Consider the following 114,838-nt stretch of genomic DNA (forward strand, 5'->3'; position numbering starts at 1 on the left):
GCTAATAGAGAAATATAGAGAGTATAGTTTATCAAAAGACAAGATGCATTTTGGAATATAATTTAATTTTATTATATTAATACATGAAATGATGAAGCCATATGGGAAGTCTGATTCTGGAGAAACTGAAGGTTCTCATTTCTGTGTATCATGTTTCGCAGATGTACATATATCCCGCTGTATATCATGTTTCAAAATACTCAAAATAATACTTTTTGATGGTTTCAAACTTTATTTGGATCAAAGAAAGGTTGTTGAAAGCTTTCACTTAAAGCTGTTTGTTAAGGTGCTATTGAGAGTAAATAAAAACAAAAAGAAGTAACATAGAACTTAAGTGAGCAAGAGAGGGACCTATTCAGGTAATGTGGAAGCTATATCTAGGTATAATTGAAGATTGACTTTCTGGCAGAAGGCATAAAGAAACATTATTTGGCTTATTCCAAACTGAGGCCAATTCTTTAGGAAGTATGCTTGAGGATATACTTGGCAATAAATTTAACAGCTAGCAAGGTCTCTTTACAGGTCGGCTTTATCTGAGATTCTGGAAGGAGAAAACAAAATTTGCCTTTATCTCGGAGCTCAAAGGCAAATGTGTGTTTGATGCCCAGGTTGTAAGCCCAGTCTAAAGAAGAACCTGATGTCGGGTCTGTAAAACATAAGCAATAAATATTTAATTAGAAACAAATGCTAATGTTTTTCTTGAAATGGAAATTCACTGGTGTAAAATTAGCAATAAAAAATAATTATGTGTACAGTTAATTGCAGTAAGGAATGGGAGTAGTGGTCTATATAGTATAGAGTGTAGAATAAAACATAATCATGGTTTTGGGATCCACCACTCATTTTAAATATGTGCTGCATTTTCAAAATTACATTTTGTTTGGGCCAGTACTCTAAATAAATTGAGTTTGTTTACTGGGCACACAGTGTTGCAGATGGAGGTGGTCTGGGCAAGTGCAAGCAGCTGTGTAAACCAACTAAGGAGGGGGTCACTGGTCACTGAAAACTCAACCAAAAAAAAATCATGCATACAAGCTAGGCAAAATTATGTTCTTCCTAATAGTTCAGGTCCCTTTCTATTCATGTTGCTTGGGTGAACTATTTTCTAGTTAAAAGACCAGGAAAGCTTAAATCAATTATTTTAAGGATGTATTTAATCCCCTAATCCAACTTTTCAATGTCAATTTTTATGAGATTTACTAAGAATGTTATTATTTGAAAATCTAAACAGACATCTAGAAGTTATATACATATGAGGTTTATACAAGTGCATGTGTATACTATAAATGCATTTATGTATATTTTCATTTGCATAATAGAAAAACTAATTTTTTGTATATAAAATAATTTATGTTCCAGGACAAGTGATGAGTTTAACTGATATTAATATTTCAGGTTTGAAGGATGAAAACTCAAAGTTGTGATGAAGAAAGAAGAAATATTTTGGTATAAATAGACAGGGTTGGCTCTTAAATTATTCAACAAATATTATTTATTTATTAAACAATTTTTTTAACATTTATTTATTATTGAGAGACAGAGAAAGACAGAGCATGAGTGTGGGAGGGGCAGAGGGAGGAGGAGACACAGAATACGAAGCAGGCTCCAGGCTCTGAGCTGTCAGCACAGAGCCTGACGTGGGGCTTGAACCCCCAAGCCACGAGATCATGACCTGAGTTGAAGTTGGACGCTTAATTAACTGAGCCACCCAGGCGCCCCAATTCAACAAATATTATTAAACCTATAATATGCATGGTGTACTATACTTGGTACTGTGGAGGGTGGGTGTGTTCAGGTTACAAAGATAAAGATGATATTGGTGTCTTTGGGAACTTACAGTTTAGGGGAGAGAAGTCAAAGATGCAAATCAATAGAGACAGGGAAGAATATGTAAGTACCATAAGAAAGGTAACAGTATAATCTTTATGTTGACTCTTACGTAGATTAAAAAAAATTATGTCTGGTGAGGAGGTTGACATTTTATGCTCAATGTCTACTAAATACCGCCTTTATGATGGAGAGCCTTGAAGAAAAGCTAGTGTTTTTCCAGATGGAAATGGAAGAAAGGCATTCTGGCCAGTGAGCTATGAAGATGGAAAAGCATGGAGGCCTTTTTATGACGAGAGAGGTTCAGCTGGACTGGAACAAATGGAGAAGTGAGAGTTTGTGGGCAAAGCTCAGAAAACCTGATAAATCAGGACAAGGTGTTTTGTTTGGGAGGCAATAATAGTTATTTTAGTGCCATACTTAGGACTGGAAAAAGTAGAAACCAGTTAGGAGGTATTGTGAAATGAAAGCCTGAACTTGTGTAGAGTCATCACACTGGGCATAGCATTGAGTGGTCCGTGTCACAAATACTGGAATGGAAGAGTCACAAAATCTGATCAAAATGATTGAGATTTCAGTCTGGGTGGCTGAAGACAATCCACACATTATTAATAGAAACAGGAACTCAGAGAGGATAGTGATGAGGAAAAGAAAGGATAAAGGAGGGGAGACAAAAGGATGTTTAGCATCAACCACATTTAGGACGGAGCTTGAGGAAATGAATTTTGAAGTTATTGGGAGAAACATCATAAATGTTGTTTAGAAAGCAGCTCCCACACATTCAGGATCATTATCTTTTCTTGGTGAATTGATCCTTTTATCTTTATTAATGTCCCTCTTTGTTTCTAGCAAAGGTTTTTGGTTTGAAATTTACTTTATCTGATATTTAATATGGCTACTTCTCTTTTGATTAATGTTTGTATGGTATATCTCTTTCTAGCCTTTCAGTTTCAACCCATCTGTGTTATATTTGAAGTAAGTTTATTGTAGGCAGTGTATTATTGAATCATTTTTTTTAAATCCACTCTGCCAATCTGTCTCTATTTAATATCTTTGGTTAAGTTTTGATATGACTTAAATCTACCATCTTATTGTTTGATATTTATTTTGATGTTTGATATTTATCGTCTGATATTTGACTCTCTGTTTTTCATTCCTCTTTCTCTTTTCTTTTTCTGGTTAAATGAACATTTTAAGGATTCCATTTTGATTGATTTATAATAACATTTTTGAGTATATTACTTTGTAAAGTTTTCTTAGTGGTTGCTCCAAGTATTGCAATATACATACATAATTTATCACAATCTGCTGATATCAGTGTTTTACCATGTCAAGTGACATATAGAAATCTTGCACTTAGTTTCTTTTTATATTTATACTTTTTAAATATAGCTGTCTTGAGTACTTCTGAATATGCATTGAGCATCACATCAAATGGTGTTATAATTTTTCATTCCGCCATGATGAAGAGAAGATAGTCATTCATTTGTTCATTCATTCATCACATAGTCCATTGTTCTTGTTTTCTTTCTACAGTTTCAAGCATTCTCCTATTACCATTTATTTCTTATTTGGAGAACCTCCTTTAGTCATTTTTATTTTTTTTTTAATGTTTATTTACTTGAGAGAGAGAGAGAGAATTTGTATCAGTGGAGGAGGGACAGAAAGAGGGCAGAAAGAGGGAGAGAGAGAATCCTGAGCAGGCTCCTTGTTCAGTGCTGACCCTAACACGGGACTCAATCTCCTGATCACAAGATCATGACCTGAGCCAAAATCAACAGTTGTACACTTAACCAGGGCTCGATCCCACAACTCTGGGATCATGACCTAAGCTGAAATCAAGAGTCAGATGCTTAACTGACTGAGCCACCGAGGCACCCCTCTTTTAGCCATATTTAAAGGGTAGGTGTTTGGGTGATGAAATTTGTCTGAGAATGTCTTTATTTCCTCTTCTTTACTTTTTTTTCCTTTTTTTTTTTTAGTTTATTTGTTTATTTTTAGAGACAGAGAGGGAGCACAAGTGGGAGAGGGGCAGAGAGAGAGAAAGGGAGAGAGAGATATTCCCAAGCAGGCTTGTGCTGTCAGCAGAGAGTCCAACCCAGGGCTTGATCCCCATGAATCTTGAGATCATGACCTGAGCCGAAATCAAGAGTTAGAGACTTAACCAAATCAGTCACCCAGGTGCCCCTATTTCCTCTTCATTTCGGAAGGATATTTTTGCTGAATATAGAGTTTAAGGTAGATAGTTCTTGTCTTTTAGTACTAGAAAAATACCGTCATTTCCTTTTGGCTTTCCATGGTTTCAACAAATCTATCATTTGAATTGTTCCCCCCCCCCCCCCCCCGGATTGTTTCTCTCTGGTTGCTTTCAAAAGTTTTTTCTTTGTCTTTAGTTTTCAGAATTTTAAACATTTTTTTTAATGTTTATTTTTGAAAGGGGGGGTGCAGAATGCGAGTCGGGAGGGGCAGAGAAAGAGGGAGACATAGAATCTGAAGCAGGCTCCAGGCTCTGAGCTGTCAGCATAGAGCCTGATGCAGGATTTAAACCTACAAACTGTGAGATCATGACTTGAGCCCGTCGGACGCTCAACTGACTGAGCCACCCAGGTGCTTCTAGTTTTCAGAATTTTAATTATGATGCACTCAATGTGAGTTTTTTTAGTTTATCCTGTTTGGCATTCACTCAGCTTTTTGATATATTGGTTTATGTTTTTAGGAACTTTTATAAATTTCAGTCTTTATTTTTCCATATTTTTTTTCCATTCTCACTCTCCTTCTCTTCTGAGATTTTGATGTTTTGAATGTTGGATCTTTTGTTATTGCACCTCAGGTCCCTGAAGCTTTGCTCATCTTTTTTCAGTTTGTTTTCTCTCTTCAGATTGGCTTATTCTTTCTTTAAGTTCACTGATTCTTCCCTCCATCATATTCATTCTGCTATTGAGCCTTTCCAGTGAATTTTTAAATATTTTAAGTTATTGTATTTTCCAGTTCTGTGATTTCCATTTGGTTCCTTTTTATGTCTGTCTGTCTGTCTGTCTTTCTTTCTTTCTTTCTTTCTTTCTTTCTTTCTTTCTTTCTTTCGGTGAGATTTTCTGTATTTTCATTTGTTTCAAGGCTATCTAATTACTTGTTGAAGTATTTTAATGATGGTGACTTTGAAATTCTTGTCAGATAATTCTAATGTGTAAATCATCTCAGTTTTGGCATCTGTTGATTGTCTTTTCTCTTTCATGCTGTTATTTTCCTCATTATTGGTGTGATAGTGATTTTTGATTGTATTTGGACATTTTGGCTATTATGTTAAATCTTAAATCTTAACTGATACCTATTTTAGCAGTCAGTCACTGTGTTTAGGATTAGCATTCAGGCTCTGGTCTTCTTCTGTGACTTGTGGTTCCGATGACAATATGGTTTTCAGAATCTTTGCATTGCTAATTTGGTCTGGTTGATTCCCCTAGTGCTGCTGGTCTCCCATTGATTGCTGCAGGTAACTACTACTTGAGTGAAAAGTGATCCCCCTAGCTTGGCCACTGGTGCCTTCCAGGTGACAAGTGCAGTCTCAAGCCTTTAAGGAAAGAGAGCACTTCCCTGATGGGAAAAAAGCAGAAGGAGGAGGAGGGGCCTGAAGAGAGAATCTTCTGATGTATGTGTGAAGTGTACCTGTTTTTTTGAAAATGTCAACTTTTAGAGGCAGTCGGCAGAGACCAAGTAGAAAAGGAGGAGGGGGAGGCAAACCAGGAGAGTTCATTGGTAAGGAAGGCCAAGGGATGGCAAGAAGAAGGGGTATGGACAGGGTCCAGCATTGTAGGGAGTTTGTGGAGTGTGTGAGCTGAGATAACTGTAGTGGCTTTAGTGATTAAGAAGGCTGCCATTTTTAGCTAGAGTTGGGTTTAAGTTCATTAGAAAAAGGCATATAAAAATAAGAGTTTGATAGCAATGGAGTTAGGGTAAGTAGGAATTGTGTCTTGTATGGTGGTTTAGAGTATGCTAGATGTTTTAATAAACTTGGTCAATTTCTAGATGTACTAGTTCTCCATTTGCAGTTAAGTAAACTGTTGTGACGTTAAAGAGTATGCCTATTCTGTTTTGGCAAATTTATGTGACATTTCTCATTAAGATTAATACTGGTTATTGAGAATGAATAGAATTTGTGATTTTTCATAATTATGTGATGTTACTAAGTTTAATAAGTTTTCTTTTATGATACCACTTTTCGTATCTTTAAAACCTTAAATTTCAAGCAAAAACTATATAAGGCATGAAATAAATGCAACACCGAAAGCTTCTCACTTTAAGAATACATTTTTCTAGAACTTAATCTATTGACTGTGTTACTTAGCCTTTTATTTGTGTACATCTGTACCTACTAAAATATGTATATATATTTATAAAAACCACTTGCTAAATACCAGGCACCCTATTAAGTGCTTTATGTATGTTAACTCATTTCATAAATTCCTATCACAACCTTAGGATTTAAGTACCATTTGTTGTTTTATAGAAGAGGAGACTTAGGCAAGGAGAGATTAACAATTTGCTCAAAGGCACTATCTAGTACATAGTTGAGTAAGGAATCAAACCCAAGCTGCATATCTTCAGTTTGTGCTATTAACCATTGTACTATACCACCTACTGTATGTCAATCTATAGTTCTCCCAATTGGAAGTCTTCTTGGACTTGTGCAAGATAATTTTTTTGTTGTTGACGACATTTTCTTAATATATTGATATTAAAAAAAGTCTACTCCTTTCAAGGCACATTAGGTACAAGGAACTTACTGCAATACAGTCAAAACAAGTCAAAATAAAACTGAACCAAATTAGGAATCTGGTTTTAGTCCACAGGAGTCTACATAACATAATGCTTGTGGCTTAACATGTGTCTTTTGAAAAAAAGCATTATTGACATGCATAAACATAATGACCTGCACTTTTATGTCAATACTAAGTTGTATTTGAAACAAGAGCTAAGCTAGGGATACGTGGGCATAAGTTGAAATTGAAGATGTGGTACTTAGACACTAAAACAAAAGCAACAGAACTAGAACCTTTACATCCTATTTCTTAATCCACCATATAGATTTCAGTTTAACACAGTAGGAAGGGACTAGTGAAAGAGACATTAAACTGCTTTTACGTGATCAAAGTGGCTGAAACTTTTGGCCAGCCCATTTTCCCACCAGGAGCTAGGGAGGAAGACTGTGTTTGCATAGGGACAAGGCCAAAAAAAGAGAGTCCAATTAAAAACAAAACAAAACAAAACAACCACAGAAAACTGTTGAGTTTGCCCCAACTAATTCTCATGAGTTCCAGTGAGGATAAATGTTGGTTGGGAACAGGAAGGTGGATGAATTAAATCGCAAATTTATCTTGATAAAACAACTTCCATTGACCTTGTATCCTTGTAAAAGTTCAGTATAATTTGTTTCTAGAAAAATCTTATCCCCACAAAAGGGAAAAATGTGTTCCCTTGACTCACATATAATTCAGAATCACCTGTTAAAACTGAGGTTTAAATTATCAGTTCTAAATGTTCTAATTTACAAGTTCTAAAATTTTCTTTAATATATATAAAAAAGAATTAGGGAAAATGGCACAGTAAACAATAAGAAAGACTTACAGATAGTTGATGCTACTGGACCATAGATGTAGCGGGTTTCATACCGAGTTGATAGAACATCAGTGCCGATCTTTGCAACTTTGGCCTGGAGAAAAAGGGAAGTTAGTGTTGGAATAATAGGAAACTATGTAAATGCTGTTAATTTATTGGGGATTAAAAAATAAATTGTACTGTTTTTTTTTGCAATTGAAGATGAAAATAATATCAATGGTTGTGAGAAATTTATTTTTGGGAAGATATATTGTCATTGTAAAGACAATGTGAAGACAAATGTGAAATAAGTTATAAACAGTCATGTCATGTCTCATTTTGTATTTCTACCCTTTCTTTTCTCTGTCTTCTTCCTCTCTCCCTTGTTTCCTCCCTTTTCCCCCCTCCCCCCGCTTTCTTGTTTTTGTCCTTTCTTCTAAAAATAATATTCTTTCTACTTCCTCTCAGATATTTTTTGGCTTCAGATATTTGTCTTTTCCAAAGTCAGTTTCTCCCATGTTCCTGTTTCCTTTGTTTTTATGGGCATCATATCATCGTAGGACTTTCTCCACATTGGATTTTAGCATGCCAAGGGAAGAAAAAGATGGTTGACTCCTCTTTAAAATAGTCGTTAAATTAGAGTTTCTCTTCCAGAGTTAATGCATTTCATGACCTTTAATACACATTAGTGTTTTGTGCTATGAGAATGATTATTGGAATGAATTTTAGTGGAATATAGTCACTAACGTATTTGTACCCTAAATGAAGATTTACTTTTAGTCTGTAATGTATATAACCAAAAGATAAAATTTTTTTCTTAATCAGTTTAGTTGCTGTGTAGGAACTCTTTACTCAAAGTGGTTTGTTATATGTATTTGTATTTTTAATTCATAATACCATTTTTTAAGGGCAGATTGAAATTGCATTGCCGTATATTTTTGTGAACTAATCAAACTCATGGAGTTCAGATTCTCAGCTATTTTGGTTCAATAAATGACTATTGGCCGCATATTGCTTGCATATTTTCTTTGTTGTATATATACAGATGGTTTTAATGACTAGTTTAAATCTCTGCTTCAACTGAAATTAAATGCTGTTGTGCTGAATACAATTGGCTGAAGTCAAAATGACAATTGTGACTTCTTTTAAAAAAATATACTTTTAAAAATATGAGGCAATATTGGAACCCTCCATAGCTTTTACCAAATGTGTTATATTTATCAGCCCCCATGGGATCTGGGACACTGAACTTTATCTACTTTATTTCCTTTCTTTTACAGCAATTAACAATATCCCTTTTTATGGATTTTTGTCTATTCACACTTCCAGTTCTTGTGATGCATTGGAACCCATATGCAGAGTTTTCGTTTGTTTGTTTTAAGCTAACATGATCAAATCAGTTTTTATGCAAAGGAAAAGGATACATAGTAGATTTTTGTTCTTGAAAGACAGTGCATTCTCAGTGAGGAGGCTTTACAAACACTTATAATGTTCTTTCTTTGGATAGTAAAAGAATTAATATTGTTTCCAAGTTGATCAGGAGGATAAAAATACAATGAATCTTCTTAAATATGGCATCTTAGGGATAGGAATAGCAGATATCTTTGCTGTTCTGTTAGACTTTTGCTGTGTGTGGTTTTATAGTATGACCCATGATGAATGTTTGGATAACAGTTTATGCATTCATGGAATTCTCCTCTGGATTGCCCACACATTTTTTCCTACTGGCTTTATCTTAGAATCACATTGAAAGATTTTATATCCTTTTATCACATGAAGAATTAATTTAGGAATTATGATTTTAACTCTAAGGTAAACTTTATTAGTTCTTTTCTTTGGTATGAAAGTGTGAAGTTCTTTCACCGTAATGCAGTTGTTCATAAAGAACAGTTGTTCGTGGAAGTCAGTGGTGGTGTGTGTCAGTGCATAAACCATAGGTTTTTTTCTACATACCAGGTCCTTGTAGTTAGGTGGCAGTTTTGATGTATATCCATAGGGAAACAATAGCATCTGGGAGTAGGAATGGAAGGTGATATAGGCCTTGATTGATTTCAGGTGGCTTCGAATGAAGTCAGTGACAGCTTTGGTCTCTTTCTCGGACTCTGGTTCTGGGCCCCGATAAGTTTCTGCACATGGGTCCTTGGTGTTCGGAAAAGCTGCAGTGGATGTGGAGGATGAGATCGCAGTTTGCTCCCCATCAGTAAAGATCCTGTCTCTTCTGATGTGGACTTGCAAAATGTTTTAAACGTTTTCATTTCCTGGGTTTACAGGACTGCCTCAATCTCTCTGGTGTCATAGTCATTGCAGACCAACTTTTTGTACATACAACTCATAGGGTGACAGACCCAGCCCAATGGAATATTCTTAGCCTTGTTTATTTTGCCTCTGTTTCCCAGGGTCACAGGAATAATACATCAGAAGCAGCCCAGGGCCTGGAGCCAGATAGACCCCAGTTCCAGTTCAACCCTACTCCACAATTTGTTGGGGACTGGTGTGAATTTCATTTTTTGAGCCTGAGTTTCTTCATCCTGGTTCAGCAGGCAGCTCTCACTTAGGGATAGCTGCTATTCTCATAATTTTTATGGTAGAATAGAATTAAGAGCTGAGGTCGTATTTTCAACAAAATTAGTTACAGAAAAAATTTATGAATTGGGGTAGTGGTAATTTTTCCTTGACTGTAATGATGAAGTCATATTTGTCTAGCAACTGTCATCTGATGTAGCAGACTTCTGCTTATCATTGCATTTCTGTTAAGCCTTTTCACTTTCTTTGCCCCCAGCTGTTTCTTTTCACAAACATCTGAAGAGCTATCTCTGTGTTGGTTTTAACCACTGGTATTTCTTGGCTTTTATCAGACCAGGAAGAGGAGGGACCCGAGACCTCTCTTCAGATTATCTGAATTTTTATGCATCTGGATGTGTCTGATTTTTAGCAAGCTAGATATATTAAGTAAGAGATGGTTTGATAAACAACCCCATCCCTACTTCCTCCCATATAACAAAACATTCATAATGTTTCTAAGGTAGGGATTATTATCTTTATTTTTTAGATTAGAAAATTAACACTCAGGGAATACATAATATTTGCTGAGATAAATAAGTGGTTTAACTGAGTTTGGTGTCTGAACAGTCTTTATAGCTCTTTTTCTTGAGATCAGGTCTACTACTCACAGTTCCATGAGGCATTAAAGTTCCTGTTGAGGTCAGTGCCGATGCAGTTGGAGTTTTGGTTCTTGGAACGATTTTTTCTCCACATGCGATTCTGCAGGATTGAATGATGGAAGTGTTTACATCAGATCAATTTGCATTTTTCAGTTTGATCATTTCAGATCCTCTCTGCAGGTGTCTACAGTTTTATTTGAAACATACCTAGTTAACTTGAAGCTCTTTATTATGAAGAAAAATATATTGTTTTCTTATAACTTGTAACATTTTCAGCAACATTGTTTTTTATATTAATATTCTAAGGCCTTGATAGGATAATTTAGTTAGCTTTAAAAACTGTTGATTAGTTCTCGGTACTAGAAAATTATCAACAATGTTCTGAAATTACCTATGATTTAAATTATAACTTCATTACATTCTTCACCATTTATAGATTTCAGGTATAATACAGGTCAAATTGTGACTGTTAGAGCATAATTTCCAGAAAATAACTGGATGTGATAGTATCTGTCTGAAAGTTCAGTATGAATCTTTTTTAACAGCAGTGAGTCAATGAAGGATTCCGTTAAAGGACAGATTATTTGTGTCAGTCTTTATTTTTTGATACAGTTATTCCACATCAAATTCTGTTACAGATAGATTGGAATACAGTGCCTTTTGCTTTGAGGTCAGTGTTCATAATATCTTTTTTTTTTTTTTTTTAAGTTTTATTTATTTATTTTGGGAGAGAGAGAGAAAGAGACAGAGCATGTGAGAGGGAGCGGGGGAGGGGCAGGGAAAAAGGGAAAGAGAGTAGCCCAAGCAGGCTCTGTGCTGTGAGCACAGAGCTCCATGTGGGTCTTGATCTCACGAACCACGAGATCCTGACCTGAGTGGAAATCAAGAGTTAGATGCTTAAGTGACTGAGCCACCCAGGTGCTCCAGTGTGTTCATAATGTCTTTAAATGACTTTTATTTTTAGGTGGAATGTGCTTTTGCCATATCCTATAACATACATTTCCTTTATAATTATTGCTTAATTTCATTTTCCTCACCAGCTTCAGCAGCAAAAATTTCTTATTATTTCAAGGACACCTACTGCAACCAGGAAATCATGCTTGCCTTAGTCTGAAATTGAAATTCTTAAAAATATATTTTTCTGAATTAGAATTAACTGGCTATCCAACTTAATACATAGCAATCAATGTGCATTCAAGTTGGTAAATACTGTATTGTCCAAATGCGAACAAGAGACCATAGAGCGTTACCTGTGTCCATGACCAAATATATCCATCAACATTGAATACAGGAAGAACATAGAAATTCATTCGGTCCAGGAGTTTGGTCATAATTTTGTTTTTGCCATAAGTTTTGGCTGCCTGTAGGAGTAGGAAAAAATTAAACCATTGGTGTAAAGTTTAACACCATGTGGAAAGCTGTGGTTATAATAGTAATAACTATCACTCCTTAAGTCATTTACTCAAGTTCACATGATTTCAAACATATTTCCCCTAAATAGCATAAAAATAAGTGACCCATATAAAAGTCACTTATTCAGACTAGTGAAATTAATTGAACTGAACATTCTTTAAAGGATCATTTTGTCAAGACAGTAGCATTCCACATACAGCATGCAAGATGTTTTATAGGAAGAATGGAGGCCAAGTGAAAAATTAGCAGTACATATTGTTCTAAATGGATTCTTTCCCTCACATCCTCTAGGTAAATATAGATTGAGTTTATAAACATAGGAATCTGTAACTATTGGAGAGAATTCATAAATTAATTATAAACAGGATTAAATAAAAATGTTCCATTAATAAAAGGCTCAAGCATTTAGATTGGCCAATCAACTCCTTTTCTCTTATCAGATTGAAATTTATCTAATTATCTGTACTTTCTATGGCTACCTAAAATCTCTCTCATTCTTGGAAAATCTCTTCCAGGTACATCTGTTCCAGAGCCAAGAGATTTTTTGCAGCCCTATCACATGTATTCCTTTGTAGCTCTTGGCCCTCAGCTGGAAGAGCTAAAACAAGTATAGAGATAAATCAGTTCTCCTGGCAGATTCCTTCCTAGTGAAAGTATCTATGCCCAGAAAGCCATTGTCATTCATATTACATCAGCATGTTGTATGCAAAAGCTGGCAGAAAAGAGAAAGTTATTAGATGGTGGGAGTCAGAATAGACTAGAATGAGAGGAACAACAACTTATAAACTGAATTTGCCTTTAAAAAAAGTGAGTTATTTTTCACTTGGAAAGGAAATTAACTATGAAAATTCCAAGTGCCAATTGATTGGCCAATTAATTATCTAAACAGGAGCTAGAGGTCTATATGCTTTGAGCTCATTGAAGAAAGGCAAAGATTGTAGCTTGTAATATGAAGATAGTTTCAGATCATCCATACTTCACTATAGGAGAAACCATATCATGCCCCCCCCCCAATTCTTTTACTTTTGTAAACTGTCAGCTGGAATTCAAGAATTTTGAAGGAAGGTGTCAATTTTATAAAAACCCCAACGATGAGTAAAATCCAGAGCATTTATTTCCTGACAGCACCAAATGTGGGCCCTTCTAGTTAAGTGGAACTGCATTCATTTGGAAAGGGGTGTTGCCACTCCGTGAAGTGCTGGAGATTTGACAATCAAAGGAGAATTGTATGAGCGTTCCGATTCACTTACCTGATAGACAAACCACTGGCAGAATGCTGGGGAGATCCATTCTCGTGCATGAATGCCACAATCCATAAAAATAGCCTTTCTCCTTTCATCCCCTTTCCCAATCTATTTAAAATTAAACTTGAGATATTATTTTGCATGAACTCACACATTGATCCCTTGTTGTCCAATAACTCATTCCTGTGCTCAAAGCAATTCTTTCCCCTGCCTTCTGTTGAATAACTGTTTATGCACATACTGTTTTCAGGGAGGATCACTTCACTCTATATCCTGAAGTGTCTATACATAATTCATAATCAATTATATAGTATATCTTTAAAAAAATTTTTTCCTAGTGTTAGAGTTGCTTTTATGGTTTTTAACAATCACAATATATTGTTTTTCTTATTTTATTGTTAATATCCTTTGGTTTGAGAAATAGATGATAGGTTATTTTGTTTTGGCCATTTCCTTTTGTTTTTCTGGCTTCATAAATGGGATGTTTAGCCTGGGGTGGAAAAGATTTTGTAGTTGTGTTTGCAGTGGGGAAGAGGAATGGTGGCTGGATATTTGAAGGGCTGTCATTTTGAAGGGAATTTAGATTTGTTTTGGCTAGTTGGAGAGAATGAATGGATGGGAATTCAGGGTAAGGAAGGGCTTCTCATTTATTAAGGGGATGCTTCAGGGAGCAGTGTCTCTGGATGTGCAAGCATCCAGCAGCAGCTGAATGGCAATTGTCAGCTCCATTATAGAAGGGAATTCTCTATTAACATAGGATTGAAATGCCTCACTTACTGTTCTGGGACCCTATGATTCTGTGATATTTAAACTTCTCTTAACTTAAACACTTAAACACACCCTGACTTAAACACTTAGTCATCAGTTTCACTGAATTTTAATGGATGGAACACTATTTTATACACCAGGCACATCATAAACTCTTATAATAAAGATATGGGACAAAGTATTTGTCTGAGTTTGTCCGTTGTGTCCCACAAATGGTTTATTCAAGGACTTTCTTGGTTTCACCTAAAACCACCTATCACTTCTATTTTTGAATGGACATTTAGAGCTTATATGTTCTTCAAAAAGATAAGACTTTATTGTCTCAAAATTCACTAGCTGTGTCAAAGTAACTTTAAAATTTTTTTTAATGTTTATTTATTTTTGAGACAGAGAGAGACAGAGCATGAACGGGGGAGGGTCAGAGAGAAGGAGACACAGAATCTGAAACAGGCTCCAGGCTCTGAGCTGTCAGTACAGAGCCCGACACGGGGCTCGAACTCACGGACCGCGAGATCATGACCTGAGCCGAAGTCGGCCGCTTAACCGACTGAGCCACCCAGGCGCCCCTCAAAGTAACTTTTAAATTAGTGTTTTTTCAACAATATTAAGAATCAGTAGTTCTTGAATTATTTTTACCTTGAGAACATATAGTGGATTATCTTCAACAGTGGTTCCAATTTTAATACGAGAGACCATTTCAGGATACTTATGCACCATTTTTTCAGTCCAAGCAACAATCTTAAGAGCAAAACCAATTTTGAGGAATTAGAATAAAAAAAAAAATAAATGAGAACAAATATTGAGGGTTACAGTTTTTTTGAAGTACAGGCATTTTATACTATACCTTGTCCCAGTTATTGTATTTTGCATAGCTGTGCCTGCCTGGGATATCTTCTTTAACATCAAACTGTTTTTCAATCTCTTCTTGTAGATCATGGATCAAGATTCTGTGTGACAGGGGAATGATAAAATACACATTTACTGGAGGAAAAAAACCCACAGTTATCTTTCATTTACAGAAATTTTCTCTTCCTTCTGCTCTATCTTTGATCAGGGTTGTCCTGTTTCTTCATTATTCTCTAACCATCTCTTTTATAAATGTCATATGTATGGCTTCATATCTTCCCATTTATCTGGAGCTGTGCTGTTCAATGTGGTGGTCTGGGCACACATGGCTTTAGAGCACTTAAAAATGGGGCTTGTCCAAAAAAGAGGTTGCCGATATGTAAAATATACACTAGATTATGAAGACTTTGTATAAAAATTATGTAAAATACCTCACTAATGAGTTTTATATTCATTACATGTTGAAAAATAATATTTTGCAGTATTAGATTTAATATTAGATTAAATAAAATATATTGCTGAATAAATTTTGCCTGTTGCTTTTTAACTTTTTTAATGTGGCTATTAGAATCTTTAAAATTGGACATGTGGCATGCATTATATTACTGTTGGTCAGCCTTGATTTGTAATCACTCTCTAACTTTCTTCAAACGCACACATTCACATACACACAATACAGTCAATAGTGGATATTCTTATGTAGAAATTTGCTGACCATCCCTTATCACTTCACACTTCCAGAGCTGGGAGAAACTTGAATAACAATAATAGTAAGCACTTATTTAGCGCTTACCATGTGCTAGTCATTGCTCTAACCACCTTATATACATTAACTCATTTAATTGTCACATGAAATTATTACCCCCATTTTACAGATGAGAAAACCAAGGTGCAAAGTGTTTAAATGACTTGTCCATAGCTGTAGAGCTGGAAAATGGTTAGGCTGATATGGAGCGGGTGAAATAAGATGCAGGAAGAATTCTTAGGAGGCTAATATTGGGGATCCAAAAGTCTTATACCTTTACCCTCTTCTCTATTTTCATCTTATTCCTGAGTTATTTCATCTCATCACCTCATTCAGCTCCGTGGCTCTAATGGTGACCTAATGGTTTCCCACATTTGTATTTCCAGTTCTGGACTCTCCCCTGAATCTACCACTGCCCTAGCTCTTCCCCTGCCTCTCCCGGGGCTTATGCGTCCAATTGCCTACATGACATTTCCACCTGATTAACCATTTGTTTCATATGTTCCATTCTTTATTTTACATACATTATTTTATTTTTATCTTGCTAATATTATTACATACATTTTTTTACGTACATTACATACATTATTTTTATCTTGCTTATATTATTACCCTTTTACAGATGGGGTCATTATTGCTCATAAAGCTTAAATACCCATAATCTGTGTATGTTGGGGTTGGGAATTTGAATGCAACCTTGTCTGACTTTAAGATTTATATTTTAAAAATGCCATTGTCATCTCATATATACACAAATATTTTTGTATATTTTGTCTGTTTTGGGATTTTCTCTTGTGCTCCACTGATCTGTTTTCCTGCTCTTGTGTAAGAACCAAACCATATTAAATAATAGTTTTAATATTGAATTTTAATATTTAATGTAGTGTCTCCTTATTCTTGTTTCCAAATTTTTGAGTAATTTTACCTGTTTTTAATAAATTTTTTTTTCAGGATCATTTTAGAAATTAATAGAATTATTAGAAAAATATAGGCTCTTCATTAGAATATATTAAATTAAGAATAAATTTGAGAAGAATCTTATTAATAATGGACCATAATATAGCTGTCTTTTGATTTTTCAGTAAAATTTTGTATATTTTGTGTATTTATATATTTTTATTAGCCTTGTGAGTGGCTTTTTTTTCTCACTAAACGTTTGAACTGGTTATTATTCATATATTAAAAAACTTATTGCTTTGGTTATACTTATATATTAGCTACCTTATTAGTTAAAAAACTATGTTTTTACTTCTAAGGATTTTTTAGCAATGTCTTTATGGGTTTTATAAGGGTTTTAGGGTAGTTATTTCTTATGCAAAAAATTATGCTTTGTACTTTTTTCCAGTAACTATTTTTTCCCCTTGCTTTATTGCCTTGGCTAAACTCTGAACAATGGAAAATAATAGTGGTGAAAGAGGGCATTCTATTTTTTTTCCCGGTTTCAACAAGAAAATCTATCTTTCACCACAGTATATAATGTTGATTGCCATTTGAGATTAATATGGCAATGTCTGTTGATACGATCAAATTATTATCCATTGATGTACAGTTGCATTGAATTTTATATTAGATTCCTTAATGTTAAATATATTACAGCCTAAGAGATTAACAAACACCCTCACATAAAGCTTCATTCTTCTTATTTACAATTTTTTTTAAGTTTATTTATTTATTTTGGGAGAGAGAGAGAGAAGCAGAGAGATGAGAGAGAGAAAATCCCAAGCAGGCTCTGCTCTGTCAGCACAGAGCCTGATGTGGGGCTCGATCTCAGAAACCGTGAGATCATAACCTGAGCTGAAATCAAGAGTCAAATGTTCAACTGACTGAGCCACCCAGGTGTCCCCATATTATTTTAGATATAATTATTAAAAAGCTTGTTTAATCTAGAAGGAATACATTGGACATAGGTAAAATGGCTTGTGGGAAGCAAGCATACTATCAGTCAGTGTTAGCTTAAGGAAAATAAACTACATAAATAGAAGGATTTAGCAAACATAGGTCAGTGGTCCTTTGGTGCAAATCCAAAGACCCAATATATTTTAATAATGTAAATAGCCCTTCTGGTTATCATCCTTTTATAGCACAGTGTGAAAATTTATGTTGGTAATGGCAATCCCTCAACTATATTAAACTATAGTATTCACTATATTTTACAGGGCAGACGGAGATCAATGGCTTATAATAGAAATACTTCAGTGAAATATTTAAAATCAGGGATGTTTTGAATTTGTACTTGAGCAGTTTCCTTATTTGGATTATCATATTTGCCATTGACTTCTTATAAAAGCATTACTGCTGTGGATGAAATGTATGTGTATTTTCCCTCTGTTAGCAGTAAGTCCTATATAGGAAGATACTATCTATATTTTAACATTCATTCTAGTCATTTAGGACAGTATCATGCACTCTTACCTCCATAAATCCTATCATGTAAGGAAGTGGTGACCTGGTGGGAAGAGGCGCTATGGTCATTTCTGGGTTCCAACCCCATTGTGGCTTATACTTTTTGTGATATTGGGGGAGGGAGGTTAACTATCTCTCTGAACCTCCGTTTACTCACTTTTACAATGGAACCAAACATCAGCCAGGATTGTGGTGAGGATGAAATGAATTGAACTGTGGGAAGCGATTGGCAAGCCATAGGTTCCCAGGGAAGTTGGGTCAGAAAATTGGCAACCAATTCACAGACTTAACGTGTCTTTAAACAAGGCTTTGGCGGTATGTAGTTGTTTGACTCTGATACTTCGATTTCTTATGATAATGAACTGTGACACTGTAGCACCAACTCTACTTGTCGGTTTCTTCTTGCTGATTGACTGGCTGATCTGAGTTTGGAGACAGAAGATAAATGAGGTATACTTCTAATTAGAGTTTATTTAGCACATGACACCAAGTGCTACTCATGAATATTGATTCCCATTAACATTACTGACAAACACATTATTATGCACATTATATCTAATTCACTGTATGCTTGGCTTTTTGGCTTATGATGAATCTGGGATTTCTCAGAAGAAAAATTGTGACAACAGATTTGGAGTCACGTTGCACTAAAGCTCACGAAGCCTGAGAGAACCATTGGAAATTACATTATGGGTGGTCACTATAGACAATGAATTCCTTTAGTTAATTGTTTTAAGTTCTAAAGAGGGTGTGAGGCTTTTGCTCTACCTGCATTTATGGAAGTAGAAGAACCAGGCAAAAGAGAAATTTTATGGTCCCAGAGGTTGATTCGTAACATAAGGCAGTATTAATTAGTCACAGGGAGCTCGTATCTAAGAATATTTTTAGACTTACACATATCAATTTAGCCTCTGTGATAACAACAGCAAAAGAAAATCGTGCGAGCTAAAATACGACCTTTCCACAAAGCAGCTGCATGAGGACATGAGAATGGTGCCAGATTGTTGCTGATAGGGACTAGAAATTAAGCCTAAGGCTGGAAATTAAGAGCCAGGGCCAGATGTTATTTTCATGAGCCCTTCCACTAACCAGCAGCCAGGCTTAAGCAGATGAAACCAAATTACTTTCTCCCAAATATTATTTTAGTGTTCCAAGATTTGCTTAATTTGTTAAAGAAATTCCTAAATGTAGATGAAAGGATAAATAATTATCACTGAGGATTTAATGATGGAAATGGCTAATGTTTATTGAACCTGTATTATGTGCCAGACATTCAGCTGAGCACGGTATTTACATTCTGTCATTTAATTTTCAAATCATCACTATTAATTTGGTACCATTTTCACTCCCGAAAGTTAGATAGAGGTTTCCAAAGCTGGCATAACTGTTAAAATGCAGAAGTTGGGATTTTAACCTAGAGGTGTCTGACCTCACTGTTCTCGAGCCATTATACAATAGTGCCTCCAGGCACAAGGAGTGAAATTCCCTGGGTATCGCCCTCGGATCTGTAGTCTTAGTCTGCTGAATACTATGCAGCATTCGCCCAGCTGATCACCTCTCCTGGAAGGCTGTGCCCCAAGGTCAGGAAATAGATAAGAAGTTCAGAGAAGAGGCAGGATGAATCCTATTTTGACAATTTCAATACTCCCTCCATCTGTTAGTTTTAAAGAGTAACAGAGAAATGGAGAATGGTAGGTCAATGTATGTGACTGCCATAGGCTCTGGTGTGTGTGTGTGTGTGTGTGTGTGTGTGTGTGTGTGTGTGTGTGTACATGCAGTGGGGAAGCGTGTTCCAGGGAGACAGAGTCATTGTTTTGTGCCTTATAAACTGGTCTGGATTGCCTCTACTCCTCCATGCCAATGTTCCATCAGGATAGGGGCTATTCAAATAGCATGATTTCATGTTTCCACAAGATCCCATTTGTCCCTAGTAGCCCCCTGAATTACCATGTATCCAACTTTGCGTTTACTGACATGGATTTCTCAACATTTGAGGCATACCTCTGTGTTGGATAATAAACTTTAAGGCACTAATTTATCCACTAGGAGGGAAGGGGAGCATGTGGTGATAGCCTTTAGTTATCCCTTATTATACAGTGTGTATGTGTGCATGTGTGTGTGTGTGTGTGTGTGCACTCATTTAAACACATGTATAAGTGGTCTTTCCCTCACTTGCATAAATAGAAGTAAAGGAACCAGGCAAATGGCGATTTTATGGTCCCAGTCACTCTTCATGAAACCTCTATGAAATACCATTATAAAGATGAAGAAAATGAGGTTAAGAGAAGTTAAATAAATCATCAGTGTTTAAGTAGCTAATGTGTGGTTTAAATGGTACTTGACTCGGACAGCCTCATGGAGAATCCAAATTCTTATTTACCACACTCTTCTGCTTTCCACCATGACCAACATCTCTTTGCCATTTGTATCAGGTATAACTATACCTGCTTTACTCTTGGGCAAGTGATATATAAAAATGTAGAGAAGAAGGAAGAATGAATGGGACAAGACATTGGAATGGTTTATTTGATTGAAATACTTATTTGATAGGACTGTGTATATACTTGGAATATGAATTTGTGTCTGACTAAGCTTTATTAGGTAATTGGACATTAATCTGAAGTGTTGATGAGTAAGTTTGGTATAGAATAGTCAGTTCAATGTGGATTTCTTTTGCATTTCCCATATAATCTTATGTGGATCTTAATAAGATTTCACTTAATTATATAATTTGAGTTTTACTATATTTGTGTTACATCATATATATTGATAGTTGTTTTCTGAATTACCTTTCATTACCAGTTCTTTATTTTCTGATTTTAACTCTTGGTCAAAGAAAAGATATATCTTTTGCATATATAATCCTAGGTGTATTTCACTTAATTTCACTTAATATGATTTCACTTAATTGTATAATTTGAGTTTTATTGTGTTTGTGTTACATCATATATATTGATAGTTTTCTGAATTACCTTTCATTAACAATTCTTTATTTTCTAATTTTAACTTTTGATCAAAGAACAGATAATCTAAAATGTATCTGAAATACAAATATCTGAAAGGTAAAGCAAAAGGTAAAAACACTAGGGTTTTTAACTGCTGACTCTAATAAACATGGTGTCTGCTCCTTTAGACTCAGTCCAATAGGTGTGCTTTTCTTTAGACATTTTTTTCACCAGTCTATTCAGATTTGTTGGTATGTATATGTTGTTTGTTTTTTGGACTTGGTCTTTTATGATTTTGTAAAAGTATAAACAAAAATGGAGCAAACATGCTACTTTAAAATCAAATCTGTCTTAGTAATTTAATTTTCTAAAAAAAGTTACACAGATACTTTAAACTAAGGAGTGGTTTATATGCACTGTCTAATGAAGGGTGTCTAAGTAAATCATTGTGTCAAACCAGCCTCTTAATGTGGTTTTATTCAGACTGCTGCCTGGGTCCACCAGATGTTTCTGTTCTTAGAACACTCTTCTGTTACTGACTGGCACCAAGTAACACATATAATTAATATGCAAATAAAATTATCTATATAATTAGTACTTGGAGACAAGATTTAAGTAGTCCTTGTCTGCACAGATCACTTTACATATTTATATTTCTGAGGAAGGTAACTATGTAATTATGTGGCTTTCCCACAACTGTGGCTAATTTGGACCAATTTCTAGAAATCATGTCCTAATTAGATAAAACTAATTTTTATTGGTAGTGTAACACTTTGGGTCTTGAAGTAGATAGCAAAGAAGTATTTTGGCATAAGACGAAGTGAAAAGCACACTATATTTGTGAGGATCTGGATTTAGACCTCTGTTTGAGTCAGAATTGTTTCAGGCTAGGAGAGACCGGGAAGTCCAAAGAGGAGAGAGAGAGGTGCTACCTGCCTGGTTATCTTCTGTCACAGTGATTTATTCCAGTGTCCATACTCATGTCAGGCAACTAGCTTTTTGTCTACATTACCAGAATATTAAGGAAGACATAATACTTCATTTTTCTGCTGCTATTCAAATCATATTAAACAAAATTGACAAACTAAAATTTATTTTAGCTTAGGATGGATACTTAGTAAGTATTAGTTGATCACAGGAATTTGTGGCAGGTCTATAGTAATGAAGTAAAATGAATATAGTAATTGAGGCACACATTTAAGAAGACTGGCTGTGAAGTGAATCAAGAGACATGGTCACCATGGGGTATCCAGGGTGGAAGGGTGATTTCTTCTAGATGCAAGAATGAAGACCATCTGAACTTTAGCATAAGCAGAGTCTATAATACACTACCAGTTTATGAGATCTTCGAGGTACATTTAAAAGTGTCTATTTCTAATTTTAATGGTGAAATTTTAATGGTGAATAGAAAAGTATGTATTGATACATTACAAAGGGTTAAATGCTTATATAAATTAATTTTGAATATGTGCTCCTCAATTACTAACTTCTACATTTGTTTCACAATCTCTTTAAACAACAGCAAAAACAAAGACAATGATCAACAGCAATCACAGATAATGGCCTGCTAACTTTTTAATCCATTAAGCTATGAAAAAGAATTTTGCTTACTTGTCCTATATTTGTCTTTCCTTAATTTTAATTGAGTTTATATTTATTGAGGATACTGTAGCAATATAAACACAATCAAGTCATGGTAAGTGGCAGTAAATCCTGCTCTGCAATGTCTCAGCCAGAAGAAGGCTTTTTTAGTTATTGCTCGATGTTGGGTAGCAGAGGCATGAAACAGCAATTCAAAAAGAAAGAGCTAGTGTTTAGCACTGTTTTGAGTGGTGAAGGTCTCAGTAAAGGGAATTGCTCGTGGGTGCCTGGGTGGCTCAGTTGTTTAAGTGTCCAACTCTTAATTTCAGCTGGGGTCACGATCTCACTTTTCTTGAGATTGAGCCCCATGTTGGGTCCTGTGCTGACAGCATGGAACCTGCTTGGGATTCTCTGAGATTCTCTGGGATTCTTGGGATTCTCTCTCTGCCCCTCCCCCACTTGCCCTCTGCCTCTGTCTCTCTCAAAATAAATACAAAAATATATATATTTTAAAAGGAATTGCTGAGATGACAGGAGCTAATGGAGTGAAAACAGGACCCCTCACTACATCAAACACATTTTTTTATGTTCCCTGTGAATCTTTTTTTCTTTTTTTTAAATATGAAATTTGTTGTCAAATTGGTTTCCATACAACACCCAGTGCTCATCCCAACACGTGCCCCCCTCAATGCCCATCAAACACATTTTGTTTTTTATGTTATGTCTGGGTCTGTGATATTCATGTCTGAGCTCCCTTGTTCACTGCCCCAGGGCCTAGACTGTGCGTGGCCCATGGTTGGTGCTCAGTGAGTTTTAAGTTTCCCTTATTTCTCTGTGTGACCATAATGACTCATTTCTGTCTCTTTGGCCATTTGAGAATTCTCTCCTGTTGAATTTAAGTCTTACTCAATTGCATTGCTTTGCTTTCTCTGAGGAAGAATTTATTTCACAAAGAATTATTTATTATATATCTTATATTCCCACATCTCTGACTTAAAGATGAGCACAGTTATTTGGGTCTGCTTTTATTTAGCAGGCGAATTCAAATTCTCAAGAATGAGTGCTCACCATAGTGCCTGAGCTCTGTGTTGATTACCTGTCAGAGGTGATGAGTGTGGTGAAACCATCTATGCCTGCAGCAGTGCATGATATCCTTACTAGGGGATGGGTTTTGGAGATGGCAGATATAGGTAATTGCCCTTTTTGCAGATCAGAACAAAAAAAGATGGGAGTTGATTGGCCAAGTTTGATTTTATCCCCTCTATAATTAGGCCTCAATAGTCTGGAAGTAACTATAAGTTTTATCTCATAGAGCTTTCATTTTCTTGGCCCAATTAAATATAATACTTCCCTCTCAATTTCAAGATTCCTCAAACTTTGAACATCTAACACATTGGAATATTTCATAGGACTTACTCATAGTGCATTTTATTTTGATCCAAAGAAGACTGGATGGACTGGGATTCCTTTTCACTAACTCGGAAATCTATTGTCATATTAGCAGCTACGTGGTGAGCGGCATCTGGATACCAGAAGTCAAGCTGTGGAGATGAGTTCAATGTTAGTCACAGTTCCTTGTTCACTCAACACGTATTTCTTAAGAAATAATTATGTGTCATATACTACAAAAAGAATTTGGGGTTCAATGTGGCTAAGGTATTGACTCTTCTCTTAATAAGCTTATGAGAGTTTGCAAATATACTGTTGAATATTAGGGAGTGAGAAAGAAACCATTTGTACTGATCACTTTTTCAGGACATAGTATGTATAAATGCAAAAAAAAAAAAAAAAGAGTAGCTTTTGGTTTATCTGTTTGATTCTACCATCTTGGGGTTGATTGGAGTTGTTTAACAATTGATTTAGCCATAGAATCTGACTCTAATTGGGAATATAGATCAAAAATGGCTCTCCCACCCTGCCCCTGAGTCAGGTCTCAAAACCAGTTGCCTCTGTAAACTTTGAAATTCCTAGAAGGTTTGTGTTCAACAGAAGGCATAATCGCCAGCCCTGTCATTTTTCTAGCAATATGTTCTTGGGAAATACTAAGACTCCTTGGGTTTCACAGGCACCTGGGTGGCCCAGTGGGTTAAGCATCTGACTCTTGATTTTAGCTCAGGTCATGATCTCACAGTTGGTGAGTTCCAGCCCTGCATCAAGCTCTGTGCTGATAGCATGGAGCCTGCTTGGGATTCACTCTCTTCCTCTTTCTGCCCCTCCCCTGTTCATGCTCTATCAAAATAAATAAATAACACTTAAAAAAAAAACAAACCTCCTTGGGTTTTAAGTCTCTTCCCCAAAAATAGGGTTAAGAGGACTCCATCGGGAGTGTTGTAAAGATTGTGAAATGCGTATGAGATCTGGGACATGCAGGCATTTAACAACTGTTGATTCCCTTCTCTTTTTCTTCCTTTAGCTGAGATTTCAGAAATTCGGTGAATGGACCCAAAAGGATGACATTTGGATTAAAATAAATAAGAGAAGATTTCAGTTCTTGTTGTTGTTCTTCAAAACCATGCTCAAGGAGTGCCTGGGTGGCTTAGTTAGTTAAGCATCAGGCTCTTGATTTTGGCTCAGGTCAGGATCTCACAGTTCATGGGTTTGAGCCCCACGTTGGTCTCTGCGTTGATGGCATGGAGCCTGCTTGGGATTCTCTCTCTCTCTCCCTCACTCTCTGCCCCTCCCCCACACGCTGGCATGCTCTCTTTCCACAATAAATAAACTAAAAAAAAAACCATAATTGTGAAAACAAATGAAATACAATTCCCCAACGTGGGAAATGTGAAGGAAAGGTGCATTTTCCACCCACCATTCCAAGCTTGTAGACATGTCTAAGTCCACCTGGCTATTTTGTAGTTGATTCGCATTCTACCTCTAGGCCAGCCAGTTATGTGCTAGTATGAGGCTGCTATGAACCAACCAATATTTATTGGTTTACTTTTATCAGATTCCTACAGCATAAATTGGACATATGAGGGATGCAGTATGATGTAAAGTCATTTTTGGTGTTCATGGAGCTTGAAGAGTGAGGAAAAGGGTGGTGGAGCAGGAGACCGTAGAGCCTAGCAGTTTGGCAGGTTATGAAGGACTTCAAATGCCACACCAATACCAACAGAAACTTCTTTAACCATGCTTATGATGACCAGGAGCCCTTCTGAACATTAACTCTTAGCTTACTTAGCCTTTATAACAACCTTAGGAAGTAGGTATGATTATTATCCTCAAATTACCGAGGAGGAGACTGAGATCCAGAGAGGTTAAGTAACTTGCCTAAGGCCACAGAGCTAGCGTATGGCTAGTATTTGAAACTCTGAAGGCCATGCTCTTTCCACACTAGGTGACATCTCACTAAAAAGCTTCAGGTGCAGGAATATAATAATCAAGTTTTAGAGCAATCAGGTTGCAGTGCAGATTTGGTTTGTGGGAGGCAGGGCTAGAGGCTATTGAAGGATAAGAGGCTATTGAAAGTGTCCTGGTAAAATGTAGGGCAGACATGAATTTGGCAGTGGCAAGGGAATGAAAAGTGTGGATTTGAAACACATTTGGGAATTAGAAGAGCAGAACTTTTGACTGGTTTGATGTGGTGGTGAGGGTGTGTGTGACTGGAATAAATCCCAGATTCAGTTCTGGGTTTAAGTCTGCTGTGTCGTTTAGGTCATTTAAGTAACTGTCTTTGAACTTCAGTCCTTTTGTTTTAAGTGGGTTTATGCCACTGACACTGAAAATCTGGTGGAGAATTTGAAGTGACATGTATCAGGTGGCTGGCACAGTGTATGGGAGCAGCTGAGTAAATGATAAAGTGACTGTGTTAGCTCATTGGATTTTATTTTATTCTAAATGCTTATTTATTTGTTCTGAGAGAGAGAGAGAGAGAGAGAGAGAGAGAGAATGAGCTGGGAAGGGGCAGAGAGAGAATCCTAAGCAGGCTCCATGCCCAGTGCAGAACCCAATGTGCTGCTCGATCCCACAACTGTGAGACCATGACCTGAGCCGAAATCAAGAGTTGGATGCTTAACCGACTGAGCCCCCCAGGTGCTCCTAGCTTTTTGGATTTTAAAATAGTGGTTGAACTTTAGGACTTGAACTTTAGATTGAATTTTATTTTATTTTTTTTTTTTAAATGTTTTTTTTTCAACGTTTATTTATTTTTGGGACAGAGAGAGACAGAGCATGAACGGGCGAGGGGCAGAGAGAGAGGGAGACACAGAATCGGAAACAGGCTCCAGGCTCTGAGCCATCAGCCCAGAGCCCGACGCGGGGCTCGAACTCACGGACCGCGAGATCGTGACCTGGCTGAAGTCGGACGCTTAACCGACTGCGCCACCCAGGCGCCCCTAGATTGAATTTTAAATAGGATTGAACTTTAAAACTTTCCTTTTAAAATGGACCTACTCTTGGGAAGGGTCACATCTTGGTATTATCAACCATTACTTTGATGTTAACAGTTAACCAGATACCTGTTATCATAATTTTAAGAGAAACTATGCCACTGGTGGAGATCAGGGTGGCAAAGAGGAGGGAGGGGAAAGAGGCCCCCATAAAGGTATCACAAGTGCCTGTCTCCTTATTTCACAATTTTCCCTAGAAAAAGCTGTTGTTTGCAAAGCTTTGGGGAGGGAAAACAGGACTGGTAATTTGGGAAAAAAATAAGCAAAAACAAGGGAAGTAGCGGCAATTGGCTGAATTATCCAACTAGCTCCTGCCACTTCTTCCATCTTTGTTTCGGGAAGCTCCGTGTGCGTTAAAAATAAAATACAAAAGAGGCAGCTTTTAGAGAACAGAAAGAAAAGATAAAATAACCCTTTAAATGCTTTACCTGGTTGGTTTGGGCCAAGTCCTTTATGATGTTTGCTTGTTTTTCATCCTGGAGCTTCACGCGGAGCACTTTCTCCCTTTGAGAATGCAAGAAGATGAAACACATGAACTGTAAAGCAGCATTCCTTCACCCTCATCCTATACAGAGCCTGGAACACAGGGTGGGGAGATTTACCCGTCGAAGCGGACAGGAGCAATTGCAAGGGTGGTAGCAATCAGACCCACAGGCAGGATGAACCGCATGGTCCCTCTGTGCCTGCCCCAAGACCCTCTGCCAGCTTTATGCCTCAGCTCTTATCTGGACGAGCAGCTGATTTCCTGTGAGGGTTCTCTGGTGGATGAAACGTCCCTTCCCCTGTGTTTGCTAGTTGGGGAGGGAGGGGTGGGAAAAGCACTAACACTAAACGCCCATTTTGTGGCAGATGCAGTGTTATGCTACTCACCTACCTTTTACAATTGGGAATACCCATTTTACAGATGGCAAGCAAAGAGCTAGTATGTTCACAGAGTTGAGATTTGAACCCAGTTCTTTGTTCTCAAATACTGCTTTTCCATATGTTTGAATTGAATGATGGAAGAAATCCGTTTAAATTTGCACTTGGAACCTGAGGTGAATTGGGGATCTGGCTACGGAACCTTGGCGGGTGGTCCTTAATAACATAAAATATGTTTTTGAAGCTACATTGTAACTTATCAAGACACAGAATATTTTGAATGTATTAAAAATACTATAACCTCAAAAACATTGGTGTTTCGTCATCTGTGAAATGGAGATGCAAACTGGAATCGGGCAAGAGGCCGTGAAGGCTAAATGCGATACCATCTGTGAAGGACTTGGCGGATGGTAGGTGCAAAAAAATATGCCCGTGCCTTCTAAGCACTTGGTAAAAAGACTTACAGTTGGCCACTATCAACTGGAGTGTCAGTAAATATCATGTGCTGGGTGAAAGTGATGGCTGTGTTTTTTAGAGGTGAAATATCTTTCTGTTTTTGTTTTACTGGGGGCTACTTCAGGAAAGTTTTTTTATGTTACAGCTTTTCTTTTTGGAGTTTTATTTTCTGACTCTTCAAGTAATAAATTCCTACTGAAAATAATTGAGCAAAATACAGAAAATTTGAAGGAAGGTAGAAATCACCCTTAATCCTAGCATTCTTATATATTTTCTTAAAGCCATTTTTTTTTGTGTGTGACTAGTTTTAAAACTGTAGAGAAGGCTTGTGTGTCTGTTTTTCAGGTTAAGTAGGAAGGATGCTTGTATTTTATTTGGAGGAAAGGATCCTGCCATCTCTCAGGCTAAGACTCTAATTACAAATAATCTTGGACTTCTTAATATCTGTTACATATTTCTGTTCCCTGTTTCTAGAATAGGACATTGACATGTGATGCTTTTTTTTTTTTTTTTTAAGACTTCCAAATCCTCCCTGCTTTAGTTAGCCTCTAAAGAACAGATACAGTAGATGGATTTCAAGAATATTCTGGAGCTGTTTCTCAGAACTGGTGTGATTTCTTGGCAGGCATAGTTCTGTATAATCTTGTATTATCGCCTCAAAATTTACAAACGATCTTGGCACATGCATGGTATAGGATGAATAGCTATCGGACAGCGTGTCATTTTAGGATTGACTCTGTAAGGTGGTGTGATGTTTCATAGATCAAATTAATCTCTTTCGAAAGATTTAATGTTGAATGCCTCACACAACAAAAATTTTCCACCCTTCTGGATCTTTGAACTCCGTGGAGTTTTGCAGTAGTATATGCCTAGCTGCAGTTTAAAATATTGCTTTATTTTTTAAACTATGTATTTTGTGCATATATTTAAACATTATCACTATAAAAGATGTATCTTAGAAAACGAAAGTGAAGATTCTCTTGTGATTTTACTAGAGTCTTTCAAATGATTCTCCAAATCAAATCCAAGAAGCTTCTGGATTACCTTTAGGTATATCATAAAGGATGTGTTGAAAGAAAAATGTGTTGCCTTTCATTGTGGATATTGAATATTGCAGCTTCCCTGCAAAATGCCGCAGAAATACTTGTCTTCATTCGTTGAAGGGAAGGTGGCATTTCTGGACAAAGATGTGGGTGTGTGATTCAGGCAGTGTGAGAGCTGGCTAGAGGGGGAGTGACCACCTGCTCAAATGAGGTGACCTGAGAGGCTCATCAAGACCCCATTTGGCCCCCAAATAACCTCATTGACTGTCATGATTCCTTCTGTTTTTCTTCTGTGCCTGAAATTTTCTTTTGATCAACTCATATAGGTTATGTGGCAAAAACCGGTGACTACACGGGATGTTATTCTAGATACGTAGAATTCCCATATTCCAGACTTGCTGCTTTGGCAGGGTGAGAGCTTGGGACTGAGGAAGGATTCAGAGCCTGTCCTGGGATCTCAGTGTGGGAGAAATTTAAAGGAGGGAGGAGCAGAGGTGCCCTTACAGCCAGAGGCTTCTGGGTAGGCCAGTTTAGGCAGGAACCCTGGACAGTTTCTGGTCCACCTGGCAGGAGGTCATATGGTATTGCACTGGGAAGGTCTAAAGCAGAAATCTCTTTCTGTTTTTTTTCTCAGTTTAGCTCAAGCAAGTGGCACCCCTAGCCAGAGAGCTGTTGACTTTCAGTCAGCCAGAGGTATAGCAAAAATGTTTCTGGTACGAGAAATCTTGGATACATGGGAATTTAAATGAGATCTTATTTGCGTATTTACTTTCCTAGTCCTTATTTGTCTTAAAAATTCCTTGGAATTTTTGACAATTTCTAATTTAAAGCACTTAATTTAGAGACTTTGGAGGGTTCTTTATGGTTTACACACATGACTTCTGAACTTTGGGTCACAGCATCCCTTAGTTTGAGGTCAGTGTTACTTGCTAGAGGTGGATTATGGGAGTGTTTTGTGGAACCACCTGTGGATTGAATGGTATACCTTCAGCAGTGTAACTTCACTTAGGTAACTCTGGCTGAGTTAGCTTTCTAATTCCCAACATGGATATAATTTAAACAACATGGGGGAAAGATAATTTAGCTAAATTACATCTATGTTTTTATTACTGCCAGTAGTGCTTGAGAATTCATGGGAATTTCTTTTTTTGCACTTACGTGTCTGTTTCTCTGCTTCTTTAAATGATGTATTACTAAATTATTTTGCCGAGGATTGCTGGACGAATTGTAGCAGCAGCACTGCTACCACCTAGTGGACAATTAATGCAATTAATCATTCTTTGGCTTGACAACTTCGAAACACACCTCGGTGATTTCAAAGGGTTCTGGTTTTGAATAGAACAGTATCAAAACTATTTTAATATATTTTGCCAGATATGGAATCCTATTTTACTTGAATCCACACAGAAAGCAATTAGCTCATATTTTAAAGTAGAGTACTAAAGTAGATTATAAATTAAGAGATGCCTGCAAATTGTAACTAGATACCTATTATTATATTTTAAAATTTGAACTTCGCATAATACTCTCTAACATTACCATGTTCAGTTCCATTTCTGGGAAACTTCAAATCATGGAATAATTTTTGCCTCTTTTGTTTCAGGCCTAACAGGTGCACCCAGGGTTCCTGACACCCTCTGGTTTTATTTCCAACCTGCTTTCCACACCTTAGCTGGCTGGTGTTTTAAAAACTCTGGTCGTGTCATTTGCAATCTAATGTTTTCAATGGCTTCCCATTGTTCATATACTGATTTTTCTAAATCCTTAACCTCTTTGCTGTGCCTTATGGCCTTTACTTCCCTCCTCAGCCCCTGAACAAACCCTTCTTCGCTCAACTCTCTAGGTTCCTCCCTCTCTGACTTTCTTCTTACAGGTTCTGAATAGTCACAGGGTTTGGAAGAGGCACTCCCTTCCTCCAGCTACTTGTGACTTATTCTTCAAGTTCCAGCACTCCCTGAGAGAGCCTCCCCCCCGCCCCCCCACCAGGGAGGTAGATCTTTTAAATGGTCTTTTTATGTAATTTGTCTAGCACTTACTTGCTTAGTGTAAATTAAATCATGAACTATTAAATAACTATTAAATAATTATTTCATGTCTGTCTTCCCAAATGTCCATTGAAGGCAGAAATGTCTTCCTTTTTCATTGTTCTGTCCCTGATTGCTTACCAAAGTGTTTGGCATGTAGTAGACAGTTCATAAAATAAATGAGCTGAGGGACACCTGGGTGGCTCAGTTGGTTAAGCGTCTGACTCTTGGTTTTGACTCAGGTCATGATCTCACGGTTCGTGAGATTGAGCCCCATGTTGGACTCCGTGCTGGCAGTGTGGAACCTGCTTGGGATTCCTCTCTCTCTCTCTCTCTCTCTCTCTCTCTCTCTCTCTCTCTCCCTCCCTCCCTCCCTCTCCCTCTCTCTCTCTCTCAAAATAAATAAACTTAGAAAAAAATAAATGAACTGAGATGAAATCTAAACCAAGATGGGGTCTTTCACCAAACTGAGTTTTCTTAAATTTCCCCTTATATTTCTCCTTCCTTATATGCCCTCATTATAACCTGTGCATGTCTGCAGTCTTCCAGAGTTGGCAAATACCCTGAGGACTTTTAACTCCTATATTGCTGATCCTCATCAACACCCTGTGTGAGTTGCTTAGTCATTGGTTCACATCATTTCTTTTTTCTAAAGAAGTAGGCAATTTGTCAGGTTTTATAATTACAATAGATTCACTTTTATTATTACAAGTATTAAAAGATCCAAGTAGTTTAATAGACCGATAGCGTAAAAGAAAGATTAGGATCTGGAAAATTTACAGGGAAACAAAAATAAGAGCTCAGGATTGAAAATAAATGAAGAGTGAGCACTTGGAAATAAGGCTGTCAGCATTTTCTACTAGTATGGATGCTCCATGACGTATCTGGCAAGGTACTTGATGGCTAGCATCGTTTCTTCACAGGTTGGCCGAATCTGGGATTCAGGGAGGACAAAGCCATATCTGCCTTTATCCCGGAGTTCGAAGGTAAAAGAATATTTGATTCCTTGGTCATAAGCCCAGTCATCAGAGCCCCCAGCAGCAGGATCTGCAATGTGCAAACAGCAGAAAAACAGAAAAACAAAAAACCAAAAAACTTAAAATCCAGGAAGAAAATTAGAAAAACAAAAAAACACACACCATCTTTCATTTGTAATTACAACTGTTTTACAGGGCAAAATACTCTAGAAAACTGGATTATAAAGGCTATGGGGGTGTTTTAAAAACTCAGGACAATCTTACCTTTAAGCTTAATTATAGTGGGAATGACATGTTTCATACTCCAGGAAGTATGTAATTTATAATATAATATAAACTTCCCACTGTGCTTGTATGCTATAGTAGACTATAACATATGTAATTTGTTGACAAAATATATATAGTTTCTGGAAAAAGAGTATTTGTGTCCTGGGAAAATAAGGTAAGCTTCGTGATGACTGGTGATAGGCGAGAACTCCAAATCCCGAGGAAACGGGGCTGAATGATGAAATTGGAGCATCTTGAGGGCAGTGCTGTGCCTTTATAGTGGTTTCTTCAGGGCCTAGCATATGGTCTGGCATAGATTGGGCATTTATTCAGCTATTCATTCAATAACAGTTATGATGTTACTGCCACGTGCATTTTATATTTATTCAGTCATTAGCTCATTTGTTCATTCATTCATTGATTAATTCATTAATTCATTCTTTGATCTGTTTATTCCGTCAACAGTTGTACAGCCCACTGGGCAGCAGGCCACGGGCTGTACTCTGGAGGTGCCAGGATAGAGGCAAGATGTGACTTCTGCCCTCCGAGGTTTATGGTATAATGGAAAAAGAACCTTCATTGAATTAGTCTGAATAAAACATGCAAGAAATTCACAATATATGACTAAGTGGGCTATTTCTGTTGGAACCCTGTAAGAAAACAGTATGCCCCATATGATTCAGAGCAGTTGAAAAAAGTCCAAGAGTACAGAGAACTGTATTCAACATAAAACCTAAAAGAAAACAACAACCCAGGATTGGAGCCTCTCCAGCTGCACAGGAGGCCCTGTGATGACAGGACTGGCCCTTTTCCCTTGTATTTTTAGTCCTTTCAGATCTGGGGCAAAAAGAAATCATGCACAGGCAAAGGAAAATAGAAGTAGAAGTGGAAAGTGGGGCCTGCAGGATGTGCCTTCCCAGTGACACTCAAACTCTGTAGCATCTAAGTGAAATCTGAACTCTGGGGTCTAGCCCCTACCGAACCCTCTTGCTGTGTGTCTCTTGACATTTGCTCTAACACACCGAGTGACTGGTCAGAGGGGCTCACATCTATCCCTGGAAAGTGGCTTGAGCCCGAATTAGCCCTCACACCTGCAGTCTGTTTAGTCAGGGAAACACTCCTTCTTATGCTTGTCATCGGCAGTTGTCCTTCCAGGTAAAGCTTCTGAGTCATTCTCCTGGGCGGTCATCCCTGATACCATGGGATGGGCTATTTGGTCCTAGGTGGTGCTCCTTCTCTGCTCATCCTCTGTCCTAGCACTTAGCATCCCTATATTTAGTTTTCCTGCTTCCCTACTGTGGGTTCTTAGAAGACTGTGCTGGTCCCCCCTCCTTCCCTTTCTCCTTCTCTCTTGCCTTCTCTCCATCCTTCCTTTCTTCTCTAGCACCTAGTGTGGGCCTGGCACATAGTAGTGGGAGCCCAATGGATGTTTATAGAGAGCAAATGTTTTTATGGGTTGAAAGGGATATTTTTTCCGAACAGAAAACTGACGACACGTTGTATAAAAAATTCACTGTCAGGCAAAAGCCACATGCTTCAGATGATCTAAAGAAAGTCTCTGGGAACCATTTGTCGCCTTTTTAGGCATGCGGTCTCTTTGCACAGTTCTGAAGCCAAGACTCACAGATTGTTGTAGCTCCTGGGCCATATGTGTACTTGGTGCCATGCAGTGTGGCAAGTTCTTTTACGGTAGCTTTAGCCAGGGCATTCTGCAAAAGAACCAGCAGTTAGTCAGTAAATAAGTGAAAGTACACACTGACAAACAAACAAGTATCTGTACATTATTTTTAAGACATTGAAGAGACACAAGACACAGTTTGGGTTAGTTTTCTACTTAGGGCCCATTCTGAGTTTTTAGCTGACCTAGTCACGTGATCCAAGTCATTCTTGGGTGAGGATGTCTTACCTCATGCTCTCTCCAGGCACTCACTCCGAGCTTCCCTCTGTTCCACACAAAACGTGTTGTGTTGTGGCAACACCATTTGCTGGCCTCTGAGTTCTCAGTGATTTTTTTCTGTCTTTTATCTCCATGTCTTCAGGGTCCAGGCCAAGGCTTACCACTTAGTGGTTGTCCAGGAACTAATTGTTGGAACTCTGAGGACAATTAGCACTCTTGCCCTCTTATTTAAGAATTAGGTCCTTACATTTATTTCAAATCATTGTTGCAGTAACCGGCAATAAGTTCTATTTTAGTCAGAGGACAATCTCTTACTTTCTTTTCTTTTTCTTTACATAGAACTTAGTGTGTCTTTTCCCCCAGGTATTCTTATTTAGACTTGTTAAACTTTTTTTTTTTTAAACCTTAGTTCAGGCTAGAGAAATGAAGCTACAGTAATCTGTAATTGTCCCAGATATCACATTCATTGATAACAGTAAAATGTTACTGTGTATTAAGAATTAGGCTATGTCTGAGGATTAGTGTGGCAAATCTGTATTGTCTCTGGTGCTTGTACAAAGAGAAAAGCTGGAGACAAGGAGGTCTTTGTGGTTGTGCAAAGAGGTTGTCTACCTAATGCAGGCAAACAAACAAATCAAATACGTACAAAGTAACCCCAAACAAAACAAAACAAAACAAAAACTACCTGGAAATGTGGTAGGTTATAAAGTCAAGATAAAGTAGTATTATATGAGCTGGGGTAAGAGTATTAAAAACTACACATATGAACGATTGGATATTCAATATAGTGTTTGCTGCCAGCATAGAGATTCTTAGGAATCGGCAGTTCCAGGGATGAGGGTGGTTCTGGCTTTGAAGATTTTTAGACTGAAGAATTAGACAACATCTATTTCAAAACGAAGAACATTCGAATTCCAGAATTTAAAAAAGTGGCAAGTATTAACGTGTGTGTGTGTGTGTGTGTGTGTGTGTGTGTTTGTGTGTGTTTGTGTGTGTGTTTTAGAAGCAGCATCGTTCTCTTCAAGGATCCACTGCTTTTCTGTTCCACTGCACCCAACTACTCAAGGGCAAGGGCTCTATACCCCCAATCCTCCCTAACTCCCTAACATCCACTGACATACTGCATATTTAAATGAATCACTTGAAAAGCAAGGCCTGACTTGGCTGTCTTGGGAATAGATTTGAGAATCTGATTGTTTACTACAGAATTAGCCATAATTCATTCTGGTTATGAAACTAGCCATATTTCATACTTTGGCATCATGATTATGTCTCATACATATGCTTGGAAAGCTGTGAGGTTGGTGATGAAATCAAAATACTCCGGGTATTGCAAAGTAGGAACTTCCCTTAGTCCTTCTTCTAATATCAAAACCAGTTTAGTGGTATCTTATGTCAAAATGACCAGGGCATGGCTATAAAACTTCAAGGTTCCAGCTCCTAAATTGCTAATGCTTTATCAACCAAGTGGTAAATTGGAAAATTTAAAAAGAATTATAAAGTAGAATAATTCTATTTTTTTAGATTTTCTGGTTTGGTCCACTGAAATGGGGTAATCAGTTTCTTGGAACTAATTTATTGTTCTCAGAGTTTGGGGACAGTGACTTGAAACTTGTAGGGTTTCATTTCCCTTTTTTTCCCCACCTGGTAAACGAATATATGCTTTCTCTTACTGCATGGAATCTTTCACTGTTGTGGTCTAAATGTGTAGCCCTATTGTTTGAATCTTATTCTGACCAACATACTAGAGCCAGGTCTCGTCTCTACCCTCTAGTACAGGGCCTACTGCAGACTGAAATGAGAATAATCTATTCACAATTGCATAATGCTCAGAATAGATTTGAAACCATCTTTTACAGATGTGAAACATGGTGAGGTACTAATTATTTTTGGTAAGTAAATTGTATATTTTCTCCTCTTCTGTAATTTCATTAACTTGCATTCATCTGAGGATATCTGTAGTTATTTTTCTATAACGCAGAACCTCGGATCCTAAATAACTCTTATTCCTTCCCTACTTACCTTTCTTAGGCTTTTCATCTGTTCTGGGTTTTTTTTTTTCCCTGTCTTTAAGCCTTGAATTATTACTTTTAGCTAGAGATACAATTCTAATAAGTTCTGAGGGTCTCAGGTTCAGCATTATGACTATGATTAACAGTACCGTATTGTACTTGAAGGTTGCTATGAGAATAGAGCTTTAATGTTCTCACCATAACAACAAAGCAACAAAATAGCAACAGCAACAAAATGATAATTATGTGAAGTAAAGGATGTATTAGCTAATGTGGTGTCCATTTCCCAATGTATATGTGTATCAAATCAACACACTGTACCCCTTAAACCGATACAATGTTATATGTCAATTATATCTCAAAAAAGCTGGAGAAATAAAGAAGTGTGATTCTTCGGGATTAGTTCCAAACATGAACAGTTATGAAGACTAGAGGAGATTTAAGACAAGAAGGTCACTGTCATTATCTGTTAAACTCCTGAGTGCCTGTTGACCTTCAAGTCTCTTAATAAGGTTATTGGTATGACATAATATTTGAGTTATCTGACAAAACCGAAGGGGCCTACTTGTGATCTGTTCTCTCTTTTGACTTATCAACTTACCATTGTAGTCATAACTACCATTAGGGCCATACAAAAATGTGCAGTTTGCCTTTCCTCAAAGTGATAATAACCAAGTGCTTTCTAAGACTTCGTAAGCATCTTCTGGAAGCAGTTGTTCTGCCTTTGTTGCAGACCCCAATATCTCAGATTGATGTTAGTTTAAAAAGGATGTTAATTTGTTCCTGCCACTGGTGCACGTTGCAGGAACCTTTAGTTTGTGTCAGCCTTTGCTCTCCTTGTCCTCAGTTGCTCTAACCTCTTGATACCTACTCATCACTCATCTTCTGAGTGTCACCTCATCACCACATCTCTCAGTGGCTTTCTCACCTTCTGTTGAAGTCCGGCCTCCTTTTGGGCATAGAGTGCGAGCTAGGCCCTCCCTCCTCTCCCAGTCTGCACCCCTTGCTGTGCATTCCTCTTCCTTCCGAGCTAGGTTTCCCTGAGCTACTTCTTACCCGTGCCTGCCTCTTCTTACCCCCATCACATTGGGTATCCTTCTCCCTTTGTTGAGGTGCTCTTCTCATCTTTGTTGATTTGGAGAATTACTGTTGTCCTTCCAGATTCAGTTTTAGTGTCACCTTCTCTGTGAAGTTGCCCCTGACTCTCTTAGAGAGCATTGATTCACCCCTCTTTTGTGAAAACTCATACCACTATCAGAGTTCCTGTCACTCTATTCTATAATGAATTGTTTTTTTGCATCTATTTGCCCCACCCCTCAGGCAAGCCCCCCTGTGGAAAGGGATTCTTGGCTATTTACTTTGTATCTGCAGCAGATTGTATAGCATCTAGCACATGGTTGGTTGATTGAGTCTTATCCTAGGACTTTGGGGCGTTACAGATGGGCCTGATTTGGGTGGGTGTGCAGGATGCTGAGCTCTGTAAAGGCTGGGACATGTGTGAGTGGAGATTGGGGATGTTTGTGGGGAGGGTGGTTGGTACCATGTAGTGATAGTTGATGGGTCGCCACAATTACACGATACGTCTGCTTTGCATTTTACTTATTTCCAGTAATTAAAAAAAAAATGAAGTCTGTGGACACTTTCTCTCAGCCTCTCCAAAGCTAAGAGACAAAAAAAAAAAAAAAAAAAAAAAAAAAAAAAAAACCAGAACAGACATTAATTGACCAAAATATCATATTTTAAATTCCAATGATCTTAACAAAAATCCCTGGAATCAGTGTGGGTCTTTTCTTTTGAAGAGTTCAAATACTTTCACAAATGTTACTCATTTATCTTTCCAACACTATCTGTCCACATTTCATCAGCATAGAATTTTCTAGCAAAATGGAATGCCACGTGGGGCAGCACGCTCAGTGGGAATGTTCCAACCAAGCTGGGTGACTGACCCCAGCCAGGAATGGTAAAAGACAGATAATTCCTGCATTCGCTAAAATGTTAGAGTGGTAACTCCTTTCCCTTGTACATTTCTGTAAAAAGGGACTAAGACAGCTGACGAAAGACCCGCAGAAGCAATAGCACATCAGAAAGCATGATCCACATCTTGAAACTCCAATTAAAGACTCTTTCTATACAACCTGTTATTTGAGGGACATCTTACATCCTTGCTCAATGGGTTCAAAATAAGAACTAACATTTACATAAAACCTTAGACTTTACAAAGAGCTCTTGATAAGAGCTAGATATTTTTATCCCCATTTTACAGATAAAAGAACTGAAACTCAGAGAGGATAAAAGAACTTTCCCAAGGGCATGCAGCCCCATAAGTGGCTGACTTGAGCTAGGTTCTTCTTGCTTTAAATCCTGTGCTCTTTTTCACTTCTCCTTGTGGCCTTCGAATACTTCAAAAGAAGTGTTGCTGGAGCTGGTTTTACCAATTGTAAAGAACAGAAGGAAGCTAAATATAAATCAGCCTCAGAGAAAACTTTGCTTTCAGTCAAGGCCAAACATGGCCAGCCTTTATTAATCCTTAGATATGAGTTTCCTACCATGTCTTATGCATGTTCTCTTTTGTCACCTGTTTTCTTAAAAAGAGGCCTTGGTCATAGAGCAAAAGACAGAGAGAGTCTAAAGTGTCACATCTAACTCAAAGCCCAAGAGACAAAAGACCAACTAGTGTAATGTTTCTCAGGCTCTGAGCTCCAGGGGGCTGGTAAGATGAATAAGGCGAGGGTGTTCTTTTCCACTGACCTGCGTTCCCAGATAACATGTGATCAGGAAGCCCCTGTCTCATGGCTGTGCCCATGGTCTTCACTGCCAGCCAGAGTCATGGGAGGCGGGGGGCTGCCTCTTCGGGTCTTCCGCTGGTCCATTATTCCAGTACAAGGAAACAAAAGTTCCAAACTGACTATGGGGTATAAGCCAATTCGAAGGAAATTTTCTCCAGAACTTTGTTTCTAACTGGAAGTTCTGAGTTTAATTATTCCTCTGGGTGAATACATGTGATAATGGAAGCATCAAAATGATCTTTAACTGCCATTTCCTTCCTTCTGTTCTGTGATAATGGGTAACTTACACCAAGGGACCAATGAGGAATTTAACTTTTATAATTTTGATGCAAGAGGAGAAGCCTGCAAGGCCCACAGGCAGGCACTGAGGAGAAGGCCTTTGGGACTTGAAAAGACAAACATGTTTCTGAGAAAAACAGGAGGGTAAACAAGTGCAGGCTCTGGTTGCGAAGCCCGAGATTAGAGAAAGGCAAGGAGTTAGGGGAAAGGCTTGGCTTGGGAGAGCTGGGCCTGCCCGTCTTGGCAGAGCTCATGGGGAGAGTGGGAATGCTTGCACTGATGTAAAGCAGTTTTTTCTTTGGCTGATCTACATACATACTTTTCAGCTCTTTAAAATCAAGGAAAATGTGAAGGGTGAGTCAGCTGAAGTTGCAAAGTCTAGAGTATTTGTGTGTGTGTGTATGTGTGTGTGTGTGTATGTGTGTAGGTGGTACTTCTTCCAAATAAATACTAAAAAATAAATGCTGTATAATGAGAATGTACTGTATCTTTTGCACTTCAGATTTGCAGAACACTATAAACTATTTGTGAGGAGGGTGAAAGCCAGGGGCCTTGAGCCAGGAATGTGACTTTGTTCTTATCTTAGTTTTAAAGCAGGGTTTCTCAACCTCAGCACTCTTGACATGTGGGCTGGATAATTCTTTGTTGTGGGGGCTGTCCTGTGCATTGTAGAATGTTTATCTGCATCCTCTGGCCTCTACCCACGAGTTGCCTATAGCACTCCTACAGTTATGACAACCAAAAATGCCTCTCCAACATTGCCAAATGTCTCCTAGGGGGTCGGCCGCGGGGGGGGGGGGGGGGAGGGGGCGCAAAACTAGTTTACAGGAAAGTCAGATAAAAGACATAATTATGGTAAACACGAGTGTATTTTAGAGACAAAATTGAAAAGGAGGACAACCATTTTGAAGGTTCTCTGAATGCCTATCTTCTTTGCTGATGATAGTATAAGTGTCTCTTAAACACTGCTGCTAGGTCAATGCTGCTAAAATATCACTTTACTAGCCAGGTTGCCAGATTTAGCAAAAAATACAGAATGCCCCATTAAATTTAAATTTCAGATAAAGAGTGAATACTTCTTCAGTATAAGTCTGCAATATTTGGAAGATATGTACACTAAAAATTGTTATTTCTCTGAAATTCAAATCTAACTGGGAGTCCTGTATTTCAGCTGGCAATCATATTTACCAGGTTACAGGCTCTAGGGCCTGCTATGACACAGGACTCATTGTGACATTTAAGTCCCTCCAAAATCTCCTTACCTCACTCCCGCTCTTCCTCCACAAGAACACTTGAAACAGGCTGATCCTTCTCCTTCCCTCTCCATTTTTCAGTGTCCTTCTTGCACATTTGTTGGCTCTTCTGTCTGCCTAAAATGCTCTCTTCAGCCCTCTGTCACCCAAACCCTGCCCATCCTTCAAGGCCCAGAATAAATTGTTTCTCCTTTCTATAACTTTCACTGAATAGCTTTATCACATATTACCATTTTCCTGCCCTGCATTCCTACTACTGTGCTTAGTTTGAAACTCCACATTCTGTACTTCTCTTGTACGGTTTCTGATATCTGAGTCTTAACATTTCAATAAGTTCTGACATTTCTGATAGCAAAAACCATGGTTTACGCTGAGCACTTGATAGGTACTCAGTGAAATTTTTGGTAATTACCTGATGAGCCATGTACTGACCAGGCCTCTGTAGGAGAACTTTAATAGGCCAAGAAGTCACTTAAAGTGTATAGTCATAAAACAACAACCAGTTTCTCTAATTAAATAAATTCTGCGGTTGTCATCTATTTTTTTTTTTTTTTTTTTGGTATTATAAGTGAAATTTAAAAGTTCTGAGAAAATACCTGAGGTGAATATTTTGTGTCTCAGGTCCTGGTCTGCCTTAGCTGCTGGTGGCCTGCCTGACAGTGGGACTATATCCTTGTCATTTTTGTTATTAGGCAGGGACGTGGGGACAGCTGTGATTGGGTATGCACATGGGCCTGCAATTATCCACCTTCTAATCACAGCGTTTCTTCCCTCTGATTTTTATGTTTATCTCTAATCATGGTCTTGCTTTGTGCTCACATGCTTGGGTGGAGCAGTGGATTTCTATCTTGGTACCTCATTAGCTAAAACTTTAATTAAGAGGTAGTGAAGTGCCATTGGACTAGAAGGTGTTAGGCTTTAGGAGTGGATTCTTCTCTTTCGGTCAAGTTTAATAATTTTTCAGAAAGACCGTCATCTTTCTCCTGGTTAGAGAGTATATGCCCATGAAAGTATGGGCTAGAGTCATAAAGACTGGGCCCTGAGGTTAGGCATCTCAGCTGACCAGTGTAAATCCTTAGCAGTATCCAGGCACAGAGGTAATAATGTGTTTGTGGGAAGAAAGGCAATTTGATGAATGTTCTGCAAAATGGCTACATGGGCTACCCAATGTGTGGGTGTCTCTGGGAATTGGGGCAGTCTAGGAAGTCCTTCAGGATGCAATAGCTCTAGGCCCAAGGCTGTCTCTACTACTGGTGTTGGCTTAGCAAAACCTTCATTATTGCAGCTGGTAAATGAGAAAGCAGAACCAGAGAAATTTCAAGATTTCCAGCTGTACAGTTCCATGCTTCTAATGTAGAAACGTGGTGTGAGAGGTATGTCCTGGCACCTTTGTGTGGTGCATATCAGTTTCCAGTTTGGTCAGTCTGGGGAACGGGTCAAGATACTTAGCTGACCAGTTATTATTCTGGGTTCCTGCTTTTGGACTTAGAAATGGTATTATGATAATAATAATAATTATTATTAATAGTGCCACATAGACCCTTTTGGGGGGAAGATGGACCAAAGATTTGGAGTTTCTTCCCTGCTCAGTAAATGCAAAGATATAGTTTTGAAAACCTTTTCAATTAATTCTCCTAGTTTTTATTTACTCTGACAATAAAGAGGTCATACGATCCAGCATTTCATTATCTTTTAGAATTTTGGAAATGTAAGTATATTCTTTTTGTGGGCCTTAAAACTTCCTCTGATGATAATGATAGCTTCATATTGAATAAGTCAACACTGAGGAACTGGATAGTGTACGAAGCCATGGGAAACTCACAGTGCACTTTGTACTCTTTCTTTAAATGATGTAGTATGTGTAAAAGCAGTTAGCAAACTGGAAAGCATTATACATGTAAGATATTTTTATGATTCTTCATATTTTTTACTGATCTGTAGACATATTTTTTGGTAGCTTTCTTTGTAATTCATGCTATTACTTCTCTTGTTCTTTTACTTCATTGGTCTTGTGCATTCTTTGAAGGTTGTCTCATGATATGAGTAATTGTCAGGCAATCACATGTAACATCTTTCAGAAATGAAGCCACATACATTTTTATCATGACTCAGATATCAAAGATTGCCGTGTGTCCTAAATTTGCACTGAGAATTCTAATATAGGTGCAGGATAATTTCCTTCAGTTTACAGTCTTATTCTCCTTGAAGCATTTTTTTTTTTTTTTTTGCTACAAATATAATCTTGTAAGTTTTATAAATGTAAAGATAAATAAGAATCATATCCATATCTATGCACTCAATTCTGTGTAAGACAAAGTCCACTTTAAGAAATTCTAAGTTATTTATAATGTGGTATGCCAAGAATTCATCTTGTTAATCTTTCCCTACCTTTAGTTTTCTACAGCGGGATCACATTTTTTTTCTAGCTGAGAATTAATTTAAAAACACTAGATTTGGATGGAACATTTACTGTACCCAGATCAAGACTTCTACTTTTTGTTCTTAATATCCTCATTACAAATAAAAACTGTGAAAAAGCCAACATTTTTCTTTATGAGAGACTCAGATTCTTTTTTGGCTATGTGTATTTACTCATTAACACTACAGTTATGAGTTGCTCTAGCAGAATGTACTTAAGAAGTTAGTGAATTGGAATTATGTAAAATAAGAAAACGATGAAAGGATCTCTAGTTATTCAAAAGATTTAAGTTATTTTGGGGTGCTGGATTAAATTCAGATTCCCAATGAATCAAATAATCAAATTAACATTCACTTTAGATTTTACTAGTGACGCTTAAGTATTTCTTTTAAGACGCTAGGCAAAAGCTTAATCATAGAAAAAAATGATTGGAAATTAAAGTAACTTTTAAGTCAATTACTGTGATATAAGTACAATTAAATTTGCAGTTCAGCCACCTATCTTGTCATGCTCAGAAAGGGTAAGAAGTAGCATATACTTTTTCTTGAATTTATTGGTTTTGTGAATATAAAAGTAAACATCCAACATAAGATTATTTTATGGTTTGTATTTTTTGTAGTATGGTTTGTATTTTTGTATCCAGATTATGAATATTTTACTGGATATAATTCTGTTTATTCCAATTCTTTGTTAATTAGAATTAACTTATTCCCCAATAAGAAAAAGTATTGATGATTTGTGAAGCAGCTCATTTCCAAAGAACACTTTAAAATTTTTCTGTTAGCATTAGTCTTTTAGAATTTGGGTTTAAAACTGGATATATTAAGCAAACTGGATATATTGATTATTGTTACACTTAATATGGCTTTGTCTTTTTCTTTTCTGATGTCGCACAGTTTAAACATATTCACATGAATAAAGCAAACAACATAGCCCCACCTTCTTTCCTCAGGGACTGAAATCTGGGATTGAAATGAGGATCTGACCACACCCATCTCTGGGATAGCAGGACTGTGAGCACCCACTGGGAACACTTAACAGATGGAGCATAATTGGAAAATTGAAATAGTTAATGGTTCCAGCTAATGATGTTTTCCTTTGTTTTTTTTGGCTGTGGACAGGGAAAATGGGAAGCTTTTTGAAAAATAGATTTTTTTTTTAATGAAAAGGACCTAGTTTTCTAAGAGCCTGAGTTATTTTCCTGTTTTGCTCTTCACAAAATATTTATAGTATTACATATTTTATTTGGTCTCTGAAAGACTGAAAGTACAAAACAACAGTTTCCAGTTGTTAAAGTCACTGGCTCTTCAAATTTATGCATTTAGGTAAGCCAAATATCTATGTCATTGTCTAAGTGGGAATCCCCCCCCCCCCCCTTTATTTTTTGGCATAACTCAAATGCTTTAAATCTTACACTTGTTCTTAAGGTCATTGGTCCCAACTTATGGCAGCCAGATGTTTCATAAACTAGAAAATATTGTTTGAAGGATTCAAACCTGCTGACTTTAAAAAATTATGCATTGATATGTGATATTTGTTAATGTGAATGTTATAAAATTCTTATATTATTTGACATTTCATGTGCTTATATCATGATTTTCTAACAAGATTGCGTTTTTTTGTGTCATAGACACTTAAATATTTTTTTGCATTATTTCCTATATCTAGGAAGTACCCATTCATACTATTCATTCATTGATTGCTTTACTACTGTGTCTCATGTAATCAAACAGTGGAATAAGCAATTTTAAGATCTTATCACTTAACCCAGTATCAACCAAATATGCCAAATTCCTAATGACATCTGCCATGCTCTGCCTATGTCAGATCCAGCTCAAGGCAACTTGACAGAATTGACTTTCTGTTTGTGTGTGAGATGAAGCAACCTTGTTGATTATCCCAGATGCATCTGAAATCATCATGTAGTTAGTATTGTGGTGAAGCAGGAGTAAGTGTAGCTATTGTCATTTTGATAATTAGTGACTAAAATGGTTTAAATGTTGGGAACTGTTTCCCCCCATTAAAATCATATCTCTTTTAGCCAATTTATCAGCCAATTCCAGATTCCTTATAAATCTGTACTAAGTTTTTTCTTTGCTTCTACTGCCAAAAATTAATGGAACTTTTAGAAATTGTTTTTATAATTTTTTTTCTCAGGAATAGGATTTAAAAATTTTCAACAGTGAAATACCATATTTACTACCACAACTACTTACCAACTCAGCATTGTTCTCTGTGAGTTTATAATCATAGGAGTAAGGATAGAGCATCATTTGGGAGTATGAGTGGATTGTCACATATGCTTTGATGGAAGAGAGGTTGCTGCGGATGAAATTAGCCAGGGCCTTGGTCTCTCTTTCGGACTCTGCAGCAGGTCCACAGTAAGTGTCATCACAGGGCTTTCGAGAGGCTCCGACTTCTACAAAAGCATATGTCATTAATGGAATGGTCACCTACTAAAGTTCTTACAAAGCATGTTTCAAACTTCCAAATTAGAGAGTTAAAAATAAGCTGTTTTTGGGGCTCCTGGGTGGCTCAGTTGGTTGAGTGCCTGACTCTCGATTTTGGCCCAGGTCATGATCTCGTTGTTTCAGTTTGTGAGATCAAGCCCCACGTTGGGCTCAGCGCTGACAGTGTGAAGCCTGCTTGGGATTCTCTCTCCTCTCTCTCTCTGTCCCTCCCCCTGCTCACCCTCTTTCTCAAAATAAATAAATAAACTTAAAAAGAAAAGCTGTTTTTATAGGCGCCCTCATGATCATGTAGGTATATAAGGCATGCACATACATTTAGTCATGAGATTAGGGTCTTATGTTTTTAAGCTAATGGGGTAAAAAGTTGCATGTGAAATTATCAGTGTGTCTTTGTGTAGTATTATACAATGAAATCTCAATATAGTGCAAGAAAATTAATAAGGGAGAAACTAACATACATGAGAAATTTTCTTATTACTTGTAATCATTTTCTGAGAGTTGAATCACAAAATTGTAATTATATCACATTTTAATTTAAATAATTATTTAATGACTGTCTCCTATAGATGATACATTTCAAAGTAGTAGAATTCTGTCTGGATTGCTCAGCCTTGTGTTTCCAGCATCTAGCACAGCTGGGAACACTATACAGCACACAATATATTTTTTTGAGTGAATAAATAAACTGTGCTTTCAGAAAGCTAGAATTCTAAAATGTAAACCTTGACATTTTTTCTTATTTTAGACACTGTTTTGTTTTCCTATGTTGTTTGTCCTCCCAGGCTTTTCAACAGATGCATGGCAAAATGGTCAGCTAGATACTTACTGCACCAACCAGCATCAAAATTTCTGTTGGGGTCTGTGCCAATGCAGGTGGTTCCAATCTGGGTGGAGCGAGTCTTTCTCCACATTCGGTTCTGAAAGTGGATTGTATGGTTAGGTCAAGTATAATAGAAAGTGGGTTGGTTTTAATTTCATCAGCCCCTCTCAGTACTGGTTCATATACCTTGGTCCAGGTGTAGATATAGCCGTCAATATTGACCACAGGCAAGACATAAAAGTCTAACATGTTGAGAAGTTCTGTCATGTGGCTCTCATGTCCATAGGTGCGAATAGCCTGTGTATGAATTAGGAAGAGAATTTCATGGAAAAATGGAATGTGTGAAATTTACATAGACTGTATGAATATTGACTTTGGTAATAATATCTACCTATTGAGGTAGCTATTTAATATTTAAAAGGCAGTTAGCAAAATTTTACCCATAGTTTTGATTAAAATAGTTTTTAATTCTTCTCTGTTTCCAGGACATTCTATTACATCCATATATAACTCGAATAATTATTTACTTAACTTTTCACTTTAAAGATGAGCAAAGATTTAATAAAACTAGACTATTAAAAAACATTCATTTTCTAATAGTAACTGCAGTAAATTTTTTTCAAAGTGAGTAGGATATGAAGGTAAGACCTGTTTTTAGTAAGTAAGGAATGTCTATGGGTGGCTATGGGTGTTTCTGCTATCATCTAGAAATGTATTTAAGTTTTGTGAAACCTCCTGTAGATAGTCTCACTAGAGAGAATGTCCAATAAGGAAGAGGAATGAAGAAGCCCCCCTTTATGAAGTGAGCTCACACTGGTAGATTTTGGGTGGCTCTCACCAAAGCCTGCATAAAGATGAAAGTCTCCTTCTTACTCCTCTGTATTGAGAAGGGAACCCTGTTAAGGGACTAGCTACCCCTGCTAAGTAATGTGGACATTCCTCTATGAATGAAGGACCTCATACTCATTTATTATGTTCTTTTAGTCATAGTTCCTCAGCCCCAGTATCATGTTAAACTTCAATTCAACTCTTCCCTAGGCTTTTTTGAGTAGACTTTAAAATAGTTAGGGCTTCTATGTATTTATAGTTTTAATATACTTTTTGTGACTCTACACATGTATATTCATTATAAAAACACATGATAAAATATGTGATGTTTAGTTTGGAGGAGCTACAGAACCGTGTTCTTTTTAGTGGTCTAATCTTAGAGATAACCAAAGTAATAATAAAAGTTTTTCCCTTCCAGAGGGCAGATGGCGAGATACCCATTGAAGTTAAATGGTGACAATTGGATACATAACATGTCTAGAAACCAAGATCATGACAAATATATACACAAGTGTTTCACACAAAAGACCGTATATTGTATATAATAATATTCTTAATTTTAAAAGTACTTCAATATTTTAAACTTTTAATTCTGAAATAATTTTAGACTTAGAGAAGAGTTGCTAATGCAAAGAGTTCCCGTATGCCCTTTACTCAGCTTCTCCTAATGTTATCATCTAACTCAATCATGGTACAGCGACCAAAGTGAAGGAATTAACATTGATACAGTAATATAAGTTAAACCATAGGTTTTATTTAGAGTTCGCCAGTTTTTCCACTATTATTTTCTGCTCTATGATCCAATATACAATCCCACACTATGCTGGTTGTCATGTTTCCTTTGTCTCCTCTTCTCTGTGAGAGTTCCTCAGTCTTTGTTTTTTATGACTTTGACACTGTTGAAGAGTACTAGTCTGGTTACTTTGCAGAAGCCCCCTCAATTTGGATTTGTCTCAATTTTTCTTTATGATTAGAGGAAGGTTATGCATTTTTAGGAAGAATACCATAAAGACATTGTGTCTTTTCCGTACATAATACCCAGTGGTACATGATATTGATTTTGTCTTATGCTGATGATGTTACCAGTGATGTTAACCTTGATCACTATTTGGTTAAATAGTTTCTGCTGTTTCTCTACTGTAAACTTTGTCTTTGTAATTTAATACATATTTTTGGGGAGATACTTTGAAACTGCAAATGTCCTATTTGTCTTTAAACTTTTACTCACTAATTTTTGCATCCATACGTAGGTTTTCATGAAATGATTATTACTGTGGTGTTCTAATGGTAATTTTCTCTTTTGTCCATCCTTTGTATATCCATTAGTTATAATTCTTCTTTAAGAAAGATTGTTCCTTCTTTCCCTTTTATATATTTATTGAATAATTTGTTTATATCAATATGGACTCATGGATATTTAAAAAATTTCAGTTAAAGGGATTTCACATATATCTTATTACAATTACAAGGATTGAAAAACAGTATCATTTAGAGTAGGGACCACTATTCATTGTTGTTGTTTTTTTTTGTGAAGTATACGACAGTTATTGTCCAAAAGATAATGACGAAGCTAGTGGTTTATCCACATTTACTTTTAAATGACCTCTCTATTATACTACCAGTTAGTCTCTCCACCAAAGGTGGGTGAGAAAGTTCTGATGAGTCCAATTTAAATAAATCAAATTTGATAACTGTTTTAAAATCTTACAGGGGTTCCTGGGTGGCTGAGTCAGTTAAATGTCCGACTTTGGCTTAGGTCATGATCTCACGGTTCGTTCGTGAGTCGGAGCCCCGCATTGGGCTCTGTGCTGACAGTGCAGAGCCTGCTTGGGATTCTTTCTCTCTCCCTCTCTTCTCTCTGCCCTTCCTCTGTGCACTCTCTCTCAAAATAAAGTTAAAAAATTTAAAAAAAACTTAAAATTTTACCTTATAAATGTTCCCTAAAATTGGGAACTTGTAATTATGATTTTTTTTTCTGTGTTACTACTCTTATTATAGCCTGCTTATAAGAAATTGAAGTTTTTTGTTAAATAAAAAAACACTTTCTACTTCCCTCCGCCCAAAATCATTCTATATACTGACCTCTCTCACAAACCATTGGCAAAATGCAGGGGAAATCCACTCTCTGGCATGGAAACCACAGTCCATGAAAATGGCAGGCTTATGTGGTCTAGCTTTGCCAACCTATTGCAAGCAAAGAAAAAGAGAAACGGTGATTCATCACATTCAGGGGTTAACATTCACTACCCGTCTGGGCTTTGGATTCAACAGGTGAAACTTGACAGCAGCAAGAGATATATCCTGTGATTAAATTAAAACACAATACTAGCACAGTATGTTCTTGCCTCTAGACACTCACAGTGTTTGAACTGAAGGCTTACATGGCTGTTTATTATTTTTATTAAGCTTGACAAGCTCATATTTTTCAGAAGATGCTGATTACACTGCTTAATTGTACTCACGTGGAGGTTATTTTCAGCTGCTATTATTAGGTGACATGACCAAGACAACTGGATGAGTAATTAGAAGTAATCATGATTGTAGCTAATCTTGTAAGAATTTTCTTTCTCTCCCACTTACTCCTTGTCTTTTTGTTTTCTTCATTAGAATTACATGACAAAAATGGCATTAGAGGACGACAGAAACAAATTGTTGCTACGCTTTGTAATGTTGCCTGATAGACGTGAAGTTTATGAACGTCTTTAGCAAATGGATTTGCAAACAACATCTGGGAGAGAAGAATTTCATCAAGGTAGGTGATCATTTACATTGCTTACAGGAATGTGGTTAAATTTATAGGACTTCTCTTATTTTATTGCATTTTCCTTTCGAATAAATCAAAATAATGATTTAAAAATCCACATATGATAAAAGAAGCTAGGGAATCTGTTTGATTCCCTGGGGCATATAGACAGGGAAAGAGTTATAACAATGCTGGGATGAGCATGTCTGTATAACAGATGTTAATGTGTTAGAACTCGTTGATTTAAAGCCCTCAGACATGGCAAGGTCATGGTTAAAAATGATTACCTTGAGGAGATACATAGTGCGTCCTTCAAATGTGGTTCCGATGGCTCTGCGAGAGATGAGGTCTGGATTCTCAGTGGCGACTTGTTGAGTCCAAGCCTCTATCTACCAATGCAACCATTTGTGGATTAATGTGCCATTCTTAGTTCAGTTCCCAAAACAATGTCTGTCTAAATCATGTGCACATCATACCGTTTCCCATTTGTTGTACTTCTCGTAACTGTGTCCAGTGGCACGGACCTGGCTGTCAAACTGGCCTTCTAACACAGATCTCAGGTTGCTTATCAATACTCTGCAATAAACCAAAGGGGAGGCTCCTGTGAACATACGAATATTTCCCAGTGAACATGTGCAAAAACTTAGAGTCACTGTGTTAGTAAATGGTGCAGTACATTCTCCACGGAGTCACATGTGTCCTCTGATCATTCCTGATGCCCTTCAACAGAGCTGCTCATCACAAAGAGTGAACATATCGTTGGAGAGTGCAGGTAAGGCAGGCTCTTTTCTCAGGCCAAACTTGAGATATTTACATTTCCTTGGACTCTAAATTCAGAAAATGGTTTCCCCTGGTACCTGGGGGCATTCTGGATCAGGGCCTTGGGCAGCCACACAAAAGTATGCATTTGAGCCCTATCTATGGTCTTTCTTCCCCACGACTTCCCTGGTTTTAGCACTAAAAGTCACATGTCCCAGGAACCAGTCAGTCCCAGGTAAACTGAGACAGTTGGTCACTTGAGGGCCTTTCTCTAGGTTTTGAGAAAAATGTCTTGATGGGTGGAAATTCAGAAATATTAATAAACTAAAAATTTATTATTAGGCAAAAAATTCTGGGGTTAAAGAACTAGTTTCTGCTTGCCTATTTTTGGTTGGTTTAAAGTAATCAAAGAATGGCTCTGTAGCAAAGTATTATGAAAATTGGTGACAGACCTTTGAGGCCTGCTTATTTCCATAAATGATTGTTCAGGTGAAAGTTCCTATTATAAAAGGCAGGCTGGAAGGTGTGGATTATGTGTGACTTCATTTGTCTTTGCTACTTACTGTTGAATGTAAAAAGTATGTTCTGAAAGGACAAAATTTTATGAGCATTAATGTCCTTGATCACAGCACTGTGAATATTATGGACAGAAGCTAGTTTGCAGAAACTTGTATCATCCACAGTGAAGCCTTGAAATGTTTTTATCTGACATACAGAGAATTGCAGCCACATATCAAAAGTCTACTTCTCCTGTGGCTGCTCCAAGGGCTTTCTGATGAAGTATGTCAGGGACATCCTCTGAACCTCCCTCCTAGTCTCTTCTTCGTTTGGTTAACTTGGGAACGAACTTGTGTCTGTTTATGGAAAATGCAATAAATTAATACTAAATAATATTTTCTCCCTAGCAAGAGGCAAATACTGTCATTTAAAATGTTTTTAAATGTTTATTTGTATATTTATTTTTGAGAGAGAGAGAGAGAGAGAGAGAGAGAGTGTGTGTGAATGGGGGAGGGGCAGAGAGAGAGAGACAGAATCCTAAGCAGGCTCCAGGCTCTGAGCTGTCAGCACAGAGCCCAAGCCAGGCTCAAACTCACAAACCTGAACCAAAGTCAGATGCTTAAGGACTGAGCCACCCAGGTGCCCCCAGGCAAATACTATCTTAAGGTCTTAACTGTCTTAAGGTGGTATTGAAAAGAAAAGGGAAAAGGAGCAGACTTAAAAAGTTAGCTTGCAGAAAGAAAGTTTCTCTTTGAGCAGCCCTCAGTACTTTGTTAGTATACTCATTTTTACAGCTGCTGTAAATGACCACAAATGTAGTATGGTATAAAACAACATGAATTTATTATTTTACGGTGCTGTAAGTTAGAAGTCCAACACCGGTCTCAATGGGCTAAAATCAAGGTGTCAACAAATCAAGGTGCTTCTTTCTAGAAGTTGTATGGGAGAATCTGATTCCTTGCCCCTTCCAGCTCCTAGAGGCTGCCCGCATTCCTTGGCTCTTTGCCCTTGTCTTTGAACTTTGAAGCCAGCAACAGCAGCTCAAGTCCTCTGCATGTCACATCACTCTGACCTCCTCTTCTGCCTCCCTTTAACACTTGTAAGGACCTTGTGATCATGTTGGGCCTATCTGGACAATCTAGGATAATCTACCTATTTTAAGTTTAGCTGTTTAGCAACTTTAACGCCATCTACAACTCTAACTCCTCTTTGCCATGTAATGTGACATATTCAGGTCTTCTGGGGATTAAGATGTAGACATTTTCGGGGTGGGGGGCCATCATTCTGCCTGCTACAGTTAAGAATAATGTTTATAGTATGTTCTATAATTATATTCAACACCCAAATTGGATTGTTAGGGGATAGGGCAGAAGTAGGAAGAATCCAGAATTAGGAATCAAAAGGTCAGGGGTCATAGTTTTGACTAACTGGTAAGTTGACTTCAGAAAAATTATTTAATATCTGGGCCTAATTTCATAATTTTGAGAAGGGGGCATTTGATTAGCCGGTATTAATGTCCTTTTCAGTTGTAAAATGCAGTGACTGGACTCATAGGCCTTGGTCATAGATGTCTTTCAAGGTTTATGAAAAAAAAAAAAAAAATTAAGCTAAAAGTGCCAGTTACCACCTTCATAACTCCAGGAAAACACTTAAAATAGATAGTTTAGGAAAGTGATTTTCAAATGCAATATTTATAAAAACCAAAAACAAACAAAACCAGAACAAAGCAGGCAAAACAAAAACTTGAAAACAAAAAATAAAATTGGCCAAAACCTTTAAGAAAACATCTATATTCCATTCTAAGATCATGCATTTAAAGGAACACATCCTGTGTAACAAAGATGAACTTCTCTGACTGAATGGCAAAGCTAAAACTCCACGAGGAAACCGTAAATGGCATCTACTTTCACTGTAACAAGATTTTTCATCGTCAGCGAGTACAATATCATCTAGGTCACATGGCTTGTTAGTGGGTGCCCAGAGAAAAGAAATCATCACTGAAATGCTCCCAGGCATTCCACAGCCTCAAGACCTTCAATAGACAATTGCGTCTAAGACCTTAAACTGTGGCCAGCTCTGATCTATCAGCAACTAGCTCTGAATAGAGGGACAAGAGACCTTCCCCTGCTTATGGCTATCCTTTCTCTGTACCTAATCCAAAAATTCACATTATTTGGAAGACATAGTGACTATGTATAGATTAGTGTTTTGTTTGGTAGTTAGATGAGACATTCTGGGAGAGTTATTCCTATGTTAACTGTTAAACGTTTTCATCAATATTAAGGACAAAGGAGCATTAAAAAACTGTTAAATTTAAGATGACACCCAAGAGTAAAAGTACCCTCTAGTAAGTTGCAAAAGAGCATCAGAATGAGGTTAATGTGGTTCTGACTTTTGCCTGAAGGCAAGGGATTGACCTGAAATGATCCTATCCAGCCTTGTGATTATTTGATTTTATTAGATTTAGGACAAAGCACTACTTTAGCTGTATTACAAATATTATTACCAAATAATGAGCTTCTATTCTAGGAGATTAAAATAATGCCTCTTAATGTAATAGGGACTACATTACAGCTCCAAAATACAGGGGCATGTACATTATTTTATACTTTTCTATGTTCCTTTTATAGTGCCACCCAACTTCTTCTATACAAACATGCAAGCAAATTAGATTACAGGGACTCCCAACAAAACAAGGAACGGAATGTCTGAGAAGGAGAGACACGACTAACTTTTTTCCCCTTATAGATTTTTGAAAAAGGAGTATTTAGTTAGTTCCCATACTACATGCCCATTGCTCTTGAAGAACACTGTTAAGTACCCATTGCTATCCAAGGATGTTTCTGTCTTAATCTGAAATACGCAGAAAAATAGCAGTATAGGTAGTTAGTAACAATCAGTTTCTTCCTAGGTTGGATAGGGGAAAGACAACCATCCTGCAGTTTGTAGGAAGGTGTTCTGTGAAGGGCTGCCCACCAAAAGGTCTGTCAGCCTGGCTTCAGAATGAAAAGTTGGAGATTTGCACCATCTAATTCCTGGTTTTTCTGTACCTAAGTGTACAGCATAGGCATAAAAATAGTGATTTTTCTTGGTGTACACATTGTGAATTTTTTCCCATGGCAACTCAGAAACTGATTAAAGCTGCCAAAGTGATACAAGTCTTGGTGAAGAAGGTTTGGAACCGTGGAAAAAATCTGCAAAGCTTTTTTGTTGGAAGTTGTGCAGTAGCTGGTTCCTGTCGCATGTAAACACAGCTACAAATTCTTGCCGACAGGAAACTGTCTAAACACAAATTAGTTACCATATGAGGTAATAATGGGATGCACAGGGACTGCTTGCAGCCCCAGCAAGGATATTGCTGGTGTGCTTCTCCAGGATTTCTAGGGACTTATTATTATTTAATATTTAGACAATTATATGCTACAAATGTGCTAAGCAGCAAACAGAAACAAAAATTAACAAGAGCTTAGCTCTTGGGAATATCCTATGTTCTAGATGAGACAACATTTACATCCAGTTCCCAAAAAGTTTACCCACTAAAAAAGGATTGAACTTTCTGTCTGATAAAAGGAATGCGATTAGAAGCCATTTTACTGCTTTGGGATATAGGTAGAATTAGACATGATTCAGGTAGCTAGGGTTAGCTTATGGTCTCTGTTTTTCTTAAGGAATTATAAAGAATCTGTCACTTAAAAAATATTGCTGAGGACTACTAAAGGTTAGGATTTTTGACGTTCTTCCTAGTGTAATAAGAAGAGCAAAAAGTCACAGACATGAATCTTAATCAAATTTTGTAACTTAACTGTGTTATATCTTTTTTTTTTTTTTTTGAAGAGTCAATTCTTAAGGTCACATTTTGACACTTCCCTCAGGCAGAAGCAGATAGCTAAGCTATATGAGCCATGATAATGGGGTTAAGCAAAACAGTTTCTGTTGACCTTTAAACAATGTATCATCTCCCTCTTTGTACAATAGTAAACCATAGCAGCGGTCACAGCAATAGTAGTATCAGTTGCAACTTATTTGTGTATTGTTTTGTTCATCTTCACAGATTTTTGAGAGAGGCATAATATCTTCACATTATGGATTAGGAAACTGAAATTCACAAACATGAAGCACATTATCTAAGGTCATAACCAGGAAGGTGCAGACCCAGGATTTGGATCTGGTCTGTGTTTTACTGGAACACTTGCTTGTTGTGTTAGGCCGCACCACTTCTGATGACATACAGACCTCATAGGTAACAATTCTTACGTCTTCACTAGCATAAATACTATTCTATATTTTTAAGATGTCAAAACAAGAGAAGATTTTTTGTGAAATTCTTTAAGGTATATTTACCCAAAATATAATGAGGACTTGAGCTTGTGGTAGGCTGCTCTTGGATAAACATTTGAATGTTCAGGACTGGAGCTTGACAATCTCCCTGTTTGCTTCTCACTGACCCACTCCCTGGAGGAATAACTATTTGGGATAAAAGTCCTCATTTCTTTCTTCCCTCTAGTGCAAATGCTTTCGGGTCAGAGTCTCTCCCAGTTATAAGGTTACATATAGGTTATATAATCTGTTCTCTGCCTAGAGTATGATTTTTTCTTTTCTTTGGCTAACGCTGGCTCATCTTTAAGTTCTCGGCTGAAGCCTCATTTCCTGCAGTGGCCTTCCCTGACCCTAGAGTTGGTCATTTCCCCCCTTATATATCCAGCTCTTTTCTCTTCTTGACAGCTGTTACACAATTTTGCAATTCTTTGTTTAAAGTCTGTTTTCCTCTGAAGGGAGGAGGGCCATATCTGTCCTTTTTTGGACTTGGTATATATAGGCATTTACTATCTATTTGTTGTATCGACAGTGGACAACTGCCTCTACTTAGGAAGACATTCTCATCTGGAGAGGCTTAGATGGACCAGTGTGGTATTTGGAGACAGGAAATAGGGTCATCAGCTTAGCCAACTCTGTATTAGGCCTTTGAGGAATCACTTTTCTTTCTTTTAGTCCTTATCTTCACGACTTCTACCGTTAGAGATAGTGGTGGGGCCTTGAGGTTGCACAGAAGAACCATTCAGTCTGACCCTAGTCTGGTCCTTAATCTTAAAGGAGCATGAGGAAGAAAAAAAAAAAACAAAAACTGGAGATATCACAATTCCAGATTTTAAGATATATTACAAAGCAGTAGTAATTAAAACAGTATGGCACTGGCATAAAAATAGACACATAGCTTAATGGGTTAGAACAGAAAACCTAGAAATAAACCCACAATTACATGGCCAATTAATCTCTGACAAAAGAGGAATGAATATACCATGGGAAAAAGACAGTGTCTTCAACAAATAATGTTTGGGAAACCGGGAAGCTGCATGCAAAAGAATGAAACTGGACCACTCTCTTTCACCATACACAAAAATGAACTCAAAATGGATTAAAGATGTAATGTGAGACCTGAATCCATAAAAATCCTTAAAGTGAGTACGGGCCGTAATCTCTCTGATACTGGCCATAGCAGCATTTTTCCAGATGTCTCCTGAGGCAAGGGAGATAAAAGCAAAAATAAACTATTGGGACTATATCAAAATTCTTTCTGCACAATGAGGGAAATAATCAACAAAAGTAAAATACAACATATGGAGTGGGAGAAGATACTTGTAAATGACATATTCGATAAAGGGTTATTATCCAAAGTATATAAAGGACTGGTACAAATCAATACCCTGAAATGAATAATGCAATTAAAAGATGGGCAGAAGACATGAAGAGACATTTCTCCAAAGAAGACATCCAGATGGACAAAAGACACATGAAAAGATGCTCAATGGCACTCATATCAGGGAAGTGCACATCAAAACTACAATGAGATATCACCTCACACCTGTCAGAATGGCTAAAAAAAAAAAAAAAAAAAAAAAAAAAAACACAAGAAACAAGTGCTCACAGAGTATGTGGAGAAAAAGGAACCCTTTGCATTGTTGGTGGGAATGGAAATTGGTGCAGCCATTGTGGAAAACAGTATAGAGTTTTCTCAAAGAGTTAAAAATAGGATACCCTATGATCCAGGAATCACACTACTGGCTCTTTACCCTTCAAACACAAAAACACTAATTCAAATGGATACATGCACCTCTTTTTTTTTTCTATTGCAGCATTATTTACAATATCCAAATTATAGAAGCAGCCTAAGTGTCCATACACTTCGATATAATGGATAAAGAAGGTGTGGTGTATGTATACAATGGAATATTGTTCAGTCATAAAAAAGAATGGAATCTTGCCACTTGCAACAACATGGACAGAGCTAGAGAGTATAATGCTAAGTGAAATAAGTCACTCAGAAAAAGACAAATACTATATGATCTCACTCATATCTGGAATTTAAGAAACAAAACAAATGAGCAAAGAAAAGAGACAAACCAAGAAGCAGATTCTTTTTTAAAAAATTCGTTAATGTTTATTTATTTTTGAGAGACAGAGAGAGACAGAGCACGAGCAAGGAAAGGGCAGAGAGACAGGAAGACACAGAACCCAAAGCAGGCTCCAGGCTCTGAGCTGTCAGCACAGAGCCTGATGTGGGGCTTGAACCCATGGACCATGAGATCATGGCCTGAGCCGAAGTCAGTTGCTTATCCAAATGAGCCACCCAGGTGACCCAAGAAACAGACTCTTAAAGAGAAAAAAACCGATGGTTACCAGAGGGGATATGGGTGGGGGAATGGGGAAGAAAGAGGATGGGGATTAAGAAGTACACTTTTCATGGTGAAGAAATTTAAAATGATAATAAAATAGGAATAATTGGTTAAGTTGAAATAAATATTTATTGAGTCCAGTGTGCGTACACAAAAAGTCAGGAGCATGAGAGTCCTAATTCATAAGGACTTCTCACTTGGAAAGAAGGCTTGGTGTAATTTAGGTCTAAAACTGTCTAGCTGATTGATAATAGAGTGTTCATGATTTGACCTGTAGTCTGTGTATCATTTGTAAACCAGTAGCAGGTCAGGTATCTTGCTGAATTGGAGTTCAAAAGTGAAAGCCATTTTTATTAGAACAGTAACTAAAAAAAAATCTACTGGGCTTAAAGTCTTAAGATTTGGAATGTAGGGCCAGTTTTGCCATGATCTATTTTTTGGAGCCCTAGGGAAGCCTGTTCTTGGTCTTAGTTTTGCCTTCCCAGGGTTATTCAGAGGCTAAGATGAGAACATACATGGGAGAGAATTTTAATAGTTATAAAACATAAACTTACTCATATTGTAGTTCATGTTGCTTCAGAAAATTTTCCACAGTGAAAATATCTTCTGCTTTAACACGGAAGTCAACTGTACTGTGAGGTTTAATCTGTGTGACAGAATCTGGTTTCCAGAAGTCAATCTGAATAAAGAGTAAGATATATTGTATTTGACACCTATAATTCAATGAGTGAATTATCATCAAGCACGCTAGTACTCTTCTCCATTGAGTTATTTTTAAATTGAAATCATCCATGAAATCTCTTAAAAACATTTCCTTTGAGTGAACAAGTTGGAACCAAAAGTTAGATGTTAATAACAATGTTTACACATACATACATGGCCTTAACTGATTATCATCAAGCATGAAGAACATGTAATTGTTTCCCATAATGCTAGTTAGTTGCAATATTTTCTATAATGGTTCTTTTCTATTTATTGATTTTCTGGAGCAGTTGCTTATTGACATAGTGGTGTTTGTGGTAATGGATAAATGTGCTGGAATGAATGATGATGAATTAACTAGAACCACAAAATTTAATAGAAAGAGATTGAGCTTTCCTTTTTACTTTTGAATTGATGTATTTTGTTCATTTGTACTTGGAACTCAGCACTGTTCTTGCCACTGTAATGTGCAGAACCAAGATCTACATCTCTGACCTGTGGAGGATATATCAGAGAGGAAAAATGCCTCTTTCCACAGTGGTCATCTTGGCATCATGGCCAGAAACAAAGTGCTCTCAAAGATCCAGACATTTTCATTCATTCAATTATTCATCTGCTGTTACTAGGGACCTATTATGTGCTAGGCTCTGTGCCTGAAACTAGGAATATATTAGTGAGCGAATCAAACATAGCTTCTGTCTTTACCGGGAAGGTTTTAGAGACATTTATGCACAAAAATAACAGGATGACATATTTGAGAATTCTAATGTTTTCCCTTTTGGATGTATGGTTTCAAATCTCCTTTTTTTTTTCCCCATGGAAAAACATTAACTAAGGGTGTGTTGCCTCTCTCAGGTGTCTGTTTTCCTGTTTCTTCCTTGAGCTGAGAAAAGACCTTGAAGCTTGAGGTGATCCTGACAGTGGGTCTTTCTCTGCCCCTGAGTCTCACCCAGTCCCTGTTTATATGTTTACGAGCTAGTCTCCAGCCTGAGACAGGTGATATTTAGGATCACTGCTTGGAAACTTAGAAGGGAGTTTGGGCAAGACTTAGAGGTTGTTCAATTGAAACTAATTAGGTAAGATAATAACATGACTCAGTTTCAGGTACACTTGCCTATGGAGAATCCAATAACCTATATCCTGTCCTGGTAATCTTGAGACCATTGTAGATGTCTAGTGGGTGCTGAGTCATGAGTCAGGACCACAGGGAGTGTCAGGGTAGTAGGAGGCAGAGACATTAGGACAATATCAGAAGGGATTCCAGAAGAAAAGTGTGATTGTCAGTAAGGTGTTGAAGGGAGACAGTACTGATGATTTGATAAGGATTAGCTACAGAATGTGATCTAGTGAGTCATAGATGAGAAAATAAAGATGAAAGTTAAAAGATAGTGGGGGAGGTATAAAGGCATGCCATGATAAGAACAGAGAAAACAAGGGTCTGGTGATGAATTCTAGTTAGCCAACATGGTAAAGAGAAGGGCAATGAAGACAAGCACATTATAGGAAAAATTATATTTTTAAAAGTTAACTCTGAATTTGTGTTCCTAAGAATGCTTGTCATTCCAAGGTGGGATGGGAGAGGGATGTGTATCTTTATTATAGATACAGAGGTTTTGAATTGGTAAAGTACACAAAGTCTTCCAGACATCAGTAGGGAACTTGACAGTGCCCCACCCACACATAACGCTGGGACCTTTTAGTGTACTCAGGGGACCCCTTACCGCCCCGAGCTTCATCTCTGTGAAGGCTCTTTCCCCTGGAACTGGAAAAAGCCAAGCTAACAGGTTGCAGCAGCCAGGAGGTGGCAAAGTAATAACTCTTTACAGAGAAGCACTCAACCAGTGAGCCTGGGAAGTGGATGTGTAAATATTCCAATTCTCTCATTTCTTAGGCGGGATAATTCTGAGGTGGGCGATTTTACCCTTTCTTGGAGTTTCTCTGTAGGAGTAAGCTCTAATCATCGTCTATGGTAGTTGTCTTAATAGTATCCCCTTTGTTGTCTGCCTTCCATTCTCCGCATCACTCCTCACTTCTTTACCAGTGTTCCTTGTACTTCCCCAAAAAAACTTGGCCCCCAAATCTTTGTCTAAGATTCTACTTTGAGGAACCTGTATTAAGACACTAGCTTTTCACTTAGAGCAGCATGTACCTGTATGATATCTTGGTGATGGTTCTGATACAATCTTCAATACATTCAGTGCCAATTCAGAATAGCCTAATTGCTTTATGAGTGGGGTTTTTTTTTTGTGATATTAAGTTGAAAGCTGCCTTTCCTAATCTTTTACTTCTTACTCATTGGTCTTGGCTCTCAGAAATATTGGGAGATCTCTCTCTCTCTCTCTATCTGCCTATCTACACACATATCTGTATCTATGTGTCTATATTTATATCTCTATATCTGTCTGTCTATCGAGACTGAGAGAGACTGAGAGAGATAGAGACTTTTAGGATTCTGCAGTGACAATGATAGATTCTTTAAAATGGAGGCAGAGAAATCTCATGAATATGTTTTTACAGAAAACTTGAAGACCTAACCTGAGGTACTATAAATTTCAGTCTGACATGGGGAAAATTTGTCAGCAAATATACCAGCATCCAACGCTATGAAGTTCTCCAGCTGTGATGCAGACTTACTATACTGGAGTTAGTTGCTAGTGCTTCTTAGGAGAAATGGAACCAAAAATCAGGAAGAACTCTATAGCCTCATAGATGTTTACCAATGTATCAAGTATGGATAAAATTAATAAACTCAAAATATTCTCACAAGGAGATAAATATACATTTCAGTAATCACCAAGACCATGTGAGCGAGATCTATGTCTGAAATATGGAAATAGAGTAAAATATATGATGTGAGATATGGGGAATTGGATTATATGTTAAGAACTTGTAAAACTGAGGTTATAAAATTATAAATCCAGGAAGCTGAGTTAAAAAAACTGTAAAGAGCGTTTGTTGGAGGATAAAGGAATATCTTTAAGTGATAGCACAGTGGGAATGTTAACTTAATAAGGCAGCTAGCTAATAACTGAAGAGTCTTTCTTAAAATATCTTATAGAACCAGCACAAAAGCAAGATTAAGTATGTCCACTGTAAATTCTTTTAGGCTTTTAAAAGAATAAATAGTGGTGTTGGAGATCTTTGGTTCTTTACAAATTTACACAGTTTGTTTCTTCACGTTGCATTTGACTATAAGTTGAACATCTGATAGACTATTTTATCTTGATGGAATTTTCCTTTCTTGTTTGGAGGGTTGACTTCTAATCCAGGCATAGTTCCAGACAGTAGGGAGCAACTTAGTAGTATAGTGGGAGTGATGAGAACACTGGAAGACTGTAACCATGTTACTCTGGGCATATAGACGAACATGGACCTCATCATAGAGAAACAGAGTTCAAGAAAGCACAGAGCAAAGAGGATAGGTTTTATGGTTAGTGCCTGCAATAAAGGAAAAAGTGCAATTCTGATTACAAGGAGATAAAATAAACCCCTTAGTATATAATTACAGATGAAAAGGGGAGGCTGCTAGAGTCCTATGTCATCACAGATCTCTCTAGTGTATTCAACTTGTGAAAAGATATGTTTAAAAGCTGGGAGGAAGGACACATAGCCAAGGATGAATACAAAGACTAGATGCCCTTGTAATGATCTTATCAGGAAGGCTATAGTACAGAATATGCTGCACTTGCAAGATTGCTAAGGAGAAAAAAATATCTCCTTTTCATTCATGTGGGAAACAAAATGAATAAAGAAGAAATGTGCAGTCCCATTGCTTAGAGATAAAGCATGATGCTTGCAGCAGGAAGAAAAGAAAGTTTTCCCGTTTAACTGTTGTTTGGCTTTTGACTTTTCCGAGGGGGTATACCATTTCTTGTTTCTTCTACTTCCACTGAGAGATGAAATTGCCATAAGTAAAGAATTGTTCACATGTTACGATTTTTAGTAGAAATGCCTTCTTTGGAAAGAGAACATAGAGGCCCAAGATAGATGAGGAGACAGGGGATTATACTGGCCATGTAAATTGCATTTATATTCCAGTTGTAGTGATGATAATAATAACAAATACTTAAATAGTTATCACTATGTTCCAAGTGCTTCACTGATATCAAGTCTTTTAAATCTCATAACAATCCTATAAGGTAAATACTGTTATTCCTCTCGTTTGGCAAATGAGAAAGTTGAGATCCAGAGAGATGTCTAAAGTCCAGCTAGCAAGTGGTTGAACAAGGAATTGAATCTAGGAGTCTGAGTCCAGATTCTCTGCTCTTGACTATTGTAAAATGCTGAATTTTAGGGAACTAAAATAATAAAGCACATGTGATTGCAGAACTTCTTCAGCAATCTTGGAGGAATCAGAGCTTGAAGGAATCACTGAGGAGTAGAGGGGGTAAATCTTGGATTTCATAAGGAGGAAAACAGGTGAATTCCAGAAGCAGGAGCTCGTGGGGTTTAGCATGGATTCTGGCAAAGCTGTGGAGTAAACTGAAAGCAGATGGATTGTGAATGCTCAGAAAAGGAAGCTGTGATCCCTGGGAGCCAGCATAGTTTAAAGCAAGAGTAAGTCAGGCCTAATTAACTTCATCTTCTTACTGAAAGAGACCACTAGCCTGATATAATGCTGAATCTAGATCTTAGCAAAGCATTTGTAAAGTCTCTGCATTTATATTCTTCTTTACAAGCTGGAAAGCACAGTGTTAGCTGGAGCTGACACCCCAGTAATGTGGGTAATTGAGTAAACATCTGAGGATAGTTGGTTAATGAATCACTTTCAATACTTAACATATTGGAGGCTCCTGATAAATATGTATTGAATGAATGAACCATGAAGGAGGCCTCTAATTCTGTGCTGACCCCTGATTGACTTAATATTTATCTTTATTAATGACAAAGATAAAAGTTGGGAAGGAGTGCTTGTCAAACTTGCTGGTGATGCAAAGCTAGGGGGAAGAATTATTTCCATGGATGACTGAATTAGTTTTTTAAATGATCTCATCATGCTGAAAATAAACTATAAAGATAAATTTTAACACAGTAAATCTAAAATCCTGCATTTAGGTAAAAAATAAATTAGTCAAGAAGAAATAATACCTTGTCTAAGAAAGATTCATGTGAAAAAAGAATAACCTACTGGTTTCTATTGGCCATAGGCTTATTATAAACTAAGAGTATTCTTTAACTGTTCAAGATGTTTAAAAGAATCTCAGGCCCCATTAACAAATGTCTGTTTTACAGATGAAGACAGGCAATTGTCCTGTAGACTGTATTAATCAGAGCATACCTAGAAGTCTAGTGCCAATTCTGAAAGCTACATTTTAAAAAAGAAATACAGACAGATTGAGCTATATCCAAAGGTGACCAGGAATGATCAGTGTAAACCAGTGCTAAGAGAAATGATAGAAGGCCTGGAAAAGGTAAATCTTAGAGGTAAGACAATATTTGGCTCAACTAAGTCCAATGGGCCAAAGTTAGAGAAGGTAGCTTTCAGCTTCATGTAACAGTTGACTTGTGAGGCAAATGGGCTACTCTGAAAAGCAGCATTCCTTCCATCCTTAAAAGTTCTCAAACAGTTTTTATTAAGGCTAGCAACCAGGGATGGTATTTCTATGGAGGAAATTCCAGTTTGAGTGGAAGGCCGGAATACATGACTCCTTATTTTCTTTCAATTCTAAAAATTTTTTTTTTTTCAACGTTTATTTATTTTTGGGACAGAGAGAGACAGAGCATGAACGGGGGAGGGGCAGAGAGAGAGGGAGACACAGAATCGGAAACAGGCTCCAGGCTCTGAGCCATCAGCCCAGAGCCTGACGTGGGGCTCGAACTCCCGGACCGCGAGATCGTGACCTGGCTGAAGTCGGACGCTTAACCGACTGCGCCACCCAGGCGCCCCTCAATTCTAAACTTTTGAATCTATTTCAGATTATGACACTGTACCTTCTTTTTTTTTTTTTTGGTCCATACCTTAAAAGCCAAAAGAAAAAAAAAAACCCTATAAAAAGATAGATAGATAGATAGGTATTTAGGGGTCTAGCAAATTATTTTGGTTTATATTTCATGAAGAAACAACTTTGGCCCAAGTGAGCTATTTGTGGTCAACAATAGCTTCCTGCTACACTATATATATAATTAAAAATATCAGTTCTCATCCCGTATTCAGTGGATTTACTTTAAGTAGCATAGAGATTTTGGTTTCTTGAAAGTAAAAGAAAAGTATGGAAATCATTCATGGCTTTTTACCTTCTTTGCCCCCAACTCCTTCATGTCATATCATTAAGAGGACCTGAAGCAAGGTCATGAAAACTCAAGCTGTTTGATTTGGAATGAAAGAAAATCAAAGGGAACAGATGATACATGGGATGTGGAAATGAATTTCAAGTTGGACAGAAGCCCAGTTTTTCAGTAATATCCAAGTTGATCATTTTTCACTTTTGCCTTAGAAGGGAAGTGACTGTACATTAGATGTTCTGTGACCTTTGCGACTGTTCCAACTCATCCAGTTGTCATGTCCTGTCAGCTCCTTCAAAAGTTACCATGGATTTATAATACTATAGGGCTATGGCAATCTAATTTAGGCAGGGGAAAAAAAAAGGTATTGTGGCATTAAATGTTTTTCAGGTTATTTCTTGCTATAGTTAATATTTCAGTCATTCTTCCTTTGATGGAATCACAGTGCACTCTAAGATTTTAAAGTAATTGTGAAGCAAACCTATAGTGTTGGATCATTATTTACCTGGGTGGTGCTGGCCAACTCATGGAGTAAGCTGATGTGATTTTCATCTTCAACATTGACACGGAACACCTTCTCACTGAATGGCGAGGTAGCAGAAGAAGAAGAGAAAATGTAAAATTTGGTAATGCATTCAAATTTGGGGGATAGCAAGGAAGAGGACTTGCTCATATAAGGAGTTGCTTACTTACCCTTCAAAGTGCTCACCGGAATGGTGAGCAGATGCTAGGGCCACAGTCACAAGAAGTAAGAGCGCCAACATTGTGACTGACTTGGTCCTTTGGGTGTGTTTCACCTGCATTTATAATCCAAGGTGTTGTTTGTTTTCTTCTTCTGATTGCAGATAGGCACTATCAAATCTTGATTAATGGTTTTCCTGGCATTGTTGCCTTGGTAGGTGTGTAAAGTCTGAGAGGATATCTCTCTCAACACCTGTGGATACAGAGCAAATAATCTCAAGTTCAACCTATTTAATTTGGATGTTAGGCCTTGAATAGTTTGGAGGTAAATGAGTTTTAAATGAAATCTATCTTATAATTTAAATTCTTCGTTGCCAATTTGTATGCCTTTTATTTCTTTTGTTGTCTGATTGCTGAGGCTAGGACTTCTAGTACTATGTTGAACGACAGTGGTGAGAGTGGACATCCCTGTCATGTAAGAAGTCAAACTTTCACTCTTCACAGATGACATGAATGTGTGGAAAACCTGAAAAACTCCACCCAAAAACCTGTTAGAACTGATATACATGAATTCAGCAAAGTTGCAGGATATCAATTCAACGTATAGAAATCAGTTGCATTTCTATACACTAATAATGAAGCAGCAGAAAGAGAAATCAAGGAATTTATTCCACTTACAATTGCAGCAAAGCCTATAAGATACCTAGGGACAAACCTAACCAAAGAGGTAAAAAATTAATACACTGAAAACTATAGAAAGCTTATGAAAAAAAATGAAGAAGACACAAAGAAATGGAGAAACAGCCATGATCATGGATTGGAAGAACAAATATTATTTATGTGTCGATACTACCCAAAGCAATCTACACATTCAGTGCAATCCCTATCGGAATAACAAAAACATTCTCCACAGAGCTAGAACAAACAATCCTAAAATTTGTATGGAACCAGAAAAAAAACCCAAATAGCCAAAGCAATCCTGAAAAAGAAACCAAAGCTGGAGGTATCACGATTCTGTACTTCAAGCTGTATTACAAAGCTGTAATAACAAGACATAGGTGCTGGCACAAAAACAGACACATGGATCAATGGAACAGAGTAAAGAACCCAGAAATGGACCCAAAGATGTATGTGCAACTAAACTTAGACAAAGTAGGAAAGAATATCCAATGGGAAAAAGTCTCTTCAGCAAATGGTGTTGGGAAAACTGGACAGGTACATGCAGAAGAATGAAACTGGACCACTTTCATACACCATACACAAAAATGAATTCAAAATGGATGAAAGACCTGAATATGAGACAGGAAGCCATCAAAATCTTAGAGGAGAAACGGGCAGCAACTACTTTGCCCTCGGCCACAGCAACTTCTTACTCAACATCTCTGGAGGCAAGAGAAATACAAACAAAAATGAACTATTGGGACCTCAGCAAGATAAAAAGCGTCTGCACAGCAAAGGAAACAATCAACAAAACTAAATGATGGAATGGGAGAAGATATTTGCAAATGACATATTGGATAAAGGGTTAGTATCCAAAATCTATATAGAACTTTCCAAACCAAACAAACAAAAAATAAATAACCCAATGAATAAGTGGGCAGAAGACATGAATAGACACTTTTCCAAAGAAGACATCCAGAGGGCTAATGGACACATGCAAAGATGCTCAACATTACCCATCATCAGAGAAATACAAATCAAAACTACAATGAGGTGCCACCTGCCACCTGTCAGAATGGCTAAAATGAATAACTCAGGAAACAATAGATGTTGGCGAGGATATGGAGAAAGGGGAACCCTTTTGTACTGCTTGTGGGAATGCAAACTGGTGTAGCCACTCTGGAAAACGGTATGGAGATTCCTCAAAAAATTAAAAATAGAACTGCCCTATAACTCAGCAGTTGTACTACTAGTGGGTATTTATCCAAAGGATACAAAAAATGCTGATTTTAAGGGGGGGGGGAACATGCACCCTAATGTTTATAGCAGTGCTATCAACAGTAGCCAACTTATGGAAAGAGCCCATATGTACATCAACTGATGAATGGATAAAAAAGACACACACACACACACACACACACACACACACACACACACACACACATATACACACCAGACTATTACTCAGTGATCAAAAAGAATGAAATATTTCCATTTGCAACAATGTGGATAGAGCTGGAGTGTATTATGCTTAGTGAAATAAGTCAGAGAAAGACAGATATCATAGGATTTCACTTGTGTGGAATTTAAGAAACACAGTAGATAAACATAAGGGAAGGGAAGGAAAAATAAGATAAAAATGGAAAGGAAGGCAAACCATAAGAGGCTCATTTTTTTAAAAGTTTATTTATTTATTTTGAGAGAGGCAGAGAGAGAGCCCAAGTGGGGGAGGGGCAGAGAGAGAGGGGGACAGGGGATCTGAAGCAGGCTCTATGCTGAGAGCAGAGAGAGCCCAATGTGTGGCTCAAACACACGAATTGTGAGATCATAACCTGAGCCGAGGTCAGACACTTAACAGACTGAGTCATTCAGGTGCCCCAAGAGACCCTTAAATACAGAAAGCAAATGGAGTGTTGCTGGAGGGAAAGTGGATGGCATAGGGGGGAATGGGCTAAATGGGTGATGGGCATTAAGGAGGGCACTTGGGCTGAGCACTCGGTGTTTTATGTAAGTGATGAATCATTGGGTTCTACTCCTGAAACAAATGCTACACTGTATGTTAACTAAATTGAATTTAAATTAAAAAATATATTTGATAATTTTTTGTAGTATATTCTTCATTTTGAATTGAGAATTATATGTAATAAATTATATAGATATAAGTGTAACATTTGATGAGTTTTGACAAATGTATATATACTCATGTAACAAACATCTCAATCAAAGTTTAGAGCATTTTCATCAGAACTCTCAAAATAACTAAGAAGTTCTTTTGAGAACTTTCTAGTATTTCTGTATTCCCCTCAGGCAACCACTATTTGGATTTTTAGCTTCATACATTGGTTTTGCCTGTACTAAAACTTCATATAAATGAGATCATACCATAAATATTCCTTTGTGTCTAGCTTCTTTCATTGAAGATAATGTTTTTGAGATATATTAGTATTTTTGTTTGCATTATTAGCTTGTTATTCTTTAATAACAAGTAATATTTCATTGTGTGAATATACGACAATTTGTTTATTCATTTTCTTGTTGATGGATACTTGTGTTGTTTCCAATTTTGTGTTATTATGAATAGAGCTGCCATAAAAATTTTTGTACAGACCTTTTTGTTGACATAGGTTTTCACCTTGGGGGAGGTAAATATCTAAGAGTGGAATTGCTAAATAATAATGTAGGTGAAGGTTTAACCTAAGATTCTGCCAAACTTTTTCCCACAGTAGTTGTACCATTTTAAGCTTGTACCAGTATCCAGTTGCTCGAGTGAGTGTGCACTGGTATCTAATTGTGCTTTTAATTTGTATTTATTTCCCTGAAATTTATGATGTTGCATATCTTTTCATATATGTATTGACCATTTATAATTCTTTGTTGTCAAGCATCTATTGAGGTCAGTTGCCTTTTTGAAAAAATTTGGTTATTTGGCTTTTTATTTTTGCTTTGTAGCGGTTCTTTATATATTCTGCATAGAAGTCCTTTGTTAGAAATATGTATGACAAGTATTTCTTCTCAGTAGGTGGCTTTCATTTTCATTTTCTCAGTTTTATCTTTTTATGAGCAGAAGTTTTAAATTTTGATGAAGCTTCAGTTTATATACGTTTTCCTTTTAAAGTTCATGCCTTTTACATGCTTTCCAACAAATCTTTGCCTATCCCAGAGTCTCAAACATATTTGCCTATGTTTCTTTTTTTTTTTTTTTTTTTTTTTTTTAAATTTTTTTTTTCAACCTTTATTTATTTTTGGGACAGAGAGAGACAGAGCATGAACGGGGGAGGGGCAGAGAGAGAGGGAGACACAGAATCGGAAACAGGCTCCAGGCTCTGAGCCATCAGCCCAGAGCCCGACGCGGGGCTCGAACTCACGGACCGCGAGATCGTGACCTGGCTGAAGTCGGACGCTTAACCGACTGCGCCACCCAGGCGCCCCTGCCTATGTTTCTTAAAAGAGCTTTGTCATTTGGGTTTTATGGTGTGAAGTATGGATCAACAAACTTAAAATATGGATCTCCAGTATATCTATTACTGTATGTTAAGAAGACTTCTTTCCCCATTTAATTACTTTGGTTCCTCTGTCAAAATTCATTTGACCATATATGTGGAGTGTAATTTTGGACTTTCTATTATATTCCATTGATCTTGTCTAGTTTTATACCACTATTACAATGTCTTGATTATTATACTTTATAGTAAGTCTTAACATGAAATAAGTCCTCCAACTTTATTCTTTTCTAAGTTTGATTCCAAATACTTCACATTTCCATTTATATTTTGGTACCAACTTGTCAATTTCTATGAAAAATCTTGCTGGGATTTTGATTGGGATTGCATTGAATCTATAGATCAATTTGGGGAGAACTGATATAATTACAATATTTAGACTTTGAACTTATACGCATGCTATCTCTGTATATTAATCTGGGTCTTTGTCAAAAAATGGAAGGGTCTGAAATTTTATCCTACTTATAAGATGATAAGCTGTCCTTCCACAGTTTCATAGAGGCTGGCAGAAGACATGAAATTCCTGGGTCAGAATCAAAGGGCATTATTATGCATGACATAGCAGACAGCATAGACTTTATGGTTGTATCCATCTTTTAATTTTCCAGTCCCATAGGGAAATGTGAAGGTGTCCCAGTTGGATGCTGGGTACAGAGGTTTGTGTCACAGTTGAGGAATATTGAGTTTAGGAAACTCTCAACCTCATGAGGGGCCTGCTAGCAAATCTGTTCAACTTTTGCCTTTGACGTTTGCTTTATTATCCTGGAGGGCAAACAGAACTTTCCTTTGCCACAAAGGGAGATGTCACTTCTGTCTTCCAAGCTGTTTGCTATTTAAACATCTTTGAAAAGATAGTCCAGAATAAGAGCTGTCTTGGGATGTATAGAAACAGAGGGATCCATGGAGAATTGTCTCTCAATACCTACCCTTTTCTATACCCTCTTGATTTCTGGTGAATTTCCTCATGAGTATGCTACTCTGTTGGTCACTCTGATCAATCTGACTGACAGGGGCTAGGACCAAATCCATTCAATTTATCTAATGTGGCATTTAATTAAGGTTAATATCCACAGGACTCTAAGCAGCATGATGAAACCAATCTGTAACATTGACCTCAGCCATTCCTCCCCAGGGTATGAGACCCAACCAGCTGAAAAAATTCCATAAGCCATCAATGTCTGCTTTAGAAAGCCAGGTGGCTTTCTTCTTCAATTTCAGTATTGACTGTTTCGCTTCACCTGAGGCAGTAATACAGTGACAACAGATAACTACTGAACAAACTCTATCATGGCCTGCAAGGAGGGAGTCTATGGGAATTCTATCATGCATAACAACCCTGGTCTAAACAATAAACTAGCTAAATGCAACGGAAAACTCATTCATGCAGGTGAAGTGTTTAGCTATAATGCTGGCTTCACAAGTTCAGTTGATGATTTACACGTCTCTCTTTTTGGTGAATTCTGCCATGTGATAATAGGCCACTGTTAGGTTCAGTTTCACATCCTACTGAATTGGCAGTTCTATTGGAAAGGTAGTTTCTTCTCAAAAATCTAACCCAGATTTTCAGATTGAATCTTAGTGGACTTACTTGGCACATGCATCTGCCTATATTTGAAGCAATTCTGTGGTCAGGATGATGGGATGTGCTGATTGGCCAGGCCTAAGTCATTTGACCACTCCTAGAACCTTAGCATACACCCCATGCAAAATTTCTAATACAGCTATTACTGCTGCTATTGCCACCCTTCCCAGGATGAATCTTGAGCAGTCCTCACTTGTATCTGTCACCAGTTCCCAAGTCAAAGTCAAGATCTTAGGTCAGTGTCCCAGTTTCAAGAGAGGCTGGGAAAGTGGGATTCTGAATTTTAACTTTCATAGTGGGAGCCTTGTATGGCTCTTTAGCTAGAGTATTCTACAAACTTAGAGAAGCAGTTCAGATCTGGACAGTTAAAAAGAATTACAGATATACACTAAAGGAGGGCATAATCATTTGTGGATGACTTGTGGTGTTGTACTTGGAACTTTAAACATACTAGAGAATTTATTTCAGTTGATGCTTTGTGAATGCAAGTAGAGGGCAATTAAGATTTCCAGTTAGTAATTAAAAATTTTTTTGTTAGCTGTAATAGTTTGTCCGTAGATATTGAGATTTCTGCTTCCTATCTCATGTTTATACATTTAAATTCTTATTTTTTATTCGCAGCTTGGTGACTAATAAGTCCGAAAGCACCTTTGTGTCTGTGTTTCATGTAACGGTGTGAGATTTTGGGAGAGTGTGTAAACTGCCCCATGGTGTTATAATTCATCCTATATGACGTCTCAGTTTCTGGAAAAGCGTTTCTCCAAACATATTCCATGGTGTTAAATAGGAAGGGGTTCTGAGGTCAGATGTGTTTGCTTTACGCTAAAAAAAACAAGCTCCTTTAGTGTAGGGTTCTTAGAGTCTTTAATGTGTATGGTAAATCATCAAAAAGGGGGCTCTGACAGCATTTCCCCAAGTATCTCACAGTAGAGCACTGGGTTGGTTAACTCTGGTTGAAATTGGAAGACTTAGGACGTTTGCTGCATTCTGGTATGTTTGGTTGTGGTACATTTTCTTCAAAAGCATCACTTAGGACCAGTGATTTTGGGAACACATTTTGGGAAGCTTTAGACTGAGATCACAAATGGAATCACATTAACTAAAGAGTATGGTTTCGTGGATTCTTAGTCTGTTTTGTTCAAGGACAAAGAGTTTATTGTGACTTCAGCATTAAGGTCACTAGGCTAAGTGCTGTGGAGCATTCAGAGATGAAAGGGACTTAATTTCTGCTCTTCAAGCCTTGTTGTGCCAGGCATGCAAGTGGTTAGGCACAAATATTAAAGGAGTAGTTTTCTTGACATCTTCCTTCTTTGTTTTAGAGTGTGGATTTAACAATTGGGTCAATGGATGATTCTGGGTAAACTGTTCTCTCAACTTGTGTGCTACATAGAACTAGTGGGTGAGGGCTCTTCTTCACTGTTAAGGACAAAATGATATAAGGGAAGAGAGATAAATTAGGGAATGTGTAATTTCTGTTTAATCAGAGAAAATAGTTCTAATGACTTGGACGGGTTCAAGTATTTTGTACATGTATTTGTGTCTGTTGATATTGAACAAGAGGAATTTAATTTAATTTAATTTAGTTTTATTTTATTTTTTATTTATTTAAAAAATTTTTTAAACATTTATTTATTTTTGAGACAGAGAGAGACAGAGCATGAACGGGGGAGGGTCAGAGAGAGAGGGAGCACAGAATCTGAAACAGGCTCCAGGCTCTGAGCTGTCAGGACAGAGCCCGACGCGGGGCTTGAACTCATGGACCGCGAGATCATGACCTGAGCTGAAGTCGGACGCTCAACTGACTGAGCCACCCAGGCGCCCCCAGAACAAGAGGAATTTTATATAAAAATTATTTGTTCGTAAATCTTGTATCATCATCATCATCGTCATTATCATCATATTCTATCATCAATTGCTAGACCATTTACTATGAAAGGAGAACTTTGGTGCTTTGATTCTGATATTAAAAACACAATAGGATTTCAGATGATAGAGGCGAAGCTCCTAAATGGAGAATTATTTCTGAAAAGTTAGCTTTTTTTTTGTTTCCATCTAGCAAAAGAAATGATTAGTTCAGTCAAAATTCTGCTCAAATCCTTACCTTAACTGAATTGTCCAGTTGTTTGTGAGGCAGCCAGAATTTCCCTATAACTTGATGGGTGTAACTGATTGATGACCCAATCTGTTGGTATTGCTCCAAGGAGGGCAAAAACAACCAGAAAATGTTATCCAGGTGCACCAATGGCCTGTTAGCTTTGTGTAATTATATTTAATATGCAAACAAGCTGTTTTTTTTTTTTTTTTTTTATGGATGTGAAGAAGGAGGCTTGTAAACATTTTCTTGGCTGGTTTTTCTCTCTGGCATTTACTGATGTTGATGTATGTTTATACATATGTTTTTAAGCATGATTATCATCATTAATGGATGTGGTCTGCATATCTCTGGGGGAATGTTGTTTACTACTGAATTGTAGACCAGTATTTTTGAAAGCTGGAAGATAAACAGGACAACTTCACCCCATAAATCTTACCACCTGACTCATCAATTTGAGGTTCCTTGTTGAAACAAGGAAAACATCTTTAATCAAGCAAATATTTGGAAACTGCAAACATATCTCTATTTGGAATTTGGGAGATAATTAAAATGGACAAGTTGTGATTGATTAACTCTTGAAGAATGGGTTAGTTTGAAGGCAGTTGGTTCTCCTTCTATCCTTGTATCAACACTCCATCAACCGGAATTAAGAAAACAGCATAACCAGGCTCCAGCTCCTTGCTGAGGGCAATTAATCAGGACAGAAGAGTAGGGAGGTAGATTGGAATGGTGCCAAATAAATCAACCTGTTTTTGTACCTACATTTATCTTTGTTAATTCTTATAGGCCATCTATCTTAATATTTTGATACTGGATTTGTGTGTTAGATTATGGATTTTAGGAAAAAAATCCAAGGTATTTTGAATTATTAAATGAATAAATTAAATGTTATATTTCCATATTAACATCTTTACTTTATTGGAAACAAACTTGTAAGAAGACGTACATTTATATCTTTAATTCAAATATGAGAAATGTTTGTTTTTTGCTAGTTTGTAAGGTAGTGGGGAATTATCTTTATTCTTAAAATGCCGTAACAAAACGTCAAATTGCTTAAAACCTTTTGAGGAAAGGGCAGGTTTTAATAAATAAATGTTAATTAAAATTCTGTATGGGTAGAGAAGTAAAAGCATAAAATCAATTCCAAAAAACAAAATGCCAATATTTTCTGACAACCTGTTTAATATTTACCTGATATGAATCTTCAAAAAGGTCTGTGTTCTACTTTGTATGGCTCCAGTTCAATTTCAATTTATTCTTAAAATTAGCTTGGAAGGGCAACCTCCAGGCGCACAGATAATACAGCTGATGCTGTCATTTGGCAGTTTACTTCTAACCACCAGATTGTTTTTTCTGTCCTCAGATTCTGACTCATTGAGACTCTTGTGCTTTTTATTATATTACTATGAGGTCATTTGATAGGCTAACCTATGATGGCCAGTCTGGTTGACATGGTTGAGAGTAACAGGTTGACCACAGATTCTCCTCGAGTCATTTGAAAAAGTTGACATTTAAGTGCTTAAAAGATGACGAGTACAATGGATGTTAGCACTTGGATGTTCACCCTTTGGGAGGGATATATTTTAACGCTGGAATGTTTTACAGTCCCTTTGAAGAACTAGATATTTTATCACCATACTTTAAAATAATAAGATCCTTCAAAAGACTTTTGAGAATTAAATAGCTAATTTGACACCTTGATTGAGATTTAAAAGAAGATTCAGAATCTTAGATTGTTCAGTTTCCTTTTACCTTGGAAGTTTTGGTCTCCAAACGCAAGGAGGGTTGAAGTTGCTTCACAATTAATGACCTAATTTTGCAGCACTGCATGCTGTTCCCCAACATTGATCTGACTTGGAGGCAAGTCTGTTAAACATGATGTCAGCAGGAATTATTTTGACATCTGCCAGAAGCAGTAACATAAGGCTCAAGAAGTTTTCATTTTAGAATGTGGTAGCCCAGAATATTCATCTGTATCTATACTAATGGGCAGTCAAAGATGGTAGCAAAGTGTTCAAGAGAAGAAGCCACAAGGAAAGGTAATCACATTAATCAATCCAAGAAAACATCAGTTTTCTCAGGAAACATTGGGACGTAAGGCTGAAACACATGAAAATATCCTTCCTAATTTCAAATCAGAACAGCAGTATCAAAGGCACATTCTTCCTTTTGATGGTGTCTGGTATTGCTTTATTGCCATGAGTGGTGATTACAAACTGCATGAAATGCCATCCCCGATACATGGAATATTGGCTGTTGACAGGTCCCTCTTCATCTGAGAAGAGTGCCTCTGTGGATGGGCTACAGTTTTTATTTTCAGGATTGATGATCCAGCATCAGATTATATGATAAACTTGCTCAAAGCATGATCTTGTGTTTTCTAACGGTGTTAGAAAACATTCAGTGTCTGCATTTCAGAATGGTAACGCAAGGATAAATCAAATAGCAAATTAAATTTAGGTATGCCATCTGCTGCCTTTGTTTTATGAATTCTAGCCCATAGGACATTGACTGGGCATGAATGTATAAGCCATTGTCTTTTATTGTTGGACTTACTACAAATATTGGACAAATGTTCATCCATGCTGTCAGTCTTCTTGGAAAGAGTAAAATTCAGCAAAAGTGAAAAATTCTTTTGGTTGTTGTAGGTTTCGTGTTTTAATAAAAATGAACCACAACAGAAGAAAAAACAGCATGTATTCGTTTCTCCAAGTGCAACATCTCAGCAGGCTTTAGGAACTCATCCACAAGGGGTAAATTGTCTAATGCGTAATTGTAAGCAGAACTGTAAAAAGCCATATTAGGCTTCCATGATTTTATTCTCTTCTTCTGGTAAAAGGTCATTACTTCTCCCTGGGCCCCTAATGGTTAAGCCTTTTACAACTTTTTCATTTCCAAGAAAGTTCTTGATTTCTTCTGATGGTGACTCTTATGCCATGTCTTTACTTCACGGTGTTTTCCGTAAGCCGTTATGTTTTTTCCAGAGTTTCTGAGGAAATTTTCTTAATACTCCTTAAAAACTTAAATTTTGAAAAGTCTCCACTTTCTTTGAGCACTTTAATGTAAAGTATGAATTTATAGCCAATGAAATTACCTTTTGGTATTATCATTTACATGCATTTTAAACTTTTGATGTCTATGGCTAGTCTGGCTCTGTAGCAGCATTGGCTGAAATTCAGTGGTTACCAGGACCAGTAAGAGCTGCTTTTCAAGGACTTTCGTAGATTTTTAGCTAACACCATAAAATGAGTTCTCTATTTCTGAGGCTAATAAAAGTCTTAATGATATGTGCATCCAACAGATGGGACAGAGGGCTATTTTGGCAGTGGGCAGTTGAAATCTGCCCTCAGTTTGTATAAGGCTCTCACTAAAGTCAATAAAAGGTAATTTTCACACACAATTTAATTCAGAGTATAAAATGTGGGAAGAGTAGCTGGTTTAAGTCCAATGGGCATAAGGGTAGCATTTGGTAAAAGTTTTGTTTGATGGCAAATTTTAACTGACAGACAAGCTGATAAAAAATATAGGATCAGGTCACAAATTGTGGACAATGGAAGGGCCTCAGAGGCAGAGGAAGGACACAGCTTCCCCAACATCTCTGGCATAAGCAGTGATGATTGGGGGGAAAAAAAAAAGCTCTTTCTCTCTCTTTTTTATTCCTAGTTTTTTTTTTTTTTTTCCTTTTCGAAACCATGCATTTGCTCATGTTTCTACTTAGCATGCTATCCAACAAACAAAATGTTCACATAAACCAGTAGCATGGTGTGGGAGCATCATAATGGGCATCAGGCAGATCCAGAATATATACTCCAGCCATGTAGGGTCAGGTCTGTGGCTCAGATCTCCTGATGTAAAAGAGAGACTCCATACATTCTGGTTATGGTGAGGGGATATCATGTTTAATGCAGGTATCATGTTTAATGCAGATAAATGAAAATTATGCATAGGAACCATTAGTGACTGCTTTTTAATGAATTTATTAAATGACTTATTAATGATTTATTCACATTAATAGCTTACATGTGTTTTGGGAATAATAAAAAAAGTCAGTGTGTTTTTAACATGCATTATTTTATCTGATGGCTGGTGATCTCTGAACGTGGTTAAATGTATGCATGGTAGGTATGAAGAACAGGCATTCTGGCTCATTCATTGTTAAATCTTTGAAGGCAGATACTGTAACTCTATATACCAAGAATACATGTCAAATGAAAAATGACTTTATAGTCATGCAATTGGTAACATTTTGTAGACTACTGTAGGTTTTCTCAATATTACCACTGTTGACATGTTGGGCTGGATAACTGTCTTTGTGCAGCCTGTCCTGTGCCTTGTAGGATATTTAGCACTTTCCCCTGACAGTGCTGATTAGATGCCAGTAGTAATCTCCCTTACTGCCTCTGACAACCAAACATGTCTTCAGACATTGGGTAATGTCACCTCAGGGCTAAGTTTCTCCTGTTGGGTCCACTGATGGGATTAGCTTGCTTTCAAATCTAGCTATGGCTTACTTGAACTTTAGTAAGGCTGTAGATGGAGAGGCAAATCAGGAAAAAAGCATATGTGTAGTAGGTTTAGATTAGACATTGGTTTTGGCTTTTTGATGTCTGTGTCGGCATACGTAAGAGCCAATAAAGCATTAAATAACAAGATGGTGTCAGCGACAGTAAGGTACTTACATGATGCTAGCGTGAAAACGATGCTTGCTCCAGTAGATTATTCTTTGGAACTGTGCAGAACAGAGAGGTTGGCAGCTTCGTAGGCAGCTGCAGTTTTGTGAGATGAAGTGGGACAACTTTACCCAGGACAAAAGAAATTTTAAGCATGGCTTGAGGAGTGGAAGCTGAGATGTGACAAGTGGCCTACAAAGAGGGCAGCAGTTATGAAGTGGGGGGGGGGGGGGGGGATGGGCTTTTCTTGAATAGAAGTAATTTGATTTCTTTACTGTTCCATGCATTTGTTCCTTGTGAACATATACAAGGGCTTTCAGGCCCTTAGGGAAACTGAATTCCCTGCACAGTCCAGCTGAGCATAGAGGCTGTGACCAAAGTAAATGGGCTGGATGCTTCTTATTGTTCCTCATCGTTCCTGAGCTCGAGTCCCTCTTTGCTTTCCAGGTGAAGACAAACTAGAACAGGAGGAACTAGGCCTTGTGTATTTATGTCTCCTTTTTTTTTCTTTCGTTATTTAGTGATGATACTGTCTCCCAAAAGTGAAGAGAGGAAGAGGGACTCATTTCTTGCTAATTCTTGTCACTTTATGATCCAGGTAAATTATTTTTGTTATCCTTGACATTTTCCCATTGACTGTAACACATTCTGGACTTTGGCCTGCCTGTGCAAGTACTAGACATTCTTCCTTATTGATGTGCTTTTTTTCTTTCATTCTTAACACATATTTTTAAAAGAAAACTCTTTATTTAGAATTTATATTTATTCATTTTGAGAGAGAGAGAAAGAGAGAGAGAAAGAGAGCAAGCGAGCACAAGCGCACAAGTGGGGGAGGGACAGAGAGAGAGAGAGAGAGAGAGACAGAGAGAGAATCCCAAGCAGGCTCTGCACTGTCAGCAGAGAGCCCATTGTGGGGCTCGAATTCACCAACCCTGAGATCATGACATGAGCCAAAATGAGGAGTTGGATGCTTAACTGACTGAGCCACCCAGGTGCCCCTCTTTATTTAGGATTTTTAAAAAAGTAGAAACAATCTTAAAAAGCTAATGTAATTTGCTAATTTCTGAGTTACAGAATTCTTAAAATGTGTAACTCCTTACTAGGTGATTTTAGAAGAGGGTAGTTTCAGGAATGAAGTGAATGGTGCATTTTCATTTAGAACAAGACTGTGCTTTGGTGAGAGTTTGAGTGTGGATGCTGAAGTGCATTTCAGGGTTAGGAGATTATGATAATTGTTGGGAGCCTGCTTAAGTGTTCATATCTTCTTGATAATAGATCTGTTTCAAGTTGTCTTTCGTCATTCCAGATGCCATAGTTGTCCAAACATCCGTGCCTTTGTTCAAGCTCTGCCAGCTGCTTGAAATATCTTCCTTTCTGAATTCCAGCTGAAACAATCCTTTACCTCCTTACTAGAGTTCATTGAACCCAGGACACAGTGTTCCCTGCAAACCAGCGCCTCGCCCCCCAACCCCCCCACCTTTTCATATGTCTCAATTAACTGGGGTTCTTACAATGAATAGAATGTCATCAAATTGGTGACTTTTTTCTTGTATACAAAATAATGGTTTATTTTATAAATGATGGTGATTTAGATGTGATGAAATACATTATGAATGTAAATGCCAATGTGTTATCCAAGTAGAAATGTGCAGTAGGCAGTTGGAATTGATGGGGCCTTTGGAGAGGTGAAGGTGCAAAATCTATTCACCCGTTCCAATAACTCCCCAAATCTCAATGCATTATAGCATCAACCCTAAGACCTAAACTGCTGAGAGGTCATGTAAACTAAGGATTGATGAGGAAGTAAATTTACAAAGTTGTGTAACTGTAACCAGAATTCAATTTTAGAACCTTTCTGTTACCCTAGATAGATCCTTAGGTTCCTTTGCAGGCAATCCTTGCTCCCACCCCTAGTTCCAGGTAGTCACTGATCTGCTTTCTATCTCTTAGGTTTTTATTCTCTAGATATTTCAAATAAGTGGAATAATAGAATATGAGTCTTTTGCACCTGGCTTATTTCATTTAGCATAATGATTTTGAGGTTCATCTATAATGTATCATCTATGACTAGTTCATATCTTTTTATTCCTGAGTAATATTTTATTGTCTGGATGGGCCACATGTTGTTTATACCTTCACTAGTTAATGGGCAGTTGGATTGTTTCTAGTTTTTGGTAATTATGAGTAATGCTGCTAAGAACATTCATATTTAATTCTTTATGTGGATATGTGTTTTCATTTCTCTTGGGTACCAACACAATAATTTCTCGATCAAACTATGGATTTTTGTCTCAAGAGCGGGATGTTATTCTATAGACATCTTTGAAAATTTCTTTTTACATGGGGTTGTATTGAGACCTTGAGTTATATACCTAAAAATTAAAATACTAATGAGTATGTGAATATGAGAAGTGCAGCTAAAAGGCTGTTAAAATTTACTTGGCATCTGGTACAATTTACTGTCATTCACTGGTAACTACCTCCAGTCTTCCTGTCTGGAATAAAAATGACATATACATTATATTTACTACTCTGCTAATACCATCAAAAAGCCTAGCAATTGTCATTTCCAGACTGTCTGCTGTGAGGTGATGTAGCAATCTAATTCTTTAAAACTGTGTCCTTGAGTGTATCATCTCATCCCTTCTCTTTTTGTCCTTTTATGGTTGAAGGGCATTTCACATTTGAAAACTGGAATGTAGGTTGATTCTTAAAGGGGCAGAGAAGAAAAAAGTAATTTGTTTTAAAACCTTTCTAAATTCAGAACAACATTCAGGGTAGTTTATTAATTTACCAGAGAAGTTAAGAGATTGGAAAAATTTTCCCATCTTGATTTGCTCTGTTTCCTGACTTCAAACACTGCAGAGCAATGTAGAGCATAATTCCACATTTGCACATTTTTGACAGTATGAATAAGGAAAATGTTAGGATGACAAATGTTAAAATAACATTAAGAACAACAATACTTCTCAGGACATTTCTACTAAATAGGTAGTGAGTGATTTAAGATTTAGGATATGGTATTCATTCATTCATTCATTCATTCATTCATTCATTCATTCATTCATCACTAAACTAGCCTTTTCTTATTTCCAAAGATATTTATGTAGCATTTACCATGTTCTGGGCACTGAGCTAGGCACCTAGATGACAAATGTGAACAGGTTTATATTGTACATGGTAAAGAAAGAAGCTATTTAGCAGATGATTTTCACAACTAATTTAAAAAAAACTTAATTTGCTTTAGGAGAAGAAATGGCAACTTTTGGTTAATTGATTTAAAGATCTTTGGGACTTCCCTTTGCTTGTTTGTTGGAATAACTTGGTGGGTATTTTTCCTGAATCACCTGTGGGGTTTGGTATTTAGCAGCTTCTGAAACTAGAAAAAAATGACCAAGAACTAGAAGAATCATTCTCTAAGGTGAAAGTTCCAAGACCTCCAAGAGGAGCTCTTTTGAACACTATGTCTCTTGTTAAAACCCAAGTAGAAAGGTGTAAATATTGTTCAAAATAAACATATTAGATTAATTATAAGCACTTTATATGGAATAAAAAGTATGTGCTGTGTCCTACACATTTAAAATTCTTGCACATTTTCTCACACTATTGATATAGTACAAGATGCTTAATGTTTGCTTTAGTTGAATGGGATATGATAATTACTTAGTTTAAAAATGGCTACTTGCTTGGGTACCAGATTCCCAGATGAGGCATGATTTAATTTTTAAATTCAGACTTTCCTGAATCACAATGAGCACTCATCACATGACAAGTATGGAATGAAATTTCTTATAAATTAGAGAAAATGCTAGTTTAAGTATTGAGAAGAAAGTCTAGAAACTAATGATCCTATCATCTAAGAGAAAAGCCATTTTCAACATAGGTATTTATCAAGTTATACTTCAGACTTACAAATTCTAATTCAAAGGGGTATGGAGTTGTCCAGTGACTTTGCAAAAACAGTCTTACCATAGTACAATATATGTATTTTCCAAAGGATTGACATACATAATCATGGTTGAGCCATGATTGGTATTTAGCAGCTTACTTTTTTTTTCTAGATTTTTCTTATATAACATTAACAAACATCAAGTTCCAGTAATGTGATACTGTGATTTATAATAAGAAATATATATTTGGTCTTTGTCCCTGTTCCTGGCACAGAACTCCTAAACCGTTGGAATTGCCTAAGATAAGGGTGATAAATATGTCTTGATACTCAAAACAAGCCCCTTTCAATCTGAATTTAAGTTAATGAGGTGGCTTTTGGAATGCACCTAAGGATGGGGCTGGTTGCCAGGGGGTTCACTAGAGGGTTGGAACTTTCAGTCCCATCTCCCTGACCTTTTTTGGAGGGAAGAGAGGCTGGAGGTTGAATCAGTCTCCAATGGACAAAGATTTAATCAGTTGTGCCTTTATAATGAAACCTTCATAAACCCCCAAAGGGTTGAGGTTTGGAGCACATGTGGAGATTCAGGGAGAATGGCCTGACCAGAGAGCTTGGAAGTTCTGATCCCTTTCCCACATACCTTGCCCTATGTATGTCTTCCATCTGGCTGTTCCTGAGTTATATCCTTTTATAACAAACCAGTAATCTAGTATGTACAGTGTTTCTCTGAGTCCTGTGAGCCATTTTAGCAAATTAATGGAGCCCAAGGAGAGGGGCATAGGAACCTCTGATCTATAGCCAGTTGGCCAGAAGCACAGGTGAGAGCCTGGACTTAGAATTGGTGTGGGGCAATCTTGTGGGGCTGAGCCCCTAACCTAGCCTTGGTTCTAGCCCCCTAGGACCACAGTGGGATCTGATGTTATCTCCAAGTAGATAGTGTCAGAATTGAGTTAAATTGTAGGACACCCAGCTGGTGTCACAGAAAATTGCTTGGTGGTATTAGCAACATACACACACACACACACACACACACACACACACCAGAAATGTCAACCAGTGCCAAACTAGTAATTGCGCTTTAAAGATTCCTTATTTGTCAGTATAGCTTTTAAATAGAAAAAAATTGCATTTGGTACTGAAATATTAGAATAGAGATACAGCTATGTTCATCGTCTTCTGGGAATAGGATCAGAGAGATCGGAGCTCCATAAATACGCCTCTACAACCACAGGCCCATTGGAGAAAGTGGGGGTTTTGAATACCAAAGGAAACAGGCCCTAAGGAACACTCAGCCTCCTGTTTTCTCCTGGTGCTGTGCATATGCTGATGGTGGCCAGGTGGAGGATTTGGCTAGCCCAACTAATTGCTTCTGTCTGGAGGAATAAGCAAATAGTGCAGTCATAGTGTGCTACCCCTAGATACAAATTAAACAGCACTAAAGTGCACTTAGAAGAAATTAACAAAGCTCCAGAATGGAAAGTGACTTTAAAAAATTCATTCTCTTTTTATTTCAATGTTACGATTAATGGGAAATGAATAAATGAAAAGACCAAGGAGAGAGAGGAAATAGTAAGGGATTATTACCACAACACAAAGCTTTTATAGATATCATATTTGAATGGGCTAAATAAAGGAGATGGGAATTTAAACATTTTTGCAGTTTTAAAGATTACTATTACTTTAAAAAATATTGTTTTGGAAATCCTCAAGCTAAGCCAATATGCTTAGGATTTCAAATTACAGAAATTACAAAATTTAACTTATTCTCTAATAGAAACAATGCTATAGCTGTTTTCCCTCTACGTGGATGTGATTTTTCTTTCTGTGTATCAAGGGAGATGCTACAGTCCTAGGCACAATAAGAGCTGCTTACACTTGAAGTTAAAATCATACTTCTACTAACTTTGATGTATGAAAAATAGCACAGCATTGGCACACCATTGGTATGTATTTCACTAAGTATAAGGAGAACAAAATAGATTTCGATACAGGTAAACAGCATTCCATATTATACCAAATTCAGCTCTGCTTCCTTTTCATAGTTTGAAAATATGATCTTGTCAGTTGAGTGGGTCAGATACAAACTCTCATCATATTATTTATTGAGAATTTCTTCTATGCCAGGCTCAGTACTAACAACTTAATGTGGATTGCTTATATTGATTTTCATAATTGCTCTTTGAATTACTCTATATTTGAAGAAACTGGGGCTTAGGAAAAATAACTGCTTAAGGTCACACAATTGGTCAGGAGAGCCAAGATTTGAATCAGAGACATCATGTTTATTTGAACTTGAAACAACAAGCAGGGAGACTTTATGTTGTCTGGGAAGGGATGAGTCATATGAGAAAGAAGTGTGCAAAATTAGGTGTGACTTTGACACAGATGCGTCTTTCTACCTGCCTCCTGATTGATTGGCTCTTCTTCATGGGGAATTATGAACAAAATAATGCAGAATGCTTCATGTCAGAACACTGAAGTAATTGGAATAGTTCTCTCTCTCTCTCTCTTTTTTTTTTTGGCTAGACGACATAGTATTAAGTGCTTTTTCCCAATTGGCATTCCTATAAGTTATTGTTATTTTTTCAGTTTTCTACCCAGGTGGCTGATTTTTTTGTTGCAAAATTAGTTCAGATGGTCTTATACAAAATTACAGGAAATGTTGTTACACGTGCTTTATTGAAGTGAAATATTTAACATTTAATGAATTCCCTTGCCTCATTGGTAACTCTATTCAGTACAATTTAAAAATAAATTTCATTTATGAGTCTCTTGTTTTCCTATTGTTTCTGTGTTTACTCAGTATTTTAATTTAGCTACTTATTGGAGGACTTAATGGTTTTCTAGATTACTCAGCAGTGGTCCAGAACACCGACCAGATAATTCAGTGGCCTCTAAGAGAATAATCATATAAGATGCTTCTAGAATATTATTTGAGGAGGAGGGTGGCAAGTATGTATGTGAAATATGATTACATTTTTGAGTGCCAGTGTATGGTTGTGTATTTGAGGTATATGGATGATAGTTTTAAGTGTCTGAGCTTCCTTACAGTCCTTTTGACTGTCCAGAAATGTTTTTAGGTTTGCTAATACCACTTTCTATAATGACATGGGATTAACTGACTAATGCAATCTCAGTTTTCATAGGAAGAACTTGATATTTAAGTGATAAAACTTATGCCTGTAAATAGTCTACTTTGGAGATTGGATAACTTTGCTGGTTATATACTGAGCAAAGTGAGCAAACGATTGCTGATTTTGTTCTGAACTGTGTGCTGCTTTCTTTCTTTCACTTATGACGAGGAGGCCTGGCCTGGAGCAAGCTGTATCCATCTCCTACTTTGGCTGCAGGTCATGGTGCATTTCCCTCTTTGCCCAAACTTCCACTGTTTGCTATGAGCAGAGCAATTCAAGAGCCTGTTCCTGGGGAGTCTGATCATATGCTGAGTGTACCATATGCTGAGAGTGGATTATGGAAAGTGAGAAAAGGAAGTGAAGTGCAGGAAGAGAATGGGAGGAGATAGTAAGGAAAGACAGGCTAAGAAGAAATAGAAACTGTAGGAAAAGGGGACAGAGAAGGGGATTAAGAGATTCAGAATACGTCTGGAGAAAGGGAGGAATAGAAAGAAACAGAGAAGATTCGTTTTTTTGTACCTTTCTTCTTCTAAATGAGGATTCTCAACCTCGGAACCATGGAGAAATTTCAAGGGGTTCATGCGTTGGGATTCGAAAAAATTACATCCTCGTTTTCTCTCACTTCCCACTGAAATTTGGCATTTTCCTCAACTGTGACTATACGCCAGAAATCATTGTAGTGTTAGCAACATGGATGGCTTTGTCTTTAATAGAAATAACACATATTTTCATATCACAATGGAATTATTATAGATATCTTGAAATACTACTTACATTCTCAGCTACTTTGAAATTACAGTATTTACTAGAATTTCCTAGATCTTCTTTTTTTAATGCTTTAATAAAAAGCACATATACTATATCATACATTAGGTTTTTAAATATTTTATAACTATTTCAATATAATAAGTTTCCTTTTCAATCATTTTCAATTTTATTTTATGTACTTAAAAATATTATTCTGAGTCTATAGACATCACTGGATACTAAAAGGGTCTATGGCCCAAAAAAGGTTAAGAATCTCTGCTGTACAGGAAAACTTCACATGTGAATAGTTCATAGCGTGCCTGGGATGTTTATGCTCTCAGTCTCCAGGGTGGCAGGGCCTCAAACAGCCTTGTCTGTACAAACATTAACTTTATGTATACTATGACATAAGAAAGGTTGGGGAACACTGATCTAAATTACTAAAGAGTGATTTCACTCTTTAAGACTCTGGTCGTCTGAAGACATCTCAACTCAATTATAGCAGACATGGTGCTCATGTGGGTGACTGTCGAGGACAGATGGCCGGTTATCCATGTAATCTGTATATCTCAGAGCATAATGCTACCAGTGTCTGTAAACATAGGTAGTTACAAAAGGGGTAATTTCTTATTAATGCACAAAACTTTTTGTGAGAGGTTTGACTGGTGACTTTCTCTTCATGTAGTCCCCCCCCCCTTTTTATGTAATATGTAAGGTTGAATTTTAATCCAGAGTCACACTCCAGATGTCACTTAGTCGTCTCTAGTCTAGAAAATGTTTGCAGCCAATGTCTCCTCAATTTTTGAACAATGAAATTATTAGAAAAAAGGACATTCTAGTTGATTAGATCGTTGGGTCCTTTTATGGGCTCCTGAATTTTTCTCTGTGCCACTTGGTGTCTGAGTCCCCAACTTTGCCAGTGAAAGGCTTTAAATAAAATGGATTTTTTTTTCTCTTTAAACCGTAACCAACAACGATAGTCCAAGGACTGTACCGAAAGTGTCATGCTCAGATGAGCAGTACTGAAGTGTAGAACAAGATCACTAACTGGCCATCGATGACATATCTTGTTTCTTGGTATCTAGGAGACTGAAAATCATTTGGTTTGCTTTATCTAGGCCACAGCTGTCTTGGGCCTGATTCCAATCATTTTGATCTGGTGAGGATTCTTGTTGGCAACATAAATGCAGTTGAAGAGGGGCTGTAATGACACGGTAGTGACAGCTGAAATGCATTTCCTCATTTTGATCTACGTGAATGTTCTCAGTAGTATTGCTGGAGACCATATGCTTATTCCTCTCACACGTCTAGGAGATTTTTTTTAAAGGAACCAAAAGGTATTTTTTTTTTTCTTCATTTAAACTCTGGACAAAGAGCAGTTGTGAGCCAGTGTTGGTTAATCCATCATATTATAAAGTATGAAAATCAATAAATAGAAAAGTTCAAATACCCCTCTGTGTCTCCCCTTCCCCATCTCCAAGGATTTCATTCATCAGGAGAGGCAGCATCACAGCAGATTTGTTAGCCTAATTATGATGTATTTTCTTTTAACCAGTTTGTATGCAATAATTGATCAAAAGTCTTCATAAGAGGCTTCCCAGAGCAATTCATTAGTTCAGTAAAACAATGTGAGGAATAGTTGGAACATGCTTGCTTCATAATCATTTTGTTAGGGGGGGGAAAAAAAACCCACAGCAGCTGTAGTTCAGTGTAGATGGCCATCAGAAACAGTTGATTTATCAAAATGAATTGATCTTGGCAGTTTCCATTCTGGGGCTTAGATAGAGCAACACAATTAGAGTTCAGTGCTGTTCACATAGCCAGAACAAAGTAATGTTGGCTCATTTTCCACTACTAACATTATGGGTTACACCACAGATTGAAAATTCAGAATTTATCCAGCTGTACAGATTAATCCACAGAGCTAAGTGATCAATAAATGGAGTAAAAGCATTCCATGCTCACCTTCCTTTGGAAAATGGCAGGTCAATATCTTCTTTTAAACCTGGACCTGCTGTCTTATCCCAAAGCACAGAGCATCAATAGTGATGTAACATACCCTGGCATACCAGGAAAACGATGGATTGAGACAGTTGAAGCTAAACTTGCAAAATGACTCCCCACAACATTCCCCCAGCCTCTGCCCTGGAAATGGATTATTGCTCTGACCCTCCATAAGATAGGGTTGCCCTTTGGGAAACTCTCAATTAATTAGTGCATATAATCCTGATTTTTAACCATAGATCATAGCCTTGTACAGTTGCATGCATCCATAACTTCTGTCCTTTTCCAATACACATACTCTCTCTTCTTAAGAACTATGGTTTGATTGATTTGGTTTAGCAGCTGCCTCCTTACAGCACTTGCCTCCCAGATACACAGATTATATTGATAACTGGCCATCTGTGCTCGACAGTCACCCACACCAGCTCCAAATCTTTTTGGCTTCTATTTCTAAGCTGTCAGTGGGATGCTTGACCCTCAGGTACTGGGAAACAGTCAGAGATGCAAAGAGCTTTGGATTACACACAAGGGATGCAGAGCTGAATGATGCCATGAAAGTAGCCTATATGGTAGTATCACACCCCTCCCCCTTAAAATGCAGATAGATTCTGCAAATATGTTAAACTTATTTTCATATTACCTACCTTGTCTTGCCTAAGAGGAAGCAGATTTTCCAGGCCAATGCTCATTTGTTGTTGCCACCAAGCTTTTAAGATCCAAATCAAGCTCTCGCTCACACTGCCAGGAAGAATGCTCAGCTGAATATATTATCTGCTTCCAACATTTCCTCATTCTGGAGACTTTGTGGTCTGCCTAACTGTGTTGCCTTGGGTGCCAAATCTGTTCTGTGGAGACCAATTGGGGAACTTAGCAGAGAGGCAGTGAAGTTACTCACTAGGAAAGTCATAGTCACAGGGCTAAGGGAAAACAAACCAAATTCCCACATCCCACAGTGAGAAGTCTGTGGCTTGCTGCTGAAGGCAGGAGTAAAAAGTCTTAGCCATGCTAAGACTGCTTTGAGGTTGGTGTGACTGAAAGAAATTTCTTGAAGGTCCAAGTCTGCTGAGTAGTCCTAGGCCCTGCCTTGACATCCATTCTACCTCAGGTTAAGCAACATTAACTCCCAAGAGCTGCCAAATTCTTATGATCAAATGTATTCATGAACCATATTGCACTGGAAATAGTATTGGAGATAAACAGAGTAAAGTCTAGAGATTTGATTTGTATACTTTTACTCTGTTTTCTATGAGAAATAGCCATTATTGCACCTTTCATTGTGCAAAAGGCAGACTGATTAAACAAATAATTGAGGACTAAGAACCTAGGCTTGGAGTCATAGCCTGCCTCCAGAGCTAATCTGGGATATCAGCCTCCTCTTTGTCCATGTTCTTAGGATATGGTACACAGGGATTGGTGATTACTGAGCAAGGATGAATTCCTCTCCTTAAAAGTCTTCAGATCATGTGATTTCAGGGTATTTTCAGCATTTTCACCAAATCCCCTGTAGTTAATTAGTAGCTCTTGTTGCTGATTCTCTCTACTCATGCCGTTCCCCAAATTGAAATGTCCTCATGGATCTTGTTTACCACATATATAAAGACATCAGTAATGTCCACCAGAGGAAGACCAGAGGGAGATAGTGTGGCCTGGGGACAGAGCATTGAGTTGAGGGCAAGATGCAGTGGGTAGCTTCGCCATGTTACACAAGGCACTTAACTTTTCTGAACACAGTGCGCTGCTCTGAAAAATGAGAGGCTTCTTTTGACGGTAAGGTCCTATTGTGACCCTTAGAAAAAGCAAACAATGCCTAAAGCTTCCAAGCACGTATAACAAGACTGTATTAGTGTTTGTAAATATAAACTACACCTGTTAGTACCAACATGGTATAAATAGAAAATAAATAGTGTATCTTGCTTGGCACATATTTAAAAAGTCAGTTTACTTTTTTTCAAACATTTTTCCATGATACTTCAATTTATAGTTTTGCTGTGCTTCAGGAATTTTGAGGATGTTATTTAAAATTAGCAAGATTTGGACATAATTGGGCATTTGTAGTATGGTTGTCTTTAGCAGTTTATGAGAAGCCCTGTCCCCAGTGATGTGCTTCTGATGTTGCATTCTCATCGTAGCCCAGGGCTTTTCCTCACCTCGTCTGTTTCCTTCTCCCCAGAGCCCTGTGTCAGAGGCAATGAATGCTTAAGTAGGCTCTGTCAGGAAAACTCTTGGTGACCTTGGAAACGCTATTTAACCTTTCCATGGATCAGCATCCAAGTTGCAAAGCAAAAATGACAGAAACTGCCTCTTTCACAAATCTATGAGTTATGACTAAGAAAAAGGATTGTAAAACACTCTGCAAAACTGAAGTGCGACAGTCACATCTGGTAATGTGAATAATTTACCAGCTCATGCCTGGCAGCCATGACCGGACCATTATAGCAGGTTGCTTTGTGGAAGTCCAGGTCGCTGCCTACTGGAAATGGCAAAAAAATGGATGACAAAAACTTTCACCAGTATTAGATGATTGTCAACAGGAAAATTGTGGATATTCTGAAGTTTATGTGAGGCATATCAGTGCTATAAGAAAGTGTTTCTTCTGTGGTTATGGTCAAACACTGTTAGTGTGGCTTCTTTCACTTGCACTAATTTCACAAAAGTCTCTTTATAACAAAGTGTTTTTTTTTTAAGAGAAGAAAACATTTTGCATATGACGTATGACAGCCGCAATGAGGCTTTCTTATGTATGAAAGACATTGACAATCAGCCCCACGGGGTTTATATAATTTGAGAATATAGTTTTAAAAATCATATTACAGGCGGCAGTACTTAAGATTAATACAGAGGCCATTTACCTTTTTTATTACATGTTTTAGTAGCACTTAGCAGCTTGGTTTATGAAAGAAAAAAATTGAATATAATGTGTCAAAAGAAAAAGTCTTTGCTATAAAAATTAACATAAGAAGGTGACACTACACTTCTGTTTTAGGAGAGAAAGTTGTAGAAAGTTTTCTGCAGAGTGTAGCTTATCATCTGGGAGTTGATCTTCTGCGAGAGGCTACCTAGAGAGGAATTAAGAAAGAACTTCTCTGGAGGTGGCAATTGTGGGAAGGCCAAAAAGAGTGTGTTTATAACGGGGTGTGGGGAGACCACTGGGAGACCGGTGAGAGACCAGTTTACAGAGGTAACAGCACATGCAAAGGCCTCAGACAAGAGAGAGGTTGACATGTTTTGGGAGCTGGTCGAATAGTGTGGCTGGGGCATCATCCATAGGGCGGGGCATGGCAGAGTAGAGTTTAAGAGGTATACAGTTAAAAATTAAAAAAAAAAAAGTTTGTAAAGTAAAAACTTAATTTACTTATTCATGCATCAAAAGTTATTGTGTCTACAATAATCTGCATAACTTGAGCCACAGAAGTGGGCAGGTATGCAGTATGGATTGGTGAACTGGGGGAGAAAAGCCATGAAGAGTAGGGAGCTATTTTTGGAGAGAGGACAGTAAGAGGGGAAAGGGAGGGTGCAGCACACCAGGTTCATGCAGGAAAAGCACTGGAGAGCAAGAGCAAGAGTGGAAACACTCACAAGGGACTGAACAAGAGGTCTGTTCCCGAAAACCATTGATGGGTAGAAAGGAGAGGATTTCAATACCACTAAGATTCTATAAATGGTGGAGCACAGAGTAGAAATTTCAGAGCACAATACCTGACGGTGCACTGTTCAGGAGCAAATCCCCAGGAGCAGGCAGTGAGGTCTGAGGGTCCGTGGGCCACACAGGGAGAAATGTTCCCCTGCTTGGAGTGCATTTGGTAGAGGCCATACGCCTCACCACAGGCAAAGGTCCCAGCACACCCCAGAGAGCAGCCACATTTGCTGGTATTGGGACAAAGGCACCAGAGTGCAGTGAAACCTGGTGCTGGCTGTGTGTTGTGATTTACCGTAATCTCTGAACCTATGCTGCTGCAAGATCTCATGAACCTTTTCTGGGGCAAGCTGGCACCAGGCCATTGCTTAGTGAGACCCTTCCCCAGACAGTTGGAGCAGGTCCAAGCCACAAAGTTCTCTGAGATGAGGGGTTTGGAAACACAGCCCTATCTGAGATAGAATTTGGGAGGAAGGTTTCACCTGGCAGGCTGACAGCTTGGACACAGATAGAATAGAAGTGAGGAATGGATGGAGATAAAGAAGGTGTGCTTGGGGTGCTTGATTGCAGGTCAGTGAGAACGCAGAGTTCCTGTGCCAGGGAATAGGGTGCTGAGTGAAGGCATTTCCACCACTCCCGCACATGTACATACACGCCACAGAGATCCACTCCAGTAAGCTAAGCAGTGCCACCTAGTGGAGAAGGGAGCCATTACACCAAACCACGCCCAACTGTTACCTCCAAGCACATCTCCCTAGAAGACCAGCACAAGTCACTCCACCTCCTTAGTGTACGGAGTGTAGAGTGCTTTATAGTTTGGGTTCTAGGGGAAATGGGATATAACTTCATTTGGGTTTCATTCTATTTGCTCGTTCATCTATTTGTTTTTGTTTTTTTTTTCCATGTTTTTGCTTCTGTGTTTAAATGTTGTTTTCCCCTTTTTCTTGGATACAGAAAGAGAAAATTTGTTTTTATTTTCTTTAAAAATTTTTTAAAAATTCTTTTTATTATGTTTTTTATTTTTTGTAAATCTTTTTATTCTTTTTCACTTCATTTATTTTATTCTATTTTATTATATATGCTTTTTTTACTTTTTAAACTTTCTCTTACTTTTCTTTTCTTTCTCCCCCTCTTTTTTCTCTATTCTATCAAGCTTCTTTCAACAACCAGATGAAAACACAGCTAGAATCTAGCTTCCTTTATTTGATTTTTGTGTTGTTTTTGATTTTTAATTTTATTAATTCCTTTTCTTCCTCTAAAATGACAAAATCAAGGAATTCACCCCAAAAGATAGAACAGGAAGAAATGACAGCCAGGGGCTTAATCAACACAGATATAAGCAAGATGTCTGAACTAGAATTAAGATTTAATTTTTAATTCTTAGCATTAAGAATTCTAGAAATAGAATTAGATGGGGTTAAAAAAACATAGAATTCCTTTCTGTGGAGATAAAAGAAGTGAAATCTAGTCAAGATGAAATAAAAAATGCTATAGTCAAGATGGAATCTTGAATGGCTGCCATGGTGGCAAGAATGGACAAAGGAGAATAGCGAATCAGTGATATGGAAGACAAAATTATGGAGAATAATGAAGCAGGGAAAAAGAGGGAAACTAAGGCAAAAGAGCATGATACAAGAATTAGAAAACTCAGTGACTTATTAAAAAGGAATAACATCTGAATCATAAGAGTCCCAGAAGATGAAGAGAGAGAAAAAGGGGTAGAAAATTTATGACAGCAAATTATAGTGGAAAACTTTCCTAATCTGGGGAAAGACACAGACATCAAAATCCAAGAATCACAGAGAACTCCCAGTAGATTCAGCAAACACCGATCATCAACAAGGCACAGCATGGTCAAATTCACAAAATACACAGACAAGAAAAGAGTTATGAAAGCAACAAGGGGAAAAAAAAGTCCTTATCCTATAAGGGACGGCAGATCAGGTTCACAGCAGATCTATCCACAGAAACTTGGCAGGCCAGAAAGGAGAGGCACAGGATATATTCAACATGCTGAATCAGAAAAATATGCAGCCAGGAATTCTTTATCCAGCAAGGCTGTCATTCAAAATAGAAGGAGAGATAAAGAGTTTCTCAGGCAAACAAAAACTAAAGGAGTTTGTGACCACTAAACCAGTCTTGCAAGAAATTTTAGGGGGGACTCTCTGAGGGGAGAAAAGATGAAACAAAATAAAAGAAGGCCAAAAGCAATAAAGACTAGAAAGGACCAAAGAACACCATGAGAAACTCCAACACTACGGGCAACACAATGGCACTAAATTCATATCTTTCAGTACTCACTGTAAATGTCAATGGGCTAAACACTCCAATCAAAAAACATAGTGTATCAGAATGGATAAGGAAACAAAATCCATCTATATGCTGTTTACAAGAGACCCATTTTAGACCTAAAGACACCTTCAGATTGAAAGTAAGGGGATGGAGAACCATCTATCATGCTAATGGTCACCAAAAGAAAGCAGGAGTAGCCATACTTACATCAGACAATGTAGATTTTAAAATAAAGATGTAACAAGAGATGAAGGACATTTATCATAATTAAGGGGTCTATTCACCATGAAGATCTAACAGTTATAGACATTTATGCCCCCAAAGTGGAACACCCAAATATATAAATCAATCACAAACATAAACTCATTGATAATAATACCATAATAGTAGGGGACTTCAACACTCCACTTACAACAAGGGACAGATCATCTAAGTAGAAAACCAACAAGGAACCAATGGCTTTGAATGAAACACTGGACCAGATGGACTTAACAGATATATTCAGAACATTTCATCCTAAAGCAGCAGAATACATATTCTTCTAGAGTGCACATGGAGCATTCTCCAGAATAGATCACATACTGGGACACAAATCAGCCCTTAACAAGTATGAAAAGATCAAGATCATACCATGCAATTTTCAGACCACAATGCTATGAAACTTGAAATCAACCACAAGAAAAAATTTGGAAAGACCATGAACAATTGGAGATTAAAGAACATCCTACTAAAGAATGAATGGGTTAACCAGAAATTAAAGAGGAAATGAAAAAGTACATGGAAGCCAATGAAAATGAAAACACAGCAGCCCCAAACTTCTGGGATGCAGCAAAGGCTGTCATAAGAGGGAAATATATAGCAATCCAGGCCTTCCTAAAGAAGGAAGAAAGGTCTCTGATACATAACCTACAAAAAATCAATGATATTGAAATCAAAAAACAGTAGAACAGATCAATGAAACCAAGAGCTGGTTCTTTGAAAGAATTAACAAAATTGATAAACCCCTAGCCAGATTGATCAAAAATAAAAGGAAAGGACCCAAATAAATAAGATAAATAATGAAAGAGGAGAGATAACAACCAACACTGCAGAAATATAAACAATAATAAAAGAATATTGTGAGCAATTATATGCCAATAAATTGGGCAATTTGGAAGAAATGGACAGATTCTTAGAAACATATAAACTATCAAAACTGAAAGAGGAAGAAATAAAAAATTTGAACAGACCCATAACCAGTAAAGAAATTAAATAAGTAACAAAAAATCTCCCAAAAAACATGAGTCCAGGGCTGGATGGCTTCCCAGGGGAATTCTACCAAACTTTTAAAGAAGAGTTAACACCTATTCTTTTGAATCTGCTCCAAAAAATAGAAATGGAAGGAAAACTTCTAAACTCATTCTACAAGGCCAGCATTACCTTGATTCTAAAACCAGAGACCCCACTAAAAAGGGGAACTACAGACCAATTTCCCTGATGAACATGGATGCAAAAATTCTCAACAAAATGCTAGCCAATTGGATCCAACAATACATTAAAAGAATTATTCACCACAAACAAGTGGGATTTATACCTGGGATGCAGGCTGGTTCAGTATTCACAAATCAAACAATGTGATACATCATATTAATAAAAGAAAGAATAAACACCACATGATCATCTCAATAGATGCTGAGAAAGCATTTGACAAAATACAGCATCCTTTGTTGATAAAAACCCTCAAGAAAGTAGGGATAGAAGGATCATACCTCAAGATCATAAAGGCCATATATGAAAGACCTACCCCTAATATCATCCTCAATGGGGAAAAAACTGAGAGCTTTTTCCCTAAGGTCAGGAACACAACAAGGATGTCCACTCTCAACACTGTTATTCAACATAGTGTTGAAAGTCTAGCCTCCTCAATCAGATAACACAAAGAAATAAAAGGCATCCAAATCGGCCAGGAGGAAGTCAAACTGTCACTCTTCACAGACGACATGATACTCTATGTGGAAAACCCAAAAGATTCCACAAAAAAACTTCTAGAACAGATCTGTGAATTCAGCAAAGTCACAGGATATAAAATCAGTGTACCAAAATGGGTTGCATTTCTGTATACCAATAATGAAGCAGCAGAAAGAGAAATTAAGGAATGTATCCCATTTACAATTTCACCCAAACCCATCAAATACCTAGGAATAAACCTAACCAAGGAGGTGAAAAATCTATACACTGAAAACTATAGAAAGCTTATGAAAGAAATTGAAGAAGACACACAGAATAAGGAGAAAAACATTCCATGATCATGGATTGGAAGAACAAATATTATTAAAATGTCGATACTACCCAAAGCAATCTACATATTCAATGTAATCCCTATCAAAATAACACCAGTATTCTTCACAGAGCTAGAACAAACAATTCTAAAATTTGTATGGAACCAGAAAAGACCCCAAATAGCCAAAGCAATCCTGAAAAAGAAACCAAAGCTTGAGGTATCACAGTTCCTTACTTCAAGCTGTATTACAAAGCTGTAATCATCAAGACATTTGGTATGGCACAAAAACAGACACATAGATTAATGGAACAGAATAGAGAACCAAGGGACTCACAAACATATGGCCAGCTAATCTTTGACAAAGCAGGAAGGAATATCCTATGGAATAAAGTAAATGGTGCTGGGAAAGCTGGACAGCGACATGCAGAAGAATGAACCTGGACCACTTTCTTACACTATACACAAAAATAAACTCAAAATAGATGAAAGACCTAAACGTAAGACAGGAAGCCATCAAAATCCCAGAGGGGAGTGCAGACAAAAACCTCTTTGACCTCAGTTGCAGCAACTGCCTTACCAGAGACAAGGGAAACAAAAGCAAAAATGAACTATTGGGACCTCATCAAGATAAAAAGCTTCTGCACAGCGAAGGAAACAATCAGCAACACTAAAAGGCAATTGATGGAATGGGAGAAGATATTTGCAAATGACACATCAGATAAAGGGTTAGTATCCAAAATCTATAAAGAACTTAACAAACTCAACACCCAAAAAACAAATAATCCAGTGAAGGAATGGACAAAAGACATGAATAGAGACTTTTCTAAAGAAGACATCCAGATGGCTAACAGACACATGAAAAGAAGCTCAACATTGCTCATCATCAGGGAAATACAAATCAAAACCACAATGAGGTACTACACCACACATCTGTCAGAATGGTTAAAATGAACAACTTAAGCAACAACAGATGTTGGAGAGGATGCAGAGAAAGAAGAACCCCTTTGCACTGCTGGCGGGAATGCAAACTGGTGCAGCCACTCCAGAAAACAATATGGAGGTTCCTCAAAAAATTAAAAATAGACCCAGATATTGCACTACTAGGTATTTATCTAAAGGATACTGGCTGGTCCTTTAGCACTGGTGTGCTATTTCGAAGGGGCACATGCACCCTGATGTTTATAGCACCAGTATCAACAATAGCCAAAGTATGGAAAGAGCCCAAATGCCCATCTACTAATGAATGGGTAAAGAAGATGTGGTATATTTATATACAATGGAATATTACTTGGCAATGAAAAATGAAATCTTGCCATTTGCAACAATGTGGATGGAACTAGAATGTATTACGCTAAGTGAAATTCATCAGTCAGAGAAAGACAAATATCATATGACTTCACTCATATGTGGAATTTAAGATACAAACAGATGAACATAAGGGAAGGGAAGCAAAAATAACATAAAAATAGGGAGGGGGACAAAACACAAGAGACTCTTAAATACAGAGAACAAATTGAGGGTTGTTGGAGGGGTTTTGGATGAGGGGATGGGCTAAATGGGCAAAGAGCATTAAGGAGGACACTTGTTGGGATGAGCAATGGGTGTTCTATAAAAGGGATGAATCACTGGACTGTTTGTTCTCGCTCTGTAAAGAATGCTGGTGTCATTTTGATAACATTTCAATTTTTAACTTTTTTAAAAATCTTTTTTTAAATGTTAATTTATTTTAGAGAGAGAGATTCTCTCTCAATTTATTTTTGAGAGAGAGACAGAGTGGAAGTCGGGGAGAGGCAGAGAGAGAGAGAGGGAGACACAGAATCTGAAGCAGGTTCCATGCTGTGAGCTGTCAACACAGAACCCGATGCAGGGCTTGAACTCATGAACCATGAGATCATGGCCTGAGCCAAAGTTGGATGCTTAACCAACTAAGCCATCCAGGCACTCCAGCATTTCAATTTTTTAAATAAGAAATAACTTCAAAACTAGGGAAAACTTTTAAGAATAGGATAAGGAACTTTTTTTCCTGACACATTTACGAGTAAGTGATACCGTATTACATGATTATTTCAATGTGTAATTCTTATAGACAAGAAAATTCTCCTCCATAATCACAAGCAACCATCAAAATCAGGAAATTAACATAGATGCATTACTACCATCTAATCAGACTCCATTCCAGTTTTGCCAGTTGTCTCAATAATGCCCTTTAAAAAAAAAGTTTATTTATTTTTGAGAGAGAGAGGGAAAGAGTGCAAATGCGAGCAGGGAGGGCCAAGGAGGGAAGGAGACAGAGAATCCCAAGCAGGCTTCATGCTGTCAGCACAGAGTCCGATGGGGACCTCAAACCCACACTCCATGAGATCATGACCTGAGCTGAAATCAAGAGTCAGGATCTCAACCAACTGACCCACCCAGGTGCCCCGATAATTGCTCTTTATAGTAAAAGGGTTGAATGTGCAGTCATGTACTGTGTACAGTTTTCAGATCCCTTTAGCCTTCTTGAGGTGGAACAGTTCCTCAGTCTTGCTGGACTTTCATGTTGAAACTTTTGAAGCTTCTAGTCCAGCTATTTTGTGTAATGTCTTTCAGTTTTGTGTCTCTGATGTTTCATCATGGTCAGGCTCATATGTATTTTGATAGGAGTATCACAGAAGTAATACCATATTCTTCTCATTGCATCCTATCGGGTAGCAAGTGGTTTTGATTTGTCCTGTTATTAGTGAATCATGATCATGACTAAGGTGGTATCTATCAGGATTTTCCACTGTTAAGGTACTGTTTATCTCTTTGTAATTAATAGGGATTTTGAGGAGAAATACTTTGAAACTATATACATACCCCATTCTTCATTAAACTTCCACCCAGTAGCTTTAGCCATTGATGTTTCTTGGCTCAATTAATTATTACTCTGATGGTTATGAAATTGTAGTTTGCTGATTTGTTTATTCTATCTCCATTTATTCATTGGATGTCTACTGTAAGGAAAAGCTTTATTTTTTTCCACATTTAGATATTCAATTATTTATAGCAGTATAGACTCATGAATTCTTATTTTATTCTGTGGATTATAATCCACTGCAATAATTCTCTATTTTGATGTCAAAATTGTCCAAAATTTGTCTAGGAATTTCTTTACACTGATGTCTCTGTCTTTGTTATTTCCCCATGATTCTTTGAGCCTTTTCTTACTTTCTGTCCTAAAGATGTTCCAGACTCACCTTATACTGTTTTTTGCCATTGTCCCTGAAGCAGCCATTTTTCCAAGGAACCTGGCTCCTTTCAGTGGAGAGTGGTTTTTTAGAAACTAAGATCTGAGTGTTAGGTATAATCATTGCCACTATTCCCAAGTTCTATCACATTCATATTCTCTCTCTCTCTCTCTCTCTCTCTCTCTCTCTCTCTCTGTCTTCATTCTCTGTCTTTCCATGTACATAAATCAACATACGTATACATATTTATTTACTTCCCAAATTCTATATTTACTTCCCAAATTGTCTATATTGACACCAAAGAGTTTCACTGATACCTTCATTTTCAATACATTTTATTTTATTCTCTTTCCGCATTTGCCACTACATTCTCCAACAGTGAGGAAACTGACTCCCATTATCCTCAATATATTTATTTATTGCACCAGTCTTACCTGTATGTAGCCCATTTCTCATTGTAACTGTGCCCTCCACTCAGTGACCTTTCACAGACACCCATTTGCTCAGCTGCACTGACTTTTGAACTGAAACATTAGCACTTAAAAAAATTACATTCATCATATATTTTTATTCCTAGAATCTCTTTTTAAAAAATCTCTTAAAAATCTGTGTGTGTGTGCATTTAGTTTATTTAAAGAAGGGATTCTTGGGAATGGGTGTGGGGGCACTGGGGAGACCAACAGGCAGAATGGGCAAGCCAATCAGAATGAATCATCTGTTTTTGACAGTTTCTATTGTTTTCTCTATTTCTTTGATCATTTGAAACTTACTTTCATATTGATTTACAAGTTTATTATGGACTATTGTCATCTGTTCTTAGGGTTCAGATTATCCCATTAGTTGCATCTACCCATTCTGCTTCAGCGTAGCTCATTTCTGTTTAGGGCTTATCATTTTTACTGTCAGCAGTTCTTTAATACATTTTGTCCACACAGAAGTCCTAGTGTCCTGGGTTGTGGACTTGTTCCTGTGGAGTCATTCCTATGGAATGATTTTGTATTTGTCTCTTCCAAGAATTTATGAGTTTTACAGGTTGGGACAAAGTATTCTAGTTATTTCTCATATTGGGATTTCCATACCCAGAGAATATGACCCTCATACCCATGAGTGACACAGCTTTGGTGTTCTGCTTTCCTGCCAGTGGTTCCTTTTCACCCTTATTCTACATGCAAGACAAACTTCCTTATAGCTCTCTGAGGCTGGCAGGCAGAATTTGTAGAATAGAAAGCACAGCTGGGGTGGCTGGGTGGCTCGGTGGTTAAGCATCCTACTCTTGATTTCAGCTCAGGTCATGATCTCATCATGGTTGGTGAGATCGAGCTCTGCACTGACAGCATGGAGCCAGCTTGAGATTCTCTCTCTCCCTCTCTCTCTCCCCCGCCCCTGATCATTCTCTCTCTCTCTCAAAATAAATAAATAAACACTAAAAAAAAAAAAAAAAAAAAAAAAAAAAAAAAGAAAGAAAGCACAGCCTTTTATGGCTCCTGGTTTTATGCAAAGCTTAGTTCTGACTCTTGTGGGTTTGACTTCTCCTCTCCTATCTCCTAACATGTTAAATTCCAGCTTCCAGCCCCTATAGCCTATATCTGATTCTGATACCCCTGGTGAGTGGTTTCATCTCCTCTTTATTCTTAGTAGTTTTAGTTTTCTCTTTGGTTCTGGCACCTAGGAATTTTCCTATCTTGTACACTTGACTATGTGTTAAAATAGCTTTATATTTTGATTTTTTGTTATGTATTAGTACACATTTTAATATTTTGAGTAGGGAAGTCTGTATTGTTTTCAGTAATGAAATATTATAAATGGCTGTAAAATGTTTAACAGTAGTGGACTACTGAAATAAATTATAATGTAGTTGTAAGATGAACTAATAAGTAACTATTACAAATAATGTAGTTGAAATACAATAAAGTAGATAGGAAATGCTTATAATATTAGGTTAGGAAGCATGATATAAAATTATAGGATGTTAATTATGTAAAACAATAAAAATGTGTAAGACAAATATGAATAAGAACATACTAGAATGTTAGTATGGTTTTTGGGATTTTTATTGAATTAACTTTATTTTACGTAGAGATAACAGAAAAGTAACTTTGACAAACATTCCTAAAAATTCTATAGAATTCCTTAATAATAATAATAATAATAATAATAATAACAACAACAACAATGACGACGGCAATACTGGTGGTACTTTATGACTCTAATATTAGCTAATTATCTGGATATTGGTTAAAATAAAATACTCTGATGTTGAGGACTAGGGAAAACTAAGCAACTAAAATTGTGATTTCGGAACTAACTGATTTTATTCTTTCAGTTCTGATATTACTTTAAAAATAAAGAAATGCAAAGAGTATTCAAGGACTGTGAAGACTTTATGTCTTGACTGGTTATACCTTAAAAGTAAAAATAGTTTTTAGGAGGTTTAATTGAATGATTTTCCCTATACATCTGGGATTGAATAAAAAGTTTTGAAAATGAGGAAAGTACTTTGATTTCCAACCATTGTAAACATTCTCAAAGGTATTTTGCTGTTTGAATTAGAATTGAATATTAATAAGAAATAACCTTCATATGATTATCTAAATTAAGCGTAAATAAAAGTCTGTAACTTAGCCAATCTTTTGTTTTCCTTAGCCCCAAGGACTAAAATTTGAATTTTATACTCGCTAAAATAATAAATACTACTAATTATCAGTTCATAGAATAGTATATATATTTGTATTCAAGCAGATTTTTATAGTTACCAATAAAAAATAATGCATTTTAAAATCTGGCTGTGTATATAATTAAAAGCTGGTTAACTGTGTCCGGTTAGTGGTTTCATCTTAGGGTACGTTGAAATATATGCAGTTTTGAGTTGTGTAGTTGCAAGAAAAAGATCCAAGCTGAGCCAAACCAAAATATGCATCTGCATGTATCCCAGATGCAGACTTTATAATAAAGTTGTTGTTTCAGGCACTTTACCATCATTAGACCATTTGATGTACTTTTATGCCTGTTTAACTCTTCACCCCATTATTTTGTCTGGAAATGCTCACAACTATAAGTTATATTTCTAATCGTTGTGTTCTTTTGAATTGGCTACATCTCTATCATTACTTGCAACTGGTTTTCCAATGACTTTTTCTGCCTTCTATTTCAAATCATTCTTCTCATCAATGTTTCTTCCGTCTTCACTGTTGTTGTTTTGATGCTTTCCCATCCTTTCTCATTCCTAGAAAATTATAGAATTTTTACACATTGGGGAAACCAGCAAGGTTGCTTGGTCCAGTAGCCTTGAGGCTGAGAGGCCACTTTCTCAGATCACCTGTGCCCTGCTGGCACACCTGTACCCTTGGAAGTGGCATGCCAATTGGGCAGCCTTGTCTCTGTTTCATTAGGATTTCATCTATAGGGTCTGAAATTCTCATATACTTCAGCCCTTTTTGCATTTATTAAAACTTTTGAGTGAGTGAACCAACACTTAAAATGTATAAAATTATTTGATTAAGTACTGAAATCCTCAAATGCGTATAGCTCTTAAGAATGGTCACAGCCTGCATGTCACTAGTCCTCATCCATGTTTATAGGTAAATAAGTGTGGCTTTCCTGGAATCTCTGGGTGCTTGTGGGTGAATTGTCTTGAGTAGTTAGGGGGAAAATATTGTCAACTGAATCTTGAGATCTTGAGGAAATTTATGTACAATTTTATAAATATGCACACAGGTGCTGATTTTATATAATTATATTCTACTGTCCTCTCCTTCCATTCCTTTCTCTCCTTTTCTCTTCCTTTCCTCTTTCTCTTCTTATTTAAAAAAATTTTTTTTAACATGTATTCATTTTTGAGAGTCGGAGAGAGACAGCATGAGTTAGAGGGGTGAGGAGTGCAGAGAGAGTGAGATGCAGAATCGGAAGCAGGTTCCAGGCTCTGAGCTGTTAGCACAGTGACCAATGTGGGGCTTGAACTCACTGACCTAGAGATTATGACCTGAGCTGAAGTTAGATGCTTAACCAACTGACCCACCCAGGTGCCTCATCCTCTTTCTTTTCTTAAATCTAGTCCTTTGAGCAATTTAAGGTTATTAGGAATTTATCCCTTATTTTTTGAATTTTGTCTTACCTATAGGAGTTAATTTACTTATTTTAAGGAAAGAACTGTGTTCAGGAACAATTCCCTGGAGAAAATAGTCTCAAAACCATATTATTTGAGAAAGGGATAGTACTCTTTAATCTTGAATTGGTGTGAAATAAAGAAAAAAGACTCTTTTAAGGGGAGGCAGGAAAAAGTTAAACGTTTACCAAGCAACTCATTTTATGCTAGGCACTACCTTAGCCTTTCATATATATAATATTGAACCATATATGTTGTATATAGGCTCTTCTCTTCACATTATTATATAAGATAAATTGTTATATGCAAATAACACTTTCTATTTTTGCCTTTGCTGCCAAAATGGAGCCGATAAACAATCACAATTATGATCTTTTCTTTAGTCTCCCGATGATCTCTTACCTTCCTCTGTGTGGTTCTTATTTATCTCTTTATCTTTAGTGTTCTAGTTCATCTGTCTTTTTTGTATGTTCTTTCTTTCAAATCCTTTTTCTGAATAAACAAGCATGTGTCAATAAAATAAGGATTGGGGTAGATGATTGTGAAGGTACCTTTGGACCAGGAGTATTCTGTTCCTTTTTAGTGAGAGTAAAAAAAAGTCACCAGATATTCAAAATTCTCATCTTCATCTTTCAAATTGAGGGTGATTTCTCCAGTTCCTTATATCTGAATCAAAATACCTACCAAATTTCTGTTCCTGTGAGATAATTTCACTTCAACCTAGAGAACATCTAATTTAAGATTTTGGCATATAATGAGCATTTCACAAATTCCAAGATCTGTGGGCGCATTTTCTTCTGAAGAAAAAATATAGTAATTTGTAAGAAATAATGCTAGATACAATTTGATAAAGGAAAAAAAAGTCTTAGAGAAGATCTTTGTTCCTTGCAATGTTTTTGTTCCATCTTAAAAAAACCTGTGCATACCCTAGCTGTGAAATAAGATCTTGGGAAATAAATTATTTCTTTTTGGGTAAAAGCAATAAATTATAAATAGTGGAGGGAACAATAGACTGAGTGAGGCACCAGGGAATAATCTGAGGTGTTTGGAAGAACATGGGCTTTGGAGATAGAAATATATGGGTTCAAATCCCAAATTCCCAGTTTACTGGCTACCTGGCTTCATGTAATTTCCATAACTATTGACTCTGATTTTCTTATCTATGAAAAGAAGAAAATAATACTCACTTGGTTGGGTTGTTCTGAGACATCAAGTACCTACTTCTGTGCCTGGCATCTGGCAGGCGCCCTGTAAATAGTACCTGTTATTATTAATAATCAACAAAGCCCTGGTTTAAGTTCTGGTCTTGGTGCTATGTGATCTTGGGCAAATCATTTTGTTTCCCTAATGAAGTTTATAATTCTAGGCCATATCTCCCGGGGAGAATGTTGTATGATGAATGCTGAGAATCATGGCTCTGTCTGGTACATCCATCTTTAGTTATAGTCAAGAACACCTTGGATGAAACTTGAAGCTTGGCTGTCTGGATTTGAATTTGAACCTTGATGCTCACCAGTCATTTGACCTTGGACAAAACTGTTGGTTAACTTGTTGGGTCTCAGTGTTCACATTTGTGTTATGAGGATGACAATAGCACCTATTCCACAGATTGTTGTAGGAAATATATAAGTTAATGTATGAAAACAGCTGGCATATTATAAATACTTAGTAAATATTAGGTATTAGTGATATTTGGGTCATTTTCAGAATAATATTAATGCTGATATTGAAATGAATCACAAAGAAGTATGGTGTAGAGGAGGGGGGCATGAGCTTTGGCATGAGACACAGTACAGTTCAAGTTTTTACTGTTTTCCAACCTTTCAGAGTTTCAGTCTTTTAAATGTAAATACTATTATTCACCTCTTATGGCAGTTGTGAAGGTTAAGTAACCTCTTGACTTCTTATTATTAGTGGCGAGAAACTTAGTAGGGGGTAATTCCATTTTCCTGGTACTAGAAGAGTGCAATGGGGATAGTAAATCAACTAGGAACTCATGGTGACGGGGGCTGTTTATAACCCAGGATTGATCTTTAAGCTCCATAAGACCACCCAGGGCTGGACATTTTATTCTTCCATTTTCTCAAGTTGAGGAACCAGGAAGATGCTCTTTTTTGAATCTACCCTCTGGCACTCTTGCTTGAAACAGACAGCTATCATTGATGTTACTAACATTTACTGAGGGCCTGATACCTACCAAGTTCTTTGCTACACATTACTTCGCTCTACTTTTCTGATAACTCTGAGGTTGAGCCAGTATTTCTGTTTGACAGATGATTAGATTGAGGCTCAGAGAAATGAAGTGACTTGCTTTAAGAGTACATGACTCATGGCAATTGAACAAAGACTTAAACGACCCATTCCACTGCACCCAGAGTCCTCCCTGTGAACCAGACATGAACCTCTCACTGTACCTGTGGGAAGACTGTGTCCGTCAGTTGAGCCTGCCAGGATAGAAAAATGGAACTCTTGCAATCCACTCTAGCTTGAAGTACACAAAATTGCCCTTTAAGCTTGGAATCTAGACAGCAGGTTTGCAGAGGCAGACCCTTGATCTGGTAACATTTTTTACCTTGACCTATTTCAATCTGTTCCCATCTGGTTCTGGAATAGAACTAATGGCAAGAGTAATCTCCATGGGGGCTGCATGCCTCTGTGGTAACCAAACCAATGGCTGATGAGATAGTGGAAATAGAGGTTACAAATTCTTGATTTATACAGTCAGATGTCTTCCCTTTAGGATAATTCTGTTAAGTTTTACCATAGTATACTCTTGATACTGTTTTCCGAAGCAAAACTTGCATTTTGTGCATGTGTATTGGGTAACTGATTCTTTATCTGCTCAATTTGCATACTGGCATTTTTATGTGTAATAGACATGACTGTCATACTCAAGAATACTCACACAATTTCATAATATGGGATTATGATAATAACACAAATGGTAGACCTTTTTGGCTATGCACAGAGTTTTGCAAATAGTGACTTAGGAAAAAGTGTGACTTTCAATGACTTATTATTAGTTGAGACATCTTCCACAGAAATATTAGAGTAGAATAATTGGTATCTTATATTTTCTAATCTACAGATTCCTGAATGCATATTTGTGGTATTATTTTTTTTTAAATACAGTTTTATTTATTTTGAGAAAGAGAGAGAGAGAATGAGAATGGAGAAGGGGCAGAGAAAGAGAAAGGGAGAGAGAGAATCCCAAGCAGGCTCCATGCTGTCTGCATGGAGCCCAACATGGGGCTCAGGCCTCAATCCCACAAACTGCGAGATCATGACCTAAGCGGAAACCAAGAGTCAGATGCTTAACTGACTGAGCCACCCAGGTGCCCCTGTGATATTATTTCTTAATAAGACTATAGGTATATTCATGTGTACTAAGACAGGCATAATGAGGAATGCATTTATGATACAGGTTTACCTTATGTCCCATTACTGGATTCCTTGAAGTATACTCTAAATTCATGTGTTCATAGTTTATGTCATTATTTTGTGAATAATGTAATTACTGCATTTCCTTGTTCTTGTAAGGATTCATTTACTAAATATAATGCTTTAAAATATACCACAAACAAAAAATCTGGTTTGGCATTTTTAAATTTCAAAAATTAGGTGTCCTGGATTCCTGAATCCTGGATCCACATCCTAGTTTCCAGAACCTATATTCTTATATGACAAATATATTACCTTACATAGCAGGGGACTTAGGATAGCAGATAGAATTAAGGTTGTTTATAAGCTGATGCTGACATGGAGATACAGGATTATCTGGGTGGGCACCATGTAAACATATAGGCCCTGAAGAGTGGGAGAGAAAGACAGAAGAGGTCAGAGTGATGCAGTGTGAGAAAGACTCCACCTATCTGCTAGCTTTGAATACAGAGGAGGGGGCTACAAGCCAAGGAATGCAAACACCCTCTAGAAGCTGGGAAACAGATCCTTCACAGGCCAGGAAACAGATCCTTCACAGCTCTCATACAAGAATGCAGACTTGCTGACTCCTAGATTTTAATTTTAGCCCAGTGAGATCTGTGTCAGACTTCTGACCTACAGAGCTGTAACATAATAAATGTGTGTGGTTAGAGCACCAAGTTCATGGTAATTTATTACAGCAGCAGCAGAAAACCAATACAGCATTTAATGTAATTATTGACAGGTGAGGGCTTGTTTTATTTATTTTTCTTCTGTTGGTTCTATGTTTTTTATTTCTGCTTTCCTTGACTTCTGTGGACTATTTGCACAGTTTTTAAGAGTTGTATCTTATTTATGTATAGTGTTTTTGAGTATATCATATTGTTTAGTTTTTTTTGTAGTGGTTGCTGTAGGTACTATATTGTGTGTACATAAGTGCTCACAGTCTACGCTAATGTCCTTTTACCTTCCTCCATTTATAATTGGCTTAATATTTCCTCTATATACATTTAGGGCCACATCAGACAGTTTTATACGTTTTCCTTCAACAGTCAAACATAATTCAGAAACCTTAATAGAAGGAGAAACTATATTGTATTTACTTACTGTGTTTTTTTTTCTTTTTTTTTTTCTTACTGTGTTTTCTTACTATGTTTTTTTCTTCTTTTATGAGATTCCAAGTTTGTTCCTTTTGCCATTTCCTTTCTGTTCAGAGAACCTCCTGGAGCCATTCTTTTAGGATAGGTTTGCTGGTGTCTATAAGTTTATCACTCTTGACAAAATATGGAAAGTGTTAAGCCATTTTGTCTTTGAGTACGTTTTCAGCTCTTTCCTCTCTCTTTCTGGAGCTCTGGTGACACGAATGTGAAATTTTTTTAATAGTCTCCCAGGCCCCTGAGGCTCGGTTTGTTTGTTTGTTTGTTTGTTTATTGCCATCTGTTTTCTCACTTTTTCATGTTGGGTAAGTTCTATTGTTCTTTCATTTCTCTGATGCATTCTTATGCCCCCTTCATTTTGTTGTTGAGATTATTCGCTGAGACTTTTATTTTGGTTATTTTCTGCTTCTAAAATTTCCATTTGGTTCTCCTTTATATCTTCTATTCATTTGCTGAGACTTTGTTCCTTTGCTGATGCTTCTAATTTTTTTGTTTTGTTTTGTTTTAGGAGTGTTCATAATTACTCAATGAAACGTTTCTATACAAACTGCTTTAAAATCATTGCCAGATAGTTCCAACATCTTTGTCATCTCAGTGATTTTCTTTTTCATTCAATTTCAAATTTCCTGGTTCTTGGTGTGATGAGTGATTTTATATTGGAACCTGGACATTTTGAACATTATATTGTGACACTGTGGATCTTACTTAAGCCTTCTGATTTACCTGGCTTTCTCTGATACTACTGTGTCAGGGGAGGGGACAGTGCTACCTCATTGCTGCCAGAGGGAGTTAGAAGTTCAGGTTTCCCACTTAACCTCTTCTGGCACCTCAGGGGAGGGGTTGTTCTAACCTTACTGCAGGGAGGGATGGGAGTTCTGGCATACCATGTAGTCTCTACTGAGACCACAGTGTAGGTACAGTGAAATTCCTTACTTTCTGCCAGGCCTTCTGATGCTACCCCAGTGGGGAGGAAGTGAGGGGGTGCCTTGTTACTATTGGAAGAAGGTAGAATTCCAAGCCTTCCAGCGGTCTTTACTGACCTTATGGGAGGAACTTATTTCTGGCCAGAGGAGATGAAAGTCCCAGCTCACTACTTGATTCTCACTGACTCCACCCTGGCAGGGCTGTTGGGGCACCTCATTACAGCCTCATGAAGCTGGAAGTCTGGTGCTCTGTATTGTCCTTTGCCTGGTGTGTATGGGAGTGAGGCCATAGTTTTTTCTGTGGTATTTATCTGGAGTAGAGCAGTTATTATCTAAAAGTGTTATTTCTAGGCTGCCCTTTTCCTAGTCCTTTGATTAGGGAGAGCGAGCTTTCATTGGGGCTTATTTTGTTTGTGTCCATGGATGTTTCTGGGTTGTCATATTATTCAACTTCAGAAAGAGAACCCAGGGACTCACCATCCTATCTTTCTAGGGTCCTGAAGTCCTTGTGTAGTCTGCTGCCTCTCTCCATCTTTCAGTCTTCTTGTTTTTATCTTATATATAATGTCCATGGTTTTAGTTGCACTTAGTGGGAGTGATAGGCAAAAGCACCCCTATTCCATCTTCCCTGAAGTGAATATCCTCAGGGGCTATATTTTTATTATTCCTTTGGTATCTCCAACTGTTCCAAATGCATATATAGAGTGCCAGACACTTTTAGGAAAAAAATATATTTAGGAAATAATTTTTAAGAAACAGTATTTGATCTCTTGTGAAGCACTTATCTATGTTCATTCATTGATTTGACAGATATTTTTCTAGGTATAGAGGCCACCACAGCAGCTTCCTAACTGGTCTCTCTGTGTCTACCCGTGCCCTCCCTAACATTTATTCTCCACATAGTTGCCAGAGTGAGCCTTTACAAAAGTAAAGCAGATCATGAACTCTTCTCCTTAAACTGCTCATGATTTCCCACCATAATCAGAATGAATTGAGAGTGTTTATTATGATTAATTCAAGTAAGAGAAAAATTCCAGAGTGAGGACCCCTGGAGTTCTGACCTTGGCTCTGCCACCCAGATAAGGGTGTGACCTTGAGAAAGCATTTGATCCCTTTAGGGCTCCTTTCTCAGACTTAAAAATTAGGGAGTTTGGTGACCCATCCCAAACTTCCCACTATCCTTTAATATTCTGTGAAGGTAACAGACATGAACACTTATGTACTTATGTATATAGGATTTTTCATATTTGTGTAGATGTATATCTCTTCTTGTTTCAGAAGGAGTCCAGGAAGATTGTACTCTGATGTCACTAAGAATATAACCTTTAAATAACGTACATAACCATTGCAAACTTTGCACATCTTCCCCACTTTGATTTGCCATTCTTTCTGCCTGGAAGTCTTCTCTCCCAGATATTACTGTGACTGACTTCTCATTACCTTTGTTCAAGGTCACCATCACAATGAGGTCTTCCCTGATACTACCTTATTTGCAGCAGAATCCCTGCCCGACCTCTAACCCTGGCAATCACTATCTTTTTGTCTCCTTTATTTTTCTCATAGTACTTACCACCTATATGTTCTATGTATTTTATTATTTACTTATATTCTACTTATTTTACTTACCTATCCCATTAGTTATCTTCTTACTTCTTCTAAAATGTAATTTCTATGATAACAAAGGTTGTTTATTATTTTTTAATGTTTCTTAAGTTCTGTATATCCAACAATTTTAGGAGTGCTAGGTGCTCAAAAATATTTGTTGAATGAATATTAAATTCATGTCTGGTTGTGCAGTTTAACTCTACTTTGTCATTAACAGTGACAGAGAGAAAGAGTTGACACTCTCAGATTTCTTTTTGTCAGCCTTCAGCTTTGCTTTCATAGATCAGTTGCCCAGTACGCCGAACCAGCCTTCTAAAGGTACATTTCATTTAAGTGCAATATCAAATTATTGCAAGGAATCAGATTTCAGCACCACTTGGAACATGTGAGAACAATATTTAGGCCAACAAAATGCACAACATACTAATTGTCTACTGAACCTATCAAGATTGTGTATGTTGGAGTGTGGTCTCACACAAACAAAGGCATTGATTAACACGGTGCATAGTATTTGTGATCAAGACTGACTCAGCTATGTGGATATTTCAGCTTGTGATTACTTTGCTAAGTGCAGATGCTGAGCTATGGCTGGAGATGTGGGTGGGCTTGTAGAGTCCTTTTCAGCATGTACATACACACCTGCATTTTTATGGACCCCGTCACCTTAGGTGGTGTCCTATCTGCTCTTTTGCATCTCCCCTTAGAAATGATTTTCTGGTCTGGGGAACAAGAATGGCTCAGAGGAAACGTTGGAACTATTATCTTCTTAATTTGCTTTGAGGTGATATTAATCTTTCTATTAATAATGCTAAAATGCCAAACGAAAAGGAGCATTTTGTTTAAAAAACTGAAGACATACGTGTTCAAGTTTTCAGTTTGGCCACCAACTTTGAGTCTGGTGAACATCTAGCTTAAGAGTGTAAGGAAAAAAATCGCTTTTAAAATAATAAATCTTGATTTTTTTTATGCCAGTATTTTTTATGGGCTTAACAGTCTTACTTAGCAATGACTAGCCAAATCTTGGGTCTTATTCTGAAGATGCGTAGAAAAAATAAACAAGCCTGAAGGAGAATCTTCAGTTTATTTGGCGCCTGCACCTTTGGCCTCCTTCCAGTTATTCTGGGCCTGTGTAGGTTTCTGCTGAGTTTTCAGTAACAAGTGGGGCCTGACATTTCCTTAGCTTATTCATGAGGTCAGTTTTATTTCTCAGGCAGACTATTTATCTTGTTCATTACATTAACAAACTATTGGGATAAGAAACAAACTGGCCTGGACAGAGGTGACTTTCTTAATTCATGTTAGTTTATGAGACCAAGATTGCAGCATCGCCACTCTGTACAAAAAAACACAAAAAACAAAACGAAAAAGCTCCAACCACCCACCCAACCAACCAAGAAAACTAAAAGTCTTCGCAACGGATTTTGCAGAATCTCCCAAGTTGTTTTATGCTCTCCCTCAGTCAGAATGATTTTGCTCGTTATGCATTGTAGATGGTGAAGCTGTTGGTAAGATTTACCTTCTTAGGTTTTTTTATTTTATTGAGAACCAGGGTCTGCACAAAATGCTATACATCATTTGAAAGAAGATAGATTGGAACTGGAAGCCATTACTAAGTCGTGAAACATGAGATCCTGAGCCTGAATGGTGGCTTAAAAATTCATTCCCTCCAAGATAACCTGACTTGATAAAGCTAGTTTGGTGAGAATCTCATGTACGATACGGTGTGTTTATAAAGTTACAGATCATTTCCTTTACTTTCCTGAACATGTTTTTCACATTGGTTTCAAGTTGGTCCAGCTGCCTCTAGCAGAGTATCTCAAAGGCATAACTGCCCTAAATATGATAGATAGCTAGCAGCTGTTGTTGCAAAACTGACACTGCATTGGAATGGGCTCGACAGTGAAGCTGTGCTTTTGCAGAAGCCACACACTCTGAAATACTTGTCTTTGTGATAAGTTTTTGCATGAAGTCTGCCTTGATGGTAACAGTGAGAAGGTGCATCCTGCCCTCTTCGGATTTTGTTATAAATCTTTCCAAAAGAGCTAAGTAAACAAAGATGTTATATACATTTATCAACTGAGATTCAACATTTTCTACGCTGATTTCACACGTATTTTTGTTTCCTCTACCCTACACCACAAATTGGACTCTCTCCCCCTTAGCCATTAACTATGTACATTTGGATTTACTTTATGATTTTTGCACTGATGAATGCATTATTTCCGTGTAGGTAGAGAATATGGCAATACATAATGTTAAGTGGGTCTTTGGGGAGGAAATGGAATTTGTAAAAATCATCTAATCCATGTGGGTATTTTCCAGCTCATCTTGGTACTCTTTTAATTCAGGCTTTTTCTTAAATACTGTATTTGCAATTTAAGCACTGCCACATGCTGCCACTGCCGTTACAAAGATACATTAGATCGATAGAATGATGCTGCATTCTTTATGACTGAAGAAAATAATGACTTCCTCTGTTCTCTCTAATCATGCTTTTATGGTTCGTTTTCCAAAATACTGCATACTTGACCTTAAAAGGGGAAAAAGACTGCACATTTCATTTAACGAGTAATAAAAAGTTGGGTTCTATTTTGCGTTTAAACCTATGGGGAATACATTTTACTATAAGATATTTTCGTCGTGATCTCTAGGTCTCAGGCAATTCTGGCTGACTCTGACTGTTTGAGGACTGTATGTCTCAATAATTGAAAATAGAGGCAGTGGACTTTGACCTATTTTACTTTCTGTGTTTCTAAGTTGAAAACTACTTTTCAGTCTTCCATGATATTTTAGGGAGCCACTCTTTTTAAGTAAAAGGAAAGAAGAAAACAAAACTCAGACTTTAGCCTCTCTTCTTCATCATGAACATTTTAATGGTGCTTCTGTTACAAATTCTAAAATAAAGGGTGATAATGATATTATCTGTCGCACCTTATTTAAAAGGCAGAGCGCTTCTTACGCGCTCCTCTGAGAGAAGTACATTATTTGAACACTTTTCTGATTTAAAGAATACATTTAAGAAACCTGTTCCCCACCAAAGTTTTAGATTTCTTACATCAGGAAATATGTGTCCACCATCATTTACATAAATGGGAAGAACCCCCAAAGAACACTAAATATAGTTAAAACTATTTCAAACATAATAAAAAGTGTAACTACTGCTTTCCTTTGGAAATGAAATAGCATTGTAGGTAAGACAGAAAATTAAATTGGGACTTTCCCTTTAGTTGGCTAAGAACCCAAACTCCCCCAATTTTGGTTACATAGACCTTACTCTGAAGTTATGAGGTTAAGGAATAGCATAAGTCTTTTTGGCAGTTTCACAAAATTTCTACCTGTCAGTTTGGGCCAGAGAATTTAAATATAAGTGCATACTACTTGTGTAATGCAGTGTTGAAAGTACTTCAGTAATGCTGGTTAATTTAGTAAACTGCAAAATTACTCATGACGCTGATAATCCATATAGTTTAGAATTTTTACTTTCGTTATTGATAATTATACAATATTCATCTTTAAGAAGTCTTTGGAAATTTCAAGTAATATATTTTAGAGAGTACATTTCAGGGAATCTGTATGCTTTATTTTATTCTGACCAGCACTAAGTGAGTAGCAATTTTACAAATCTATTTGTTTTCTCTTGGGCTAATTGGAGAAAGATGCTCAGAGATTGTTAGTCTCATTATGCTTCTCTAAGCTTCAGTAGAGTATTGAATCCATGTTTCGTAGCCTCCTTTCAGAATGAGTTATTAGTTTCAGTGAAACATAAAATATTCACTTAATTCATTTACTGATCATTCAAGAATTTGGTGTTCTGTTGCTAACACAGGGTAGAAAACATGTTTCACTTATCATTAGGATTTACTTGATGAATGTCAACTTGCAAAATATCCAAGTGAATCGGCATTAAAATTTAATCAGAAATTAGTGGCTAAATTGTCAGTCTATACATAATCCAGAGAATTTACTGCCACTTGCTAAATAAGTTTTTCAGATTTGTTATTTTCAGTCTTTATAATTGACACTCGTAATTACAGACGCTCACTCCATAAAGGAAGGCAAACAGCAAAACTTGCTTGGAGGTTTATGTGTATATAGGAGTGGCAATGGTGGGGGGTGATTTTACTGAGTGTCTGCTCTGCACTGAACATGGTAAGTAATTACACAGGTCTCATTTTTGTGCAATTGTATGTTTGGAAAGTGAATCACACCTTGGCCATTGTGCATAATTTTAGTTCCTCAGCTCTGTCTACTGGTTTCTTTGTCCTTGCTTGCAGTAAAATCGGAGTGGGAAGCCATGGAGACTTTCTTATTCATCAGCAACAAGATTTACTTATGGGATCTTAGAGCTGTTAGAGACTTTGGAGCTCATCTAATTCAAT

General features: G+C 37.3%; 2 protein-coding genes across 4 annotated transcripts; both read right to left on the bottom strand.

The window, feature by feature from the left end:
- Positions 1-209: 209 nt before the first annotated feature.
- On the bottom strand, positions 210-27,619 carry CPA3 (carboxypeptidase A3). The gene is made up of 11 exons (XM_045503344.1): positions 27,510-27,619; positions 27,336-27,411; positions 23,939-24,063; positions 14,847-14,949; positions 14,639-14,740; positions 13,241-13,342; positions 11,828-11,938; positions 10,587-10,677; positions 9,370-9,572; positions 7,447-7,531; positions 210-646 (listed from the first exon to the last, which is right to left on the bottom strand). The coding sequence occupies exons 1-11, from the start codon at positions 27,575-27,577 to the stop codon at positions 459-461; spliced, it is 1,254 nt and encodes a 417-aa protein (XP_045359300.1). The 5' UTR covers positions 27,578-27,619; the 3' UTR covers positions 210-458.
- A 4,341-nt stretch (positions 27,620-31,960) lies between these two features.
- On the bottom strand, positions 31,961-88,673 carry CPB1 (carboxypeptidase B1). 3 transcript variants are annotated; one of them, XM_045503346.1, is made up of 13 exons: positions 88,502-88,595; positions 87,819-87,913; positions 65,589-65,829; positions 65,401-65,476; positions 58,526-58,650; positions 50,520-50,619; positions 50,331-50,432; positions 49,383-49,484; positions 46,659-46,769; positions 46,479-46,569; positions 45,398-45,600; positions 34,160-34,244; positions 31,961-32,338 (listed from the first exon to the last, which is right to left on the bottom strand). In XM_045503346.1, the coding sequence occupies exons 3-13, from the start codon at positions 65,696-65,698 to the stop codon at positions 32,151-32,153; spliced, it is 1,293 nt and encodes a 430-aa protein (XP_045359302.1). In that variant the 5' UTR covers positions 65,699-65,829; positions 87,819-87,913; positions 88,502-88,595; the 3' UTR covers positions 31,961-32,150. The 3 variants fall into 3 exon arrangements, with proteins under 3 accessions (XP_045359302.1, XP_045359301.1, XP_045359303.1); XM_045503345.1 differs by lacking the exon at positions 87,819-87,913 and having other exon boundaries at positions 88,502-88,673; XM_045503347.1 differs by lacking the exons at positions 87,819-87,913; positions 88,502-88,595 and adding an exon at positions 73,420-73,507.
- Between the last annotated feature and the right edge of the window lie 26,165 nt (positions 88,674-114,838).

The sequence above is a fragment of the Leopardus geoffroyi genome, chromosome C2, assembly GCF_018350155.1.
Source record: "Leopardus geoffroyi isolate Oge1 chromosome C2, O.geoffroyi_Oge1_pat1.0, whole genome shotgun sequence".
Taxonomy (NCBI): Eukaryota; Metazoa; Chordata; class Mammalia; order Carnivora; family Felidae; genus Leopardus; species Leopardus geoffroyi.

What these genes read in the sequence shown, in the direction of transcription:
- CPA3 (XM_045503344.1), bottom strand. Translation starts at nt 27,577, where the DNA reads ATGCGGTTCATCCTGCCTGTGGGTCTGATTGCTACCACCCTTGCAATT. An exon ending in ACTTGGCCCAAACCAACCAG is followed by an intron (nt 24,064 to 27,335) that starts GTAAAGCATTTA and finishes TCATCTCCACAG; the next exon opens with CTTGACTTCTGGTATCCAGA. An exon ending in CAAAATAAAATGCACTATGA is followed by an intron (nt 14,950 to 23,938) that starts GTAAGTCCTATG and finishes CCTGTCACACAG; the next exon opens with AATCTTGATCCATGATCTAC.
- CPB1 (XM_045503345.1), bottom strand. Translation starts at nt 65,698, where the DNA reads ATGCAGGTGAAACACACCCAAAGGACCAAGTCAGTCACAATGTTGGCG. An exon ending in CAACATGAACTACAATATGA is followed by an intron (nt 50,620 to 58,525) that starts GTAAGTTTATGT and finishes GGTTTATTGCAG; the next exon opens with AGTATTGATAAGCAACCTGA. An exon ending in AGTACAACAAATGGGAAACG is followed by an intron (nt 50,433 to 50,519) that starts GTATGATGTGCA and finishes TTGCATTGGTAG; the next exon opens with ATAGAGGCTTGGACTCAACA.